General features: G+C 42.8%; 3 long non-coding RNA genes across 3 annotated transcripts; all 3 read right to left on the bottom strand.

Moving 5' to 3' along the window:
* Positions 1 to 18,024: 18,024 nt before the first annotated feature.
* On the bottom strand, positions 18,025 to 25,476 carry LOC132655402 (uncharacterized). The gene is made up of 3 exons (XR_009593216.1): positions 25,352 to 25,476; positions 22,020 to 22,147; positions 18,025 to 18,320 (listed from the first exon to the last, which is right to left on the bottom strand). It is a non-coding gene; the product is annotated as an uncharacterized LOC132655402 (long non-coding RNA).
* A 25,579-nt stretch (positions 25,477 to 51,055) lies between these two features.
* LOC110566463 (uncharacterized) lies at positions 51,056 to 93,415 on the bottom strand. Its single transcript, XR_009592846.1, has 11 exons — positions 92,258 to 93,415; positions 91,607 to 92,087; positions 84,030 to 86,226; positions 83,621 to 83,700; positions 83,366 to 83,527; positions 71,628 to 73,920; positions 70,612 to 70,660; positions 65,092 to 65,151; positions 61,412 to 61,530; positions 55,970 to 57,939; positions 51,056 to 53,961 (listed from the first exon to the last, which is right to left on the bottom strand). It is a non-coding gene; the product is annotated as an uncharacterized LOC110566463 (long non-coding RNA).
* Positions 93,416 to 99,927: 6,512 nt separating this feature from the next.
* Positions 99,928 to 129,553, bottom strand: LOC132655172 (uncharacterized). The gene is made up of 6 exons (XR_009592845.1): positions 129,445 to 129,553; positions 116,938 to 117,003; positions 111,003 to 111,209; positions 110,848 to 110,907; positions 106,881 to 107,255; positions 99,928 to 100,482 (listed from the first exon to the last, which is right to left on the bottom strand). It is a non-coding gene; the product is annotated as an uncharacterized LOC132655172 (long non-coding RNA).
* Between the last annotated feature and the right edge of the window lie 14,626 nt (positions 129,554 to 144,179).

The following is a 144,179-nucleotide window of genomic DNA, read 5'->3' as shown; positions in this document are numbered from 1 at the left end:
ATTTCTCAAGTGCCTCCTTTCCATCCACTTATCTAAGTTTTTTTAATGGCATTTTTTTTCTTCTTTTTACATATTTTACATTTTCTTCACAACAGTGTCCATCTCTGTCAAGTTGTCAGACACTGGGAGAATCCTGATATACTGCAAATCACAACTCCAGGAAAGGAAAATAAACAAGGTTTGAACTACAATCACACCTGCTTGAGGGGCGTCTCTATATACAAATAATTCTATCATCCACAGGCAAGGAGGTGCTAAATGTACCCCCATATATCATGTGAACTGCAATGGAACTGTGCACATATTCAGGGTCTAACTCTGAAGCCCAGGCTGGCCTCAAACATGTGGCAATCCTCCTGCCTCAGCCTTCCAAGTGCTATAATTACAGGAGGGGAAGAATGAAGAGATAACGAGGCAGAGGGAGAGGAGAGGAGAGGAGAAAGAGAGAGAGAGGTCTTTGCTTTAGAACTTGGAAGATCTGATTATGTAAATTCTCCTGTTAAACTAGCCAGGTGATCTTGAGGAGTCAAGTCTTATTTTCAGAATCAGGTTATTATAAAAAAAATATTTTCATTTTCTACCCTATTATCAAGCATTATAGGAGCTTCGAAGATAACTCAGTGGTCAAGTGCACTTGCAGAAGGGCAGATTTTGTTTAGCTGAAACCACACAAATACACGTACCCATTCTCTCTCTCTCTCCTCTCTGCATGTGTACCCACATGCACACTAAATCTATATATTAATATATATTTAATATATATTAATATATATATTTAATATATATATTAAAAACCGAGTACTATAAAGTTTCAAAACCGTTACTTGTAATCTCTAATGTTGATGGCGGCTTCCCCCTCTCAGTGTTTCCACATATGGTAAAGCAGCAAGCAAATAGTTGTTTGATTTAAATGTCTTTAACTGGTTACGTTATTTAACCTTGATACAATCCATAGACTTTCTAGGCCGCAAAATAATCTGGAGAAAGTATCTGTCCCGAACATGAATAAGCCTACCAATGCAAGGTTGTGGTGGTGGTGGAGGAGGATAATAAATCAAGGAATAGATCTGCAGAAAGGAAAAGACGTCCTCACTGTTCCTCTTCTACTGATCCGTCATTCAGCCAGTTTTGTCTTTATCACTGCAGGTAAGAAGGCCATGGTAGAAATCTGCACAGAAACATTGGGTGTGTTTTCATTCTTGGGTGTCAAATGCCAACGGCCTGAATCCCAACTTTATGGCCTATATGAGTAAGTATCATTATTTCTGACTCTGTCACTTGCTGTGTGTTGACAGGACCCAGCCACAGCTGCTACTAGCCAATAGGCCATACCTCACTGTCCTGTGAGGCTAGGATTCTCTTCTGCTTCACAAGCTGAGCCAATTTAAGCGACACGTTTAAGCAGGAACTCACAGCCTAAGAAGCCTAACACTGGGGTGAATGAGTTGATGGCACATGGTGGTTTGAACAGGAATGGCTCCCATAGACTCGTGTGTTTGAATGCTTGGCCCATAGCGAACAGCACTATTAGGACATGTGGTCTTATTGGAATATGTATGGCCTTGCTGGAAGAAGTGTGTCACTGCTGGGGGTAGACTTTGAGGTCTCAGAAGTTCATGCCAGTTCTCTTCCAGCTGCCTGTGGATCCAAATGCAGAACTTTTAGCTTCTCTCCAGCATTGTGTCCTGCCTGCATGCTGCCATGCTCCCCGACATGATGATAATGGAGTAAACTTCTGAAACTGTAAGCCAGCCCCAATTAACTGTTTTCCTTTATAAGAGGTGCCATGGTCATGGTGTTCTTCACATCAACAAAATCCTTAAGACAGGGCATAACACTGCAGTCAATATGGAGTCTCTTTCCTTATGGCATTATAACAAAAACACCATAAACTGCAGGGCTTATAAACACAAAAATGGATTTGTCTTAGTTTTGGAGCCTCCAAAATCTGAGCACAAGGTAGTTACAGAGTGTCTGTTTGATGAAAGCATTCTCACTTAGTTCGTACACAAGTCTCTCACAGTGTGACCTCAGAGGAGATGGCAAAAAAAATTTACAGGGCCACTATCTCATCCAAGAGGATTCATCTCCAGGAAGCCATCATCTAAAGATCCACCTCCAAATACTATCGCACTGTGGATTTGATTTTCACATGTAAATTTGGGGAGTATTCTAAGCTCCTAGCTCCTAGCTTCATGATTCTCTATAACCAAAATCATTCTCCAGATGGCTCCTTAAGAGAGGGAGGTGTCGTAGCCAGTGTCCTATTGCTGGGATGAGACACCACGACCGTGGCAACTCTTATATAAGGAAGCATTTAACTGGAGCTTGCTTGCGCTTTCAGAGGTTTAGTCCATGATCATGGCGGGGAGCAAGGGCGGCATCTGATCAGTTGCTAGAGAAGTAGCTGAGAGTTTTATATCTGGATCCACAGTAACAGGAAGAAAAAGACCCTGGCCTGGCACTGGAGTAGGGTTTTGGTTTTCTTTTTGTAATTCAAGCCCCTCCCTTAGTGACACACTTCCTCCAACAAGGCCACGCCTCTTAATCCTTTCAAATAGTGCCACTCTCTGCTGACCAAGTAAGTATTCAAATTTATGAGCCTATAGAGGAGGAGGAGGAGGAGGAGGGGGTGTTCTCAGTCAAACCACCACACAAGGAAATAAAAGTATTCTTCCTTCCATTCAGTATTTTTTATGAAGTTATCATAGATATGTGCAAGGGTGTAGTCTCAGTCAATTCCCACAAACCGATCCTGTGGAACCGTACTATGATTAGAATGAGAAACGCCCCTCACAGGGTCACTCTGTCCCCAGCTTGTAGCAGTGTTTTGGGCAATCATGAAACCTGTGGGACATCAGACCTCGCTGGCAGGTATAACTCTCACTGGAACTAAGCGTTTGGGGTTAAAACCCAGCCCTGTGAAGGGCCTGCTCTTTACTTATAATCCACCAAGATGGAAGGAATCCACTGCCATGAATTCTGATCTACCTCCCTGCCATGTTGAACTACATAAATCCTTCCTCCTTTAAATTGCTTCTGCCCTGTACTCGATCATGGGGAAGCTAATAAGTACTAACATGCAGATAAAGAAATACTGCTTCCATGTTGTCATCCCTGTACCTTTCTTTGTGTCTGTTTCTGGGCACTAGACCTCCACGGAGAACCATCGTTCTGAACACTTAAGCAGTGTTACCTGTTCATTTGTTTTTAAAAATAATTTTTATTTTCTGTGTACATGTGGGGCCTGAGTATAGGTACAGGTACCACAGGCATGCAGGAACCCACAGAGGCCATCCTTGGAGCCGCTGGAACTGGAGTTACAGATGTTTCTCAGCTGCTCTGTGGGTGCTGGGATTCAAACCATGATCCTCTGCAAGAACAGCTGGTGCCCTTAACTGCTGAGCTGTCTCTCCAGACTCTGCTGGTTCTTTTGTTGTTGCTGCTGCTGTTTTTTGTTTGTTTGTTTGTTTGTTTTAAAACTTAATAAACAGAATAATTAATGTATTTTCATGACTAGTCTTTTTCTAATAGTGTATGTGTGAGATAAGCCCATATTGTCGTATGTAGTTATGTATGAATCATTTCTACTTCTGTATAGAATTTTGTCATCCAAAGACATATTCGTACATTGTTCCTTTGTGTTGTGGATAGATATTTAAGGAGTTTCTAGTTTCTAATCAGCAGAAATAGAGCTTTTGGTAACTAGCATCCAGCATGACCCCAGTGACCCCTGGATTTTGGTATTCACGTGCTTCTGTGCTCCTCCACCCACACTATTCCCAGGACTGGCCTGTTGTGGCAAATAAACTGTGGCTGAAGTGATACCTCACTTCCAAGATGGGGCTCTAAAACACACAGAGACTTTTTTAAAAAGCCTCCCTGTCTCTCTTGCTTGCTCACTCTCATCATACTCTCTCTACTTGCTTTGTGGGAAGCCATGAAGATATCCAGGAACGTGGAAAGAGGTCATGTGTAGAAGAACTAAACTCTGTTTCACTTCCAGTTTCATTTCTGGTGCTGTGATTAAATACCCTCACAAAAGTCACTTAGGGGAAATGGGGTTTATTTGGCTTAAAATCGAAGGTCACAACCCATCATGTCAAACAAGTCATACTAATAACTCAAGCAGCTAACCACGTCACATTCACAGCCAAGAGCAAAGGGGGAAAATGCATATCCTTGCTTGCTTGCTCTCATCTAGTTTTCTCCTTTCTTATACTCAGGTCCCTGCTTAGGGAATAGTTCTGCCCTAAAGGGACCCGGACTTCCTACCACTCAATACTCTTACCCACAGACCACCCTGACCTATCTAATTTCTCATTAAAACTCACTACCAGGTGTTCTATGGTGTGTCCCGTTGACAGATAAAATCATCCAGCATAGTCTCCAACCAGCCACTAATCTTGTGTGTGCTTGGGAATGTGTATTCCTCCTGCAAAGCCTTCCAATAGCTATGTTCCCATTCGCAGCTCAACCAAAACCTCATTAGAGAACCCACTAGACATAATCACTCATCCAGGGTTACATTGTGGCTATCATGGGATGTAGGCACTTTTGGTCATGTCTTCTTCCTGTATAAAAAAATAGTATCCCCCTGCAAAAAAGGAGTGTGTACTGACAAATAATGTAGGCCGTATACACTATACTTACCCAAGGAACAAAATGGACTTAAAGCCAGCTAGGTCACTCACACCTAGAACCTAAGAGATGATAAACACTTAATGTTCTTTATTTCTAAGTCTGAAGGTAATTTTCTATGCACAAACAGAGAAATAGTGTACTGGAATGATATTTCTTCTGTATGAATTTTGAAGTTCGTGTGCATGTATTTCTCTTGACTATATACCTACAAATGAATTCTTGGAGCAAAGGGTGGTTATGTGTTCAGTTTCAATGCCAGCTGTTTCATTTTTTTACAGATGTTAAGAAATTGTTGAATCAGTTGACTCTCCCATCAACACAGCGAGAGTGACCGGATGAGCAACTTCATTGATTTGATACATATATACAAAATAGAACATGAGAAGTGATTGAGAAAGACATTGGAGGACATTGACCTCTGGCCTCCATATATACCTAGGGGTTAGAGTAGAAAAACGGGATTTAGAGTGGTCTTTGAAGGAATAAAAACACCAAGAGATAAGGTCTTCGGAAGTTCCCTGGAAGCCTACAAAGCAGACTACAGCCCGAGAGTTTAATTCCTGATCCTAACAGCTGCCTTCATCAGAGTTGCACTTAGCACCCTCCAGCAAACTTCATTTTGGGCTCAACATCCCACAGTTTCTCATCTGGCCTTGACAACAGCTCAGTGAAGTAGATGACACTATTGTGTCATTTTGCAATCCAGGAGACAGAGCCACTAAACCAACTATCACACCACCGGGACAGAACAGGACACGGGGCTGGAGAGCTAGCTCCATTGGGAAAGTGCTGGCTTTGCAAGCATCTGAGCTCAATTTCCCATCCCATATTTAGGTAAAAAGTCAAGTGTGGTAGCATGAGCTTGTCATCCTGGGGCTTGAAAGGGTGGGGACAGGAGCACCACTGGGGATCATTGTCCAGACTGCTGAGTATAATTGGTGAGCTCCAGGCTGGTGAGAGACCTGGTTTGAAAAAATAAGGTAGATGATACTAAAGGAATATCACCCGAGGCTATTCTTTGGCCTTGACACTCGGGCGCATATATGTGAAAACATACTCTTGCATAAATGTATGTACACCTAAACACATTTGTGCTTACACACACATAACGCATGATGGAGGTCAGCGACAGTTCTGAGAAATCTTGACTAAAACACCAACAGAGACAATGACTGAGTCACATCTGCAGCCAGGTCCTCAGAGGATAGCCTCCACATGGTTTCAGTGTTTCATAAACATCGTCTCCAGCTGGCAAACACGGAACCTGTGATGGTGCTTTTATTCCCAGCCCCACTGGGTTTTCTATGCAAGGAATTCAGAGTTCAGAATGTGAGAGCTGCCAATGCCGGGAAGGTGGGAGGGTTCACTTTGATGAATATCCTGACTGGGTTAAGAGAGGTCTTTTTTGAGATGCCCCCCATGGGTGAGCCAATCAGCAGAAAGAAGGGTCTGTTGCCAAAACAAGATGGGAAGCTATTGAGGAAGACACTGGACATTGGCCTCTGGCCTCCATATATACCTGCTCACACGCGCGAATATGCACACACGCATGCATACACACAATTCCAGGAAACACAAATTCATTACCAGAATATGGTGCTGCTTCACTGCGAGGCTGCTGATTCAGGAGAGCAACGTTCTGACCCTGACTTTGTTTCCCGTCACTCTTTCCTCATTCACTCATTTGTCCAGTGTCACCTGATCATGAACAACGTGCCGAACATATCTAGATACAGTAAATTCAGAAGGGAACAAGGTGTGCATTGTACTTGATCTATAATGAGGCTAACTAAGACAGAGCAAACATAAATGTTCTGTAAAGACACTAAAATCCTAAACAGTCAGACTCCCAATATGAATATTAGCCACTCAGGTTTGGATTCCAGAACTTCAAGCATCAGGACAGAATGGGAACAAAGGGCTTATGTTTATTTTAATTAAATACCTAGATAAATCTTAACCTTAGAAGTAATAGGAGTGCAAGCCAGGCCTTAATTCTTTCTCCATCCTTTCCCACTTAATGTAAAATTTTTATAGCCCTTGACCGTATATGTGTTTCAACATTATTGCTTTAGGTGTGGTTCACCATTGGTAAATTAACGTCTCAGTAATCTTGAGTTATATAGGGATCTATGTAGCCCCTGAGGAGGTAGCCACCTTCTAGATAATCCCTTTCCCCTAAGAACCTTAAACGGTAGCAGGCTCCAAGACCACTGGGGCACAGGTTGTTAAGAAAGCCATTGTGTTGTTTTGACATGGAAATGGATCCTCCTGTGAGCTGTCACTCATTGCTCTTGGCTTCTCCACCATTTGTTGGCTGTGTCGTAAAGGAAGAGAATCATGTGTTTGCTCATCTCAGCTTCCTATTTAGGAAAGCAAGCAGCTGATTGCTCACGTTTAAAGTCCAAGTGCAGAATGGATCACTTCTTGTTTTACTCACTGTGAATCCTTAGTGAGGGCTCAAACATTGCCATACCTAAATAAGGCGTGATCCTATTGCTGTATGAACCTAGAAGGAAAAAAAAAGGCAGGTACAGAGTAAAAGACATATCAAAACAAAAACAACTGTACGGTTGGAGGAGGCTTGAATGTGATCTTCAGCAGTTCAAGTATCTGACCCATGTACTTGCAAGGCCAGAGGGAGACACTGGGAAGCAGGATTTGTGTTGCTACACTCCGTTGCAACCAGGTTCTATAATAACAGTGTTTGCCTCAGAGGAAGGCTAAGCACTCATTTTAACACTTCCACAGTTCTAACTTAATCGTGGCAGGAAGCTTTTCTGCTGCTGGGAGAACAAGTTGCGTCACTACAGACATCTGACTCCGGGATCTAGTGTCAATCACTTTCCCTAAGGTCACTACAAATGCTAGGGTGTCTCCTTACCACATAAAGTCTTTGCCCAACTGACAATTAAAAGGAAACACACGGCACCATAAATAATTGAGAAGGTGGATTCAAGAAATTCCTTTTCCAGAGGGGAAGAGGGAGAGAGAGAGAAAGAGAGAGAGAGAGAGAGAGAGAGAGAGAGGAATGCAAGACAATCCTCAAAGCCAGGCTTTTCGTCCTGTCTCCCTTCACTAACCAGAGTGCTGCCCAGTCGATGGCTCTTTTAGTTTCGCTTGCCTTTCCTAGTTATTCAAATATCTCTATAGGCGCAAGAAGTTTCTCATCTATGGAATGAGACAAGATTTGGGAAAAGATGACACTCCCAAGAGCAGCATCAAAGAGACACTTGCCCGGGATTGGTATTGCACAGTACAGCTCCCCTCTGAGTAGAATTGTACTTAGGACCTGATTTCTTCATGACAAGCTGTGGATCAAGTGGCAAGGCAATGCCACCTGCTCTGGAGACTTAAGAAACACTCTCCTGTGGCCCAAAGGTGCTAAAACACCTGTGACAAACAATTCAAGTCTCACCTTTTCATCCAGAGGTTTGAGTGCGTCTCCCTTCTTGACAACAACCCACTGGAAGTCTCCAGGATGAAGACCAAATATGTTAGTTTACTATGTCATTCCCAGGAGTCCAAAAGGCTTTATTGATAATGTCCCTGGGGAAGCGTTTGCCAGCAGAAAGTTCTTGATACCCTCAGTAATTGCTCCCAAATAGATATATGTCTGGTGGGGGTGGTAGTGGGGGATGGGAAGGAATGCAGAAGCAGAAAGATAAAGAAATGCACAAACACAAATTTTTCACAGACAAGCTGCCACCTTGGTTTCTATTTGGAGTGCCGTGGTGATATTTGAAGCACCCAGTGAAAATAAAACCCTTGAACTTGGAACCGCAGCTACGACGGCATATTTTTAAATGGTTACGAAAGGAGTCTGAGCATCCTGTAAGGGCAGTGGCCAAGATTCCTGGGCTGCTCTGTGGGTAGCACTTGGGATCCATCAGGCAGGTAGACAACACCTGTCCCACTGAGCTAGGTCAAGAAAAGACAAAGTCAGAAGCGGACCCTACAGAAGACAAGGGACACAGAGCAGCCCCTTAGGGGATTACCACACTCTCAAAGAGAAAAATTAACTTCACCACAAATATTTGAAGGCAGGCTTTTAGAAAAACAAAAGTTGTTTTTTGTTTTTATTTTTTTTAAATAACAATTAAGGAAACTTCCCAATATAAACTGTAACAGGAGAATGCATCATCATAGAGTTCAAGCGAATGCATGGTAGAGTTCACGGCCACTTCTGGCGTGACTTCATCCTATCCCTAACTCCACTCACCACTAGAATATTTGGTGTAAATCCCAGGGAGCAGGAAATGGATGACTTAAAGGCAAACTTTTATGAGATTTATGACTTCATTATTAGTTAAATCAGAAAGTGCTCAGAGAAGCTCACTAGGGTCAGTCACTTAAGGACATAATTTACAGAGAGTTTAAACGCACATCTCCTGGATTTCCATACTAAGTGAAAATCAGTTTCTTCCTGGATTTGTGAAAATGTTCTTGGCGGTGCTGGGTGATGGCTGAACAGCGGGTTGTTTGCTGACAAACAGCAGAGCTGTCATTTTGCAAGAGAAGGAGCCTCTGGGAAACAAGACTGGAGTGGGGGCAGAGTAATGGAGAAGGGTGCTGACCCCAGGAAAGGGTGCAAAATGCCGTGTGAGATTACAGGGGGGTACCCGGAGCGCGGAGATCAGAGAGCCACTTCGTGGTTTGCGGCCAAGACTGTTCTTTGATCTTCATCCTTCAGACCCTATTATTAATCTCCCCAGAGGGCTGCCCTTTCCCTCCTCACACACCCAATCCAATTTGGAATCACACGGGGCAGGAGAGGTTGGGAGTGGCCCCGAAAACATTTCACCCACCTCTGTGGTCAGCAGAGATGTCTAAAACACAGCGGCCACTCCTTTCCAACCAGTTCAGTTGGTGCAAAAACAGACTTAGCAAGGGTGTAAAATGATGATGTTGCTCAAGACGTTTTCGTTTCAATTATGCGAGGATGAATCAGAGTTACCCCTTTGCCTCATCTAACTTCCTCTAGCCCATGTAAGCGTATTTTGACAGAGGCAAGCTACGTTATGTATTCAGTCAGATTCAGACACCTTTAAGCCAATGCTGCATGCAAAGTTTGCAGGTAAATAGTGTTTGTTGGACTCAACAAGCAACAAAGCAGGATTTTTAAACCAAGTATATAAATGGCTGCATGCTTATAATGCTACAATTAAAGCAAAAAAGCAAGCAAACAAACAAAGGGTTGGGGAGATGTCTCAGACAGTACGAATAAAAGCCCAAGTTCCTGTTCCCAGCACAAAGCAAAAAGTTGAATCAATCAATAAGCTTCTGGTTCAACGAGGGACTCAAAGAAAGAAGAGCATTGAGGAAATACACTTGTAGTCAACCTCCGCCCTGCACATGCAAGCACATACACACACTAAGAAATACATAGCACACACACACACACACACACACACACACACACACCACATATTGAGAGAAGGAGAAGAATGTGAAGTAAGAGGCAAGCTGATTTCATCAAGGCAAATAAGCGTATGGTTAAATGCACAAAGTCTAGAACAAGGTAACCAGAATTCTAGCTCTGCCCCTGAGCTGAGTGAGCTTTGGACAAGTCCTGAGGCATTAAACTTCAGGATCTTTGCCTGTGAAAATCAGGATACAAACAGGGTCCATCTGGCTAGTCCATATGTTACCAATGGTATGTAATGAGGTCTTCTTGACCTGTGTAGGAAAGATGAGGAGATGAAAGATCACATGTCACAACATTCTGTGTTGGGGGCACGGGGTGGAGCCATTTCATCTACCTTCCCCGAGGTGAGCTGACTCCAGACAGATCTGAAGCCTAGAAGCTCTCATGATAAGCAAGATATTCTTCCGGAAGACTCCTTTTATGGGTGTTGGCTGAACTACATAGTTGGGCCTAGATTACAACTCATTTTTGCTATCCCAGGGAGGCTCAGGGGAAACAGCTTTTACTGCTGATTTTCATGGAGGGCCTCCTGCAGGCAAACAGCTGGGGTGATTGCCCATGTTTTCTGGAGTTACAGCAGGACCTTCCTTCCTATCTTCATCCTGTGTGCTTCATGAGGAAGTTGAGTTCCGTCCTCCGCACCTCAGCCCCAGAACCAGGCGATACCTGCCGTTTAAAAAAGTCTCCACTGTGGGAAGAAAAGCAGCCTGTGGAGTCTGTGTCCCCTGATGCCACCTGCCAGCACTGCGGTAGACTGGCCCCTTTCAGCTCCCTTCCCTTTCTAGTATAACATTGTTTCCCACTGGAAGGGGTGGAGTGAGAACTGATACCAAAACGTAAAGTCTCTTTTTCCTGAAAGGCCTGGCAGGATCTCTCCCGCCTTTGCGATTACTCGCGATGATGGCTGTGTGGCCACAGAATTAACCTTGCTTCGAGAGGTGAGCTTTAGAGAACCCTTCCAAGCCCAAGTCATGAAGGAATGCTGGTATCTGCTCACAAGGTGACTGTTGTGCACATATATTGTTAAAATCTGGGGGAATTATTCCCAAGCAATCACTGAAGGAGTCAGTAGATAGTTATCATAAACACTTTAACTGTTAATGATGCTTCGGCATCTTCTATTTTGATTTCTTTTATTCTGATAGTTGCCCTCTCTAATTTTGTCAGATTTCACTTTTGGGGGGCTATCCAGTTTGGAAAACCCCCAGCATACTTCAAAATTTGGCAGAGAGTTGGAGCTTAGCTGTCTGGTGTCCAGGATTCCCAATACATAATACCTTGTATTCTGGTTAGTTTTCGTCCTCAGCTTGACACAACCTGGAATCAGCTGGGCAAAAGGACCCTCAGTGTAAGAATTGCCTCTCTACAGTTGTCTCAAGGGCATGTCCACAGGAGCACTGTCTTGACTGCTGATTGATACAGGAGGGCCCAGCCCACTGCGGGCAGCACCAACCCTAGGCGGGTGCTCCTGGGCTGCGTCAGAAAGCAGCTAGTGAGCATAACCAGAAAGCTAGCCAGTGAGCAGCATTCCTCCATGGCTTCTGCTTCAGTTCCCGCCCCGACTTCCCTCAGTGACGCGCGTTCACCTGGCCGTGCGAGCTGAAACAAACCCTTTCCTCTCCCGATTTGCTTTCAGTTGTGGCATTTTTTCACAGCAACAGAAAAGGTCACAAGGGTACCCAGGAATCTGATCTTCAAAATTCTCCCATTTGGATGATGTCAAAGCATATTATCTTTCTAAAATAGGATGAATCACCATGTTCCTGTTATTCGTCTTTAATAATTCAATCTATGGGCGACCTACTTGTGAGATTTTTAGTGGCTGATTTGTTGGCAGATACCGTTTTGTCTGCCAATATTACAATGTGTAACTCCAGAAAAGTCCATTTACTAGTGTATCTCACCTTTAATATTACCAACAATTTTCTTTATGTGAAATAGCTGGTTAGCCTGGCATGGCGGTACACATCTTTAATTCCAGCACTTGAGAAGCAAAACCAAGAGGACATCAGTGAATTCCGGCCAGCCTGGTCTACATAGCGAGTTTCCTGCCAGCCAGGGCTAAGTTCTGAGACCCTGTTTCAAAAAAAAACAAAACAACAACAACAAAACCAAAGCCTGGTTAGTGTTTAAATTCCTCAGGATCACAATTCTTGTTACATTATCAATTTTTAATTGACATGTAACAATTGCGCAGATTAGTGGGGAACCATGTGACATTTAAATACAGATGCTCATTTTGCAGTGTTCAAGTTGAAATAACCATATCCATATATTCTGTCATGTGCTGTTTCTTCATAGTGAAACCATTCAGTGTTCTTTCTCCCAGCATTATTGTCATGCACAGTACATTAGCAACACCTATAGTCATCCTACTGAACAACAACTGTCTTGAAAAACTGTCTTTTGGTTAAAGGCAAAATAGCTAATAAATATTTTATCTGGCCTATTTGTCCTGCAGAACATCCTGGGGTCTGTGTTTTGCTGGTTATACTTCCATGGTATCATTTAACCATGCTCAGTGGTTATGAGAGCTTTTTGCACTTCCAGGGTACCTGAGTTCATTTTTCCAGTGCCTCGTGTCAGGCAGCTCACAATCACCTATGACATTGACTCCAGGGCTCTGATGCACTATTCTGACCTCGACGGGTATGCACACTCAAGTGGCATATACTCACACAGACACATGCAGATACGCTTAAATACATTTTTTAAAAGTAATTTAATCCGCTTGCCGATCCCTATATTTTTATTTCATTGATACAAGTTTGTGACTCATTATGTCATTATATCATTAAGGATTATGTAATAAAAAGTATGTTCCTCATCAACTGTTAAATGTAAAACCTTAACCAGAGCAGGATTTACTCTTTTTGGTAATGATACAGGTGGTTTGAAGTATGGGTTTTCCTCTGAGGCACTGATTGTCTTATTGCCTTTTTGTAACATTAGTAGCTATCAGTGGTGGCCATTCCATGCAATGAATTCATTTGGGATTTTGGTTATTTATTTTCAGATCAATACATGTGGATTTCGAGCACATTAAAGCTTAAGGATCCTATCACAGTACTTTTTGCATGCTGCTGGTCATGTTTTACAAAACACCACGTCTCTCTCTCTCTGTGTGTGTGTGTGTATGTGTGTGTGTGTGAGAGAGAGAGAGAGAGAGAGAGAGAGAGAGAGAGAGAGAGAAAGAGAGAGAGAGAGAGAGAGGAAAACTTTCAGGAACAGGGTCTCTCCACCATCTGGGTTCTGGAGATCAAATTCAGGCAGTCAGACCTGGAGCCAGCACTTTGCCCTGAACTATCTCACCTACCCAAAGATTTTCAGCACACACTTGCCTGAGTCTCAAGAACCATAACCTGAGGCAAGAGAGAAACACACACACAGAAAGAGAGAGACAGAGACAGAGACAGAGAGACAAAGAACTATTTCAGCATTTTTATTATTACATTTTTCTTAAATATGGAATTATTACTTGATATCTGCATCAATTATAATACTGTATAGAATCTCTACATAAGTATTCAGGTCAAGCTCAAAACTCTCGATCATGGATACATGGGGAAGAATTGTATGGTCTGTAAGCCAGGTGATAGAGCCCACATCCCTGGACTCGTCAGCCCGAACCTCCTTCTCCATCTCTACCTCCCACTATTGTCCTTCCCTCGCACTTCAACTGTTCCTCAGTGTTCTCCGGTTCTTTCGGACCACCTTGTGATTTCTCCAGCTGGTTCCAGGCCTTAAGTAGAATTTCATAGGTAGTTCTCTAGAAATCTAGAAGACTAAAAGGGAAAACTATTTACCAAATATAAAACATTAGATTCAGGATACAGGCATTTTCAATGGGAGTAAAAGTGACCCCGAAGATCCTCTACAAAGATACCAAAGGGAAGAAATCATGCTGAATGGGAATCAGATAGATGGATGTAGGGATGTAGGAGGAACTAAAAGAGTGAAAGAAAGAAAGAAAAAAAACTACCATCCTGCTATGTCCAGGAAGCTTCTCCTTTACTGGGAACTTCCTGTGGGCTCTGAAAAATGCCAGCTATAGTGGCAAGGTCTGGGGATTACTTACCATCCAATGAGTGCTCCGTTTAAGACAGATGTCGACTCTGGTCCTAACATTGTCATTTTATCCCAGGTCACATTTCTAACCACGAGTTCCAATAGCAGATTTAGTACTTAAAACCCAGTGGGTAGGGCCTGGGCCTCCTGGTTCTACTTACCCAGAAGAGGAAAAAGTACAGCTCTCAATTCCTTGGAATTGTGGGGTTTTTCCTCTGCCTCCTTCTCTTGAATTGGAGGGGTATTTATATAGGCCCCTATGATACTCGTCATTGGATAAATTTTCATTCACTGGCATTTCTCTCTTGTGTTCTTGGACTGTGAGCTCAGAAGGGCAGGGACCTAAGCTCATTCCTGCATGCTGTCTAGTTGTCACCCTCTTTGGTACAGAGGGAGGCACCAATAGCCTCCCTGGCATGCTCTGTTGGTTAGAACATGTAGTGTAGGAAGGCTTGGAGTTTGCTTGAAATTGACCAGCCCAAGGCAGTGAACAGGAAGCAATTGCAACATTACTTATGCTACTAACTCATCATTTTACTTGGGGATGAAATCAGAAGCCTGTCAGACTAAGATGTTTTTATAATCTCCAAGCCCTATTCAGGGCGATAAACTCCACAAGCTCCGTCAGCCCATGCTCTACCACAACACACCCTAACCCTAACCCTAACCCCTATTCCAGTCCTCAATGGTGGGTCATTAGTCTGGGAACGCAGTAACTGTGGGCCGTTAGTTTGAGAACCTAGGCACAAGAAAAGTATGTTTGTTCCTCACGTGGTTCTTGAAAGTTCTTGGGAACCTTGAAACCTGCGTAGGGAGTTGTTCACAGCAGCTGAAACAATCGCAGGATCCAAGCTGAAGTCCGAGGGGGAAAAATAGGAAGAAAAAAAGAAAATATAATAATAATAATAATAATAATAATAAACCCAGTCCCATTCAGCTGCAATCCCATTCAGTCTAGGGTGGTGGGGAGTTGGTGAATCTATTTAACAGCAACATTCCTGGAAAACTGGCCCCGTTGCTGAGCTTTCTTGCGAACTTTATCCACCTGTCATGCTGAGTCTTGGAGGGGAGCCAGGGCAGGCAGGAAATAATAGGCTGCTGCAGGATACTGGTGTGTGTCGGTGGCCCCGACCCTCCCATTCCTGAACACAGATGAGCTGGAAGTCTGTGTGACGTCACCACTGCCGTGGGTGAGCTTGGAAGGCCACAGAGAGTCTGGCTGGGGGAGGGAGAGGCCCAGAAGGATGCCAGGGGGTTAAACTCATGGAGGGTTCCTATTTGGGACTGCAAAAACCATCTCTGCGGGGAAACGGTTCTGGCTAAGGCCCCGATACATCCATTTGTTCTCCCTAACCTCATCCTGCACACATAAGACTGAGTCTAATGCAAGAGAGAACATCCGAGTTCTTCCAGCTCCCCCGCTTCCACCCGGTCTCCTGGACAGTCACAGATCTGATTATGATGACATCAACTGGCTAGAATTAGATAAAACTTCCCTTCTCAACTCCGGACTCCTGGATCCATATTTTGTTTTTAATTTCCAGTGACTTCACTTTGTCCACTAAGGCACCCCCTCCCCCGTCGCTTTTATTCCTGGCAATGTAATTAGCTGTCTTCTCTTAGGAGGCTTTGCAAAATATGCACTGGTTAGATTAGCATGAACAACACTGGCCAAGTCAGGGGTAGTTTGCCCTGCCAGCAAAGGAGCCTTGGGTAGCTGGTTGTCATATTAAAACAGCATTTGCTGTTTCTGACATATCTAGTCTAGTCGTTCGAAGGAAGTTAATCAACACTTATGTTTCCCTCGCTGCTTGACAGTAATGGTTTTCTTATGATATCCCACAAAAGAGATTAATTGCTTTCTCATGCGGCCCTCTAACCAGTCACAACCCACTGGAAGCTCAGTGGTATGATAAAGGTAAGGTTAACCTCTGAGCAGCATAGAGGATATGGGGAATTTTTCGGCTTTGAAATATTTAAGTATTATTGTTGGCTATTCATGCTGACTCAAGCGGCCAGGAAAGCCTTCTCTGACATGAACTCCTTTTGTAAATTTTATAAACTTTGTATACTTTGCAAACTCTCAAGGCAGGAAAGTGGCCAGGACCCACCTGAATAGCTCCAGCAACCAGGCCCCACCCCCAGACTTCCCTAAAAGCCCTAAGGATCAATTCCTAATGGCTGTAATTGTCATTCCCAGCCCAAGGCAGGAGAGTACCCAGACCCTGCCCTACAAGAAAAATCTCACCCATCCCTGAACAAGAAAACCCACCAACTCGAGAGCTCCCCTAAGCTCCAACTACTACCCCTGGATTCTTCCCTCTCAATAAATCTCTTTTATGAGATTTGCTGCCTGGTGTGACTCTCTCATCAGAATAAGCCCCCCCCCCCCCCAAAAAAAAGCAAAGAAGTCCAGCAGGGCTGAGGCTCCTGAGTTCCTTGGCTCAGCTGTGGGTACCCTCCCCTGGGAGCTGCAGCACTGAAGAGGAAGTGGGGCTATTACACCGCAGCACTCCAGCTCACGCAGGGAGATCCTCCCTCTGGGCTGCAACACCTCTGCTGAGGAGGCTTCCTCTCAGAGATGTGTGGCTCCTGAGCTTCTGTGTCTCGGGAAGCCCTTCCATGCAGACACTGTCACACCTCAGAGCTTTGTGGCTCCCGAGCTCCAGAGTCCCAGGATACCTTCCCATTGAAGCAGGAGGGCCAACAATTATGAAGTCTTGTGACTCATTTTTTTGTTATCCCAGCTTTTAGGCATCCATAACTATATCACTCACCCGAAAACATGATCATCTCTTAATCCCTTGGGAACCTACAGAAGTGCCATGGATTTATTACTATCATTTCACGGCGACTTTGGTATTCGACTTCTGATTTAAGAGCTACACGTGATATACCAAAGCCAGACACTGCCATTCTTACAGTAATGCATTCAAAGCAGGAGCTAGCAGTCGGGGACAAGTTTCTAATGAGCTCCTGAAGGAGAAGCTATAGGAGAACAGCGGCAGCCTAGAAAATGTCAGATGACCGCCACACACTGAGGTCTACTAGTAATCCTGACTGAAAAGGAGGCCGCAGTAATATTCAAACTGAACAAAATGGGACTGTTGTCTAGAAAAGAGGTAAAGACAAAGTGACACTTGGTGAAAGAAGCTAGCAATGTCAGAAAATACTTCAGTCAGCTGGCAACAGAAAACTGACTAAAAACCATAGCTTTCATAGGTTGATTTGCTGATAAGGAAATTATAATTGATAAGAAAATTATCTTAAATACCTTTTATTCTCACAGCTAAGTGAGTGGCTATCCTGGAAACTTTATTTGTATTTTAGAAAGACAAATGGGCTTTGCTTTTTTTATTTTGAAAGGGCCACTTCCACACAGGCCCTCTCTAATGGCCAAAAGGAATTCCTCAGTGCCCTGATCTGTAAGATATAAGGGGAAGGTAATTCAGAAGGAGCCACATGAAACCGTTGGTAGCTGAGGTTCTTACCAACCAAAAGACTGTTCAAAATGGCACAGCCTACGAGTCAGACACAGGAGAGTCCTAAATGACACCAGGATTCTAGTATACACAGACAAAGCGTGTCTATTGTCAAACACCCACCATTAGCTCCGCCTCCCACAGTCATGTTCGAATCAAAAGGCACCTTGAAGGCAATTGTTACAGTGCCCCTGAAAAAAAAAAAAAAGGAAAACAAAAGAAAAGAAGTAGAGGAGGAGAAGAAAGGAGGAGGAGGAGGAGGAAGAAGAGGAAGAACCAAGATTTCTCGATGAGAGCTGCAGAGCCGAAATGAAAAACTACTCTGTGTAATCTCAAAGTTCATGCATCTGGTATGTTTTCACACACACACACACACACACACACACACACACACACACACACGCACACGCATGCACACACGCACACATGCGCACACAAACATGCCCCAAATCAAGAGCCCTGTCCCCAGAAACAGCACAAAATTCAAGAAAAGCATCGGGTTTAGTCTAATGGCAGCGTGAGAAGCTCAAGGATGCTTTAATCAACTCGAGCTGGACCCTCCTTTACAGACATCTCAGTCACAACAGAGACGAATGAGATTGCGCATGCCTGCAGAGGAAATGTTGCGGGTTGTGTGGTCATTAATTCTATTTCTGTGTCGCCTTCTCCCCTTGGAGGAATGGTTGCGGGATTTCACACTGAAAGGAGAAAACAAGAAGCATTAGGACAGAAAGAAGGTGGCATGGGTGGGCAGGTCATTTTGGTTTGCTTCGAATTTTATAGTTTTCTTTTAGGTTTCGGATGGGTTTTTCCTTCCCAGAGGAAATAAAACTTCGTTATGATCAGAGACAACAAATTCCCAGAAAACTCCCACTTTTATATGATTATTGAATTTTAGATGAATCATTGAATTACATGATTATTGAATTTCATAGTGCACATCTCAGAAGACATTTCTTCTAGTCTCCTGCTGCATTATTATTTATTGTTAGTTTTAGTCAGCAATTTGGGATTCCCACCATATATCTTTAGCTGCCTGTTGAGCATTACCCTTGAATGTCTCAAAGGCAGCTCTGTCTTAGGATAGCCAAAATTGTCCCCAAACGAGTCAAAGTGCAATGAAGCCTCATGTCTTCTCCTATTGTGCTCCTTCCTGCTAAATGAAATCAGAATTTACCCAGTGAATTGGCATATACCCAAAGCCTGGAAGTCATGGTTGATTCTTCTTTTTCTTTTTTTTCTTCTTCTCCTCCTTCTCCTTCTCATCCTTCTCTTCCTTCTTCTTTTAACCTTTTCGTGCTCAGACAACCCCCCAAACCTGTCAATACCACTTCCTAAGCCTTTCTCACACAAGCAATGGTGTGCTGAGACTTTCTCCACTATCAGCAAGTATTTGCAAAGTTTAACCAAATGAGGGATGTAACACTCTTATCCGAGTCACAGAAGGCCCACCTCAGAGTGGCACTATGTAGCTCTATCACTGGTACTCTGTCTCCATGGAGGTCTCCGGTGGAACCTTAGTCCACCAATGTCTAGTTGACTCCATAGTGCATGATTATTAAAAGCTCCATTCAGTTAAGGAGCCAGAAGTAGATGGCTTAAGTGTTGGAAAGTAAAAGGTAGGCTCCTTCCTAATGAACCATCTTTCTTGTGGCACATCTCCTCCCCAAATCTAACAGGTATCAAGCATAGGCAAGCCTTTGACAAATGTTCATTGGGCGTTGGAAAAATAAGAAAGGTGTAGAAGAATGCCCATCTCATTTTTTAACTTGGAAACATCTTTAATGGTCATTCTTACTGCTAATTAAAGCATTTCATCCTTGCAATGTTTGGGGCACCCTGGGTTCGGACAAAGTCACAAGCAGCTTGAGAAGGTTTAGTGTTACTTGCATTGGAGGGCCAAGTATTAGTTCCCTTTCTGCTATTACAACCTGAAGAAAATGTCTTCATTCTTAAAATTGCAGTCGGTATTAGAGGAAAAACATGATTTGAAATCTCAACTTGTCAGTTATCGTTTTGTGATTTTTTTTACCCCTAATTTACTAGACTCTGCCTGCTTCCGTTACTCATCGGTAGTCTGGGGAAGCTGACACCATGAGGACAGAGGAGTCAAGATGGTAACATGAGAGGAATGTTGAGGAGGGTTCCAAGGATAGAATAGATATTCAGTTAGCAAGCATGGCTGCTTTTCTACCACCTATGGATGGATCACCCTGGCCTCTTGGAACACTGACAGCATTCAGAGAGCAGTTGCGAGTTTTTCACTAGTGAACCGGGAACTCTTGGAAATGAACCCAGACTTCTTGTTGTGTTGAACCATGAGTCGGTGTAGAAATGTTTGGGTTCTGAATGTGTGGTTTGGGGTACTAGGGTTTGGTTCATAGCCCAGACACTGGGAAGTTGACAGCAGCCTGTTCTAGGGGATTCGACTCTCTCTTCTGGCCTCCATGAGCATCAGCACACACATGGCGCACAGCCACAGAAGCAGGGGCACACACTCAGTACAAATAGTAAAGCCAAGAGTCTTTGAAAAGAAAGGGTTTTCTGTTCTGAGAGTTGTAAGAGAGATAGCACAGCCCCCAATCCGTTCCAAACTGTACCTCTGCTACAGAGTACATTCTTTCACTTATCCATCCATGTGCACAGTGAGCACTTTACAGTCTATTGGTAGTGCTGGTCTCTGGGTGCCTGCTCTAAAGAGGCTTGTATGAGAGTGAGGAGGAGAACAACACAATGAACAGGAAATTTTAAAATATCGACAATCTATAAATTCAAACTAAGAGATGAAAAGTGCAAGACGTGATCAATGTCTAAATAAGATCACCATGGTTTCCATATGGAGAACATGTGGTATGTTAGAAATAAAAAACAAACAAACAAACAAACAAAAAAACGAGAGTGGGTTGAGGCACACGTAGGTAGAGTGGCTGTGAAGTATTGAGAGAAAAGCAGACTGTGAGACACACCTGCCTGTCGCTTAGCTTGAATAACCGGATAGTGCTATTTCTGAGACAGGGGTTGGGGAAGGCACAGAGGAAGCACAGGGTGACACGGAGTTCTGTTTTGGTTGTATTCAACTTGAGATGTTTCTCAGACGATGAAGTACAGAGTCGAACGTAGCAAGTAAAGATGGGACTTCATTCTCAAAGTAGAGATGCGGGCTGGAAGATCAGTGCTTAGAAGGCAAATAGAAACCACAAAACCAGATGAGATCGCCTAAAGACTGAATATAGGGAAGGGAAACAGGGAGCTTTAACTATGTGCAGAGACGAGCCAAACTTCAGAGACCAGGCGGGAAATTGGGCGGCAAAGAGATTAAAGGACAGCTAGCTAGCGTGGATATGGAGTACAGAAGCTGGAGAAAGGAGATTTCAGTGGGGGAGGGGAATAAGTTCTATGTGTTGAGAGGACAACGAGATGAAGACAAAGAAGTTTTCACTGGGTCGTGCAGCACAAGGGGCTTTGACAACCCTGACTCCGAGGGCTGTGGAAATAACAGAGGCAAAGTAGAGAGCGCTACTCGTGGGGTGGTTTCAGTAGTTTTGCTTTGATGTGGCAGACAGCAAATATTGAAGCAGAATGTGAGGGACTAGGATAATTCTCTCCTGTATTGACATGGAAGGGAGGACCACACATCTGTTTGCCTGGAGGAAGGTTCTCAGAGAGAGAGAGAGAGAGAGAGAGAGAGAGAGAGAGAGACTAGGCAGGGAACTGTGCACATGAGACTGCTGCACCATCATACAAATTTTTCTGTAAATATGAAACTGCTCTACATTTGCTCTTCGATAAAACAACAGGAAGTAGTTAAAAACTATTATAAAACAAGAGGCTATTTTTTTTTTTTTTTTTTTTTTTTTTTTTTTTAGAAAGGATGAGATGTAAGAAAGGGAACATTCCAGACGCCAAAAAAAGGATTTATTGCCAAAACTTTGATGGAAAAAGATGGAGTTGGCTGTCAGTGAACATTTTCCATTTGTTTATGGACAGCAAAATAAATTTTAGTACACTCGAGTTTAGAATACGATAATGCATTTGAATACTTTTCATCGTTATAACAGTGGGGAGGGAGGACTTGTGAATCCCAGCTTATAAGATAAGGAAACTGACACCGGGGAAAGCCTGGCCCCACTAAGAACTCACTGCAGATCCCAGAGAGGATCCATAGAGAACAAAACCCATGCTATGTGTTTGAACACATCTGTCATCAGATTTTATCTTAGTGACACCGGTGCTCTGCTACAGGATGAAATGATAACAAGAAACTCTAACCAGGGCCTTTCATAACCAGATGATTTTTAAATTCTCTGCGTAGCTGCTTGTGGATAACATGAGAAAGGGTGGGAGCATTTGCCAGGGAGACAAATGTGTGGCCAGCCGAGAGAGATCTGAGAGCTTACCCCACACGGTCCGCTCTTGTGTTGCTCGGAGGGTCTGTTTACAGCAATGTGCTCTGTGTTGGAATCTTCCACATTGCTCCATGAGGTGTTGACAGCATCTTCTTTGCTCTTCTGCATGTGTTCAGTGGCTGTGAATAAAGCTGCATTAATACTGAATAGTCCTCTCTTCTCTCTCTCTCTCTCTTACTTTCTCTATCTCTCTCCACACACACCCCAAGGAGCCCCATCAGAAACACTTTAAAAAGCTGAGTCTCCAAAATGATAGAATAGTCTTGAGAGTTTCTTTCAAGTTTATTCGGTTGCACTTTTTTAACATTTCAGTCTTTTGCCTAGTTTGGTGTTTTAACAGAGCCTGGTCCCTCTTTAGATCTAGAATGAGTGTCATTCACCCCAGAGTGGCCTCAGCATACTCTGCCATTCCTCATGATGGGGTAATTCTATTGAGAATGGATAGTTGCTTGACTTAATCCTCGTTTATTGGACTGCCCCAACCCTGCTTCCCATGAGGCCATGGCTGATCTCCATCTACGTTTTTCATGGATGACTGATATGTCATCTCTGTTTTCCATGAATCATAATTCACTCTATTATATATCTATGATCCTTAAGGAAGCATCTCAACAGATGCGGGTTCGAGTCATGGCACTGGAATCAGGATGCCTGGTTTCCCAAATCTTGCTTTCCTACCTACTGAGACACGGAGTCATCTAAGTTAATTATTGATACTTTAGTTTCCTCACTTGTAAAAAAGGTGATAAAGGACACCCATGTCTTGGGGTGTTACTGTTGCTGTGAAATACCATGACCAGAAGCCAATGAGCAACCTGGGGAGGAAAGGCCTTATTTCCCGTATACTTGTATATTACAGTCCATCATCAAAGGAAGACAGGGTGGAACTCACATAGCACAGGAACCAAAAGGCAGGAGCTTCAGGCTCTACCTGCAGCGGCTATGTGGAAGGCCTGCTTATTCGCTTGTTCCTTACGCTTGCTCAGCCTGCTTTCTCATAGCAGTTAGAACCACCAGCCCAGGAGCAGCATGACCCACAATGGGATGGGCCCTCCCACACCAATCACTGATTAAGAAAATGGACTACAGGCTTGCCTACAGGCCAAGCTTACGGAGGCGTTTTCTCAACTGAGACTTTTCTTCCCAAATGACCCTAGCTTGTACCGAGCTGACATAAAACTAGGAAGCACATGAAGTTCTTATTTAAAAAAATTAGAAGGTTCTCATGTCAAATCCCAGAGAGCAGTTACGTTTCCCACAGATGCTCAGGCTCCTTCTCTGTATTTTCCTCATGACATAGCTCCTACTCCCCCTTACCTTTTGCCTATTTGCTTACATTGTATTTCTTTTGTGAATTTTATTTTTCCTAAGAAAATAACAGAAATCAGGGGTGGGGGATCCAGGAAGGAATATTCTGTGAGACTCAACAGGAGTTTGTGACAGTGTTGATGAAGCATAAGATGATATCCATTAATTTGGACATTTAGAAATTAGAAAAGTGATGAATTATCATGTACACAGAATTCAGTGTGTTAAAGAGATACAGATATCCATGACTACTTGAGATCATGTTTGTTCGTTAAGTAGAATTAGCCATCCATGCTGTACAATTATGTGAAAATATGTTGTACACAATGAAATCGTAGTGTTAACTTATAAATAAGCAAACATAGATATCAAGAAATGCCTGCCTTTTGGAACATGGCTGAAAAATTAGCAGACAGGAAATATATTTAAAGCATTTCATAATGTAGAGAGAGGATAAAATTAATAGCTATGAAAGATGTGTATAGTTGAGTTTTAAAAACAAAAAGGTGTGTATCGGTTGAGAAACGAGAGCAAGGAGATCAAAAGAAGCTAAAAATAGATGCAGGGTGCCTATAGAACAACTGTAGATTGTTATGCTATTAGGATTTTTAGGCAGTATTTATTATTCTTACTTGTACCTGTGGTCCATTTATCATTTTTAAACATTATTTTTGGTCAAAGATTAGTTGGCTCATACTCATCTAGATATTTAAGCTGCAATGTCACAATAGTCCGGGTGCCATTTAGAGCTGTTTTATTGGATAAAACCAGTCATGTCATAAGTTTTACTGAGTCTCGCAGCTAATAAAAAAGCTTACTGCCCTAGCTTCATCCTTTTTCTTGTTTTTTTGTACTAGCAAACAGCTTCCAAGGATAAGCTTCCAACACAGTCACCGGTGTGCCTAGCCCTGTTTTAATGTGATTTAATGTGATCGCAAACATCAGCCTGTGTTACTGATTACATCCATCCAAAGAGCATCATCTCTCCAGTGAGTGAAATTATCAATAATCTTTCTGAACTTTAAATAAGATGGCAGTATCATCCTAGGGTCATGACATCTTCCCCTTGTTAATTATTTTATTTTATATGTGTGTGTGTGTATCCCATATGTATGCAAGTGCCTGTGGAGGCCGGAAGAGGGCACTGAGACTCCCACAGCTAGAACTACATACAGGTGTGAGCTGAGAACTGAACCCGGGTCCTCTGGAAGAGCAGTAAACACTCTTAATCACTGAGCCATCTCTCCAGACCTTCCGTGTTAAATTTTATGTCTATTTGTCTGTAAGTTTGTCTATATTCTATAATATTTTAAAAGACTTGACAAATTATAGCCAGTTTTTGTACATTGCCAAATTACTCTATAACATGCCTCACATTTGGGTTTTGTAGATTAACAAAATGACATGGGAGTGGTTCGTTTTCGATTGTTGTTTTCATTATATTTTTATTTTATGTGTGTGTGTGTTTTGCCTGCATGCAGTTCTCACGGGGGCCAGAAAAAGGTGCCATGTCCTCCCCTTTCACCTGAGACTAGCAGTACAGAGGGTTGTGAGCTCTTGTGTGGGTGCTGGGAAATGAGCCCTGATCCCTTGGAAGACCAGCCCTTGCTCTCGACTGCTGAGCTATCTCTACAGCCCCAAGCATTTCTTTGATAATTCAATGAATAACATCAAAAGTCTACCTAATTAGTGTTACCATGGTAACTTTTTTTCACAGCCTTTAGCTCTCCCTCTGTAGTCCAGGACAATTTTATAAGGTTGGGTCAAAATATTCATTGGAGGTTGACCTAGTTGGATACCTTTCTGTTTCTCTCTTCTCTAATTCTGAGGAATAGAAGTGTTTTCAACAGCACTTTAATTTGTTGGCTTAAAAAATAAACATTTAATCTCTTAACCATTTCAATCTGTTCCAGATATTAAGTCCTACTTGGAATGAGATGAGTTCACTTCAGCAGAATAATGCTTTTGCTCATTACGTTTCAAGTTGAAAGGGGATATATTAGGTGTTTACTCACCAACCATCTTCAGTGGATCCAGCCATTGCTTCTGTTTTCCATTCTGAAATGGGGCCAGAATTCTTCAGAGAGAAAAAAAAAAAAAGTACTGGACCCGAGGAGGAGCCTCCACTGCACAGTTTTCTACACAGGAAGAACAGCTTGCATAGCAATGAGAAGTGATTCATTCAGGGCTGGAAAGAGAGTCTTGGGGAGATGCTGTGCAAGCATGAGGACCTGAGTTTTATTCCACCGATTCATGGAAAAGCCTAAAAAGATTGTGTGCACCTGTGATTCCTGTGCTTGGGGACCGAGAAAGGCAAACCTCAAGGCTTCTCTGGCCAGACTATACACACAGTTGGTGAGCTCCAGGTTCAATTAAAGGGCCTGCCTGAAACTATATGATGGAGAAGTGATTGAGCAAGACAACTGATATCAAACTCTGGCCTTCACAGGCATCCATGGGATTGAACGTGGGAACCTCAGAGCCTTCACATATACACATACACATACACAAATACACACACTCACACTCACACAGAGACACAGAATAAAATGTTCTTAGGGTAAAAACACACACATCCTCAAATAAGCTTTTTAGCATATGTAGAAAAATGCTAGCACTGGTCTTTTCCACGACCAGCCTGTACTCTTTAATTTTAAATATTTGACACAGTCTGGGATGATTCCTTAGCTGCAGATGCTACTTTAGCTAGCTAGCACAAAACAAAAGTGTTACAGGCTGTAACTGTGGACCCACACTTTACAGCTAGCACTCACCGCATCAGAAATGGAACACTCGCTCTGCTGTGCTACAGTCTAGCCTACCCAAATGCTCCATCACACTTTAGAATAATCAGACCCACCCGTCACTGTTGCAGTGAAGGCTACTGTTAAATGTCAAGCCTTCTATCACCAACAGGAAAGTCTACTTCCATGGTAGTTACGAGGCCAGCCTTGGAAGATCTGGTCCTAATCCCAGACTAACTTCCTCCGTGATAATTGCTAACATAACAGTACGACACAGTGACCCTGTCAGTGCAGCCCTGATTTCAGAAATCCATCAGGTACCCAGATGCTTGGCCTCTCTCAGGGAGGCTCTTATTTATGCAAAGAGCAAAGGCTGTGTTTCTTATGGCCCGTGGCAGCCCACATGGCTCCCCTTGCTGGATGAAATCACTGATTTGAACTAAAAATGTATTTATATTCTAGCCCAGAATTCCTCACACTCCAGTCTGCGCTGCACCTGGAAACCACAAAAGTGATTTCGTTCTGATAAAGCCACTGGAGAGAGACTGGATTCTGTAATTAGAGAGCTTGCGATAGACTTAATCGAGGCAAGGTGAGATGACAGGGTCCCTTGGCTGTCTACCTTGGAATCAAGTGTTCTCAGTGAACGTGAAGAGGGGAGGGGCTGCCTGGTTGTAAGCGTTCTTGAAAATATTTCTTCAGCACACCATGCCAGTCTCTTTCAAAACATTAACTGTGGGGAACTGCTTGTCCCCTTGTCTGTTCTTCCCTTTAGATCACAATTTCCTCGACTTGAGAATGAGTCTATTTCCTCCATGGCTAACAGTTGTTGGATAGAACAAGCTGCTCAGTATAGGTATATCTAAAGGCTTAATAATTCTTATGGGACAGAAATTGGGGGCACTGGAATTTGGACACTTTTTAAATTCCAAGGATGCCATTAAACTAACATAATTTTAATATAGACTGCTGCTTTAAGGGCAACCTTGTAACAACATGAATACACTTTTTTAAACAAATCACTTACTAACATCTGAAACAGTATAATTTGTGCCCAGACCTGGTGGCTCTGACTGTAATTTCAGCACTTGGGAGACTACAAAGAGGATTGCAAATTTGAGGGCACCTTAGGCTACCTGCTGAGTTCCAGGTCATCCTGCGCTACGTGGCAAGATGCTGACTCAAAAGAAAAAAAAAGGGGGGGGGAGAAGAAATAACACATTTCCAGGTTTATCATCCAAGGGTAATAAAAATGCACATTTGCACTCTAGGAAATGTTCTTCCTCTTCCAAACCCTTCCACTGGCTTGTGATTTGAGTCTGGACGAAGTGATAGAAAGGTCCAGGCCTAAATGATTAGGATACTTCATTTTATGTGTCAAGAGGGTTGGTTCCCATTTCCCAGATAGTTGGTCAAACATTATTCTGAAAGTTTCTGCAAAGGCATTTTATTACAGTACTATTAGTAATGAAATCGATGGACCTTGAGTAAGCCAGATTGCCCTCTATAATGTGGGCATGCTTCTGATACTGAGTTGAAATTCTTGATGGAACAAAACCTGGTTTTCTTTGATCTAGAAGGCATGCCAGCAGGTGGACGGTCTTTAGAACTGGATGGACTGCAAGGTCATCTTTTGCCTGGGTCTCCAGTGTCCCAGTTTACGCTGCAGGATTTTAATTTGATGGCCTCTGTAGCATGACCAATTATTTAAAATGAATCTCTATACATACCCATATACATATGGTTTTGTATCTCTGAAGAACCCTAACTGATACACTAACCATCAAGCATATAATACATTGCAGCAGCTGGCAGCCCTAAGCCCACTTTCTCTCCTGATATTTTGCAGGAAGTTGTCAACACCTCTTGTTGATGTCATATCTCACTTCTGACTCATGTGTGAAGTTGGATTAAACAGTGTCCTCAAAGCTATAACACTTAAACCAAGCGGGGGACAAGGTGCCAGGAGACCTCTATCCCATTACAGCTCCCTCCTATGCTACCTACGATGTTTTCCCACCCTCCTCTACTTCCTTTCTGCATAATGAAGGGTGAGAGGATATGCTTCATGAGATTATAATGATCCTAAAGATCCACAGAGATGAGAATAATCTTTGCTCTAATGCCCCATGAGCATGAAGGTGAGAGATTAAGTGTCTCAGACTTTCTATCCTAAGTTTCAGAGAAGAGTAAGGAAGTGTTCCAAGTTGTAACTTTTGAGAAGAGAGAATTACATGAATGCAGAAATATGAGATGCTTTCTGTAGATGACATTTCTGATGGCATGTACTTACTGCCTTGTCCTCAAAGAAGATACCCACAGGGTCTTTTTTCATTCATTTATTTATTTATTCATTTTACATCCTGATCCCAGGCCCCTCATCTTCTCCCAGTCTCATCCCCACAGCCTCCTCTCGCCAAGTCTGTCTCCTCCTCAGAGAAATGTCTGGAACTAGATGAGAACCAAGAAGCCCTGGCTCATCAAGTTGCAGCAGGAGTAAGGCACATCTTCTCCCACTGAGGCCAGACAAGGCAGCCCAGCTAGGAGAAAGAGATCCAAAGGCAGGCAACACAGCCAGAGACAACCCCCACTCTAATTATTTGGGGACTCACATGGAGACCAAGATGGTCATCAGCTACATATGTGTATGGGGCCTAGGTCCAGCCCATGCATGCTTTTTGGTTGGTGGCTTAGTCTTTGTGAACGCCTGTAGGTCCAGGTTAGGTGACTCCAGGTCTTCTTTTGGTGTCCTTGACCCCTTAAGGTCTCTCAATCCTTCCCCCCTACTCTTCTACAAGATTCTCTGAGCTCAGCCTTATGTTTGGCTGTGGGTTTCTGCATCTGTTTTCATCAACTGCTGGATGAAGCCTCTCAGAAGACAGTTATGCTATCTCCTGGGTGCAAGCACAGCCGGATATCATCAATATTGTCAAGGGTTGGCTCTCTCTTATGGCACAGGTCTCAAGTTGAGCCAGCCATTGGTTTGCCGTTCTCGCAATCTCTGCTCCATCTTTGTACCTGTACATCTTGTCAGCAGGAAAACTTATGGGTCAAAAGATTTGTAAGTGGGTCAGTGTCACCTTCTCTCCACTGGAATTCCTGCCTGGCTACAGGAAGTCACCACTTCAGGCTGCATATCCCTGCTGCTAGGAGCCTCAGCTAGGATCACCCTCCATAAACTCCCAGAAGGTTCCCCTTTACCCCTATCCCAGGTCTCCAATCTAGTCCAGAGGTGGCCCCCACCGATTTCCTTTCTCTTTCCCAACCATCTCCCACATTCCCTGCTCTGCCCACATCTGTTCCCCACCCTACTTCCCCTCCCCACCCTCTCTCCTTCCTGGTTCCCTCCCTTTATCCACTCCAGAAGTCTATTTTAACTCCTCTTCTCACTGTGAGTCAAGCATCCTTTCTTGGTCTCTACTTCTCACTTTGTTTCTTTGGGTTTGTGGATTATCTTGTGCTTTATGGCTAATGGCCACTTATAAGTGAGTACATGCCGTGTTTGTCTTTCTGGGTCTGGGTTACCTCACTCAGGATGATCTTTTCTAGTTTCATCCATTTGCCTGCAAATTTCAAGATGTTTTTGTTTTTAATAGCTGAGTAGAATTCTATTTTCATGTATGTACTTGTATGTACAGACCTGCATGTCCCTCCTTCTAGTCTTTCTAGACCACATGTTCTTTATCCATTTTTCCTTTTAGGGACATCTGGGTTCTTTCCAGTTTCTGGTTATTATGAATAAAGCTGCTATTAATATAGTTGAGCAAGTGTCCTTATTGTATGATGGAAGATCTTTTAGGGAAAAGCCCAGGAATGGTATAGCTGGATCTTGAAGTAGAACTATTCCTAATTTTCTGAGAAACTGCCAAATTGATTTCCAAAGTTGTTTAAGTTTGCACTCCCACCAGCAATGGAGGTGTGCTCCCCTTGCTCCACATCCTCACCAGTATGAGCTATCGCTTGGGTTTTTGATCCTAGCCACTCTGATGGGTGTAAGATGGAATTTCAGAGTTGTTCTGATTTTTGTTTCCCTGATGACTAAGGATGTTGAACATTTCAAGTGCTTCTCACCTATTAAAGATTCCTATTGAGAATTCTCTGTTTAGCTCTGTACCTCATTTTTAATTGGATTATTTGGTTTGTTGCCTATTTAATTTCTTGAGCTTTTTATATGGGGGGAGTGAGATGCAGGCAGAGCTGTGGGCTGGGGAATTGAGAGCGCAGGAGACAGGGTGGAGCTCATCACTGCTGGGCTTGTGGGGATGGAAATGGGTTTGGGGAGTCGGGGAGCCAGCAGGCAGAAGTTTAGGACATAGGGGTTCCACCTGGTCATCCCAGGTGCAACAGGCCTCTAGAGATGCAGACAGAACTATGGGCCAGGGGAGCACAGGGGACAGGGCGAACCTTATTCATAGTTTATTAATTAAATTTGCTCTTATATAATCCATGTAAGTATATAATGGATTCCAATTACTCTTACTCCTTACCCTCTCTTATCTTTCTCCCATCCGAGTCAAGGTCCCAACCTGCTTTATATCCATATTCCATATTACTGTCTTTTTGTTTGGGTTATGGCCACTGGGTTTAACCAGGGATGCCTATTTGACCGTGAGTTTAGAACTATCCACCAGAGCCTGGTAGGCTCTCTTTTTGCTACATAACTAAGGACAATAGCTGACCATCCCCTGGAATCCACCAATAGCCACTGATTCAGCCGGGAAGGGAGGGCACTAAAACCTTCCTTGGTCTCTGATTGACTTTTGACAAACCCAGTCTTGTGCAGGCCCAGAACAGAAGGCCACATCTTCTATGAGATCACGATTGCTGTGTCATGTCCTGAAGATAGCATTGCTCAGCCATTCTCCCCATCTGCCTGCTCTTGCATTCTTTTTGCTCACCCCTACCCCAAGATGTTTCCCGAGTCTAAGAGAGAATGAGACATTTGTTTTGTTTAGAACCGAGTACTCAACTGTCATTTTTCTTAGAACCTAGGGAAGCCTTGAGTCTTGGCATTCATTGACATTGACTATAAAGACAGGGTCCTCTGGTTAAAGCTGAAAGCAGCCTTTGTCTATGAGTGTAAGCATAGATATTTAGAAGGCAGTTAGACTCTATGCAAATTTAGCTAAACAATAAAATAGGTTAATTCTCCTTGTACATGGGTCTTTGGCCGACTTTATAATACCAGGAATGGATCCCCTCCTGGGGAGTTGACCTAGTATCCAGTCAGACTGGTTAGTATCATGGCACTATCCCATAAGTAGACACACCTTTCCCGGCAAGTTAATATTGCAGTTGATAGGGTTCACAACTAGATAAGAGTATCAGTGCCAATCTCTCCCCAGAATCCTGCATAGCACATTCCATCATGAAAGCCAGCCAGCGGACATGGACTTTCCAACCCAGTTTCAGCTTATTTCTGTTTATCTTTCAGTAGAGTTATATCGTGTCTTGAGTGACAGGCCCTGGACTGATCATCTGTTCATGGTAGGCAACCAAGAGTCATGGGAAAAGCCTGTATTGTTTGGGGTGCCTGTTGGGCCTCTTCAAGCAACAACTCCTATGGAGGTACCTCTTTCCTGACACTGGGATTTCCATTTAATAACCCACTGTTTCTAGGCATGCATTATCTCTCCATGCAGGGAATCTCCCTTTAAGCTCACTGTTGTTGGTGGTGGTGTTGTTTTATCTATTTTTAGTTGTCTTATGAGCTGCTATGCTTCCATATGGGTTTCGATTGACCTTCCCCCCTCACTACCTCAACTAACGCCCACCATCCTCCGTGCCTAAGCATTTCTACTCACAGTGTTGCTCTCATCTAACCTATGCCCTGCTCTTTCTTTACAGCATCACTTGCCCCCATTTTATTTACTCTGAAGTCAACTAAGTTTAAAGTTATAAGAAAACATCGAAATATTTATAGGTTAACAAGAGAGAGTACTCATGAAGCATCACTGGATGAAAAACAAAAGAGTAATAATAGACGGAGTATGATCACATTTTGATCAAACACAGACAGTGTCATTATCCATTTATTTGTGCACACCATATCATGGGATGAGTACCTTCTACCATGAGACCAGAGAAGCAGCAGTTGTTAGGAGAAGGTTATTAATAAGACTTTAGACCTTCCTGTGATTTAGTTGTTATAACTGGTACACTAAAAGTTTGTAATTGTATTGCAATGAGAAAGAGAAAGAAGGGTGTGGACTTGGAAGGGTAGAAAAGTGGGGGTCTGGGAGAGGGAAACCACAATCAGTGTTGTGTAAAAAAAAATCTATTTTCAATAAAATAAAAATTGTAATTCAAATAACTAGAAATTTTAACAAGATTCTGTGTGTATATATGTGTGAGTTGTAATAGAGGAAGCTGTATGTTTGTTTACATATCTATTATAAGGCACATGAATTTATATGTGTATCTTATACTGAAGGCCAATGGAAATAGAAACTTTGCTGTTCAAATGGGTTGGTGAATTGCGTCCTCTGTTAAAATAATGCTAAAAGTTAGAGAGCTTGTGGGCTATAATCAATGGTCTTAGTTTTACCCCGACTCCCACCTGCTGAAGTCCACAGGGTAGAAAGCGAGAACTGAAAAGTTGTCCTCTGACCTCCACACACATGCCCCAGACAAAAATAAATTCATGTAAAACAACAACAACAACAACAACAAAAAACGTAAAGGAAAGATCATGGCAGTAGCTGAAAGAATGAGTAGTTAGCAGTGTATTTCTCTGATTTCCCCTCACGCACACACTTAGAGCCCATGCCTTGAAAGGAAAATTCTACTCTGGGAACTTGGTAGGTCAAAATTATTTCCTTTGGGATTGGGACTCATCTGGAAAGGCTCTTGTTTATCTCTGACAGCTGGGAGTGGAGAGAGGGCATGAGAGTGACTCTAGTTGGAGAGGAGAGAAGGTTACTGGAAGGGGTAGCAGACAGTGTGAAAAGGGAAGTTGAGACGAGGAGGATGGTGAAATGATCCCCTGGGCAATATGAGCTGAGCTGAGCAAGGAGCCCAGGCACGGCATTACTCCCCAGGATTGTGTTATAGCCCCATATTTCCACACACAGTAGTAAAGTAGCACTCCGACGAGGAGGAGGAGTCACTCAGGGGCAGGGCGGCATTCCCAGAGGCGTGGGCTTTGAAGAGTAAACCCTTAAAGGGCGGGTGACAGCAGTGGCAGGAAGTTGCTCAAATAGCAGTGAGAGAAAAGTAACTGATGTGGCTACAGGGCATCTCAGTGCTCCTGGCCTGGTTTTCTTCACAGTTAATGCTCTTTAACACATTTGGACCCAAGGATATTGTTCTCATTGAACTCAGTTTCCATTTTACACTAGAAATCCCATGGCCGAGGGGTCATTAACAAGACTCGGAGGAGAGCTGTGCCTGCTGTCTTTCCGCATTCCAGACATTCAGAGCAGGTCACAGACTAGAAAATCCATGCATTTAATGGTACCACATTTCATTGTTGTTATTATTTTTAATAAAAAATATTTATTTATTTTACAAGTATATTGTCTGTCTGTCTGTCTGTACACACACCACATGTTTGTCTGGTTCTCATGGAGGTCAGGGGAAGGAGAAGGCATCAGGTCCCCTGGAACTAAAGTTATGAAGCATTAAGCTACCATGTGGGTGCTGGGAATCAAACCGGGTCTTCCGCAAAAGCACAAGTGCTCTTAATGCCAAGCCATCTTTCCAGCTCTCATTTAAAAAAAAAAAAAAAGGTATTTTCATTTATTCTTTTAAAACTTCATACATTTTTACAATGTACTTTGATCATATTTATCCCCACTACCTCTTTTCAATTCCCCCCACCCCCAGCATTCCAAACTGGCCTCCATCTAGATTGTATGCCATCATCATCATCATCATCATTATCATCATTACCTAAAAAGTCCAGTTGTGTTGACTGTAAATGCATGGGTGTGAGGCCATCCTTTGGGGCTTGAGCAACCTACTAAAGGATCATATCCCCAAAGAAAAGTGACTCTCCCTTCCTCAGGAGCCACTGGCTGCCAGTGGCTGATGGTATCTCATTTCTAACATGGACTCAGTGAATGTCATTTGACCTTGTATTTCTAACCGTGAAAGGAAAATAAGAGTTGCTGACATTACTTCAAAGATCTGGGGAGCAATTGTGATTCCATAGGCTCACCTGACAAATTCCATCAACTGGCAGGGAAGGAGAACCCACACAGTTCGGCAAGAAGTGGGAAGAGCTCCTGGACCGTATGAGAGAGAATATTTACCGTGAGAGGACTTTTCAATGAGCACTCAGGGAAGAGAGCAAGCTGCGCCAAGGCTGTTTGAATCCATAATGCATCACATGAGCACACAGTGCAGGACTTTAATATCGGACTTTCACAGAGCCCTCCTGGACCAGTCTGTCGCCTCCAGACCCTGCCTCTCTCCTGGGTAGGTGGCGAAGGCTTCCCAAAATGGAGCTTTAAGTATAAACAGCTGTCCCACTTCTGCTGCTTTTCTTCCCATAGAGAAGATATCCAAATTATAAGGAACTGTATCAGCACACACTAGGGCCACTGCCCCTGGGATTTTCTTTCTGGGAAGCCCATCTGCATGTCTCAGGAGTCCTCTGAAACTAAGGATATGGATGCATAGAGAACCCTGTCCCAGAGCCTACCCACTAGTTTCAGCAGAAACAGGCTCCAGAGCTGACCAGGGTTTCAAAATAACAGTGAACACTGCAGTGTTTTGGACCCAGTGGGTAAACTGTAGAAAGAATCAGGGAAAGTAGCCGAAGCCACTACTTAGACTCCACCTTGTTTTCCGTTCATGCAGCCCCAGGGTGTTTTGGGTTGAATGCTGCCCACTCCCAGCACAGACACAAGATCTGGAAGTTATTTGAAGTTCAAAGGCACACACAGATTTCTGCAAAGCAAAGCTGAAGGCAGCTCCTGGCTGGAGGAAGTACATTAATAAATACATCTGGACTAAAAAAAAAAAAATCTTGATGTTATTTCTGCAGAGTTTCTGACTGAAATTTCCCCATAGAAAAATCAATGGCTACAACATTTTCTCTGAACCCAGGCTCACTTGGGCTTGGAACATGACTGCTGGCACAGTTTATGGAGTGTTTAGGAAAGGGTTTGTCCAGGGTCAGGAAAGAAGGGCCTGAATATTCCCTTAGCACAATGTCAGTGGACAGTTTGGGGAGGGGGGTGTTCAAGCAACTCCTTCACAGGTGTCACCTAAGGCCACTGGAAAACACAGATGTTCACATTATGATTCCCCCTGATAGCACAGTTACAGTTATGAAGCAGCAAGAGAAAATAATCTTATGATGGGGGATCACCACAATGTGAGGAAGACTGAGAACCACTGCCTTAGCACTTGGCTGGAAGAATGGGGTTCTTCTGATTTTGAAGGTTGCAGATGGACTCCTGCATACAATCAGCTCAGTCTCTGAGTTCACAGAGCACACAGCCGACTTTAAGTAATTGGGATTTCTTAATGGGGAGTTTCTGATGCAATCAATCCTCTTTCTTATTTAACAGTTTCTCTTTCCTACCCATACCTTTCCCTCCCCCACCTGCCTTTTCCATTCTCTCCTCTTCCCTCCGTCACCTTTTATTCTTTCTTTCACTGTTTGCTGGTCATCTCCAAGATGAGTTTCAGCAATGGCTGATTAAGACTTTACCTTAGACTCTTTCTTCCCTTTTAAAAAAAAATTTATTTATTACAGTTTATTCACTTTGTATCCCAGCTGTAGCCCTCTTCCTCATCCCCTCCCAACCCTGCCCTCCTTCCCTCTTCTCCTCCCATGCCCCTTCCCAGCCCACTGATAGAGAAGATCCTCCTCCCCTTCCATTTGACCCTAGCCTATCAGGTCTCATCAGAACTGGCTGTATTGTGTTCCTCTGTGGCCTGGTAAGGCTGCCCCCCTCATCAGGGGGAGATGATCAAAGAGCCAGCCACGGAGTTCATGTCAAAGACTGTCCCTGTTCCCCTTACTAGGAACCCACTACCAGAGGCAGAGACACACACATGGTATATACTCACTTATAAGTGGATATTAGACATATACTATAGGATAAACATTAAAATTTGTATACCTAAAGAAGCTAAGTAAGAAGAAGGACCCTGGGTAAGATGCTCAATCCTCATTTAGAAAGGCAAATGGAATAGACATCAAAAGAGGGAGAAAACAGGGAACAGGAACCTACCACAGAAGGCCTCTGAAAGACTCTACCTGGCAGGATATAGAAGCAGATGCTGAGACTCATAGGCAAACTTTGGGCAAAGTGCAGGGAATCTTATGAAAGAAGGAGGAAATAGACCTGGAGTGGAAGTAGCTCCACAAGGAGAGAATAAAACCAAAATAATCTGGGCCCAGGGGTCTTTTCTGAGACAGATACTCCAACCAAGGACCATGCATGGAGATAACCTAGAACCCCTGCACAGATGTAGCCCATGGCAGCTCTTTCTTCCATTTTAATGAGGGTCTGGTAGGTTCTTATGACCAGAGAAAAGAATGCATTTCTCCATGGATCATGATTACAGCCCTGAGTCATATCCTTCAAGGAACTTAATAAATTGTCTTCCCTCTGAGACCCTGGGCTGAGAGCAAGAGTGAAGTATAAAGTACGAAGACAATGCACTAATGGATGCATCAAGACAGGCTTTAAAGAGAGGGAACATTGTGACAGTCAGCTTTCCAGTGTTTATGACAAAGTAACGAAGATAAACAGCCTGAGGGAAGAAAGAGTTACTTTAATTCACAGTTTTAGAGATTTCAGTCCGGGTTTGAGCTGGCTTGCTCCATTGTCTTACAGTCTAGGAGGAGGCAGAACATCACAGGTTCATATGTCAGGTGCATATAATAGGTGCATACGTCAGAGAAGGCCAGTCACCTCCCTGTAGTCAGGTAGTAGTGGAAAAGCCCTTGAAAAAGGAGCCAGTCAAAAAAAAATCTTATTCTGAGCAAACTCTGTTTCCAACTAGGCCTTTTTAGCATTTTTTTTCAATAATGTCTTCAAATTATGATTTCTTCAGTGGATTTATCCATTAATTAGGTCAGAGCCCTCAGGATATAATGATCTCTTCGTGACAGGTTCCACTGGCTGGGGAGCAAGATTTCAACATACATAAGCCATCCAGAGACATTGCATATGCAAACCACAACAAGACTAGATCTCAGGCAACCCGAGATCAAAATTCTCTTTCTGCTTTGTAAGTCCTTGGGCAGAGTGCCTTCCTCAACTAAACCTCAGAGTTCTAGCTGTAAAATTAATGATGGGGGCTCAAGGGTTTCCCGGGTTCCTTAATTCTTGCTATCCTTTGCTTTGGCATTGTTACACAACGGCAGGATTATGTCCTCATAACACACCCGAGACTGAGTGATCATGCTCCTAATGCAAGAAGTCCTTGGTACACTTCCCAAGCAGAAGCAGGGCACAGCTGCTCAGATCTGACCCTGGGACTATGGGTGATGATTCTCTTCTGCCTTCTTCTCATCCTCCTTTCGTGTCTGGCTCCCTCCTCCGTGGCCCAGTTTTCACCCACAGTCACCACCTACTAGTTTCAAGAAATGCTGACCTCCTTCTCTCTTCAGTGTATGTGTGAATTAGAAAAAACAAACACAAACTTTTGAAAACTCAAAAGTAGACTTATTATGTTAGGAAGGAGGAGTCTTGATTCAGAATACATTTGATAAGGCTGTCTTCAGACTGACCGAGTTTACAGATTTCTGGGGAGATTTTAGAGACTCAGAAGACTGACTTGTTCTTTTCCAAATAGAAAGTAAATCCTTCTGTTACTGCAAGACTCCTGGCAGTCCCCCTAGGGTGGGAACATGGCTTGCATTTAACTAAAAGTGAAGTCATTCAGTGAAGAGTTTGTTATGAGCTGTCCTAGATCAAAGATCCCTCCCTCTGAAGAGAACCCTTTCTCCTTGACTCATCAACCCTGGGCCCCAGCTCTGCGTCCAATGGCTCATTCCCACTGGAGGAGGCAAATGAGACACATTGGAGTTTCTGCCCCAATGCTAATTAAAGACAGAAAACGGAAGTTAGAGATTCATTTGGTGGTGGTTGGGGGAGGGGAGAGACATTCACTGTTTTTCTTGATTATTTTCCCCTCATCTTAAACTTTAATTTTTGTCCTTGTTCATTCTAGAGCATTTCCTATTACTTTGGCATGAATCAGGCACACATGAGGAGTCTCAATTATAGCCTTGATCCTAGCTCTACCACTGTGGTCAGGGGTGGCCAAATGCTGTTGGGAAAGTGGAGGCTCTCAGATATCCATTTGAAAATAAGATTGAATTTTTTTTTTTTTTGGAAATGGACTTCTCTTTCTGGTGAAGAGTGACCTCTTTGAAGACAAGCGTGAAGGCAGTAGAGATGACACTAATCATTCACTCAACAGTAAAATGTCCTTGTCCAAAGAGGATTACTACAACTCAACAGTCAAACTCTTGCCTAGCATGTCCAGCCCTCTACATTCCATACCCTGTGCTGGAAGAAAAGACGGGGGAAAAAAAGCCACAGACCAAATGAAAAGTCTATACTCAACTTCAGATGGTTTTGCTGAGATCTGCAGAAAGCATCATCGGACCCCGCTGATGTTCACACATCTATAGAGCTTTCAGAATTAGACTTTTCATAAATTATTGTGCAAGAATGTTAATGGAAATGGACTTTATTCTTGTTGTTGTGCCTAGACAGCTTTGTGACGGAACAGAATGCTCTCCTGAGAAAGGTCACCTTTTTGAGTCTACAGAATTAGTCTACAGTCTAATAGAATAGTCTACAGTCTAGAATGTGTATTCTACACACTAGTCTCTGATTCCTTATGTGTCACTGTCCATGTATAGACAGTGTAACCCTGTACCAGTATTGAGTATATGTGGCTAACAACTGACACTTTCATCTTTCCAATAACGGATACTCACGTAACACATGGGTGGCAGCCCCTTCCTCGCCAACAGGAATAACAGAAAGTGGTCAAGCCCAGGCTCGGGGAAGCATAGCACAGTGCTAATGTCAGGAGGCTTCCTTGGGTGTTCCTGCACCTGATGTTTCAGTAGAAAATGTGACATCAGCAGGAGATGGTTTAAATGGCTTTGAGAACTGGCGAAATAGATTTTTATAGGGATGTGACCATACCAACAGTGACTTCCTGGAGAAGTGTCCTGAGGGAGTCTTTCCCTAGCACTCATGTGAGCTGTGGAATAGAAAATGTTGCTGTCAAGTTGCCAAATCCTAGGTTTTTTTGTAACTGCTAATGTGATCTTGAGAAAGTCATCTCACCTCTGAACTTTAGCTTCCTCTCTAACAAAGTGCATTCAGCAAACAGAGTTGTGTGAATACGGGTGTAGAGATGAATGCACAAGCCCAAATGACATATTGGCATCTGTCCATCCATCCATTCCTTTCCTATCCTAGCCCACTTATCCCCACTACTCCATCATCTCTGTCTTTTAGAATTCAGCTAAAGGCCAGGTCTCGAAATATCTTTAGTTAAGAAGAAAGATTTGTGGCTAGGAAGGACAGATTAATGCTGAAGTCCAGACAAGATGCTAGATGAAGAAACCTGGCTTGAGTAAAATGCCCATATCTGGAGGAAAGAAGATATTTGGAAGGAGAAGAGAAGGGCAAGGAAGATATGCCTGAGAAGGATGTTACTTGTGGTCTTAGTCAACCAGGGTGGATAAACAAATGAAATCAGAATATGTGCTGTGTTGGTGCTTTGCCTGCATTGTGCCCTGAATGTAGAGGAATCCAGCTTTCCCTGGAGAAAGGCCTTCTCAGACTGTGTTGCTATGGCAATGTGCTTTATTGTCCCTCTGCATTTTATAGAGGGTGCTTGAGAACTAACACAGCTGTGGGGTGGCTGGTACTATCAAACACAAACCCCTCTCTTCAGCATGAACCCATTTCCTACCACTCTCTGATGGCTGAGAACTGACCCAAAGATGACCAGTTTCTGGATGGGTAAGTTTAGTCTTCAAACTCTTCTGCCTCTATTGTTTGACACTTTAAGTACTCCGTGATCCCTGAGTTTCATGGGTGAATATACGGATTCTGTGACACACTCCAAAAGTATCTGGGTTAGAGTGTGGTCCAATGTGCATATAAAGAGTCAACTGCATCCTGATGGTCGGGTGGGCGAATCCTCTTGAAGCCTCCTGAAGGCTAAGAATACAAGTGTCACCAAGCCCTTTCCACCATCCTCAATGGAGCATCTGTGATGGTCCAGCAGAGACAGGCCTAGCTGGCCTGCAGTACTCTCAGGTAGGTTTTTAGCAAAGATCCATGACAAAGGGAACATTTCCTGCTAAAAAAAAAATCATCTATCAATTTTTTAAAAACATGACTCCCAGTTAGCTCAGTTACCCAAAGAACTGGCCAAGCAAATGCAGACTGGAGAGGCGCAGCCACATCCTTGCAGGGTATATTAGAATTTATTAGACCACCACACTTTTGGACTCTAGGTTACATAGGAACTCTAAAACAATAGCCCCGTTTATAGTGACAGAAGGGAACTTATACACAAATACTTATATAAACACACCAACACAACTACAAAGTTCCCAGATGCCCCATTTCTGTGTTTCTGAAACAAGGCCTGGCCTTGTTTCTTTCTTTTCTTTTTTCTTTTACATTTTTATATCTCTTGGCATTCAGCATTTATCCCTTTGCTATGTGTTTTAATTTGATGGTTTCCTAGACTCTCTGCCCAATTCAAGCAGTAATCTTCAGATTCATTCTTTTCATTATGTTTTAGTTTTTTTGTTTTGAAAATTCTTACTTATGAGTATGTGTGTTACTCTGTGTGTATATGCACATATGTGCAGCTGCCCAGGAAGGCCAGAAAAGGGCGTTAGATGCCCTGTTTCTGGACTTATAGGCAGATGTAAACCATACAATGTGAGTGTTAAAAAGACAAACTTTGGTTCTTTGCAAAAATAGAAAACACTCCTTTAACCACTGAGTTCTCTCTCCCACCCCTACCTTCATTCTTTACTCTTGATAGCAGCAACTCTGTCCTCAAGGTTTTCGTAGTCCTCATATCTAGCAAGGTAGCATGCAGGAAACAGAGTCAGAAGAAAGAAAAGGTAGCTTGACCCTGTGGGCTGTGGCCTTAGACTGAATTGATCTACCTCTAGGCAGAAACACACACTGTCTATTCTATGCAGGTTTCCTTTCCAAATACGGTAGGGGATCAAAATTGCAGATCCCAAATTAATATGTATATCAAAACATAAAAACCTCTATGATCACAATAACGAGACCATTAACATTTGCCTCAACACTTATTCATAGATAGTATTAGAAAGAAAAATTCTCGCACATATCCACACAAAGACATATACTTGATAAACATCTGGCGCATAGACCCAGTGAAAGTTTGTGCATATCAACATACATAGAATAGTGACAAAGATAAGAGGTTAATGCCTGGGGTGACAAGGATTCTGTTTGTCTCTAAGGATCATGGACAAATGGTGTTTATTTTGTCATTTTCTTTTACTGGTAGAGGGTAAAACTAAGCAGTTGAGAACTTGGGCTCTTTTTGGCATGTTCTTTTGAGTCCCTGTCATGGGATGCATTCCTGGCTTTCTTGGCACTCTCTCCAATGGCTTCTCTTTCTCACATGGTCAATGCGTCAATAAGCAAAGAACACACACACACACACACGCACACACTCTCTACTGTTTAGGAAGTCACAAAGAATATGGAGCCACTTAGATCTAGTTACTAAAGCAAAAATTATGTATAAACAGAGGCAGAGTGGGAATCTTTAAAGAACTGATTAAAATAAAATAACTACATCATTCTTTATGCTATTAGAAATGATGTAATACAAGATTTTTTTTCTAACCGTGATTCTTATGCTTTTATTATTATTACTTGGGAGTTAGTATCCTATTCAAATATCAGTGGATTGGCTATAAAATAATTGCTCTTCATTAGATTTGAGGAAATTCTAGCAACCCTAAAACTAGAGACTGAACATCAGACAACATTTGAGGAACAGGAGGAAGCATCAAGTATAAGGAAACCTAAGGACTCCCCAAGTTCTCCCATCTTTCTATCTTACTAGGGTCATCATGTGGACCTCAGAGCCTTGAAGAAAACAAGCTACAGCTGAGAGAGAGAAAAAAAACAGTAAAGAATTACTTACTGTTCATTCACTGCCTTCCTTGTCTCCGGCATTTATATGTGCATTTATTTGGGTTTGGTTTTCTTAACTCCCTAGAGCAAATTTTTCCTCTATTTTCAGCTGCAGGCAGGAGAATAATAGAGGTGAAGAATCCTTATAGTTTATATAGTTGGTAATCACCATTTCGGGAAACCCAACTCCTCAACCCCATTGTCTTCCACATGTACGACTTTTCTTTCCCTGTGGTGAAAACAAATTCTGAGTTTCTGAAAGCAGAAGACATTCTGTGGGGTTTCTACACGATACCAAGAGGTGGGCTGGGACTCATGAAGAGAAAAAGATCAGATGAGAGGGATGGGGCAGCTCCTCAAAGCCAGGAAGGCCAGAGAGAGTAGTAAGAACCACGCAAGGGCTAGGGACAAACTGAGGCATGCTGGTCCCCTGGCAAAGGCAGGAAGAAGGAGGTCTTAGATGAATACCTGGGGAGACTTTTAGGTTCCCCTGCCCCTTCAAATGACCCACAGCACAACATGAAGGCAGCTAAACCTTGTCTAGGATCGCAGAGGTTGGGCTTCCTTTGAGAATCTATTCAGTTCATTGAACCCTGTCCCCCTTTTCCAGGTCATGCAAAGATCTAAGTTCTCAGGGCTCCGTGAGACTTTATCTCTTAGCTCACAGCCTAGCTGGAGGTATGCAGGATCAGATATTGAGCAGTAACGATTGAGCTATAGATACCAGCTTCCTGTGTTTAGAAAAGGTAAGGAAATTGTTAGTTCACTCTATAAATATTTACGGAGGACGCCCAAAATGGAAAAGGTCCATTGTGGAAGGCCAAATAAAATGCTGGGGATTCATCTGAGGAAAGCAAGCGACGTGTGAGCTGAGAGCTGCAGCTGTGGAAAAAGCATATGAACTTTTTTGAGACAGGGACCCATACAGTCAAATGCAAAGGCCATTGTGCACCTAAAGGCATGTGGTTAAGCAATTAAGATCGGTGCCGGAGACATCCAGAAAACATGGAGATTACAAGCAGTAAGGTAGCAGAGGGACATTCCGTCTCAATCACTTACTATTGCTAAAGACCATCTCATGACTTCGGGCTTGCTACGGCACTAAGGATGATCTTGAGTTTCTGGTTCTCCTGCCTCTACCTCCCAAGTGCTGGGATTACAAGTGTGTAGGACCGTATCTGGTTGATACAGTCTTAGGGATTGAACTGGGGCTTTCACGCCTGCCAGGCAAGCCCTCTACCAACTGAGCTCCTGAACTCCATGTGTATATTTACAATACACACACACATACAATATACACAACATTCCTTTTCATGAGACTAACATCTGTTTTGACCATGATATGTTCTGATTATCCAACTACCTATCTGCCTCTCTCTGTTGAAAGAAAGCTTCTGGAAAAAAAAAAAAAAACAGAATAAAAGTTTGTTCACCATACACCATCCATGGGTCATGGTAGTACATATTTAATCAGGAGTCATAGAATTTTAAATTAGTCATCTGATCTAGAGGTTTTGGGATCTTGACTTCATTTGGAAATCACTGTTCTAAGATTGAAAACGCGTAATTTTTCCCACCTAAAATGAAATAATCTATTACATTGTCTTTCTAAGCAAAGCCTATGCCATGTTTTCGGGGTTTTTGTTGTTGTTTGTTTGTTTGTTTGCGTGTTTGTTTTTTTAACTTTTCACAGAACTGACAACAGTTCTTCTCCTGGAAAAGCTCAACAAATAATTCTCTGGAGCAATCAAACGTGAATTACACTGGAACACAAATTAGTGCGCCTTCAGAAAGTATGTTCATCATATTTTTTCACTATTCCCTTTAATCTCTAACAAAGAAACCAGGCCCATGTGGACTGCTATATGAGACCTCCCATTCCTTTTATTTGATGTGAAAGATGCGTGCACCATCTGCACATGAGAAACAGATGTCTCATTTGCATTGGGTTTTTCCAGTAGAAGTGAGCCTAGAAGGCTTCGGAAATGCATCACATTTCTTTTAATGAATGTAGAATGTTGACACAGATCATTTTTCCGGGCATCAAATGCAGAGGTCAGTGTGCAGCTAATACAGGGCTGGAAACATTTGGAAGATATGGAAGCCACCAGCAGCCAGATAACAGAGGGTCACCCAACTTCAATTACTTAATATTGCTTACGGCCATCTCATGCACTAGCCATTGTAAAGGGAACTTCTGCATTCACTGTCTCATGATAGTCATCACTATCCTCATGGGGACAATAAAGGGACCTGTTCTGCAGATGAGGAACTGGAGACTCGGTGACACTCAACTGATTTATCCATGCCCTATGCACCAAGATGGAAACCTATGACTTGTGACTTCCTGAAAATGCTCAAAAGCATGTGAGAGAGGGAACAGACAGGCTCTTTAATATCAACTGCCATCCTCAGAGTTAGTGTCTACCTAGCAGAAAGTGCGAGGGTAAAGCTTGCTTTTAGCTCAAGAGAGTATTCCAGAGTTCAATGTCTTAAGTCAATGAGGCCTTTAAAGTAAAATGTGATTCCTGAGCCCTAGCAGGACAGAGAGGAGATCACCACCCCTGGCATCAATACACTTACATTCTCCAGAGCTCTCATCATGTGGGCCCAGTACAAATGCCAACTCTAGACACAGCAATTTGGAGAATGTGATGAAGAAGAAAGGCAGGTTCTAAGGAAATGTCAAATTATTTTTTTAAACATATATGCTTTATGTTTCATATTTAGAGTGAATACATTTCTGCAAGCTCAGAAAAAAGTTGGAGTCACCAGGGACAGAAAGTGTACATCCTTTGGGGAATGAGGTAGGTGTATGGGTTGACTGAATGATAGAAACAAAACCCAAAACAAACAAACAAAAACACCTACAGTGTTTATGGAGAGAGGGCTTGGGGGTTGTTGTCATTCAGCATCAAGACTCAGAAACGGTTTACTGAGTAGCATTCAATAAGCAGTCTCTTTGAAGGAAGCGAGCTATAAATGTGTCAAAAGACAATTATGGATTGGCCTCTGGGGAGAGGAGATGTGCTGGGCTGGAGCTGTGTGCCTTGGAAAGCTGACTTAGGAATTAAGCCATGCAGATCTAGAGCAGCTCTCGACTCTGTTCCAGTACGAATATGTTGAGAGCAGGGTGTGGTGGCACGTTTTGGTCAGTACTCATGGGGTAGACGCAGCTGGTTTTCTATGAACTCAAGGGCCACCTGGCCCAAACAGGGAATTTCAAGCCAGCCAAAGCTGCATAGGGAAACCCTGACTTGAAACACAAAACAGAACAACAACAACAAAAACATCAAAAAGAGGAGGAGAAAGGGGGAGGAAGATATATTGAGAATGGTATTCCTTAACAACTGAGAAGTTTTTACATATTTCCATGGTTTATTAATACCTGTCACCATTCTTAACACCCGGTGAGGTCAGAGTGTTATTACCTACCTTCCTTTAAATTGTTTTAAATAGAAGAGCAGCCAGTGGCATACAGAGAAAATGAGCTCCTTTCAGGGCCCCATGAGAGACAAGAAAACACAATGTAAGCTGCTGCTCCTCATGATGAGATGATGATGATGATAATGATGACTAAGAGGACAATGATGATTGATGATTATTGATGCTACTCACATGTTGTCAATGTTGATGCTGTTGATTCCAATTAAATTAACGTGTACTTTACACCAATCCCAAACCTTGTACTAAACACTCAAAACTTTATTCACTTCTGTTCTGTGATAGAGATGGCTATGCACTCCACTGGAGGAATATCAGACACAGAATGAGGTGGCATGGCAGGGGCTTAAACCCCACAGCTGAGTCCTAACCACTGTGTCTTGTGCTCCTTCCTGACCTCTGAATTTTCTTCTCTACTGTGTCTCCCCTGTTCATGAGGAAGGTCCATAGGACAGAGCTCTAAGAGGGTGACTGATAATGGGTACAAAGCCCAAGACAAATGTTAGCACAGAGTAGACACTGAAAAAAAAATACTGATCCTATGTAAACACACAGAAATTGTTGATTATTTTCTTAATACCTGGCTTTCTACTAGGGGAAGCATTCCAGATTGCTGGGTAGAAACCTTCTTATGTTATTTTTAGGGCTGAGGATATACTTCAGCAGCAGTAAAGGCAGCAGTTTTCCTTCTAAAACAAGTGATTCCATTTATTCCACGGTTTTGTTTGCTGAGATGGGTGCCCTAGTTTTCAGTGAACTGGATTGCTTACAGTCATGGGAAAACATTGAGGTAGCTACTGAGAATAAATTATTTGGGGAGGGTATGTACAGAAATAACTAAAAGGGGCTGCTGTTGTTAATATAATTGATGTTGTTAATATAATTGATTGTTGTTAATATAATTGATGTTATTATTTGCCCTGTAATTGCCTCGGCGGTATTATTTAACCTGCTATCACAATTAACAAGACATAGACACTTGCTACATTTTATTAATTGCCTTATTTACCTTGGACTAGGCAGATATTTCACTATACTGTCTCAATAACCTCACCATCCATTTCCCAGCCTCCATCCAATGCCATCTGCCTTAACCATCCTTATCTGGGCTACCTTCCATCCACAATCTTATAAATACTTGCTTGTATTCTTCATCTGGGCCTTTCCATGCCATTATTGGAGTCCTTCCTCTTGCCCACATGGTTTCTTATCCACACTAACCCATGGTGGTGTCCTCCTTCCTCCTCCCTTCCCATATGTCTGTCTGTTTCCCATGATTCTCCTTTTCCCAAAGCCAAGGAACCTTAGCCATGCCTACCCCATTCTGCCCAACTCACGTTTTAGGCCTTTTGATCAACCAACTAGTCTTAGGCAGGTTTACATAACAAGGATAGGTACATCTAGGAAGTAACCAGATCTTGAGGGCCAGTAATTAGCATCAAAGTACAAGCATCAGACCAACCCCCAACAAGGGTTTTGTCAATGGTGTTGATACATGCATGGAGTAAATGTTCCTGTGTCTCCCACATCTATGGCACAGCACGCAGTGACGATTAGCTGTTGTGGCAGAGAGAATGCCAAAGAAGAGAAGAACAAGGTGGACTTCCATCTGAGAAGGATGTGCTGGGCAGCAGAGGTGGAAGAGGTGAGGCACACAGCGGGTGACTCTTGCGCTGTGTGAATTCACGCGATGGAGCAGACAGCAGTTCCTATATGCTCCGATTTCTGCATGATCAAATGTTCTAATGCTCAGAAAGCAGCTGGTGCAAAATGTATATGTTTCTGTTATCTTTATCACCCATCTCATCTCGTTCCTAACAGCGCTAGCCAGAGCAGGAACACTGGTCCTGCTGATCTGTAATCGTGTTAGCTAATCGCAAGGCTGTGCTGCAAAGTCTACTTCCTCGAGGAATAAAAATACCTGGAGGAGAACTTGGTTCTTACCCAGCTCTATAAGCAGCTTCATAACAAAGCCCCGAGTACCGGTATAATCACGTCTCACCACGTGTCATTTTTTATTGCTCACAGCAGTTTCTCTTTAAATGGAACTTGATTTCAAACATGTGTGTATGACATCATAGTCTTACAGAACATGTGTGTGTCAACCAACCTGAACAATAACATATATGTGTGTACATATATACATACTTACTGATGTCATGCATGCAATTTCACGGCGAGTTTAAAACACAGAGTCATCACCTAATATAATCCTTTTTTTTAAACATTTTTCTTTAGTTTTTAGTTATTTACTACATTTTTGGTGTCAGAGCTTAACACGGGGTTTGGCAGATGAGTCTGCCACTGAGATACATCTTCATTCAGATCAGACTTTATGTCCTTGTTTGTTTCTTTTTAATCTAATCCACACAGAGCCAGTACTTCCTACGTGCCAGGCAGGCTTCAGATCTATTAACCAACGGATCCTGAAAACAGCTGTGAGGTGGCCGCTCCCACCCTCCTCGTTTCTCTCCTAAGGAGACTGAAGCACGTTGATGAATTCCTCAAAGTTGCGTGGAATAAATGGCAGAGCCCACCAGTAGGGTAGTTTCTGTTCTGAAAGAATGTTCTAGAAACATACCCAACTTGGAGTAGAAAGTGTGGTGAGAAAAAGTATGCCTTTTGTGTCCTGGATGAAGGCAAAGATAGCCTGGTGATTGACAGTGAGTAAATTTACCTCTGTGGAGGCTGGAGTCTGGCTCAGGGATCAGGAGCTTGTGCTGTTCTTTCAGAGGACCAGTGTCCGGTTTCCAACACCCACACTGTGCAGCTTACAAGTGCCTGGAACTCTGCTCCAGGGCATCCTATAAATTCTGGCCTCTCAAAGCATAAACACATACCCAAACACACACATGCACACACACACACACACACACACACACTTAAGAATAAGTACTATAAAATGTTGTGTGGGCTCCTGTGTGTGAATTCAGAGGCTATGCACAATGGTACATGTATGAAGGTTGTAGAACAACCTCAGACGTTGGTTGAGGCAGGGTCTCTTATTATTTGCTAGCCTAGTCCTGGCTAGCTAGCATTTGAGCTTGAAAGAATTCCCGTGTATCTTTCTAAGAATGCTGGATCTCAGAAGCTTGTTCTACTGCATTATCTGAGTGTTCAAACTCAGATTCTCAAGTTTGTACTGCAAAGACTTTAATCCAGCCTATCTAAAGGCCACCATAAACCCTACAGAGGCCGGAGAACATGGCCTTATAGTGTAATGCACAGTAGCTCCCAGGGACAGTGACCAGAGACATGCCAGGATGCCATGGATCCCATGAAGACCTTGGGAGCATATACAGAGGGTGGTGGGAACAGCGATTCCAGGATGCTAATTTGGAACAACCTGAGCTCGGGCAGACAAAACTCTGTTATTACTGTCATTTTCAGAAACCCAGCCCCCACCTCCCAAAGTCACACTCAGGGTTTTCTCTTTAAAACCTAGTGGCCCAAGAAAGCAGCTGACGGGACTTTCTGAGGACATGCTTTATTCTCTCTAACTTCAGCACCCACAGGGGCAATGATCTGGAACTTCACATGGAGGACCCTAGGCCAGGTCACAAGATAACAGGCTACAGAGGACAAAATGTATTGCTTGTTGACGGTATGCTGAGCTGGCACTGATGGGCATTTGGAATCTGTCTTGTCCTTCTCTATGGCTGTTTCTCCTGGGGGGCCATGGCATCTCTCTTCTGACAAAACAAAACAAAACAAAACAAAACAAAACAAAGACCTGGGTAGAAATGAAAGCAGACTGCAGCTCTGTAACTACTGTTTATTTTAAACCGAGTGCCTCTATATTGGATTGAGAAGTCTCATTCCTTCTCTTTCTTCCTTCAGTCCATGAGGCAATAGTTTTTCTAACATGTAAACAACGTTTTACTAATTAATAAACAAAAAAGGCTCATTTCTCTTCTACCTTATGGTGAAGGGGATACTTGAAATCCTTTAAGGTTATGTAGAAAAGGGTTGAGGTTCTGGCTCAGTAGTAGAGCACTACCTAGCATGCTGGAGTTCCTAGGGTCAATTACTAGCACTGCCAAGAAAAAAAAAAGAAATATAGAAGAGATAAGCCTTTTGTGTATAACCTAACCTAAGTTTAAATCTTAGAAGAATATTGCAAATGAAATGGTATAAAAATAGCAGGAAAACCACCTTCTGGCTAATATAGTTATATATTAATTGATGAAGGGGATAGAGTTTAATGAAGGGGAAATCTGCTTATCCCACCTGAGTTATTTGTTGGTTTCATGAACTTGAGAAAGCCTCAGATTTTCTGAGTAAGTATCCTACCTGTAAAATTGAAGACAATCGTTCAGAACTTACAGGGCCATTTAAATTACTATTATCACAGCATCACGGCATGAACCATACAAACACCTTCTCATCTGAATTTCCCTCATGCCATGTTGTAGTTTGAATGTGAAATGTTCCCTCATAGCCTCAAATGTTTAAATACTTGGCATCCAGCTGGTGGCACCGGTTGGGAAGACTGAGGAACCTTCCGGAGGTTGAGCCCAGCTGGAAGATGGACAACTCTAGGGGTGGTCCTTGATGTTTTATAACCTGGCCCCACTTCCTGATCCCTATCTGTTGAACACAGATATAATGTGACCAGCTAGCTTCCTGCTCCTGCCATCACACCATCCCTGCCATGATGGAACTTTATCCCTCTGGAATGGTAAGCCAAAGGAAGTCCTTTTTTTTTTTTTTCTTAAGTTGCTTTTATCAGAGCAATGATAAGATAATTAAAGCATGCCGTGATCATTTCATTCATGACTATCAGTAGTTTGTATTGTCTACTTAGGCCACAGATCTTAATTGCATATTAGTTTACAAAGGCATCTATACATGTAAATAAATTGATTCTCACAATGGCCCTGGTGGATATTAAGCAAGACAGATAAGTATTATTAATCAGAAGCAAGGAAATAGGGTTCAAGGAGACTTCAGTGATTTCTATAAATGTGTACCATGCTGAATTCATTAATTTTATCTGTATTGAGTATCTACCTGCCAGGCACTCCACTCTGCTAAGATACTATGATGAAAAACAAAATTAGTCAGCTCATTTGAGCCTTCTATATAATGACAGAAGGAAAAACAAAGGGAAGAGAAAGCAAGAGGGAGAAGGGAAGTGATTTGGGATGAATAGTCTGGATTTTAAATCCAGATGAAATATAAAGAAGCCATGTCATTGCAATACACACCAGTCCTAAACGATACAATGAGTTAAGTGCAGTTGGAGTCGTTATTCACAATGGTTCCCAGAGCTTTCGGCCCTAGCCTCAGAGGGCCTAGCCTTTATTAATACAGAATAATTCTCCAAAGGTAGCTTGTTGCAAGGCTTTTGGATTGCTGGGGAGAAAACCTGAATGAGTGTCCAGCAAAGTTGCCGAAGTTCACAGAGTAAGAACTTCAACTCTGGAGAAGCCCTGCTAGCTTTGTGCACTATGGTTTCTCTTCATCTAGTTGAGATAATTTTGTTTGTTTGTTTGTTTGTTTGGAACATTGCTTCCTGCCCTTGGCTTAGAAACAATCCATGAATTGTGTAATTCCCATGGAGCACTATCTTCAATTGTTGTGCCTTCCTCTTGGGAGCAAACTGATGGGCACTCTCTGAAAGTCAGTCCTGAACCATACACCAACGTGTCTGGTTCATCCTGAATGCACTAAGCTTGACAACCCTGGGTAAATGTGCTTCTGCTTTATTAGTTTGTTGATGACATCCATTGGACACAGAAAGGAAATGCCAGTTCTCTCTACCTCCATTTTGTTTATTGTTTTAGCCTCAGTCCAAAACATAGAAGCTTTCAGGAAACATATATACAATGAAAGTGATAATTAACAACATTATAGTAATGGTGCTCTTTTTATTTTGTGTATTGTGTGACTATGCTGTGTGTGTGTGAATATGGTGTGTGTAAGAGTTCACACATAGCATGGTGTGCATATAGAGAACAATTCTGAGTGTCTGTTATTACCTTTTTCTCCCTTGTTTGAGAATGACTCTCCTGTTATTTGCCAGTGCACATGCCAAGGTAGCTGGCGCGCTTGCTTCCTAGAATCCTTTTGTCTCTGCAATCCATATTTCCATAGCCTCGCTAGGGCTATAGACACAAGCTACTGATTCCAGTAAAAGAAAGCCACAGACTGCATTTTGTTTTTAATTAATAAGATCTTGGGACTGGAGCGATGATATAGTGGATAAAGCACTTGCTGTGCAAGCATGATGCCTGGAGTTTGGATACCCCAGTACTCATGTAAATGTCAGGTGGCCATGTTTGCCCATCTGTAATTCCAGTTCTTGAGAGATGGGGATGAGGGATGCCTGGAGAAGACTGGCTAGCTGGAATAGTAACACTGGGAGTGAGTTCTATGTTCATCAAGAGATCCTACCTCAACATACTCAGCAGACAGTATATCAAGGAAGAATACAATATCAATCTTTGGCCTCCACAGCCAGTGAGAAGGCATTTGTTGTTGGGTGCCCCGGGCTCACAAGCTTTCTGGGATTTTTGTTTCTGCCTTCCATGACTAATTTCTTTCACTTCCCACAATATTTTTCAAGCTTCATCTATATCAGTGGTCCTCAACCTTCCCAAATGCTGCGAACTTTTAATACAGTTCCTCATGTTCTCGTGACCCCCCCAACCATAACATTATTTTCATTGCTGCTTCATAACTGCAAATGTGCTACTGTTATGAATCATAAAATAAATATCTGCTTTCTGATGGTCTTAGGTGACCCCTGTGAAAGGGTCATCTAACTCCGAAAGGTGACCCCTGTGAAAGGGTCATCTAACTCCGAAAGCCTCAGGGTGATAACAGCTGATCTGTCTTGTTATATGCAGGTACACATGTATCTATACATGCATCAGTATCCCGTTTCTTTTTATGTCTGGATAACATCTTACTATAAAGACACAGTATCATTTACCCATAAGTCGTTTTTGGACATAAAAAATAACTTCTGTCATTTGGATATTATGAATAATTCTGCTATATTCACTTTTTTTTGGATGGATATGTGCTTTTACTCCATTATGTATAGCATTGGAATTAATGTGTCATAGAGCAATTCCATGTGTCACCATTTGAGAGACTACCAGCCTGCCTTCCAAAGCAGCTTCATCATTTTAGACACACATCTGTAGTTTGTTAGCATTCTTGTCTCTTCGGGAGGCATGACAATTGTGCAGCCATGAATTTTGCTCAATAACTTCCTGACTGGGTAAAGTTATTATTTTTTTCTTCATGCTTTTTTGTGTTGACAGGTGTTTGTCTTAACACTGAATTCTCACCTTCTCCCAGTCAGTTAGAAACCTGGCATTATTTTTAATTAATTATTCAGTGTGTGTGCATGTGTGTGTGCGTGACACAAGTGCACACCCACACTCTGGCATTGTGTATGGAAGTCAGAGGACAGCTTGATAGAATTAGTTGTTCTTTGATCCACCATGAGGGTTCAGGGGATTGAATGTGGGTCCCAAGTCTTAGCCACGAGCATCAGTGCTGCCCAGGACTCTGTTGAGCATTCCCAAATTTTGCAGCTGCTATTTTCAGCCAGCTAATACTGATGAAAGCCTACAAAAAATAAGTGTAGTGACTTATAGTCTCCTGAAACTTGAGGCTCCCAGAGAATTTATTTTTCTGACCTCCTGTTTGATCTCTGTTTGACATTGTCGATAAATAGGCTGAAGATAACTATGAGGATGCCATTCAGGATGTGAGGACAGAGTTCAGGATTTGCTTTTGCAGCTTTGTAAATTCATCTTCTTTTTCACCCAGTGTCAGTCTGTCTCCCTTTAAAAATCTTTGTCCTCCAGTGGATTACATTTTCCCCCCATAGAGATGCCTACATGGAAATTGTGGTCCCTTTTCAGCAGTATCAAGCTTGACACCATTAGTAGAAGGAATGGAAAGTTCTTACCCTGATTCCAAACTTTGCATTTGTTTGCTTTCTATGTTCACAGTGGAGGGAGCAGAATGCCAGCCTCTTCTGTCATGGGTAAAGGTCCTCAGGATGTATTTCACCAAAGTAGGTGGCCATAGAATGCATTTTTTTCTACAACCGTAGCTCCACTCTCTGGGTGGCTGGTTTTTCTTTTACTTCTTCTCTTTTCTTTGCTCCAAATGTTAGATGTTTTGGTGGTGGTAGTGGTGGCAGTGGTGCATCCATACTTTCCGTTTTCTATCTATTGAATTGCCTCTTTTCATAATTTTTTTGTTTCAATTTTCAAAGCCACTTGGGTTAATTCAGTAAATGTTTATTCTTTAGACCTTGAGTGCCTAGGGAAAATAAGATAAACTTTGACTTGGTTCTCAAAGGGCTTTTTATTTTAGGTTTCTCATTATTATGCTTAGTTTTAATTTTAAATGTCAACGAGCCACAACATAGAATCACCTGATATCCTAGTTTGCTTTTCTGTGAGTGTGATAAACACCATGACGAAAAGCAGTTTACAAATAGTTTATTTCATCTTAAAGGTCATACAGTCCATCATCAAGGGAAGCTAATTCAAAATAGAAGAAAAAAAATTCACAGAGGAATGCTATTTACTGGCTCTCTTCCAGGTTCACACCCATCTACTTATCTTTTATACAGTTCAGGCCCATCTGCCTAGATACGGTTCTGTACACAGTGAGCGAGGCCAACCTACATCAATTAACAATCAAGAAAATGGCCCACCAACATTCCCACGGGATAATCTAGTGGAAGCAATCTCTAATCTGAGTTTCCCTCTTCCCTGGTATAGCAAGTTGCCAACCAAGATGAGCCATCACTGCTGGGAAGAGCCTCAATTGAGTAATTGTCTTTATCAGGATTGTGTGTGGACATGCCTGTCGAATATTATCTTTATTTTTAGTTGAGATAGGTAGATACCGCCCATTGTGGGCAATACCATTCTTTAGGTAAGGGGTCCTAAACTACACTGAACAGGGGAAAGATACATGCTAGAAGCAGAAAACAAGGCAACTTCTATATGAGAAAGCATTTAACTGGGGGCTGGCTTACAGTTTCAGAGGTTTAGTCCATTATCATTATGGCAGGTGGCATACAGGAAGGCACTGGAACAGTAGCTGAGAGCTACATCCTGATCCATCAGCAGAGAGGGAGACAGAGACAGAGAGAGGCAGGGACAGACACAGACAGACAGACAGCCTGGTGTGGCTTAACCTCAACGCTGACCCCCGGTATCACACCGCCTCCAACACTTTCCCACATCTCAAATAGTGCACTACCTGGTGACTAAGCATTAAACTATATGAGGCTCTGGGGGCCATTCTTATTCTGAAGACCTTCCTTGACTTCCCCTCAGTGATGGACCAAAACTTGAAATTAAGTCAAATCAACTCCTCTGCAAAGCTGCTTCCAGTCTGGGTTCTTTATCATAGCAACAAAAATAACATACTGATACAAGCTATCTGTTTGAAGTATATGTTGAATCTGAGACACATCTATGTATTTCCTGCCCAAGCTCTTTATATACAGGACACTTCTTATTATTATTATCTAAAGGCCACGCAATTAAGACCAAAGGCATTGTTCTGTAGCACAGTTTTTTCTTCCCTTGCCCATTGGGCACAGAAATGCTAGAAATGTATATAAATGTTTATCCATTTTTTTTCTTTCTCAATTACGTGTCAGTTTCTCTTTTATTCTTATGTATTTTTTTAATTTTGTTTCAAAGTGGAATTTGTTATGTCTTAAAGATAAAATATGCTTACATTTGTGATGACTGCCATTAAAACATTGCTGTGTGGCTTTGTAATGAATGACCACACTTAATGTAGCCCCTGGGCTATAGGTTGGACATGACCTATTTAAATCATTGCACCATGTAAAGCTAATTTTCCAGTGCTTGGAAAATTTGGAGATATTGATTAAAGACTTTCTCCAAGCTCCCAGTTAGTACATAACACCATCAAAAGCACCTTGCCAAATCTTTTGCCTGGTCTTAAGCTTCATAAAAAGTTCATTCCCTTTTTTTCCTTTTCTTTCTTTCTTTGGCTTACTATTCTTTCTCTCTTCCATTTGGCTCAAAGTTTCTAGATGATCCTCAACAAACCCGTGTTTTCTTTTGAGAACATTCCTATATTCTCCCTGAGAGCCCCTTAATTTTAATCAATCCGTATAGCTTGATTGATGCTACATATTTTCCCTACCATCCTGTGTAGTATTTTCACCAGGAAGAGCTATACTTTGGAGTCACAGAGAACTAAGTTCAATTCCAGGTCAGCCCCAGAAATAGTTGCACTTATGAGACAGGCACTTTTCCACAGCATGTTTCCTCACCTGTATAATAAAGGGAGGCATGGCTTACAGGCTGAATCTGAAGTGTGAGCATGATAACATAGCCAAAATAATGAACGTCCCCCACAAAATGCCCAGGTCCTGACCCTGGGAACCCGTGGATGTATCCATTCCTCTGGCAAAGAAGAATGTAATTAACATTGCTAATCAGTCGAATTTCAAATGTCCAGGATCTATATGAGTGAAAGAGTGATAGAGAAGAATTGATATTAATATGAAAAGGCGAGAGTGGCATTTACCAAGACCGAAGGTCTTCATGCTAAAAAATAAAATAAAAAAAGAAGCTACCCCTCAAAATGATTTTTTTTTTATGAAGGCAATGAACACAATTGTCCCTGAGAACCTTCTGAAGTAATGCATCTCTGACAACATAGTTCTTGTCCAGTAAAGCCCACTTTTGATTAGCTTATAAAATAATATATGTGTATCACTTTGAACCGCTTCATTCGTAGCAAATTGTTGTATCAGTAAACTGTGGTAGATACAATGATGTGCCCACCGCAAACCCAAGTCCACACCCTGATCCCTGGCACAGTCGGTGTGTCAGCTTAGATGGGAAGAGCGAATTTGAACGTGCACTTTGGCCGACTACACTGAGATGCTGAATGACTGTGAGTGACATGGTGTCCCCCTTGTACCAATAAGCTCTTTGTCAAAGCAAGTCAGGAGGTCAGAGTCAGTGCGGGTGTGAAAATAGGAGTAGAGAAGTACTGTGAGGACACAAGCCAAGGAATGTGGAAGAGCAAGAACACAGGTTGAGATGACCCACCGAGGGCTTCTGAGCTCCAGAACTGTAGTACATTTGCATTATTTTAAGTCTGTGAATTTGTTATGGTGTTTACCATGTATGCCCCAAGTCAGGCTCAGCTACCTGTCCTCAAAAAGCCAATTAAAAAAGAAGAAAAACGAGGATTATTCTATGTGGCCACATTGGCAAGAGGGACAAAGAAACCCAGCAAGTCCCACAGGAATGTCTTTGGGGCTTCTAAAAGGTGAGGTTGAGGTTTAAGCAAAGGCTGAGGTAAAGTCCATCTGAGCAATTCCAGTCAAGTCAAGGCCCATGCACTGATGCATGGTTATCTGGGTTTCAGTGTCATCCTGTAAAGTGGTCTGACCAGCTGTTAAAACTGTTTGGAATATCTTTCAAGGAGACGAGTTCTCCCTCCCTCTGGCTCGTGGCTTTTCCTTTTCCAGGCATGAGATTTCCGGGGAAATCCCCATTTATTTGAGGTTCATTGTTCACAACAGTCTGAAAGACTGAGAGGTTTAAGTTAGAATATCTTCATTTCTGCTAGACAGTGTGTGTGTGTGTGTGTGCGTGTGTGCATGTGTGTGTGTGTACAATCACCTGTAGCCTTCCTACAATATCTAGCTTGTTCATGTCTTTCCCCTTCAGCAGTAAATTCCATGCTTCAAACTGCACTGACAGCCCCTCAGAAGTGTTCCACACTCAGAGAAACCAGCAAACACAAGAAACGGTTTCACTTTGTCATAGTTTTTACATCTGGAGCTCTGGGATCTGACCCCTACCATGTTTATCCACCGAGAATTCCATCCTTGCCCTTCTTTTTGTTCCACTTGTCCTAGAGTTCTGGAGAGAGCAAAGACTTAGCTAGCTATCAGCAGGCTATCTCTTGTCCCAATTTTAATCCATTCCTTTGCAGAGAATCATTGTTACCTCTTTCCTCCCCTCCTTCCCGGTCAGTCTGGAATGCCTTTGTTGGGCAAACACTTCGGTGCCCTTTGCTCCCTTTCCTTTATCATCGTCTTGAGCCTGTCAACGAAAACATTCCACTGAGCATCTCGTGTTCAGTGTTGAGCCTCATAACTCACACCGTGCCTGTTGCTCTTCTTCTTCATCATGCATGTCCTTGTTTGTTCTTCAAAGACGACAGCATAATTTTAAAACTCACTCGAGAGTTTTCTCTATACCACTCGAAAAATCTTCACTTCTAACAATAAGAAAAGGAACAGAAACGACAATGAGTCATTGTGTGATAAGAGATTAAAATGACATTGTATTTACATATCCTGGTCTTAACTGAACAGAAACAAGAAAAATTCTACCACATAACATCAATAAGCAAGTACAGGTGGCTCTTGGCTGACAAGGGTTCAGCCCACAATGTTCAACTTTAATATAACTTTAATATATATATATATATATATATATATATATATATATCTTACCTCCAATTTTTAGTTTCAATATTTTCCCCTGCACAGTGATACACGCTATGCTGGTCTCCCTCAATGCTGGGCAGAGGCAAAAAGTCAAAGCTGCCAGCCAGCCATGTGACCATGAGAATAGGCCAACAAACTCAATAGTGTACTCTGCTGATAAGCTGTGATCCACTGATAGGTTAAGTGTTTCAAATGCATTTTGGTTTGCCCGATTTCAAAATATGTTTTTTAACATAACACCATCACAAATTACATCAATTACAAGTCAGCAGTATTTAATTCTTTATTAAAATGCACATTTAAAGAAAGTCTCATTCTCTCTGTCTCTGTCTCTCTCTCTTAGCTGCGTGTCTTACATCCTAACCTGAATGCCATCCACACTCAACAGCATGCCACCGTGAGCTATATTTTTGTTTTCCTATATAATGTAATGTAATGTATATATGTGTATATATATGTGTGTGTGTGTGTGTGTATAATTTTTTTCTTCACAATTTATTCATTATATATCCCAAATGAAGCTCCCTTCCTCAACTCCCCCCAATTCCACCCTCCCTCCCTCTTTCCCCTATCCCCTCCCCCTAGGCAACTGATCTCCACATCTGCCCAAAGCTTGTTAAGTCTCATCAGGACTGCCTGGATCCTCTTCCTCCAAGGCCTGGTAAGGCCGTATCACCAGAGGCAAGCGATCAAAGAGCAGGCAACTGAGTTCATGCTAGAGGCAGCTCCTGCTCCCTTCACTCGGATATCCACATGAAGACTGAGCTGCCAATCAGCCACATCTGAGCAAGGGGTCTAGGTCCTCTCCATGCATGGTCCTCTATTGGTGCATCAGTCTCTGCAGGACCCCCTGGGCTCAGATCCTTTAGCTTTGTTGGTCTCCTTATGGGGCTCCTGTAACCTCCCATATCCCTCTATCCCCACCCCTCTCTTCTTCCATAAGACTCCCTGCAGTCTTCCCAAAGTTTGGCAGTGAATCTCAGCATCTGCTTCAATCCCCTGTTGGGTGGATCCTTTCAGAGGACCCTCTATAGTAGGCTCCCATCCTGTTTCCTCTCTCCCACTGCTTCTGGTATCTATCCTGTTTGCCATTCTGAATGAGATTTAAGCATCCTCCCCAGGGAGGATGTAAATTGTATTTATCAATATTTACTTATTCACTTGGACCAAACAATGTTCTCAGTGCTGAGATAAGATAATTAGCAAAAGATGGTGCCCATATCCACGATTTTATCCACCTTCTTGGTCCTTCGATTTTTTTTTCTTTCTCACTATTTTGCTCTTGTATCAATTGCTCAGTTCCTGTGTGTACCGTAATCTACCCAGACTTTACAACCAAAGCAGTTCTTAGAGTAGAAACTGAAAACAAAAGATGCATCTAAGCTGCTGACGTCAAGAAGCCAAGTGGAGGAAGAGATAACAGGTACTAACCAGGGAACAAGAAAAGAATCAGGGAAACCACATTTGTTCCTTGTGCCATTGAATTAATGGAACTAAGAGTTTACACACATTTCCACAAACTATGTCTAAGAATGTGATAACACAGATGGGTGTAGCTAAGTGACATTTATGTGCTAAGAGAGAGAAGGAAAGCATCGACCAAACCAGTGAAAACTGTATCAAGGATCTGAGCTACAGAGATGGTGTCCTTAGAGGTCTGAAATGAAGACTGACCTGGCCAGGAAAATCACAAAAGATTTTCTTGAATAGGGGACAGATGAACTAAGATCTCAAGGACAATCATTGATTAGGTCTGAAATGGAAAGTGTGCTAGGCTTTGTCTACAGTGCTTACCTAAGATTAGGTACTTCCTTAAAGGACCCAGTAGGAGATCTGGCAAAAGCAATGATTAGAAGTATCTAGAGCCCTAGGGTGCTTCAACTCTGAACAATTTTTTGGCTATTTCTGCTATTTTCCCCTTGGATGTCTACATTCCTGGGATAGTCACTAATGACTTGTAACAAGCTGTGTCTCTTCCAAAGCTTGGGAAATTAAGATGGACACCAAATAAAGATAAGTGACAAGGAACTCAGCTTGATGTTTCTAGGTTCTACTGCATTAGTGATTTACCTGCCTGCATTCAATCTACACCTAACTTAGCCTTGCCTGAGACAGACTGTCCCATTGCACATTTACTCTTATATTTTTTCCCAAATATGTTATACTCTTCTCCTGTATTTCTACTTTGAGACTTAGGCAAGGTCTGTCCTTCATAACTTTGTCATTAGTCGTCAGCAGAGCCCACATTGTCTGGACTGTAGAATCTAATGAATGATCAGCAAGCACAGACAGAGTCTATTTGAAGCAGAGTCATTGAAATGTATGATGTCTGATGTGCTCTCTGGCAGTGAGGCAAAAACATCTAGTTGCCACTAAATGAAAATAGTCAGTGTTTTCTTCCACAGGAACAGACACTCCTTGTCTTCACTCATCAATGCTTACTTCTGCAGCTGTCTGTGAACATCCCCCAGCTTCCTGCTGAACAGGGGAGGAGGGGAACATTTCTGGGTGTCAGTGTTTCTCTGGCTTCTATCCCTTCTCTGCTCTTCTTGACTCTCCACTAGGTTCTGGGGGATCAGAGTTTTATCTCCCAAGTTTTATCTTTCCTTCCTAAGTTATATCTGTGTATACTTGCTCTACCCTACAGCAGGATTCAAGCTGTCTTCTCATACTCAATATTCTCCTATATTGGTCAGCTCACATCATCCGCACACCACCCTGGGAGTGAGTGGAAGGGCTAGTTCTAGCACACAGAAAAGCGACATGGCCACCCTCAGACTTTCCAGAAACTGAGTAGCAAGGCTGGGGCTAGATTAAAACACTGATCATCACACTAGCAACTTTTTGCTCTTTAAGAAGTAATGGTTGGTTGGTTTCAGTGTGTTGCTCTAGCATATGGTTCTCTAGTAAGAAAATATCTGCTATCTTTCTATCTAAGAGGATTCTTTACGTTCTGGTAAATGATGAGTGGTCTCTACATTTGCTTCACCCTTTGGATTTCCTGTGGGTTCGGCCAATAGGAATCCCAAGATGGAGGTAGAGAGTGAGAAGATGAGGAAATCAGAGAAGCTCCTTTGTCTAGTCATGAGCTTCATTTTGTGCTTGGTTCTGGAACCTAACTAAGGCCACTGAGAGAAGGAAAAAAAAAAAAAAAAGCACAGAGATTGAAAAAAATGACAGGTACATGCATACAGAGAAACTAGGACCAGGCATGCTTTGTACTTTCTGATGGGGCCTCACCTACTATCGAAAAAATCTTGGATCCTCAGTGTCTTTATTCTGTATGGTACAGAAGGACATGGCTGGCCAGTCTCAGGTAATGGGTCTCTGAATGTGAGCAGTTCCACGCTATAAATATCCTGGAAAAGGAAAGCAGCAGTTGCTAGTCTTTGTGTACATTGATCAGTCATCCTTAAACACTCAGACTTAGAAGAGAACCCTTTGAAAACTTTAAACCTGGCCCATAGGGGGAAAGGCTTTGCCAGTTTCCCATGGGCCCTTGGTGTTTGTCATGGCTGCAAGCATGCCAACAATACATGTCCATTCAAAACTTCATTTGGGGATTCCTCTACTCCTTAATCAGTGTCTCTCATACAGTTCTCTTCAAGCTCCAATAATCACGCTTTCTCCTACACCATCTGACTTTGGGATTCTTCCCTTTAACTGCCTAAGCCTTTGTAGTCATGTCATTGAATTTTTCTTAGTTTTCTCTCTCCAGAGTCCCCATCTCTTTCCTCCTAGAATCAGCATTTCTACAGTGTTTTGTAAATAAAACTTCAGAAAGAGTTCTGCCAGACACAATGCAGCTTTCAGTGCATTCTTTGACCCTCCTCAAATTTGCTAATGGACATAGTTCATGTCTCATGAAATCTGCCTGCTGGGGGAAAGCTCCAGAGATCAGAGCAAGAGTCTCTGAATCCTGATTCCTCATTATGACCACCAGCAAACTGTCCCATTCAGATTCCTGGGGGATTTCCACCAACTTCAAGGAGGAAATACTCTTCCCAAACATTCATAGTAGTAGAGGATTTGTGTTCATGGCAGGATCATTATTTCTGGGTAATAGATAATAGATGAATCAGTGAAAGAAGAACCCTTGGGGCCATCTTTGGGAAGGCTCTTGGCTAAAATTGCATAAAAGCCTTTAGCTCTAGTGCTCATACTTCTGTTTGTGAAAAACAATAGCACTGATCTGAAAGTGTTTATTATCTATAATCAGCTTGAATGCCCGGAGGTACAGGTTCCCTTCCTGCAAGGAAGGTCTCTGTGGTATAATTCCCAGGACGTAACCCATTGATTGCATAAGTACTCTTTCAAGTCTCTAAAGGGATGTCTCAGGGCCCACACAGTGCTCTTTAGAAGTCATTTTGAACTACTCCCAGGCGCAGTAATTTAGCATCTTCACACCGACGCCATCCAAAGCCACACCTTCTCACATCAACACAGCAGATAAACCACTTTGAAACTGTCTGCCAAGCAACATGGGGCCCACCAGGGTTTTCAGCCTGGAGAGCATCAATTTGGCATGCCTATGACCCTGTGTCCAAAAGCCCATTAAGAGATAATCATCTGCCTCAGCCATTCTGGTCCTCGTGACTGAGATGTTATTGTTATTCTCTGCAGAGCAGTTTTAACTTCCCCAAAGTTTTCTAATCCTCTATTTCCTTAGATCCACCTTGCAAATCTATAGTGCTGGCAGAGCAACGCTTGCTATCCTGTTTTCACAGAGCAATGAGGAAACTGAGATCATGGTTTCAGCTCTTAGAGCTAACTCTTGGCAAGGCTGGGATTAGAAATTAGGCCTTCCTATGTTCTCTGCTGACCCAATACTCCTTTTCGCTCTGTGAGCTTTTATCTCATGGTGCACAATACATGTTTTCTTCCAAAAAGTGTTCTTAACAATATTTTGAAAGTGTTCTTATGGCCAGGGAGGGGGCTGAGCAGATAAAATGCTTGCCTGACGATCTGAGTTCAGTCTCCCAGACCCATAAGGTGGAATGAGAGAACAGACCTCTGCAAGTTGCCTTCTGATCTCCACACATATACGGTGGCATGTGAGCACCAATACCCACATCCGTGCACATGCACAAAATCAAACAAACACCTTTTAAAAAGACTTTTTGTTCTTCCTGATATAAAAAATTCCAAATCAGTATGTACAGTACCCCGAAGCTTTGTGATCTTTAGTTCATAACATTTATTTTGAACATATTTTATCATTGGGGGTGTGAAGATGCTATATTTAGAGTTTTAATGTGTCCCACAATACACAGCAAAGGATAAATAAGTTAGTACTAGTTTTGGTAGTGAATCCTACCTTCTGCTATAGTCTGACTTCCTTTTCTCAATCACAACTTTCTGCAAATCCACAGCCCCACTGAACCTGGAATTTCCTGGAGGAACTATTGGTCTGCTGAGGATTAAGTGTCTCCACCTCACTGTCTAGGAGAGGGGCCTAATGACAACCCTCACAAGGACTGGCTTCCACTAAGTCAAGTGGCATAAGTGGATAACGAGGCTCCCTAAGCCAGGTCCACACTTCACTCTTTGGAACTCTACCGCACGCAGAGCTGTATCATATGTCCTGGCACTGGTTGTCCACTGAATAAGAAAGCTTGTCACCATTTTTCTCACAGTAGATTCATACAGAGCGTGAATTCTATGCATGAACTCTGAGAGGCAAAGAAAGCAGACATTCTCATTTGTAGCCCTTGTTTTTCACTGCAGGGATGTTTGGAAATAGGCCCCACACATTTCCCAATGTCCCCGATACATGTATAATCACAAGAGTTCAAAGAACTCTTGACTATTCTGTTTACCTTAGCGCGCAACATGGAAGACCAACATTCTCAAATCACAGGCAACATATCGTTAGTGCCCTAAGCCTTGGAATACAGGCAAATAAGGTTCAGTCTCTGTCCTCCAAGAATGTTTTTAAAGGTGGAACCTCAAGTGAAAAACATCACCGGAGGGGAAAAAAAATGCACTCAAGCCTGCCTTTCAAGGTTGTTACCTGGAAATCCATTACCTTTCTCTCTCTCTTTCTCTTTCTCTTTCTCTCTCTCCTTCCTCTTCTCAGTGCTTCTATTTTCTTGCTTTAGAAAAGATGAATGCATGCTAAATGTAAGGAGGCACTTGTAAACTGGGGTTCTTGGGGAAAGCTGGCATTGAGGCTGGAGCCCGTGTTGGGAAACAGCAAGCACAGCTGAAGGAACAGAGCCCCGAGGGCACAGCCTAGACTTCTGATGTTCCCTGGGAAATTGTCTGAATGCCAACTCTCTCCGAAGCTTCCTCTACTAAAATCCACTCTGCAAAACATGCCTTTTGTGACTGCAGCTATTGTAAATATAGAGAAGAGGCCTGTATTTCCTGTGGAGACTGGGGCGGTATGGGCCTGAGTCTGAGAGGACAAGCAGAGGCTGCAGTCCTCCCGGCCCAGGGCAACCTCAGCCCACAGAACCCCCACAGGCAGGCAATAGACCAAGCATTGAACTGGAAGTTCACAAAGGTTCACAAGGGTCATGTGACCTTGTCATCCGTCCTCCTTTTCTAAAAGCAAAAAGTTTAACCTATGTTAATACACATTGGAATAAGCAATATTACAGGGTTGAACAAAGAAACTGAAGAAAAAAAAAAGTAATCAGAATTCAAAGGTGCCTCATAGAGGCAAGCAAATTTAAGCAGTCCTAGGAGAGGCCTAATATAAAGAGATGGGGAAGGAGAGAGAGGTTGTTCTAGGTGGAATAGGCAGCTTATGCCAGGGTTTGTCCATCACAACAACACTGGCATCTTAGCTGATCGGTAACAAACACGAGTCGTTCTGTGCATTGTGGAAAATTGACTAGAATCCCTGCCCTCGACTTGCTAAAGATCCAACTTCAGGCATAACAAAAACGACTCCAAGCACTGCCAAATGTTACCTGAAAGATAATGTGAATGTCATGTTTGAAGGACGCCATCCCTTGAAGCTGATGATCGGTCTAAAGATGTCAAGTTAAAAAAAAAAAAAAGAGAGAGAGATTAGCAAGAAGGCTGGCCTGATTGAAAGCTAAGCCCTGATCATTGTACTGGCATGCTATTCTATGGCCTGGTGATTAAGATAGAAATTCTAAGCACAAATAAAACGGCAACAACAACAACAAAACGGGTGTGTAGGCAGTGACTTAAAGAGGCACAGAAAGCTCAAGTCAGAGAACTCAGCCGACGCCTTACAAGACAATGAATACATCCATTCTTCTTCCTTGTCACGCTTGTAGACAGCCCACGACTCTTACCCTAAAGACTTCCTCTTAGCTTGGACCAACATGCCTGGCCTTGACCCTAAACTCGTGGCTTGTTCCTCTGAAGGCTGAGAACACCTGTGGCCTTACCCCCCCTTATTTTAGCAACAATTTTTGAAGCAGCCAGAAGCAAACACCCAGAAGCCCTTTCTACTGTTTGTTGTGTTGTTGCTAATGGAGCCTGAGGTCTAAAAGGGGTTTCCAGGGCGTGTTATCTGCTACCCGGGGAGCCAGGGACACAGTGTGCGTAGGGGTTGTTCAGCGGAGCCTGGTTGGAAGTGGTGGTTATTTAAAGACACCAACCAACCGTAGTGTCAATGTCCCTTTGACTTTTTTTTTTTTTTTTAAGATACTTTAAGGGGCGAGGAGTAATGGCTAGTTGATTCTTCCACTTAGCCTTGCTAATTTGGGATTTGGGCTGCAATTACAAACAGCTGTTGCAAAATCTCCAGCTTCCTAGGAGATTAAAAAAAAAAAGGTGAGGTGATTTGTGAAATCTTCAAAGGGCCTCCTCAAGATTATGGTAATTGAATTTCCTTATTTGTCAAAATCGTAGTTCTTAGCATGAATTTGGGGAATGAGACATACAGGTTGTAGGCTCAGGATTTGTCACATTTGAGGCAAAAGAAATGCCCTGAAAGCGTACTAAAACCATCATGCTAATAAAAGTTCATAAAAATAAGCAAATATGGTTTGCCAAGAAATCCATATAATTTACACATTATTTAATTAGCTTCTCTTGGGCACATCCTCCATGCAGGCAGGGCTAGCCGAGGTATAAAACAGAGCAAGAACTCTTCCCTTGCTCCAGAGGGATTAGTAACCTGAGCTGATAAAACAAACACACACACACACACACACACACACACACACACACACAAGCACACCTTAAACAATCACTACCTATTCTACAGTGATGTAATAATTACACTTGATGTGTTTCATAAGCATGATAAGTAGATAAATCATAGCAGAAATTTTTATGCTTTCCCTTGGAATCAAGAAAAGCTTCTTAGAACTTGACTGAGTCACTGAAACCCGACTTTACATACAAGTGTTTGCTAGTCCGGTGCCTCTTATGTGGTGGATAATTTTATATCTGTTAAATCAAGATCCAGTTTTTTCCCATCAAGCTTAGTGTACAGTTGAACCACTGGGACGTATAATGAGCATTGCAGGGATTCTTAGAACAATATGTATATCATTTCAACATTGTTCTAAAGCAAAGGGTCTCTCTCTCTCTTCCCTCTCTCTCTTTGTTTCCTTGTCTTTCAGAAGGATAGAAAAAAAGGCAAACATTAAACTACTTACTTCTAGAAAATTTGTGACAGGACTCAAAGATCTAAACAGTGTTCCCTTTGGCTGGGAGTCCTCAGAGCTCCCAGGGACCATTTCAACAAACCTCTGCTCATGGGGTAAGACATCCTGGTTCATATTGTGCAGGTGCTGTGAGACAGGCTGGCCTGAGAGTTAGGAGGGTATAAGCACTTATTTCTTTTGATATTAGACAGAGTTGTTCTGCCTTTGTGCCCTGGTTCCTCTTCCCTCCGTTGCACAGAGAGGATCAAATGAGCTCAGGGTGGCCAATGCTTCATGAAGGGCTGGATGCTTAGCAGACATAGTTCAGCGCATGTGAACCGAGCTCTGCAGTGTGCTATTTGAAAACAGTGAAAAGAGCTGAACTTCATCTTCAGTGAGTTTCACAGCTATTACATGTACAGATTAATTTATTTACTTATTTTCTGTGGGTTCATGCAATAGCATCGTGTATGAAGGTCAGAGAAAAAACTCGTGGATGTCGATTCTCTCCTTCTCTTGGGTAGGTCCTAAGGCATGAACTCAGGTCCTTAGACTTGAAGGCAAATGCTTTTAGCAAGAGTCCTCCTGCTAGTCCATTCTTAGAAGCTAGGAAAAACACATACATAGCACTTATGGAAGAATTGGATATGTGTTATAATTCTGAAATGTCCTTTAAAATCCTGGGTAAGAATGACAAGTGGGTCAGATTACAAACACTTTCTCAGTTCTCTACTGCTGCAGAGCCAACCACCACAAGACTGCTGACTTAAAGTAACAGCCATTGCCAACTGCACAGTCTCTGTAAATCAGAAGTTCAGGCACAGGGACCAGGGGGGGTAACATCAGCAATAAAGTGCTTGCCTGGCGAGCGCAGGATGAGAGTTTGATCCACAAAACGTGTGGGGGCGGAGAATATAGGTATGGTGGCACACACTTCTTTTTTTTTTTAATTTTTATACAATATATTTTCATCATGTTTTCCCTTTCCAACTTCTCTTTTCCTCCTTCTCTTTCTCCCTCTCCATTTAAAAAAGGAGAAAAAAAAAAAAGAAAGCAGAAGTATCCCACAATCACAAAAAATCAAAACAGACAAGAGACAAATAAGACAAAAAATAAAATTGCCAAAACCAAAGTCCACAAAAATACTACTGAGTTCATTTTGTGTTGGTCAACAACTCCTGGGCATGGGCTCTGCCCTGGACTGTGGTTGATACACTCAGTGACACTGTATTGGGGAAAACCAAGGCTGCCTTTGCCAGCCACTGGGAATCAACTACAGATAGCTTCTTGGTTAGGGGTGGAACCTCGAATCCACTTCCCCCTCTCAGATTATAATTCACACTTGTGATTGCATTTTCAGGGAAGCAGAGACGGGCAGATCTCTGGGATTCTGAATACCCAGCTTAACTTATTTGGCTAGTTCCGGACCAGTCCCGAAAGAGAAGATAAAGTCATGAAGTCCTACCCGTTCCTGAAGAGCTTTTTTTCAGTTAGTGGTTGCAGGGCAGGGGAGTAAATAAACACTGGTAAATTGCCCATGCTCTAGGAAATATACCCCCCCACACCCTCTCATGATAAACTCAGTAACACACACACACAAGCATAACATAGCATACGTAGGTTCCTCATCTCTGGCTTCTCTCCGTTCTTAAAGACTGTCCTTTGGTTCTAGAAGCCACTCTCTCGACTTTGCTAGTGGCCTTTGTCTACAAATAATAATAATAACAGAAGCAACAAAATCAGTGGTAAATTAAACTCCCTATTTCTAGCAGCTGGAGTTTTTAAAGGACTCTTCTGCCAGATAAACTTTATGTGGACAGCAGAGCTGGAAAGGTGGACCTACCCAAGCCCCTAGAAGCCCAGAAGATTGTAAGCTAGTAAGCATGGTTCCTGCCTCCAGGTTCTTGCCTTGGGTTCCCGCCCCGACTTCCTTAATGACGGATTGTGACCGGGAAGTATATGCTGGAATCAACTCTTTCTTCCCTCACAATGCTTTCTATCAGAGTGGTTCATCCCAGCAAGAGAATGAAGCCAGATAAATTCCAAAGCAGTCCACTTCATGTCACACAGAGCAGTAAAATTTTTTTTCATGTATTTAATATCTAGGGCTGTTAAGTGAGCCTGCTCACAAGTGAAAGTCCATGGGCTAGAGCTCTGCTATTCTTGAGCCAGTTTTAGGCCCTCATCAGTATATCCACATGCCACTAGGCCATTTCCAATACAGACACAATACTTTGGAAACTCTTCTGGACTTAGTACAGACTGCTTATTCAGCAAGTGAGTATCATGAGCTGTTCGGCCAATAACTATTGTACGAATGCTCATTCCACACCCGTCACTGAACCTGGATGTTAGGAAGAAAGGTGAGCAAAACACCATTATCCCCGGAAAAAAAAAAAAACTTACAGTCCAGATCTCTAAGGTTCTCTGGCTAGCCAGTCTAGCACGCTTGTCTAGTTCAAGGTCACATCATTCTCTCCCATTAAGGATAAAGAATCACTGCCCAACACAGATCCCCAACTTGGGAAAATCTGATTTATCATGTTTATTTGACTTACTGGTTGGAGAAATGGTAAGGCCGCTAGGTACAAACGGGGGGGGGGAGGAAGCTAGCATTAACAGTTTTTACTCTGTGGGAAGAAGGACAGCAGTGTAAAGGCTCAGGCTACACACCTGCCAGCCAGCCTTGTTTGGTTAACTGAAAGCGTGTGATTAAAATCCCACTGTAGGGCCCCACTTTCAATTGCCCCACATAACCCATATGACTATATTGTGTTTCCCTTTTCCTCCCTAGTAATTACCATTGTGTTTAGTAATCAAAAGCCCTGATTTACGCAAGCCACTTTCAAGTCAATCACTCTAGCACTTAAAAACAATAGCTTTGAATGGAGTTATTTCCTGGGAGAATGTTAAATGTTTCCGAGTTCAGATAGCCAAGGAAAGGCGGTTCCCTGCATGTAAGGAAGGAGAATGAAATGCTTTCTGGCAGCTGCTCCAAGATAAAGTGTTCAGGCAAGTCCTGTAGTGGGTTGGGAGTGAATGGGAGTAACTTGTTTCCTGCCTAAAACTGTACGGTTGGATACATTCAGCTTCCTTATACAGCATGCCTTTAACTACTGATATAAATCCTGATAGGGCCCCTCAAGGGGTCAGAGATAACCTTTAGCCATTCTGTCTGCGAACAATAGCAGGGCTGCAAAGGAAAGGTAGCTGGTGCAGATGACTTCAAGGAGACTTTGCTGTGTCTGATGCTAAGTTTCACACTGCTCAGCTAGCTACTCGGTGGTCTAGTTCCGAATCTCTGGCCTTTGATTTCCCTTGGAATCAAGAAAAGCTTTTTAGAACTTGACTGAGTCACTGAAACCCGACTTTACATACAAGTGTTTGCTAGTCCAGTCTAAAGTCTCAAGAATCAGACTACAGGCTGAACTTGAAGCTTGAAAAATGAAGAGATAGAATGAGGGCTAGACAGTGTGTGATTTCAGAAGGTAATTGAAAGGGAAGTGGGAACCTGCCCTTATTTAGGGAATATCATATATTAGGTGTTTTAACTTTCTATTGTGCATGTGAGGAAGGCAACTTTAAATACATACCAGTGTCTTCTGAAGACCGTCCCATATATGGGTGAGCAGGGTAGCATGACACTTCTTGCCTGTGGCTCTAGAGTAAGGAACCTACAAGTTGGCCTTTGGTACAGCACCCAGGAAAATACTCAAGTGAGAATCCAATAGGCCATTTGAAATCTAGACACTGGTTTAAACAGTGACGCGAGCAACGAAGAGTTCGGGTTTATAAAGAAAGCAACAAGGAGCCACAAGGGTGGCTGCAAGATCTTTCCACCTTTTCTCCCCCAAGACTCACCTCCTAGAATTCCAGCAAGGATCATCAGCACATCCTCATCCACGGGTACCTAGGAGAGAAATTCAGTAGGTGTTTGATCACGTGCACTTACATTCTAACAGGACTGTATCCTTTTCAGAAGGAACGATGAAGAGAGGTAATGAAAATATTTATCTCATGAAGAAAGCTAGTTTGCCATCAGGTCCACCTGACCTGGTATGGTTGAAATATCTTCTATTAAAAATCTTCTTAAAGATTTTTTTTGTTTTGTTTTGTTTTTTAATTTTCTTCAGGGGCTAATCCTTGAAAATAAATAAAATGGCAATCAGAGAAGCAAACCACTTGTTCTAGATAGCTGTTTGTCACTTGAAACAGAGCCATCTAGAAAGAGAGAACCCTGGTTGAGAACATAGTTTCATCAGATTGGCTTGTGTGACAATTCGATAGTCAATGATTGATGTGGGAGGGCCCTCCTTCCGCCCCTGGGAAGGTGGCCCTGGGTTGTGTAAGAAATCAGGTTGAGAAAGCCATGAAAAGCAAGATGGCAAGCAGCATGTCTCTGTTGCTCGACTTCAGGCCCTGCCTTGAGTTCTTGCCCTGACTTCCCTCAGCAATGGACTGTGATTTGGAATATGTAATCCAAATAAACCCTTTCCTCCCCAAGCTGCTTTTAGTTTCAGTGTTTATTACAGTGATATAAACCAAGCTAGGACATTAATGTAAGAAGAAGAGAGGTGTGAGAGAGTGTGCCTTTGACAGATGTGTTTTTGGAGATGATGCCTCTTGACTTCACCTAGACTCACAATGTTGCCTTTTATTCAAACAGGAACCACTTAGGAAGCTCATCCCATCTTTAATCCATTCCAGAGAAATACTATTTTTATGAGTAGGTATGTTTGTAACTACACTTTTTGAAGAAATATAGTTAACTCAGTTTAAAAACCTTCGTCACTTCTCCCCTGTGTAATCTGTGATACAAAGTTTGATAACAGAATTTCCAGGTCTACATTGAACAGTGATTCAAAATAGTACCCTACCTTTGAAAAGAAGCTGACAACCTCTTCCCTTAGTCACGGAGATCTGTAGGGTCCAGTTGCCTTGATAATTCCATACATAATCTTCAGCATGATCTTTGTGGTACAGATTAAGGCAACCAGGGCTCACTCTGGCTAATGACATAGCCAAGGTTATCTAGGTGGGACTTTCTTCCTCCTCCTCCTTCTCTTACTCCTTCTTCTTTGGTGTGCTTCTTCACGGTATATGGGAAAGTATATATGGGAAACTTCATGGTAAAACCAACTGGGTAAACTCCAGGCAGTAATGACAGTTACAGCTCAGAATTGCTGCAGACAGGTCAAACTGAGTCCTTACAGAATCTTTGAAGGACTTCTTCCCCTTACTTACTAAAAAACCTCATATAGCCAAAACTAGCTTCAAATGTATGTAGCTAAGGCTAGCCTTGAACTCTGATCTCACATCTCTACCTTCCAAGTGCTGGAATTACAGGCATAGCCACCATGCTTGGCTTATGAAGAACTCTTAATATCTGCAATTTTCAGTTACTGTTTTTGCTATTACAAAATTAAAGCATCATGTACAGAGAAAATAATTCTCACCATGCTGTTAAATTCTGCTATAAATATGACTGGTACATCAAAATGTAATAATTAGTTAAAATAAGATAGTTCATTAAACATCTTTTATTAGACAGAACAAGTCAACATGACCTCCATTTGGGGGTATTTGCATGAAAGTGTCTGGAAAGTTCTACAGCAGGGCTAATTTGGGCTGAGAAACTCTTTGTTATAGGGGTCTCTCTGTGCAGAATAGACTATTTAGTGATATCTGAGGTTTCTATCTCTATTAGAAGCCATTAGATATCTCCTTCTGAGACATAACAATTAAAAAAATAATGTCTCCAAGCCAGGTGTGATGCCACATACCGTAGGGCCAGCCACTGAGGAAGCCAATGCAGGGCGACTGCAGGAGCCCATTTGTCTAACAGCAGCTTGGGTTCCAGACCTAGGCTGGAACCCTAGGTTGGGTTCCAACCTAGGGTTGCAACCTAGGCTGCATAGTGAGACTCTGATCTCAAAAAACAAAACAAAAAAACAAAACAACAACAAAAAAAAAAACAAAAGACAAAGTCTCCAGACATTGCCAATGTTCCCTGGGGGACAGCTGGGGTCCCCAGCTGAGAACAGTCTCTCTGTCTTAATACACATACAGTGGTTAAATCCATGTGGGATTTCACCAAAAATAATTAAAACTGTTTCTATTTCTAGTTGGTCTATGATCAATATTTATGCATATATCTTAATGTATTTTATATAATAAAAATGAAAATTATTAAAATGCCCACAACCATACTATTAATATAAATTATAGCCACTTTTTTAAAAAAAAATAAAAGCTTTTTAAAAACAACTATAGATAAACCGTTTATGGTTAATGTAATGTGAGGAACCAAAGAGGGAAAAAGATATAGACAATCCTAATATAATTTTGCTTAAATTCATCCAGAAGATGTGGGGGTGGAAATGTGTGGGCCAGAAAGATTATGATTCATGACCCAATGGACCCAGCCACAATGATCTACTCTCTGTTTAATGTTCTCTTTATGTTTATCATATGGGCAGGCTTGTGCTCTGGGATGTACAAAAGTCTTTCCTTGTCGTCCAGATTTCCTTGGAGCTGAACACAATCCAGGTCATCAGTTCTTTCTCCGGTTGCTAGCTGGGAAGACAGATTCTCTTTATCCACCCTCATTCCAAGGGCAAGATATGACCCTTGGCTTCATTTGCTTCTCAGGGGTAGAATTTTCTGTCTTTGGTTAAACATGTTTATTTTATTTTATGTGTATGGGTGTTTTGCTTGTCTGTGTGTCTGTGTGACACATGTGTACCTGGTGCCTGTGATAGACAGAAGAGGGCATCTGATACCCTGAAACTGGAGTTACAGATGGTTGTGAACTGCCATGTGGGTGCTGGGAATTGAACCTGGGTCCTCTGAAATAACAGCCAGTATTCTTTACCTTTGAGCTCTCTCTTCAGCCACAGTGGTAGCATTTTTGCTGCATCAGTTGTTTGAGCTGTGAGTACAGATTTAGTGATAAATGCTTTTACGAGTAAAAGAAATCTAATGTGGAAACAGTATGTAAAAGCCTGGACTTGAGTGAGACGGGGAGTGCATTCTACCGATTTTGATGTCCTTTCAAAGATCAGTTAGGTCTCTATTCATAGAAGTTGGCTGGCTATTGTCAACCAGAATTACTATAGTGGAAAGAACCTAAATGGTCACTGACAACATCTGTAAGAGTTCCTGAAGGACCTGAAGAAAAAAAAAAAAAAGCACACCAGTTTACCAGACAGTTCATTCTGTGGATCCACTCTGAATTAGTTCTTCAAAGCCCCATGCCCTTAGCACTTTAATATCTGTGCTCGGCCTTATCTGTGTCATGGGTTGAAAGTCCCTGCAGCTATTAAGCCAAATCCAAGTTTTCTTTCTCCCTCCCCCTCCCTTTTAGCTAAATGAAGAATAGTTCTTCAGTCTATTTTTAATTTTAAACCAAAGGGTCCAACTTCTATCTTTGTTTAGCATAAATAACTGGTGGGAAATGTACCCAGTTTGTTAATTGCTTACATTCCCAGGGAGATGGGGCATAAAATGGCTGGCATGTCTTTTTTTTTAATATAATAGAAGAAGCTCCAGACTTAGGTTCTGTATTAGTGTGAATGTAACACTATAACAAAATAACAAAATACCTTAGACTAAATACATTGTAAACAACAAAGGTTATTGTGTATAGTTTCAGAGGTGGAAAGTTCAAGATCAAGATGCCAAGAGACTGGGTAGCTAGTCCTTCTCAAAGATGGTACCTTTTAGCAATGTCCTCCTGTGGAAGGAATGAGCAAGCTTCCTTGAGTTCTTTGTTTTGTTTTTGTTTGTTTGTTTGTTTGTTTAGTCATGTTATTTTTTTTCAGAAAAACATTAATCTCATTTGTGAGGATGGCTCTCTTGTGACCTAATAACTTCCAGAAGTCCATTAATCTTGGGGATTGGGATTTGAATATGTAAGCACTGGAAGCTCACAACTGTTGACTTTAATGAGGCCACAGTATTAGTTGAAAGTCCCTATCCCTGAGGACCAAGTGTGGCTGTGAAGTGTCAGGGTTCTTGACCAATGCTATTCATCATCTCACTTAAGTCCAGGCCTTTACATACTGCTTCCACATTAGATTTCTTTTACTCGTAAAAGCATTTATCACTAAATCTGTACTCACAGCTCAAACAACTGATGCAGCAAAAATGCCACCACTGTGGCTGAAGAGATGGCTCAAAGGTTAAGAATACTGGCTGTTATTTCAGAGGACCCAGGTTCAATTCCCAACACCCACATGGCAGTTCACAACCATCTGTAACTCCAGTTTCAGGGTATCAGATGCCCTCTTCTGTCTATCACAGGCACCAGGTACACATGTGTTAACACAGACACACAGACAAGCAAAACACCCATACACATAAAATAAACATGTTTAACCAAAGACAGAAAATTCTACCCCTGAGAAGCAAATGAAGCCAAGGGTCATATCTTGCCTTTGGAATGAGGGTGGATAAAGAGAAGAAAAGGGAAGATAGGAAGGCAGAGACAAACACCTGCTGGAGGAGACATCTTTTCAAGGATACCACTGCCCTTGGGCTTTTCAGAGTATGGCTTTTCCACACCCAGCAGGCACACAGAAGCATTCTTCACACAAGTCCAAGCCTTGTTCTAAATTTCCAGGTAGGCTGGAGGAACAGAACTCAACCTACTGGGAAAGAGTATGGGATATTTTAAGTTCCTTTCATCTTTGGGATACAAAGGAGCATATCCAAATGATGGATGGGCATGGTGGCTCACCAGGAATTACAGGCCTTGAAAGGCAGGCAGGTAGTCCTTAAAACAAGATGGCTAGCTAGACTAGGGAGACTCTCCCTCAAAGAATAAAATAGAGAGTGATACAGGAAGATTCTTCACACCAACCACAAGCCTACACACACACACACACACACACACACACACACTCACTCACTCACTCACTCACATACATATGCATACCGCACATGTACACAGGAGAGAAAGGAAAAATATTTAAGATTTCAACTAAATGAAGTGTAGACAGAACTCCAAAACCATAGCACATAAAAAAAAGTATGAAAAAAAAATTAGAGCTCACCAAAACAGCATTTCAAAAGGCACCATTAAAAAAAAAATGAAAGGACTTGCAATAGACTGAGATGAAACATTTGCAAAACACCTCGCAAAAAGACTTGCATCAAGAATTTACAGCGAACACTTGAAAGGCAATGATAATGAAGCAACCCAACTGTGAAACGGATAAAAGACACAAAGAGTCATTTCGCTAAAAAAGGCGCTCAACACTTTCTGTCATTGTGGGAATTCAAGTTACACTTGAAGGGATAAGAGCTCACGCTCGCTGAAAGGGCTGTAATGAGGTAAGACAGAACAGGAACTGCTGCGGAGGGGCTGGAAAGCTTGGAGCATGCGCGCTACTGCTGCAAAGGTGATGAGGTCCAGCCTCGGTGGATGGAGCTCTTCAGCTCTTCAAAGAGTTTTCAAGGCATCAGAAGCTCTATCCAGAGCAGCAAAGTGGTGGAAATAACTCAAACCCATCAAGTCCGAAGTGTGGCATATGGAAAGCTGCACAGAGAGCAGTGAAACAAAATACGGAGTTGGACTAAAAATCATTACGCTAAATGAAAGAAACAAAACTGGTGTGACTGTGCTATTGTTTCATTTATATGAATTGTCCTGGAATGAAAGGCAGATCTAGAGCGGCCAAAAGTAAACTCAGGGATTCTCAGGGAGATATGTGTGTGTGTGGATGTATGTGTGCATATATGCATATGTATGAGCTAAGCTAAAAATGAAAAATGTCTAATACAATTATAGCACTCACATTAATTAATAAATTTATTAAAATTCACTCAATGTTTAAATCTGAAAAGATATAATTCTGTAGTATGCCTTTAAGAGGTGGAGCCTAGAAATGTAAGTCATAGCCCAATGAAGAGTGTATTATGAGACTCCAGTCTCTAAGTCTTCCTACTTCCTGGCCTAAATTTTGAATGCTTTCTCTGGCTTGTGCTTCTGACATGACGTTCTGCCCTTATGAGAGGCCCAAATCTATGTAGTGTTTCAGGTTGGATTTGAACCTTGAGAAGTTATGAGCCAAGCTTAAACTCCCTTTTCACTTCATAAGTGCCCTGTGCCACATATTTTATTATCGAGGCTGAAAACTGATCGATAAATCCCCAGACGCTCAACACACAATAGTGGGATGAGACAAAATGATAAAAAAAAAAGTATGAGTGTCCTAGGAATGCCTGCTACACAGCAATCCAGAGAGCAATTGCTAACCATCCCTGTTGGTTCCTTGATTAGACTCCAGGCCTTGGAGTGGGACTCCGTGGCTTCTGTCTCTGTCCTTAGGGCTTTTGGTTCTGGCCTTCTTTACCCTTGCACATTTCCAACTGACTACTTTTCTTTTTTTTTTTTTAAGAAAATAAGATTTTAATGACAATCTGAAGCATCCTGACACAGGGAATGTGTGAGTTTGCAATGCCCATCAAATTACCAACACAATTCTTTACAGACCTGGAAAGAAAAATTCTCAACTTCATATGGAATAACAAGAAACCCAGAATTGCTAAAACAATCCTCTACAATAAAAGATCTTCTGGAGGTATCTCCATCCCTGATCTTAAGCTGTACTATAGAGCAACAGTTTTAAAAACTGCATGGTACTGGCATAGAAACAGAATGGTGGATCAATGGAACCGAACAGAGGACCCAGAAATAAACCCACACACTTACGGACACCTGATCTTTGACAAAGACGCCAAAACCATTCAATGGAAAAAAGATAGCATCTTCAACAAATGGTGCTGGTCCAACTGGATATCTACATGTAGAAAAATGAAAATAGATCCATACTTATCACCCTGCACAAAACTGAAGTCCAAGTGGATCAAAGACCTCAACATAAAACCAGACACATTAAATCGGCTTGAAAAAAAAAAGTGGGAAATACCCTAGAACTCATTGGTACAGGAGAAAACTTCCTGAACAGAACACCAACAGCACAGGCTCTAAGAGCAACAATCAATAAATGGGACCTCATGAAACTGAAAAGCTTCTGCACAGCAAAGGACACTGTCATCAAAACAAAGCGACCGCCTACAGATTGGGAAAGAATCTTCACCAACCCTTTATCTGACAGAGGACTCATATCCAGTATATATAAAGAACTAAAGAAGCTGAAAAGCAGCAAACCAAGTAATCCACTTAAAAAATGGGGAACAGAGCTAAACAGAGAATTCTCTGTAGAGGAATATCGAATGGCAGAGAAACACTTAAAGAAATGCTCAACCTCACTAGCAATTAGGGAAATGCAAATCAAAACAACCCTGAGATTTCACCTTACACCCATGAGAATGGCCAAGATCAAAAACTCAACTGACTTCTTAACTCATGTTCTGCTCATAAGACTTTGCAAGTCCCAATGATTTATTTTACCATTTTTGCCTTACCTATTATTCTTTCAAATCGACAGTGTTTGTAAAAAAATCCTTTCAAAGGCTTTTGAGGTCTTATACAGGTTTTATTGGAGTTTGTTTCTTAGGACAAAAGCCATATTCTCAATTATGTATGCTATCAGTCCTGCTCTATCCCTAGAAAACCACCCCAGAAAACCCATTGTTAGATACAACTGCTATTGGATCGTACTGAGATTATACAGAATTTTCTGGGCCTTTTCTCAGCTTTGTCTGGGTGATGTTTCCCCAACAGCCCTAGATTTGATCTTTGTCAGAACTTATAGGTCGACTTATCACTGCTTGTCATCTGGAAAACTACTACTTTAAAAATCAGAAAGTTCTGCCACTTTTCACTTTCTTTTAGTTTAGCCTGTTTCAAATATACACACACACATACACACACACACATATTTTTTTTTCATCACTTTACCCGCTACAAATTTCAACATTGTCTTTTAAATTCCCCTTATCTCTCACTGGTCATCTTCCTGTGAAGACATTGAATTTTAAGGACGTAGCTTTCCCTAACACATCCATTAAGAATCCCCTGGCTCCCAGTCACTGCCTGATCCATGATCCCTCTCACATATTAGGTTTTTAGTTAGGCAGCATGCTATTTCCAAACACTAAAATTTGCATTAGTGATCTGTAACTGCATGACTCATTTGGGTTAAAACAAAATAATAAGCATTACTTCACTGTTATTGTGGCTTGTGCATTTGTGACTTTGTTTGGTGATTTGGATCAGGATCTCTCTGAAGGTTCAGGACCAGATGTCAGCAGAGATTAAAGACATCCAGAGGCTTGACTGAGCTGGAGAACCCACTTCCAAAGTCACTCATTCAGTGCAAGGCCTTGGAAAAAGTCCAGCTTTATTTATCTTACTTGACCAACGGAATGTGATTGACATGATGTTCTGGGCCTTGCAAGCCCAGGTCAAAAGAACTGTTGCAACTTCTCTCACAGTCTCTTGTGATTCTACTCTGAAACTCAGCTACCACACATACAGGGGGCTTGGGTACCTGTGGGAATCTCCACAGGTAAAAAGTAATGAAAGTGTCAGTCAATAGCCAGCACCAGCTTGCCATCCCCGGGTCTGAGTCATGTTGTAAGTGAATGCATCAGACCCATGCAGGTGCCAAGGGGATGCCATCTCCACTGCCCTCTTCTGAACTGAAGATATATGAGCTAAATAAATGATGTCCATTGGTTTAACCTCTTATTTTGGAGATGGTTTGTGTCAATAGATACCTGGGATATCTAAAAAGCCAGCATTTGACTGAAAAGGTTGTGAGAGAGATAGAGGTGGAACAGAAGATAGAAAACTTGAATGCATGAAAAACTCCTAGAACTGAACCTTTAGATTCAAATCAAAAGAAAAATAAAATACTGAGGCCTAATATATATATTTTTTAAATAGGCTGTTCAGAGAACATTATCCTAAGATGTATAAATACTACACACTAGAACATGTAAATACCACACTAGAACATGTAAATACTTCCAAATGGGAGCAAGGGCTGGTTGGAAAAGTCACACACAGAAATGTTAAAAAGCAAACCGCTCTTAGCAGCACAAGAAGCTAAAAGACAAGTAATGTCCAAGATCACTGGGAAAAAGAAAGAAAGAAAACAAAACAAAACAACAACAACAACAAAAAAAAAACACAACGTATTTCCAACTCAGAATTCCAATTCCATTTACATTACCTATCAAGTGTGGAGGGAATATACAGAGAGCTTTCCGTGCAGGGTCTCAAGTGCTTATCCTGCTAAAACAGAGTAACCACGGATAAAAAGTTGGATCCCGGAAAACTGGACCCAGTGTCTGTACATTTGAGATGGGAAGGAAGCTTCTATGAAGAAAGAGCAGGGAATTTCCTCATGCCTGGGAGCAACAGCCAGAGAGCCAGTGTGCAGAAGGAAGAATTGAGTGCCAGGAAGAGGCAATGAACACATGACCTGGCATCGTGGCAATACTGAAAGAAGTTTTGCCGTTCTGGCGGTGATTTATTTTGCAATTGGAGTTGAAACTGAGCAAAATGGGAGTAACAGCAAAGGCAACCTCAATTCTGTAGTGTTACAGAGGAAAGGAATGTGTGGTATTTCTTCTCAACTGTCAACTTTTACAAGATTTAGAACCACCCAGGCCTGTCTGTGAGAACACCTCCAGAGACTTCTAGCAGAAGTAAGCATATTCACCCTGACTATGGCAGCATCGTTTTGTGGACCAGGGTTACAGACGGAGCAGAAGAGAAATCCTATGGAACACCAGCATTCATCTTTGTTTTCTCCTGACTGAGGATACAGGAGCCTCGGGCTCCTGCCACCTTAGCTAAGATGGCTGCCTCCACCTTCCACAACACCAGAGACTATAGCCTCAGACTGTTAGCCAGAGTACAGCCCTCTTTCCTTATGACACCTTTGTGATGGCAATGAGAAAAATAAGTAACAAGTAGAAATGTAATATTCTACAGAACCCAATTAAGAAAATGTTTAAATGGTCATAGTATTTTAAGTGTAGACTATTCAACCCCAAACTGAAAATTGTGATATGATCACATGTGAGAACCTGGGGAAGAAAAAACATAAATGCCAGGGCAGAAGGCAGTTTTAGAGAATTTGTTTTGTCTTCTGTCAGGCTTATTATCTTAAATTTTAAAAGTCCAGAGGCTGGGCAAATGGCTCAGTAGAAACTATGGTTGCTGTGCAAGCAGCAGGGTCTGAGTTCTGATGCTCACTACTCACAGAGACAGATGGACCACTGGAGCTCAATGGCCAGCCAGTCTAGCTTAATCGGTGAAGACCAGGTTCAGTGAGAGACCTTGTTTAATGGATGGATGGATGGACTGACTGACTGACTGACTGATGGATGGACAGCCACACACACACACACATACATACCAACATACATAGGATAGAGGGGGCAATAGAGGAAGATAATGACCTCTGTTCTACACACACACACACACACACAGGCAGACACTTAGCACACCTGAGTCCAGTCCTTACAGGAAGGCATTTCATATCATAAAGGTGTTGATAGAAAGAGCAAATTGGAGCCCGTGAGATGGCTCAAGATGTGAAGGCCCTTGGCACAGGAGCTCAGCAACCTGAGTGTGATCCCCAGGCTCCAGATAAAGGTCAAAGGAAAGACCCAGTTCCACAAAGTTCTTCTCTGGCCTTTATATTCATGCTGAGGAACATGCCCTCCCCAAAGATAATAAATTAATTTTAAAAAGCCACAAATTTTAAGAAAGATGAGGACAATATGGAGAGTAGTGATGAGGCTCAGCTCCATGTATGATACAGTTCAAGGGGATGTTGAAGAGAAGTCTTTTAAACCAGTCCTGAAGAAAGGAAAGGAGGCTTTTACAAGGCAGGAAAGAGAAAGGCATTTCAAGTTCAACAAATGAAACTAGCAAGCAGAGGATTGAAGCCCCAAAATGTGAGGTTGCAGACAATGATCATAAATATTAAAGAAGCAGGAACAAGCAGAATTTGGTGCTTCCTTATGGTGGATCATGATTCTAAACTCTACATAGATTCTCGGTATATAGAGGCTTACAAAGAACTTGCTTTAGAAGGGGGTAAAATGCCTTGCATTTTGTTACCTTTCCATGGCATCGAATCAAAATAAAACCCGGATGTTTCTGACGGTCAGCATAGGGTACTGATAAAATATTGGCCAGTAGGGGACCTTGAGGCATTTGGCATCAAAGTTTTATACACATGTCACAGATGTTTCCACTCAGATTCACTTTACATGGGTGCTGTGTCTATACAGTGGGGTTGTGCATCCAACAAGAGAAAAATTGCTAGGTGCAACTAAGGCTTCCCTGCTCTGAACCAGGTTTCCCATGAGTCCCTGAGGACTAGCTGAGAAAGTTTAGGCAGGAGAAGCTGAGAAATTGTGATGATTGGAGATAGCCTTATAAAAACAAACAGACAGTTTGTCCCAGATCCTCTGGAGAAACAGTCCACTGTTTTGTTTGCCTGTTGACTAAAGCACCATAATATTTCTCCATCTTCCTACCGTATCAATTTCTGACAGCACAATTGAACAGAGGCAGGAGAGCATTGTCTACCAGACCAGCCAAGGAAATTGGGAACTTGGTTGGAGGCTGTAAATATCCTCTTGATCTTTCAATGTGTTTATTCTGAAGTGCTCTCTTACAGAGTTGAGAGGGTTCTGGGACACACTGGCACCAAGTTTTCAGTGGGAAAGATCAGTGGCTGAGATAAGGTTCGGGGGTCCGCCTTGAGACGCGCCCTGAAGAAAAGATCTGATTTTGTCGTTAGATCCCTCAAAAGGGTGGTGAATTGGACTGTAACAATGGAGTATTCAGAGGAGCGCTTGGAAGGCAGGAAAGGGATTTTTAAACACAAATGTCACAGAGGCCTAAGGGAGGAGAACACCGCTCCCTCTCCTAACAGAGATGCTTATTACCCACTGGTAAGAAGGCACTAGAATAGACTCCTACTTTTCACAGAACAGTGCAACTCAAGGGACAGCAAATTCTGCAGAAACACTGTCCGGGGAATAGGGGACAGCAAATTCTGCAGAAACACCATCCAGGGAATGTAGTTCTCAGTGTGGGTGGTCCTGGTTGAACTCCAGGGGATGAGCTAGTTTATAAGTGCCCTAACAGATTTCCTTATTCTAGATAGAGGCATTTGACCCTTAACAAAAACAAGGGGTGGGATGCAAAGGGAAAATAAAGGACTATCGCACTACAGGGGAAAGAATACAGACACAGACAAGCATTTGCGGGAAGGAGAGAGAGGGGGAATCCTGAGAGCAGTTCAGTAAGAGTTATCCCCGGCAAAAGAAAGGTTCACACAAGTGGGTGGTCTTCCAAACCAAGCAAGAGCTACTCTGCAACTAAACACACACACACACACACACACACACACACACACACACACACACACACACTGAAAGACGGGCTTCTCTGTGTGTCTGCAATTCTTCAATTTTAAATCTCTTGTTTGTATTTAGTATGGAGTGTTTTCTCTAAAGGATATCCTGTTTGAGATTAGTATTGGCTGGTTCCTCTTAACATCCTTAAAGAAACATCCAGGGAAACTAAATAAGCCCCCACCCCTCCAGGGATAGGCCAAGAGATCTGTCTGTAGGAGGTCGGAAGGAGTCTCAGCACAGAGGAGGACACAACCTCAGATTCCTGCTGTGACCTAACACCTGCAGCCTCTCAGATCTCATTGACTGACGAAATCCATCCAGGTGAGGTCTTGCAAGTGAGCAGATGCTTGGCCAGCTCCACCCACAGCTACTGGCGGCCTCTCCTCAAGCAAGTCTGTGGACCCGGTTCCCTTGCCTAAAAAAAATGAGGATAAATGTTCACAGGGTCATTTGGAGAATAAAATAAGCAAGTGCATATGAAAGATGCTCCATAGCTTATGAGGCTCACAGCAACTGTTACTATTCCGCAAGCTTCCCCCATCAGTCTGAAGACTGCGTCTTGGCCTCTCAGAATGAATGAAGGAGCAACTGAAAAAATAAAATAAAATAAAATAAAATGACTGAAAATGGTTTCACAAATGTAACTCAACTGAAGTCAATGCACTTTTTGTATGCTTAATAAATACCCAAGTAATAATATGATATTGTTCTGTCAGATCAGTATCAGTGTCAGATTCTTCAGACATGAGAGAGAGAGAAATACTAGATCCTTGCTAAAATGCACAAAACTAAGTATGTTATTTCTATGAGCATTTAAGAAAAGACATAGAAAGAAGCATTTTTAGACTTAGTGCCAGCTATTTCTGGCTACACACCCAGGATTCCAGGCTCTACACCCTCACACTCTGGGATCATACCACCACATGGAGAAGTCTGAGAAGTTCTGGATCACCAACAGGAGATCCATAGATGGATGCCAAGAGAGATGACACCATTGCCTCCAGACGGTGAGCTGGTTGTGGAAGAGGCTTCCAGCCGGGATGTGTGTGGTCCAGGGTGGGACAATGAAGGATCAGGAGTTCATGTGGAAGATCTGTGTCCAAGAAGACATTTTCAAACTTCACACCCAATGATACAGCTCCCATTCCCACCAGAACATGTGACCCCAGGTCAGGGATGTGTGGTGACTTGCCAAAGAGATTGAGCTAAAGACAGTGTTTCTGGGCCATTTGTAATGGGAAAATGGAGCAGATGTCCTTCAAATATCACTTTTCAAGCTGGACTTGGAAACTGAGTTAATAAACAAATATCTACCGGAGTTTCCACTTAGATATATATTTCACTGGCCATTTAGCATTTGAACAAAAACCACAAGGTTATCAGAAACACAAAATGATCAAACAAACTAGATCCTGAGTTCTAATTAACATCTAGTAGGTATACAAGGCATTTATTCTACGTTAATATACATTTTTTTTCTCACATTTTAAACATCTAAGGCAGTGACACGCTGTCACGAAATCTATGGTATATCGTACCGTAATAGAACATGCCTTTTCTTCTTTAGAACGACATTAAATAATGTCTTGTCATAAAAGGCTTTTTGGAGTTGAAACACTGTGTTGTAGTTCTAAGCATCAGTTTTCATATAAACATGAGATTTATATGTAATTTTAGTGAGCTTTAAAGAGCATAAACTACTGAAACTTCTCTCATTGTGAGGTCTGGCATTATCTGGGCCTTGGCTCTCACAGAATAAGCACCTAAGAAAGAAGTGTTGTTCTCAAGGTTCTGTGCACACTTTGGCTTGACAGCATATGCCGTCTGTACAATGGTGGCCTGTGGAGAATGGAGGCAACCACCTACTCTCTGGATTTAAACCCATTCTATAAGACAGAACTCATGCCTGCTACCTTTAACTAGGTCACAATAAAACAAAACAAATAAACAAAAAACAACAGCAAAAAGAAAACAAACAAACAAAACACCATGGCTATGACAAAGGTTCTAGGAGAGGACCTAATATTAAATAAACATTGTAATAAACTGCCCATTGTGTCTTACTTTATACCACAGATTGGTGCATTTGTCATACCTCACCAGAGAATCTTCTTTTTGCAATAGATTGTGAATAATAACAAAGACCTATATCTGTTCAATGGGCAGAGAATATGGCTGTGAGTACACAACTCAAAATGGGACCTCTATATCACTCCCCTCCTAAGGCCCCAGAGATCACTGAACAAGGAGTTGGTGAAAAGGTTCCTGCAGTGAAAAGGTTTTTGTTGTACATAACTGCAGAGCTGCACACAAGAACTCACAGTGACTAAGAATGCATGCACAAGACCAACACAAAATCAAGGCAGCAAAAACCCCAGCATGGGTCGGCAGGGGCCTCATGGAGTCCCAGCCCTAGCTGACGACCCATTGGCAATTGATGCTTACTAGGGGAGGGAGAGTCCATTTTCTTCCAGGATGTAGAGCCTGAGAAGGGACTTGTGCCTTAGTAAATGGATCTCTCCCCATGCACATACAGGTGGCAGGAAGCGGATTTGTTGTGGTGAGTGGTGGGAAGGAAAGGAGAGGAACAGAAGGAGAGGGGACCGGGGAGGGCATGTGTGGATTTGATCAAAATACACTACATTCATGCATAAAATTCTCAAATAATAAAAAACATTATTGTCAATTAAAAAAAAAAAGCTTATTGCAGGAGATTCTAGGCTGTGTCAGTCTGACAGCTAAAACTAACCAGCACATCTCCTAACCTCATTTTATAAACAGATCGGAGGAGGAGAAGGAGATTTCCTTAGTATGATTCTTCCGGTGAGTCTCTGTTAAAAAAAAATCACAACAAATGCTGTCAAAACACATTGTTGAATTGTGGCAGTTTTGAAACAAAGGCAACGCTTAGGCTGACAGTCTGAAAAAAAAAAGTGTTTCTCAGGAGCCCTTTGTTTTCCATGTTCACTAGGTCAGATTCATAAGCATCCTCGTGTGTTGTCCAGAGCACATAGCCGTCTCAACTGGGGGCGGGGAGGTGGGGTGGTGGCAGTTAGCTTTCTGATTTCCTGAAGTCAACAAGGGACAGCATCTTCTTCTCCATGAGTACAGGAACTGGGTTTCAAGAAAAAGAGCACCATTAAGAGAAGAGAATAGTTCACATCTGCAAACAGTCCTCTGTGCCAAACTTCTGGCTGGTTTGTTGCTGTGCACATATATACAAAGACAGATAAAATAAACCAAATAAAATAAATTATCAGAGGTTACCTTAGGATAAGGAAGAAGAAGCTGCAGACAGACAACTGCAAAGAAAGAGTATTGCAGTTCTGATTATCATCACACTTCACATGCAACACCCGTGCACTCAAAAATTCCCATTTTCCCACTGATTATATGCATAAGAACTTTGTGAAGAAGCACGGGTATCACACATGAGTGTGTATACACACACATACACTACACATCTTTTTCTTCAATGATTGTCAGGTATGTATCCTTGTTATATTATACTTCTTTAGAAGGATGGAATAATTCTTATCTCAGAGCCAAATCACTGGGGACCAGATGGGAGAGAGTAGGATAGTAAAGGCTCCGGCCATGTCCCTGAGAGCCTGACACCACTGTCTCCTCAACTTTAGAACACTGAGCCTGCTACAGTGGATGCTGTCTGGGAAAATTCTTCAGTTTTACTCCCTCTGGGTTGGTATGTGCATTTTCTACTAGAAAAAAAAAAATTGAAAAGCTTGTTATTTTTGAGAATCAAAAGGGGGAGGAGGTTGCCTTTTTCCATGAAGGCCCAACCAACAGCTGTGATTTTTAATGGCGGTAACTGACAGTAACAGCTTGGTGGCATCATATTTAATAGGAAGAGCCTAACTCTCCTCCTACCCTAGTTGCTATGTACAGAGATGCAAGGAGCCCACAACAAAGGCTGTGAGAACCATTGCTTAGGTTAGAAGGAAACAGAACCTGTCTCTAAGACAAAGGAAAAGACCTGACTTAGTTTTGTTCCACCCTGTTAGAATTTACAAGGTGAGCAGAGTGGAGTTTATGAAGGTGATCCTAAGAGGCAAAGAACTCATGAATTGTTTAGATAGCTCTCCAAGAAACTTCTAAAGTACTCATTTCACTTGGAACAACCTAATTAAAGAACACAGCTCTCCCGTGACGATGTTTATGCATAGTGAATGACTCTCTGGCATTTCAAAAATAGTATTATTTTCCATTTTATACCCTAAGGAGTTCTTTGACCCACCAGCCATTGGCCATTCCTAGGAGAAGATGGAAAATAAACTGCATCATTTAAGATGTGGAAGCCAATGATGGAGCAGGTTTCATTATCCTGGGAGTAAAATAATCCCTAATAAACTCCATGAGTTATTACGATTTTTTTTTTAAAAAAAAAGCATACATGTTTGGGTTTTTTTGTTTGTTTTGGTTTTTTGTTTATTTGCTTCTTGCTTCTCACCATATACACACCCCAAGAAGAGAAAATCCAGGACACGGGTGGCTGACGCATCAATGAAGATATAGCTGACCATGGCATTGCTAAGTCCATGTTAGAAGCCAAAGCTGCTGACTGATGTGGAAGTCAAGTACCGGAGGCAGGAGTCTGAAATGTCAAGTAGCTCAAAGATAAGATCCCAACCCCTGGGAGCTCTCTGTGCAAGAGAGGAGGCAGCAGACAACTGCTCTCTCACTCACGGATAAGCTTTGCTAGAGTTTGGTGGCATCAAGACACATCATTCATAGCTAATAATGCAATCCTAGAGTGTGTCACACTTTCCTTCAATGTCAAATCAGAATTTTGTGTCTTAGATCCTCCTGACATGGGCAAGCACAGCTCTTCCATCTGGCCTCCCAGCACAACCATTTCTAAGTGTCCCTGAGGCATGATGGGCTATTCTACAGCTCCATTAATTGAACGGAACTTTTAAGAAGAAAGATCAAACAACAAGAAAATCAGAGATCTGAATAAAACTGAGACAGCAAATAGACCTCAATAGACTATGGCTCATTAGACGCAATACTAGGGGAATACATATACACTTAAAGGCACATAGGCAATTTTACAGAACAAATAACATCTGGGACCTTAAAGCTAACCTTAAAAAATTTAAGGATAAAATAGTAACAAATATCTACACATGAGGAGCAAGAGATAAGAGAAATTTCACAAGGACGTGGATATTAAATAACACATTCTTGAACAAAGGGCCAAAAAAAAATTACAAAACATTTTTAAATGTATGACGAAGACAACGACAACCACCAAAGCCTAAGGAATACAGCAAAAGCTCTCAGGAAGGACATTTTGGTAGCAAACACCTTATTAGAAAAGATGCCCTGTCTGGGATGAATTATCTAACTTCATACCTGAAGAATTACAGAAACAAAAGGAACTCAAGACATCATGAGACAACAAATGTATGTGCCAATCATGATGCCTCGAAGAAATGGCTGCATTTCTGAAAACAGATCATTTATTAGGATTGGGGAGAAAATAAAAAAAAAAAGATACACGAATCTACATATAGCCTACTCCCAATGAAGGCAGCCTCAGAACTATAGCTTTCACTAGAGAATTCTAATATATTTTAAAAGGAAGCTGGATATCTGAAGAAAAAGAAATTTTAAGTCCTCAAATAAGGTCAGTACTGCCCTGGTATCAAAAATCAAAGATATCTTTATTTGTTTATTTTAATTATCCTACCAAATACTCTGTTTCATTATGGTATTTTTCAAAGAAATTAGGATTCACACCTCCTCCCTTCAAGGCTCAGGGAGTAACATGAAAGGAGCAGAGGAAAGATTATAAAAGCCAGCGGTTAAGGATCGAAATGATATCACCTGGCCATGCACGACTACTGCACCCTTGAATACCCAGCAGCTCTGGCTGCCTGCCTAAGACCTGTACAAGATCAAACCCACCAACATTCCGGCGTGAATCTCGGAGGAGTTCCCCAACACTTAAATGAGGAACTGTATTCTGCTCGTGGCTTCTCGTGGAGGGAGAGTCGGTTTCCAATAAGAGTGTGGCTTCTGATAGGTTACCCCTGTTTCGGGAGATGGCCCCACACCCGTGCATATGTGAGCAGCATATATTGGACTCCCTCAGCTATTATTTAAGGAGGACGTGAAGTCAGTAGAAATGTTAGGGAGTAGGTGTGATCTGAGAGGAGTTCATGGAAAGAGTGAGCTTGGATATATCAAACTACATTGTATGCATGTATGAAATTACCAGAGAATTACTATAAATATTATATTATTCAACACCCAGAGTCCACATATCAAAGAAAACATGATTTTTGTCCTTGTGAATCAGGATTACCTTGCTTATTTTAATATTTTATGCATATATCCAACTTTTCCTCTAAGTTTTATAATTCCATTTTTCTTTACAGCTGAGTAAATATATTTTCCTTATCCATTCATCTCTATATGTGCATCTAGATGAGTTTCATCTCCTTGCATTGCGAATACAGAGCAATAAACATAGGTGTGTAAAGACCTCTGTGGCAGGAGATGGAATCCTCGGAGTACTATAATGCCTAGGAGACATATTGCTGGGTCATATGGAAATCCTACTTTTGAATGTTTGAGAAACTTCCCACCTGTTTCCAAATTGTTGAACTAGTTTACATGCTTGTCAGCTGTGACTAATGATTCCTGGTTCATTTGTTTTCTTGAACAAGCCACTCTGAGCGCAAAAGAAAAAAGATGAGCTCTTACTTCACAGCACATGGAAATGTTAATTCAAAATAAGCTCAAAGCCCGAATGTGAGGCGTGAAACTATTCATCTCTTAGAAGACAGCAGAGCGGACGAGGTAATGATTTCCTAGACAGGAAAACAAAACCAAAATTAGAACGACAGGACACAGCTTCTAGTCAGCTAAGGAAGCCATCCACGGAGTCAAAGCCAACATGGAAGACAAAAGAAAACACCGGCAAAGCATAGTTTAGATCATGGATTGATGACCTCAAACTATCAACTAAGTCAGCAACAACGGCAGATCCATTATTTTATAGGTGGGTGTGGCCTGGGGAGATGACTCAAGTGGTAGCCCACTTGTCAGGCAAGAACCGGGACAGGACTTTCATCCCTAGTACACACATTTGGAAAAGGTGGGTGCTGCACATATGTTCGTATGTGCAGGAGGAAGCAGAGACAGGAAAATTCCTGGCCTGACCAGCAAGCTCCAGGTCCCGGTAAGAAACTGTCTCAAAAAACAAGTCGGAAGGCTCCCAAGAAACAGCAGCCAGGGTTGACCTCTGACCTCCACATGCATGCACACGCTCCTTCACATGTGCGCACTTTGGGAGAACTCGAAAGGTCACAGAGCTTCCGGTCCTCAGAGCTATGAATGTCGGAACAATGCTCTCCACACAGCAGGCACATTGCAGACCCTTATTAAAAACAATTCATAACCTCTACTAAGCACCCATAAGCATTACTCTTCTTGAATGTGAGAGTTAAATCCATCTGAACCTTAGTGTATTGATTTTCTATTCCTGGTACCCATTTAAGTAGCTTAGCAATGACTTCCTTGTTGGGGAAGTAACCCAACATTTCCCCTTGCCAGATGTGGTATTTGTGTGTGTGTGTGTGTTTGATCCTTTCCTTCTCTTCTTCCTATTGTCCCTCCATCTTATTTGACTAGGAAATATTTTTGTTCTTCCCACCATTCTCTGCACTAGCTTATTGGCTAGATCAGCTAGCACAAGTTGAAGCCATTACAACCTCAGACAGTTTATTCCATGATTTGAAAATTGTTCACGGGCTACAGTACAGTTCTATACTCCACGTTTAAATGACGCTTGAAAAACAACCAGGAGTTTGACATTCAAAGAATGTAGTCCCGGCGCCCCCATCCATCAGAACTCTGGAAAAACACACACATTTTGTTTCTCATTCAAAATATTAATTTCCTACAGTGTTCCCAACTTCCTAAATCCACAGTTTCCTTGGGAAAATCCCCACAACCCTGGGAAGGTCCTTTATCCTATCTCAGTAACATTGCTCTTACGGGGCTGTTGTGGGGAAAATGGAATCCGCTGAACATTAAGGACTGTTTTTAATACCAGTCATGCAATTTGCAAGGTAGTCTACACAATTCAGATGCTATATAAATCTACTTGTATTGCAAAATTTATTAATTATGAGTCTTGAGCAAAGTCGCATTGTGGGCCGCAATCTACCTCATTCTTCTCTCTGATAAAATAGCCATTCACTCTCCTATAGACAGGAAGCCATTAGAAAACTTATCATGAACATATGTTTCCAACGGGAATTCAGAGAATATCACTGCTTCAGATTCCTTTCCCGGGGATGATAAAAGGAGACTTTTCTCCTTCTTTACCTCCTAACTCCTCTCTTGTTCGCTGTCCGAACTCTACTAACTGAAGGGACAACAAGTGGATTCCTTGAGGACAGCCAGACTGGTCTGGCCCATGGGAGTCCTGAGATCACCATGAGCAGCCAGAAATATTCACCTCTAGCCATTTGAAGTGATGATGTCATGGTAGCATTTTCACTGCTTCCTTTAAGCTTCCTTGAGGAGCCAGAGAAGGAGGAGGGTATATGATAGATGGAAGGACCAGATCACAGGCTACAAGCACTTCCTTGGCCTTTTTTATTTTTTTGCTTCTGGCTTGGAGATTTTGCTGCAACACCAGTACGTGCTCTCAGAAAACCACACAACAGTCTATCCAGGATCTGGGCACCGCTTTCTTAGACATGTGTCCTTCCTCCCAGAGAAAAGTCCTGCCGATGGACTTAGGTTTGTGCAAAGACAGGTTGTTAAGCACAGAGGGATGAGGACACGTGATTTCCACGGGGCGAGCAGAGAGGTCAGCTTAGAGCCGAACTCACCACAGTCCTCTGCTTTTCTGCAAAACAGAGGACACTCGTTGGACATCGTGGGCCCTTGGAGCAAGCTGCACTGCAGGCTGCAGACACACGTCGTCTAGAAACCTGGAATACCAGAAACAGATGTGGCAACACCCCATATCACTCCGGAAAAGGATGCAGTGTGAGGAAAACGAGCTAATATCAGCAAAGCACTTCGCAAGTAACAGGGTGAGGTAAGGACCTGGAACACCAGCAGGCATTGTGCCCCCTGGGTCCATCTGCTCTCTGCTTACCAAGCTGTTCTTCATCAGCTGAAGGAGGCCTTGCTCTCTTCTTGCCACGGGCTCTTCCAACGCCACCAAGATGCACACCTCCTTTCACATCACCATCCCATTTCCTACACCATCATGATTAACTCATTCAACAAACCTTTACTGAATACATTTTCAATATCCAGCTCAGAGCTTCAGGCTGGAGGTTCAGAGGACACACAGTCAAGTTAGAGGGGGAGACCCCGCTGAGTGACAAAGTGAAACACAAAGCAGAAAGAGAAAAGTAAATAGATCAGTGGATGGGGTCTATAGCACTGGGCACAGGAGGGACAGGAAAGTAAGCAAGTCCACGGGGAAGCTGCAGGGCCAAAAGTCAAAAAAGGCCTAGATGTGAGGAAACTTTAGAAGCCAATGAGGATGGTGTCTACCCAGCTGAGTGAACAGGAGCAGGATGCCTGAATAGAGAAAGCAAAAACTCAGGCAGTGAGTCACACAGAAGTATCCCTATGACTGCAAATGATGTGAACTAAATGAATCCAAGAATGGAGGGAGAGCAGGCAGGAGGGGAGGAGGGATTGGAGGCAGGACAGGAGGAGGAGTTGGAGCAGAGAGGATCACAAAGGCCTTCTTTTGCCTCTGTGGCCAAAGAGAGGCAGCCGGCCAGAAGCCAGGCATGAGACAGCTGTACATCAAGACAGAAACCCCATTATCCATGTCTCTAGAGGGGACACTAAGCCGCCTGGAGAGACCGCAGCACACAACCTGGCTCTGAGACTCGGGAACGTGGACCTTTGTTTGGGCTGCAGGGCCGGCTTCAGAGAGCACACAATGGCCAGTGTTGAAACTCCCTTTTTTGGAAGGAAGAACAGTTGCACATCTGGGGAAGGTTAGGGTCAAACATATAAATGAGAGGAGCGGAGTACATTACCCGAGACGCTCTGTCTGTGACGTCAATCGCTGCTGGCTTTGGACAGAGGTCGTTCTCGTGTGCATCAGGCAGGACCCATTAACATTGCCCAGCACTCTAGTGTTTATGTGGAAAATGTGAGCCAGGAAGTTTCTCCTCATTGTGATTTGGAGGTTGTCAAGGAGTCGTTCTTTAGTGGTTGGTTTCTGTCTCTCCCTTCTTACCAACCTCACTGTTTTCTGCTGCTCTTTGTCCTTGTCTACTCTCTCCCTCTAATCTGTTGGGAGACACAGGTTAGAGAATATGTGTCTCTAAACTTAGAGGGAGGGAGGGAGGGAGGGAGGGAGGGAGGGAGGGAGGGGGAGGGAGGGAGGGAGGGAAAGAATACATATTACATGTTAACTATTTACTTCTGTGTGCACTGTCTCTCCATTATAGACCACGCTGGCACCGCACCCATCTCTCTGTGGCTGCAGGCCCAGCCGGGAACTGAGCTCTCAGAGCACAGACCGCCCTGTTAATATAAAGGCCTTGTGCGTGTTGGCCTTTTGACTGATGATGACTTTCTCTTTCAGGCTTCAGGGAGCAAGCTGTTTGCTGCTCAGGCAACACCATGGCCTGTCCCCAAAGCCCCGTCACTAGGAGACAAGGCACCCAGCCAGCACCATCCTTTATCCCCTCAGCTGTCATTCAGAAAAGGGTTGTGGATGCCAAATCTGAGCATAGGAAAATCCTCACAGCCTTTAACAAACTTTTCTCACCTCTGCCCACCCCACACGCATAAGGCCATTACCACGACCTGGATAATGAACCTGGAGAATTAGATATGGTTTTTTCTTTTAACTTTCGTCTGACTACTTAGTTCTGGGCCAGTGTGAGGCACCACAGAGATCCACCACCAGCACTAGCCAAAGCATCATATGGGCTGATGATGCCATCATGTGGGCTATTATTCACTCCTGATGATCCACTTTAAGAAAGTAGGAAGAACTACAAAAACATACACCAAACTAACAAAACAAGCCATCAAATAAATGGGCTAATGAACAGAACATACCTCAAGGACGGAACAGACAGTTCTCAAAACAAGAAGCACAAATGGCCAATAAATATTTTTCAAAAGTGTTCAACATCCTTTGCCATCAGGGAAATGTAAACAAAAGTTGCTTTAAGACGCCATCTCATCCCGGTCAAAAATGGGTAATGGTCAAGAAAGCAACTGACAACAAATGCTGGAAATGAGAAAAGAACCCTTATTCACTCCTGGGGGAGGGTAAGCTATTGCACTCACTATGGAAATCAGTTTAAAAGTTCCTCAAAACACAACGACTACAGCTACCGTATGACCCAGCTACTCCTGGGTATGTGCCTAAATGACGGCATCTTACCACAGAGCTATTTGAACAACCATAGTTACTGATGCTTTAGTCATGATAGCAAGAACACGGAACAAACCTAGATGTCTACCAGTGGATAAATGGATTGAGAAAATATGCTGTATTCATACAATAGAAATTTGTGCAGCCATGCGGGAAAATGAAGTAGTGAAATTCTCATGAAAATGCATAGATCTGGAAATTATATTAGGTGAAGTAACCCAGACACAAAAATACAAATACAATATGTTCTTTCTCATAGATGGGTTGTGTGTGTGTGAATTGTGAGACAAGAAAGGAGATCTATGAGAAGAGCTCTTAAGAAAAGGAAGTCTTAAGGAAATAGGACAAATTAAAACTGGGTACTAGAGAATACATGACATGACAGTGGAGAGATGAGTCATGAGAGGAGAAAAGCTAGGGGATGGGAGAAGGGCTAGAAATTGGAAGAAGTCAGCAAGCCCAAAGAATATGTATGAAATGCCTGAATGAAGCCTACTACTTTGTATGTTGATTTAAAACAAAAGAAATCAATATCAAACAAAAACAATGAAAAAAGAGTCATCACAATGACTCTAACACTACTTGTGTGTTTTCTCAGCTACTGTCTACACCACTCAGATAGCCTTCCTCCATAAATACCAACTGCTATGAAGCTTGAGAGACAAAGAGAAGACAAGGAAATACAAGCTCATTTTAATGCCAGTTCAATCAGGCATTGACTACATAGCCAATGAGCTAGAGGAGGGAAAAGAAGGGAGAGAGAATACAACTTTAAAACTTTTACAATTTATTGATAGCATTTTGTTATATTTATTTATGGTATTAAATGACATAATCAAAAATAGAAGCTCATTTTCAGTAAATACTTTGATGTGTGCATGTCAATGCACTTATCTCAATTAGTCTCTGTATCAATTCTACTCCTAAATGGGACCACTCTTCTGACTTTTATCACCGTAGAGTTGTTGGTCTTGCCCATGCATCAACTGAGTCCTATACTGTGCATAATGTCATTCTTTTACCTCAACAAGATGCTTTTGTTACTCCACTATATTATGCTTAATAATTTCTTTCTCATCATAGTGTAGGTCCCTAGACTCAACATCTCAGTAATACATACCTCAGTTGGAGGTCAGAAGCAACTTAATTCAATTTTTAGGACTCCCAGCATTTTTACTGCAACTGGGCACCTGTTTGGGTCAAGGATGCGTATATAAAAAAGCATGTTTTCCCAGAATTCCCAAGATGCCTCAATAGTGTACTTAATTTTAATTGAAGCTAGAAGACTGAAGCATAACCAAGTCACTCTGCATGTGCAGCACAGCACAGGAATGCCAGTGAAGACGGTGGCAACAGTGGTGGTGGGAATGATAATTATCCCAGATGGAAGTTTTCTCCAGACCTAATACTGTGTTAATCACCATCACAATGAGCATCCTGACTGACTCACAGTTAGAATCCCCGGAGCCAGCACAATGGCTGGTACATAGGTTCTCAAACATACCAAGTACTAAGCTTCACTTGTTCCACTCTGTATCCTTTAGAAGCAAATATCATGACCTCTATATTTAAAAGAAGAAAATGCAATGTCTTCTTTTAAATTGCCTAAAGTTAATCAGCATAAACACGGGGTAGGGGGAATAAAAAAAACAAGTCCAGGTTTAACTGTTCTACTTTACCCTGGGATGAGATTTAAAGAGACACCCTTTCAGTGAGGGAGAAACTGGGGAGGAATTTGGGTGAGCTTGGGAATGGACTCTTACAGATGCTGACTAGAAGGACACACTGGAGGGGGGCTCACTTCCACTAATACTCTAAGGAAGGGACGGCATCCTCCTCACTGGCACAGGAAGGACGAGGATTCCTATGGTACTTCACAATACGCTCTTTATGTTGGATTTCACTTTTCTGTTTTACAATGAGAAAACAGGGTTCTGAAAATTTCATTGAGAGCCTAGCCTTTAACGGATGAGGCATCTCTCCATTCCAATCAGGCTTCTGAACACGAAGTACCAACACTGACCAGGAGTCACACAGTAAGTTATGGCACCACAAAGCTAAGTCAAATCCGCCTAACATCAATGCCTTTCCTTTTTCAACTCACCCCGCTAGGTGTGGCCACTCCTAGAGATTTAGTGGACTCTGTTATCAGCACCACAAGAACACCATGCAAAAGAGAGGAAAATAGAATTGAACATCACAGCATGTTTTCTGAGCACTCATGACTTGCCATGCTTAATCTAATCGGTTCTCCCAGTGACTCATGAAGAAAGAACCATTTTATTCCCACATTATAGAGGAACCATTGAAACCCACAGAGTTAAAGTGACTTGCACAAGTCACATAAATATTAAGTCGCCAAGATTCAAAGTAAACCGTTCAAGAAGGAGAAAATCCCAGAGAAAGTCTTAGGATGCTGCAAGCATCACAGCTCAGGAATCCGTAGTGTCCAAGCCTGACCTCACAGCATAGAGGTTAAATTAAGGAGAGATATGTGGTCATAACCACAGCAGAGGCATGCACCTACAGACCAAACAGACAAAGCTCCTTTATTCCGGGGATCTTGGTGGTTTAAAATGAAAGTATTTTCTAGGAAAGACAGTAGTGTTGGGGAGATGGTTCGGTCAGTAAAGCGCTTGTCCCACAAACATGGGAACTTGAATTCACAAACCCAGACCCTGCACAAAACCTGTGCCTGATAGTACATGTCATAGCACTGGTGAAGAAGAGACTGGTCAGACCCTTGGAGCTCACTGTCTGGCCAGTGTAGCCAATTGATGGGCTCCAGATTCAATGAAAGACCTTGAGGAAGGCCAACATGTTTCTGTTCTTCCTGCTTGACACGTTCCTAGAATCCTGGTCCTTGACTGCACCCATTCTTCTAACGTCTGTCTTGTGTTGACCTCAATCAAAACCATGCCCTGCCCATGCAGATTCCTCGGGTTGGTTCCAGAGCGTAGTCAATGGCAGCTTGACCCAACAGCTATGCCAACATCCACCACATTGCTCAGCACCCTCATTTCTTCTTTCTCCTCTTCTCACTCTCTCTCTCTCCTGTGCTCCAGTTTCCTTCCATCTCTCATTCCTCTGTGTTTCTAATATAGTGAATTTGTCTCTCTAGTGTGGCTTTGCTTCTTGCCAGCTCAAGTCCTTACAACTTCACCTTTTTCTAGATTATTATTGATTGTTTCACCAAATTAATCTCTTTAAGAGAAAAATCTTCACGTTAAGAGAAAGCTTCATTTTACTACTAAGCCAATAAATATAAATAAACACTGTTGATCTGTGTGATGACTAACTGTGGTTTGTTAACTTGACCAGATGTAGAGATTAACGGAGAATGAATAAAGTACTACTTTGAAGCATTTCTGTGAGATGTTTCTAAAGAAGATTGGCATGTGGGTTATAAACCCAGCGGGTGAGATCTGCGATTCATGTGGCTAAGAACCATCCAGTTGGCTGTGGGCCCAGGTAGAGCAGGAAACAAGAGAAAAGCAAACTCCTGTCCAGTTCTTTCTCCCTGGGCAGGCACTCTTTCCCCTGTTGATTGCTTTTGGACACCAGACTCTGGGCTCTTGAACCTCTGGACTCTGGAATTTGCACCAGTGGAATTCTGGAGACTCTAGGGCCTTGTCCTCAAACCAGAATTTGCACCATTGACCTCTCTGGTGCTGACACTTCTGTCGAGGCTACTGACTTGTCTAGTTTCCCAGCTGGGAGAGGGGAATAGATAAATACAGGTATTCCCTTGCTTCTGTTTCTCTGGAGTTATTTAGTTATCCTACTATTTGCAAATATTTCTGATATTTTGTTCCTGATGAAGAATCTCTCAGTCGGAGTATATCCTGAACACACTTCCGAAGATGCTAAGTAATTCCATTAGAAAATCAAAGGATATAATGAAAACCATCAAACAGCTCTGCAGCAACTGTATGCTATCCTTAATGACCAAGTCCTTAGGGCCTGAGGATTTTCCCTGTGCAGTATCATGGCTAAGCTTAAGAGGCATTGTACAGAAGTAAAAACATTACTGTTCCCAAATGTCCAGTACTTAGTATGGAAATTATATTGGAGGAAGAGACTGATGTTAAATCCTTTCCCTAATGTTTAGGACTAAGAGCTAGAAATGTCATTTTCCTTGTGAACCCACCATAGAATTGTGTTTCACACACATTAAACCTCACCGGTTCCCACTCAGTTTCACGCAGCATGTTTCCCATGTACCCACCATGGCTTGAACCCTACCCCAAGTCTGCCTCCTAGATAACTATAGACTTACAGGGTCTTCTAAAGAGAAGACCAAAGAACGCGAAGAGAAGGAACATAGGGAGTAATGTACTTTTCCACCTCAGATCCTGTTCTGTTGCTGACGTACAGCTAATACTGAGGCTTAATTTGCTGTTTGGTTGTTTTGTTGCTTTAAACAGTCTCATTATCCAGCCCAGGCTGGCCTCGCAATCATGATTCCCCTGCCTCGGCCTCCCAAGTGGAGGAATGAGAAGCATTTGCCCCTCCCCCCATGCTCAGTTAAGATTAGCACTTTTAAATGAGCGGAATGAAATTAAAATTATTATTTATGATTATCTAGTTAGATGAAAGTATTAAAATTACTTTTATGGTAAGAAAATTTAAAAGTCTGGCTAGCCTCAAACTCAGAAGGATCTACCCACCTCTCTTTCTCTCATGAGCACTGGAATTAAAGAAAGGAGCCATCACACACACTAAATTAAAAACATTTGATTGCTTGAAAATCTCTACATCATCTTGAACTTCTCATAAATTTCCAGTAATCTTTTTTCTTAGATACAGGAGCAGATGCAACATTTAACTTTTTAAATGTATAAATCACAAAACAATGTACTTCCAGGTAGAAATAAAATAGAATAGTTAAATGTTCAAACATCCAGCTACAAGATCAAGGAAATATGTTTTGGAACAGACCAAGAAGAAATAGGTAAAGGGCTGGAGACACAGCTCAATAGTAGAACACTGGCCTGTATTCTACTATTCATTTGTCTGAGATCCAAGGTTCAGCCTCTAGTAAGACACAGACATAAACAAAGATGGAGAGATTGGAAATGCTAAAATGTGTAATTTTTTAAAATAAGTATTTTAGACTGACGACAGAACACATAAACATTTTAAGGAAAATATTAATAAAATGAAATAGACATAACCAATTGTATACTTTTGTCATTTAGAGCAAATAATTTTCTCAAGCTTCCATAAAATGTTTATGTTACACAAACCAAAATATGCAAAAGGTCAAATGAAAAACATGAGACAAATAGCTAAAGACAAACAAATGTAAGTAAGGAGAAAATTACACAGTGCACTTCTCATAAAAAGTAGCTTTTGCATATTAAAAGTTAAGTGAAAAATTTAAGTCATTAAAATGTCCACATTAAAAGAGAAAATTACTCATGGCATAAACTATAAACACAAGGAAAGTCACTTACTTAAAATACGTAGAGAAACCTCTGCTATTGGTACTTACTGGGGATGCAAATTCAATTTGTGGGAGGAAAACACATTAATTTGCAGCCAGAAATTTCAAATGAGATGGGTGGTGCAATAAAAGGGCAATCAGCGGTTTAAAGTGGCTGTTGTGCAGAGGTCAGGGTGGCAGGAAATGGGACTAATACTTTCTGTTTTTCCTCTCTTCTTCAGCTTCCTGGCTGACATCTTATCTCTGCCTGGTCTTCTACATCATTAGACAAATGAAACCAGATTGCGAATGTCCTTAAATGCCATGGAAAGATGGAAAGCAGCTTAGATTTGCTCCCTATCGGTCAACAAGAGCACATTCAGAGATCATGAAGTAGAACCCATCACGAGCAAATATGTGTGGTTGGTGGGTTAAGGACGGCAAAACTAACCTCTGTGGGTTTATCGTAGATGCCAGGAAACATTCATTCAAAGCTTGATTGTTGTGTCACGTGGAAAGCCACATGTTCCAGCTGAAGAGTGAGTAGAAAGAAAACAGGCTTGCTCAGGAGACTGGTGAGACATATCAGCCAGCGGTGAAGAGTGGGTGATGCTCTGACAGAGGACCCCAATTCAGTTTCTTGCTCCTGCATCAAGTGCCTTACAACTGCCTGTAACTTTTGCTCCAGAAGATCCATTGCCCTCTTCTGACCTCTGCAGGCAACGGCATTCAGGTGCATATAACCAACACATGCATACATATAATTTAAAACATAAAAATAAATATTTTTTTAAAAATAGCCACTACCTCACATCTTGTATGTGGGCATGGAAGAGAGTAATTAGTTTATGTGAGGAATCCAAGAATCTGAGACTATTTGACCCAGTGTTGGTGTCAGCAATTACTTTATCCATTCTTTTAACATTTGCAAACACAGATGAGGATTTTCTTTGTGCCATGATGGGGAGAAGGACCCAGGACAGATGCTAAGTCATCCAGGGAGCTTAGGCAAGAAAAATTGAAATGGGTAAAAAACAAATGTAACCGATGGCATCATAACAAACCAACAGAAGAAGATACTGAAATGTAAGGGCAAAGTGTACCCTGGAGTCTGGAAGTCCTTTGTGAAATTCTGAGTTGTGAATCTTCATTTTATTGCTAAGACATCCTTGGAAAGTGACTGGCTTTATTCTGCATGATCTAAGTCAGTGGCTCACAACTTTCCTAATGCTGTGCCCTTTGTTACAGTTCCTGCTGTCGAGGCGACCCCCACCCGCCCAACCATAAAATTGTTTCGTTGCTACTTCATAACTGTAATTTTGCTACTGCTATGAATTGTGATGTAAATTTCTGATATGCGACCCCTGTGGGTTCCTCCTCGGTTCTTCATAAATTCTGTGATTACTCTCAGCCCATTATGGCCTTTGAGTTTATACTTCCTCTGTCTACAGGAGTCTTCCTATTACTTTCCATGTCTGGCTCCTTCCATCTCTTTGGTCTCACCTTGAACATCAATAATTTTGAGTACGCAAGCAAGTGAACTGGGGAAGGATCATTGTTCAGGCAGAGGCCGTGGAAAAGCACAAAGGACTTCAACAACGTTTCGCCTTAAGTTTGGAACACAGAGAGAAGCCAAGAACAGGGTGAAGAGGCCAGACAGAGAGCAGGGAGGCGCCAGTCCACACCGAGCTTTAAAGAGTTTCATCTTCATCAAAAGCATAATGAGCACACAGATGGGAAAACATAATATTCCAGTGATCTTCAGCTCAAACCAAAAGAAACTTTGTTAAAAAAAAAAAAAAGTAATAATAATACAGCCTGGTGACGGGCCAACCCTGGCACAGTGGGAGCAGAGTCTGTTGTCCCACACCAGTTCCCTTCTGGCTAGCCCTCTCACCATGACACATGGGCACCCTGCCGCCAACCTCAAACTAGAAGATGAGCCACAGCTCATGCTCTGAAGTTTCTCCAACTGTTCCCAGAGCATCAAACTGCTTCCCAGCTCAGGCGCGCCCCACCCTGTGTCCCGTTTCCTCTGCATGAAAAGCTTTTCCAGTTCCAAGCATATTCACCCACTTAACTCCTCTCCCTCCTGCCTCCGCCGAAGCACCGTTTCTCCGGAGAAGACTGCCCTGACCTCCTCCGCTCTGAACTACACTGGAGCTATCGCATGATGCTGTAACTCCCTGGAATACAGCTCCAAGGGATCGCTGTTCATTTCGAAGCAATAGCCACAGTACACATCCAGCTGAAAACGGAGGCTAGCGGTTAACGTCCAAGGTTTTCTGCTTAGCGCCTCAGCAGACACAGGAAGCAGAAAACTTCTAGAAATAGAGGACAGTGATTTTCAGTTAACCTAGTTGACTAGTTAATGCCTTTCCTTCGTGACAGATCGAAATCTGTACTGGAGAGGGATCAACGAGGAGCAGCTCCAGCAAGGCAGCATGCCTCAGTTCCAGTAAGTGTCCAATTAATAATAGATGAATGGCTTTGTATCATTCTTGGATGCAGGATTCACCTCCTAGGAACATTCTTGCTGAATGTACGTGGCAACATGGAGTCTAGTCTGAGGACGTGATTCAGAGTAAAACTTAGGACTGTATTTAGCTTAAGTTTGTGCAATATGGACTTGGGCATTATAAACAAGATAATTTTATTCTTCACAGTTCATGCGCTAGAAAGTTCAAGAGGAAAGTGTTAGATTCTCTGCTTGCTGACAACCACCTTCCTCACGGTGACCATCTTTTCAACATACCTTCTCCGTGTAGCTCAGGAGCAAAGTCCTCACAGAAGGCCTTTTCTTAAGGTCAGCGGCCCCATGCATGGGGCCTTCCAAAGGCACCATCGCATAACGCCATCGCTCCTGGAGGCAAAGGTCTCAGTACATGGGTTTCCGTGAACACATTCATACCATAAGAAGAAGTCCTCCTACCTGGCTATTGTGAGCAGCCTCTGCTGTTCCCACCTGTCCTTCTTTCGAATCCATTTCAGTTCGTATCCTCAGCATCTGAACCAGCCATTCTACCCTCATAAGGAAGTACTCTCCTTCCAACCCAGCTGGATCACCTTGGGTTCTGAAACACAGACTTAAAAAAAAAAAAAAAAGCAAAAAAATAATTTTGAATCCAAGCAAGGAGTGTGGGAGTCTGCAGAGCAGAGAGAATGATACCATTCCCACAAGGCCACATTGGGTGGAAGCAACGCTCAGACGTAGGCAAGCCAGCATGAGGACACCGCGGACCCTCCTGCCGCTGTTGCTCCTGTAGTACTCGCCTGCCGAAGAGGAGGCTTTCTTCTGTGCAGAATCCAGAAGTACTTGATCCACTGAGAACACAAGGTTGTCTGGGCAGCCCTTCGCATACACACTGGTGCTCACCCAGGAAACTGCCACAGCACTGAGGCTCCATTCACAGAGCAGCATCCATGGTAGAGGCGAGGGGAGCAGAGGAGAAGCAAATGTGAGGGGTGCTGAGATCCAGGCAGGACATAGGAAAGTATGCACTCAATGATATATGTTCAGAAGCTCATGAGTGTGTGTGTGTGTGTGTGTGTGTGTGTGTTTGGCCATGTGTGTATGTGCGCTGTGTGTGTGCCTGCCTGTATTTATGCATATGAGTGCATGTGTGTCACACTGAATGTGCAGCCGTCAGAGGATAACGTCTGGAATCATTCTTCATCTTTGGGTCAACACTTTGTATAACAGACTGGTTGGCCCTTGAGCTTTCCGTGTCCTGACGGCCTCCATGTCTCGTCTCGCTGCTGCAGCTCTCAGGTTACAGACGATCAGTACTGTGTGCAGTTTCACATGGGCCCTGAGGATCTGAAATCAGTCTTCACGCTTGGATGGCAAACACATTACCCACCGAGCCATACCTTAGTCTCAGCATAAACTGCTTTGCTGAGTTCTTGTAATAACCAGGATCATATTTTTGTTTATTTCCATTTTAAAGATGACACTGACTTGCAGGTGAGCTGGTCAGCTTGATATTAAGTGTGTATCCCCAAGGCCTGGGTTTTCATCTCTCTATACTATGCCACACAGGTCATAGACCTCAAGCAAAAAAATTGGAAATAAGGAGGTTGCAAACCATAGCAGGAAGGTAAAATTGCACTTACTCTTGCAGGATGGTGTGAATACAACAGAACATTCAGCAGGGGCTGGACAACAGGGGCTGGGCAGGTACCCAACCCCACAGAAACTGAGGATAACTGCCTTGGTCATATGATAGCATAATTAAGACACTATCAGGCTCTGACTCACCAACAAAATTAAATTCAGTTTAGTCACTTATCTTTAGGGTACCCATAATATGTATCATAAATGTAGGGCATATTTCACCTACCAGGTACTTAATATAAACGAAGGTTTGGCACCAGCATAAATATATTCATTCAACCTCATTGAGTATTGACACTGTGTGGTGTGTCTAGGCAGGATTTAAGCTTTTGGGGAAAGGCAGGAAAAAAAATCATAAACCCCACTGCTGGAGCTTAAGTTTTAATAGATAAAAAGAAAACCACCAACCAAACAAACAAACAAAAAAAACGCCCCTATAAGGTTTCTATTAGCAAAGTAAAATGTATGTGGGAGAGAGATGGGTTTGCTCAGGGGCCAAAGGCGCTTGCTGCCAAGCCTGACCATGTTGATCTTCAGAACCTACGTGGTAGAAGAAGAGAGTCAATTCCCAAGAGCTGTGCTCTGACCTCCACACGCATGCCCCCACACAAGCACACGTGCGAAATAAACAAATATATGCATGATATAGAGTGGGGGTCGATGAAAAGGTGGCTTGGTCACTAAAGTGACGGCCACACGGCACAGGGGGCCTGTGTTCTGATTCACATTGTCCATGTGAACACCTGGGCACAGCAGCCCACACCCGCGCTGAGGAGACACAGACAGAAGCATCCCTGGATCTTTCTGGTGAGACAGTCTAGCAAGTTGGTGCACTCAGGATGCAGTGAGAGGTGCTGTTTCAAAAAAGTAAAATAGAGGTTGACTAAGGAAGACACCCAGAGTCAACATATGGACTTTGCCCAAATGTGCGTGCACACAGATGAAAACAAAAGGGGGACTATGTGTGTGTGTGTGGAAATGACATGATGAAATCCATTGCTTTGTACAATTGATACATGACAATAAGACATTTCCTTGAGGCCCAGAAGATGGCAGAGTGGGTCAGAACACTTGCTACCCAAGCACAATGGCATTAGTGAATTTCAGCACCCGTAAAAACAACACATGGCAACATGTGTCTGTAGTGTCGGTGTTGGAGGGCCGAGACAGGTACTTGCTGGGAACTCACTGTCTGTGGCAGCCGAAAAAGCAAGCTTTGGGTTCGATGTCTCAAAACTATGAAGCAGATAGCAGTAAACACTATGTCCTCTGGTCTACACACACACACGCGCACACACACACACACACACACACACACATGCACACATGCAATTTACAGTTCACATGTAAGATACATACACAGGCACGCACGCGCACATTCTGCGAAATTGTTTTTCTCTTATGAATTAGGTATGTAGGTTACTTTGTACCACATACCTTCGGTATTAGTTTGTGGTCATCCGAGCACCTTGCTAAACCTAAGCCAAGCCATTTTGAAATCAGGTCATGTTCCTTTCTCCACCTGTTATGTCTTTAACACTTTCTACAGCTACCACAGCACACAGATCACATAAGCCCCGTCTATACAAACAATCTAAACTCAACCAATATTGCTCTGCTGGGCTCTGGGATGATTAAAAGAAGGGAGAGATCGTGTTCCATCAAATTGGATCCAGCATGTGAAAGCTAATAGCTGTTTGGATGTAGGGAGCAAAGCCATGAAGAAATGGATGCCTAGACCCTGTCTCTAGCTGATGTGGGGAAAACCGCAGAACAGCTATTCCCTCTGCCTTTGAAGTATCATCTCGGAAGAGCCTCTGCCTTGGGATGGCCCCTGCCGCTGTTCCCACAGGAAAGGAGGAGTCAAGGATAAATAACATTGAGCCCATTCCTCCAGATCCAAGGACCTCTCTGCTGGATGGAAGGGCTCACTTTTTCTTAGAGACCTGCCTTCTCCCCTTTCCAGCTGGCACAGAAACACACAGTCCCTGCCAGGTTTCAGAGAGGACAGTCATTTGGTGATGCAAGAATTCAGACTGTGTTTTTGCTGTGAGCTGCCAAGGTTCTGGAGGGCCTGCTTAGGAGGAGGTGGGTTTGAGATGAAGGGGGAGGATTCTGATTGCACGTTGTACAGCATCACTGACCCCTTTGAACCAGGATATCAAATGAGGCTCTCTTACCGTAGGCCGTGAGACATTGGAGAGATTCCACTGACCTCATACCTCAAAATGAGACAAGGCCTCCACACAGCAAGAAGACAGTTCTCTCGGGGGTGGGGAGGATAGGGGCCCATAATTCCGGGAAGCAGTTGAAGAGGGTACAGAGGATGTAGGTGGCAGAAGGAAGCAGTGGACTGAGTAAGCACTACTTGCCCCTGTGATGAGCGATTGTGGCTGAGAGTGGAGCAATGAGGGCTTGCTGGTTCCACACTTTTGACCTCTCTGCCAAAGAATCAGTGGGGGCTTTTTGAAACAAGATTTCCCACCCAGAGCCTGAGGAAAGGCTTGGTCTGATAGACTGATGTGGGAATAGGCAAGACCCACTTGTCTGGCTTCCCACATCCAGGGAAATGTGAGCTGTCTGTTTTTCATTACGCTGTGCTTATCACATCAGGCTGCTCTCCTGGGAAAGCAGTTTCATTTCCAAGAAACCTGTTCGGTTTCTCCTCCCCTACGCTCTTCCGGAAGCTTCCCACCTCCCTTTGTGAAGTCCTCCTTCCTTTCTACCTCCCCAACCCAAACAAGAACCAAATCAGCTGCTTTCCCTCTGAAGTCAGAACTCAGCTGCCATGAGCCTCTTAACAAGTACCATACCTATAAAGGACAGAAGATTAATATCTGGATAGAGGTGTCTTGCTGTTGCTTTTCCTGCTTGGAGCCTTCTCGCCAGTGTGGGCAAAGGGATTTCATACCTCAGTCCCTTCTGTGATCACAGGCAGCAACTTGGTAGATATCTTAGTTTGATTTCTATTGCTGTAATTAAAAAAACACTGACAGCAACTTGGAGAGGAAGGTGGTTATCTCTTCATACTGCTTATTGTCCCTCCTGAAGGGAGTCAGGATAGGAACTCAAGGCAGGATCCTTGAGGCAGGAACTCAGTCAACTGTATGCTTCTTACTGGCTTGCTCCCCATGGAAGGTTCAGCTTCATTTATCATATCACACAGGAACAAGCTTCAGGTTCGATGTCTCAAAAAATATAAAGTGGATAACAGTAAATACTATGTCCTCCTCTGGTCTCCACACACACACATGCACATATCCACATGTACACATGCAATTATACAGTTCACATGTAACACACACACACACACATGCATGCACACATGCTCTGGAATTATTTTTCTCTTATGAATTAGGTATGCAGGTTTACTTTGTAACACTGGGAATCAAACTCTTGAAAAATAGCCAGTGTTCTTAACTGTTGAGTCATGTCTCCAACCCCAAGTCATTCATTTTTAACATACTTACATTTCGTAGAGAATGGTTTTAAGTTTTTAAAAATTATTTTTAATTGTATATATTTATGGAGTGCAGTTTTACTTTACTTTAATGCTTAATAATAATAATAAAATAGTTAAGCTTTTATAAAGATAATAGCACTGGTAGCATTTTAAAGATTTTACAGATTAAAGATAGTGGATACTCTTTTTTTTTTTTTTTTTTACAATTTATTCATTATATATCCCAACTGAAGCTCCTTCCCTCAACTCTTTCCAGTCCCACACACCTCCCTCTCCCCCGCATTCTCTTCCCCTAGTCCACTGAAAGGGGAAGTTCTCCTCCTTTGCCATCAGCCCAAAGCTTGTCAAGTTTCATCAGGACTGCCTGGATCCTCTTCCTCTGTAGCCTGGTAAGGCTGCATCAGCAGGGGCAAGTGATCAAAGAGCAGGCAACCAAGTTTATGACAAAGGCAGCCCCTGCTCCCCTTACTTGGGGATTCACATGGAGACTGAGCTATCAATTGGCTACATCTGAGCAGGGGGGTCTAGTTCTTCTCCATGTATGGTCCTTGGTTGGTGTATCAATCTCTGCAGTAACCCCTGGGCTTTTAGTTTTTTTTGGTCTCCTTGTGGAGCTCCTGTCTCCTCCGTGTCCTTCTACCCCCACACCCCTCTTCTTTCATGAGACTCCCTGAGCTCTGCTAAAAGTTTGGCTGTGAATCTCAGCATCTTCTTCGATGCCCTGTTGGGTGGAGCCTTTCAGAGAACCCTCTATATATAGGCTCCCATCCATCCTGTTTCCACTCTTCCACCACTTCTGGAGTCTATCCTGTTTGTCATTTTGAATAAGATTTAAGCATCTTCCCTATATCCAATAGAGGGATAATATCCAGAATATATAAAGAACTCAAGAAATTAGGCACCAACAAACCAAATAATCCAATTTAAAAATGAGGTACAGAGCTAAACAGAGGGATATAGAATGGCAGAGAAACACATAAAGAAATGCTCAATATTCTTAGTCATCAGGGAAATGCAAATCAAAACAACTCTGAAATTCCACCTTACACTGATCAGAATGGCTAAGATCAAAAATTCAAGTGACAACACATGCTGGAGAGGATGTGGGACAGGGGAACACTCCTCCATTGCTGGTGGAAGCACAAACTTGTACAACCACTTTGGAAATCAATCTGATGCAGTCTCAAGACTGGGACAAGCACTACCTCAAGATCCCGCTATACCACTCCTGGGCATATACCCAAAAGAGAGTGGATATTCTAAGAACACTCATTTTACTTATCTCTGTCTTACTTATCTCTATCTTTCTCTTGTCTGCTCTCATGCTTGCTCACTCTCACTTGCTCTTGCCCTTGTCTGCTTTAGCTCTCCCTCCCCTGCTCTCACTCTTGATCTCCTTATTTTCTCTTTTCAGACACAAAATGCTCTCTACCTAACTAAGGCCCAGGCCCATCCCTTTCCTTCCCGCCTACCCTCCCTCGGACTGTTGCATTGCTCCCATGCATGTTTTTATACTTTGGTTGCATGTGAACACTTCCCTTACCACACGCAGTATTGTCTGGAGTGTTTAAAAATATTCTCCGGATTGGTGCATTTGGGTTTATGGGGGTGAGCTTCCTAGCAACAATGACCTTGTCTCACTCTGCTTCTTTCTCCTTCCCATCCAGTGCTAGCACCCCATGCTCCAGCATTCTGAAGACACTGAACAAATATTTTTTGAATGTGTTGCATAAAAGAGAGTCATCAAGTTCTCAGCAATCAAAGTGTTCCAATGTATTAAGTAATGCAACATGTGTTGTTTCACATACTACTTTTTTTGACCGGAGAAACAAACTTTAACAAGTCTTCCACACACGCACTCTACATAGGAATACCTCGCAGGAGATGAATTTATAAATACTTCATTAAAGGACATTCTACCCGTAGGGTTCACTGTGACTCCGTTCACATGACTCACACCTGACCCCAACTTCAATGAGATCCCCCGGGTCCTTAGTACAAGTTCTTCCTTTCCCCTAACTGATGACTTCATGGGTGAGAACAGTTCCTTCTCTTCTTCCATCCCTTCAGTGCCAAGAAAAGTACCTGACGTCATTGTCTCTGGAGCAGCCAAAACACCAGCAATCATGAGTGGAAGCCATAATCCCTAAGGCTCACACTTCCAGAGTACAGAGGAGCAGAATTAGAGATGTGCAATGGCCTGGATTCTAGGGTGAAACACGCTTAGGGGTAGAAAACAACTCCACCCAGACTGATGGCGCTAGAAGCAGCTCCAACTGCCTTCCTTACTCTGGCCATCAGTAGAGAGGTCATATGATTTCTCATCCAAATACTGACATCCTAATGACATTTCCCAGCGACGGCAGTGCTGGGAAAACTCATTCTGGCTCAACAGGTACGAAAGGCCCCTCTTGACAAACTCAGGTGTGCAGTTACCCTGAATCAGTAGTCCTGTGTCAAAGTCAAGCATAGCATTCCAGTAATCAGAACCTCGGGGACAATGTCCTCCATCCCTCTCTTAGGTGACTCTAAGGTGGGTGGCTCCATTCTCTTACAGCCATCATTAGTGTCGATCCCCAACCCCACAGAAAATATGCGTACAAGGTGTATAGCTGTGACCCTAGCACTGTGGCGACAGAAACAGGAGGAATCTTGCTTGGCACTCAACAGCCAGTCAGTAGAGCCAATCGGTGAGCTCTCAAAAAATAAAGTGGAGAACAAGCTATAAAAACTCCTGACATCAACCTCTGGTGCTCTCTCTCTCCCCTTCTCTCACTCTGACACACACACACATACACAAACACACTAGCATTTATCGTATTATATTTATGAGAGTGCTTGAGAAACATTTCTTGACCATAGTTAGGCTAGAATAAACAACTGTCAAGTGGTTAACAGCTGGAATCCGGTAGACTTGGGGCTTATTCATAACTTATATTATAAAGCAAGTTATTCAGCCTCATCAAACACCAATGCTCTCATCTGCAGGTTGGACATAAATGCTGCCCAACGGTGACCAATGGGCCACCCAGGGTGAAGCTGATGGTAACTATCCTGAAGATGATGGCCAACTGAAGGCTGTATTAAGTCACTGCTATGAGCGACTTTGCTTATCTTCAATGATATCATTTCAGATAATCCCATTTTTTTTACACTTTTTATATTACTCAAGTCAGTTCCGATAAAGGCCAGATGCTGTGAAAATGGCTCTCCTATTATGAGTGTCGTCTAATGGCCTTAAAACCACAAAAACCTAGTACTTACATACACCATTTCATGTACTTTTCCTGGTGAGTAATATGAACCATTAATCTTACCATTATGTCAGTTCTTGAGCTCAAAAACTCACAGAGATCTTTTTTTTTCTGGCACAGACCCTGTAAAAACAGAACATTAATTTAGCCATTGACAAACACCTTCTTAGTATCATGACTCATTCCTCTCTACTTAACACTTGCTTATTTCTTCTCACCTGATTGCTGGTTCCTATGAAGTCATGATCATTGCCATCTCCAGGCCTCTTCCCCTGTCCAAAGAGACAGTGTGGGATAGTGGAGTGGAGGTATAGGCCCTGTAGCTAACAGCACCACATCCGATATCTGGCTTGGCCTCTGACTGGCTGCATATGGAGACTCTTTTACATAATTCGTTTACCTTTTCTCACCTTTGATGTTTTCATCTGGAAAATGTGAATGAATAAGTAGATAAGAGTCATTGCTAGTCATGCAGAAGATTGAACTGATGTGGAATGGAGGACTTTCTCCCTCACACACACACAGAAATGTGGAAGAAAATATTGCCAAAAAAAAATTAAATACATAAGAAAACTTACAAAGGGAAAATGCCCAGTCCCCAAAGCACAGTAGGAACAATGGCCTAAATCATCTCTTGTACTAAATGTGAAGTCTAAAGTTCCAGCAGTTGTAGTGGAGGAAATTAAAGAATCTCCAGTCCACAAGGAGAGCAACAGAACCAAAAAATCTGAGCACAGGGGTCTTTCCTGAGACTGATATTCCAACCAAGGACTATGCATGGAGATAACCTAAGACCCCTGCACAGATGTAGCCCTCGGCAGTTCAGTATCCAAGTGGGTTCCACTGTAATAAGATCAGGGACTGTCTCTGACATGAACTGATTGGACTGCTCTTTAATCATCTCCCCCTGAGGGGGAAGCAGCACCAGGCCACAGAAGAAAACAATGCAGCCACTCCTGATGAGACCTAATTGACTAGGATCAGAAGGAAGGAAAAGAAGACCTCCCCTATCAGTGGACTTGGGGAGGGGCATACATGCAGAGGGTGGAGGAAGGGAGGGATTGGGACAGGAGGAGGGAGGAAACCACAAAGGGGATACAAAGTGAATAAAGTGTAATTAATAAAGAATTTAAAAAAAAGACTCTCCAGAAGGACTGGACATTTGCAGAGAGCTTGGAAACAGGAAGCCAGATTTCAAGATCCTGCAAGACAATGTGCTGAACCAATCTTCCCCATTTAAACCTGGATCAACATTTGGAATAGATAGTTCTTTGTTCCGGGAGGCTTAGGCACAGAAGGATTGCTCTTTTAATGATCTCTCTTCTTTATCAGCCAGATGTCAATGACATCCTTCCATTTGTGATAATTAAAAAAAAAATTGTCTCCAGTTACTGGTAAATGTCTTCTAGGAGATAAATCTCATTACTGTTTGTGGGAGTATTGTAGTAAAAAAAAAAAAAAAAAAAAAAAAAAAAAAAGGTTGTTCTATATAAAGTTTGTTTTTATTAACCCTGTGTTTATCCCAATAGTATTATTTAACCCGCTAACACAAATAAGACACAGACACCTGTTAGATTTATAATTGTCTTATTTACCTTGAGCTGGGCAGATATTTCACTTACACTGTCTCAATATCCTCACCATTCATCTCTCAGCCCCCATCCAATGCCATCCACCTTAATCCTCTTCAACTGGACTACCTCCCATACATAATCCTATGGTACTTGTTTTCATTCTTTATCTGAACCTTTCCACGCCATCACTGGGGCCCTTTCCCCAACCCCATTGTTTTTTTCCTCCATGCTAACCCATGGTGGCATCCTCCTTCTTTCTCTCTTCCTGTCTGTCTGTTCCCTTGATTCTCTCTTGAACCCCAAATCCTGAGAACCTTTGCTATGTCTACCCCATTCTGCCCTCCCCAGATAAAGGCTGTTTAATCAACCAATCAGATTCAGATATGTTGGTTTACAAAGCAAAGATAGGCGTAAGGGCCAGTAACACCCACCAGACCAAACTCCAACATGGGAGTTAGCTTTAGTTAACAAAATTAAAACTAAATTGTCTAAAACTAAGGTCACCAGGGAAGAGAGTTTTGATGAGGCATTGTCAATATCAGTCCATCCTGTGGTCATGTCTAAGGGAGATTGTCTTAATTGATGTGGGCAGCACTTTCCCATAGTTAGGCAGTTCTGAATTGTAGGAGAGGAGCAGAGCTGAGCAAGGACGGGCAAGTAAATGATTGTACATTGTTACCATTTTCGCTCTTGAGTTTGTGTGTCCCAAAACTCAGGCATGTCACCCTTCTGCTCTTGTGATGTCCCTACAGTGATGGATTGTAATCTGAGCTGTGATCGAACCCTGAAGCTTGCTGTATCAGCTAGACACTCTCACCAGTGAGCTCCTGGGTTCTGCTTATTTCAGGCTGGGTTGCAGGCAGGGGCAGCCATGTCTGGTATTTGCACATTTAGTGAGAATCAGAACCCAGGTCACTGGTTTTGTACGGCAAGCACTCTTGCCCACTAAACTGTATTTCTCCTGAAAATTCTTGAAATGTTTGAGCAATGTTCTGTTTATGTTCTTCTGTCTTTGAGTACTATATGTGTTTGTGTGTGAAAGTATTTGACACATCATCTTATTTCCTTTTTCTACTTACTGCACCTGACGGATTCTCTTCATGCGTCTTCTTTAGAGATTCAGAAATTATTTCCTGTAGTAAACTTACCCATAGTGCATGCTGAGTCCCAGAGACGTGGCATGTATTTGCTTCCTTGCAGACTGGTGTGAGCCTGCTTGTGGAGAGCAATGGGGTTATGCTAATTTCTGGATGCATTTCATCATGTTTTCAATTTGAGTCCTCCACCAGCTGGAATGTGTTCATTTAGAGCTAGCAAATTCTTATGATCCAAATTTCTAGTTTAGGCACCTGGCTGATAGGTAGCTTTCTCATCAGACCAGTGGAGGTGGTGGTGGTGGTGGTGATAATGATTTTCAATCACACAGAATGATTCAATCACACTATAATTTGTAATATTCTTATTCTTTTCTTTTTTGAAAAGGAATCTTGCTATAACCCAGACTGGCTTTAAATTAGCAGTCTTCCTGCCTCTCTGCCTCCTAAATGCTGGGGTTACAGATGTGTGTCACCATTCCCGGCCTCTGTGCTTCTTTCTAAGCGTCAGATTCATAAATTAGCTACATACTTTCTATGTGTTGCTGGATACATCTCGGAGCCTCAAAATTAAATTTTCAAAACTGATCTCATGATTTATCCACAAAGCCACTCCAGTCTAAGTTCTTCCTCTTCTCAGTAAGTGACAAGACATTTTAAGACACGGTTAAATATTTTGTCATTATCTCTTTCTCTTACAGTTCTCTGTCAGTACACCCTATTTCCTTCATGGGACAAGTCATTTATCATTCTACGTGTACAGCAGAATGTACCTGTGCAATCTGTCTCTCTCTCATAAGTTTAACGAGTCCAGTTATTTTATTCACCAGTGTATACTTCATATTAATATGGGCAGGAGCTTAGTGAGAAGTTGATAGTATGGCCGGAGCATAAGTAGTTATGTGCATTTATTTATTCATGCTTTATAGAATGTACTAATGCCTCAGCAAGGCGGTGTTGATCCTAGATCTCTCCCTGTTCATTCTGACCAGCTGAAAGAAAGTTGCAATGGACATTAAAAGCTGCTTTAAAAGGAAGAGGGCAGATACTCATACCTTTAAACTTAAGGAGAACTGACAGGGCACAGCAAAGAGTGCGCGGGGGGAAGGGCAGGACTCTGACTTGAGAACACAGATCTCAGCTCAAACCATCACTCAGCCCAGTCACAGCAAAATGTAAAACAGGCCCACACTCTGAAAGGCTAATTGTTTAGGATATAAATTAAGAGGAAAGCGAAAAGAAAGACAGAAGGATGGGAAAAAAAGCCCAGAATGCCCGTTGTTTGCTTGTTTTGGATGCTGGAGGTTGACCGCAAGGCCTCACACTTGCTGGAGAGGCACTCTGCCACTGATAAACCTCTGGGCTGGATGTTTTTATTCTCTTCGATTAGGAGCAAGGTAGCACTGAGGAGGATAGAAAGCAAATGAAAATACTTGGAAAACTTTATTTGCTGGAGCCAAAGTGATTTGTACTGCTCTTTGAGAAATATCTTATTAAATAGTTGGCCGCCAGACCCAGTTCCCTGATGACAAAGCCAGTCTGCATATAAATTATTCATGCTCCTTTTCATCAAGGGCTGGCCTCTCACAATTTTCTTCCCTTCCCTGAAGCTGCTTTTAAGGGTCCTTTCTCACTCAAAGTCTCCCCAGGCTTTGCCTGGGACCTTGATCTGTGGCTGGGTTCAGAGCTCAGTCACTAGCTTATCATTCCCAGCAGAAGCAACCTGAGGTTGAGTCATCAGAAGCAGTGACTCCCAATTGTGGTGGACCCCAGGTATTTCACATAAATTAGTTAATATAGCTGGTCCTTCTGAAAAGCCAAAGAGAAAAGCTTTGCTCCCTCCATTCTGCACAGGAGGAAAGTAAGGCTGAGTAAGGCTTTCTAGGTGCATTCATTCATAGGGCTAATAACATAGTCTTTCCACCAGGAGCCGAAGACATAGGTCTGTCTCAGTCAAGTGCTTACAAGGCAAAGACTTGAGCTCCATCCCTAGAACCCATGTCTAAAACCAATCAGGCTTAGTGGCACTCACTTGTAATCCCAGCACCGAGGAAGGAGAGATAGCCAGGTCCCTGGGGCTTAGTAGCTTTTCAGTCTAGCCTGCTTTGTGAGTCCTAGCCCAGTGAGAGAGACCATGATTTAAAGATAGATGGTACCTGAGGTATATCCCCTAACTTCACACACAGAGACACACAAAGACACATCCACGTGCAATATACAGTTAAGACACAGAGAGTGTTGGGCTCATTTGATCCAAAAATCACACATTTTTCTTCTCAACACATGGTATCTCTCCACTGCAAGATAAGGGTTTCAGGAAGACAAACCTACTTCCTGGCAGCCTGAATGATCTTTTTGAGAATTCAGCCCCAATCACATGACTCTGTGGCTAAAACCACTTCCTAAAGAGTTCATTCCTACTGACAGGTTAGGTAGTCACAAGTATAAAGCCCTCAGTGTTACACACACACACACACACACACACACACACACACACAGAGTGTGCACCCAAAGAAATATACCCACAGACTCATCATTCACCTTCTCATTTACATGACTGTCACCCTTCAATCTGCAAGCCAGCATGTTCAGTCCTAATGCAAACTTGATGAGCTTCGTGGATAAGAAAGGGAGCTCCCCTTTTCTGAGGAAGAGGTGAGGAAGGAAGGGGAAGGAAGGGAGGGTAGGAGTGGGAGAGGAGAAGGGATGGGGCTACAACCAGGATATAAAGTGAATAAAAATAAAATTAATTAACTATAAAAAATGCCCTGTTGTTATTTCCCAACAGAATCTAATCCACTAAAATGTCGGCATCATAAGGATTTAGGTAAAATATTTCAGGAAAGACCCCTATGCGCAGATTTTTTTGGTTCTATTGCTCTCTTTGTGGAGTTCCTGTCCTCTCCAGATCTTACTGTTTCCCACTTCTTTCATAAGATTCCTTGCACTCTGCCCAAAGGTTGCCCATAAGTCTCAGCATCTGCATTGATAGTCTGCAGGGCAGAGCCTTTCAGAGGTCCTCTGTGCCAGGCTTCTGACTTGTTCCCTCTTTACTCCTTCTTCTGATGTCCATCCTCTTTGCCTTTCTGGATAGGAATTGAGCATGGCAGTTCAGTTAAGAAGGACTTTGGGGTTGTATACAAAGGGGTCAAATGCCCCCAGCTCTCTTCACAACTGAGGCAAATAATTGTTTCTCTTTTGCTGCTTTGCTGCTTGATGGGACTGCTGCTACCCTGATGACTGACACTGATATGTCACCCCAAAAATCCAACAACCCTAATCAGTGGAAAGTAAGCAAAAGAAGTCTACAGCTACTAAGAGGTTTTTCCCTACTAATCTACCTAAGTGGGGGGGTAGGGGAGGTTGGAAGGGAGGCAGACACATTTACGCACCTTAAATAAAATAGATATTTGAAATATCTAAACTTTCAGTCCAATATACGCAAATATAAGTTTGCTGCACAGAGAAATTTATCCAGTTCTCACCTGTCCTCCTGTTGGCTCCTCAACATCAGCAGACAGACCTATAACTCAAGTCCAGAGAGTGGCTGGCTAGTCAACAGAAAAACAGAGAGTTAAGGATTTCAGGAATTCTCCGACAAGTCACCCCAGTTCATTGCAGTCTCCCTAAGATGGTGTCAACAAGCTGTCCCCACAGAATTAGTCAGTTTTCCATCACTGTGGTAAGGTACCAAAGGAAGCTGATTTAATGGAGGAAAGGTTTACTTTGGATCATGGCTTCTGAGATTTCTGCTCATTGTCACTTGTCCCATGGCTTCAGGTATGATTCCAAGGATTATAGTAGAACAAACATGCTTATATTATGCTGGTTAGGAAACATAGATGGGGAAAGAAGAACCAGAGAAAAATGCATACTCTCTAAGGGCACACAAGGAAAGTTCTCTGGAGTGTTAATCTTTGCAAAACCAGCAAAGTGATCCAAACCATTTCAAAGCACAGAGATGTAAAAAGCATTGTCTCATAGTCTGTGGGCTTTTATTTATCCCTTTTCAGACTCCACTCAAGGATGTTTTCCAGCTCACAAAACCCACACACCTTGCACAAGGTATTTTCCAGCTGACAAACATCACTCCTTTTTTCACAGGAACTGTTTTCCTTGGAGACTGTTTTCCACGGGGAGGGGAGAGACATTTCTACATCCCTTACTTGGGACCAAAACAGAAAACATATTCAAGTGATTCAACAAAGTTTCAAAACAAACCAGAAACTTCTATTTCAGAGGACACTTTGCCTCCAAAGCATAACACCCTCACGTCTTTTCCCTTTCTTCCATTTTTTTTTTTTTTGTTTTGTTTTGTTTTATGTTGTTCTGGGCACACTAGGCAACTACCCAACTTCTACTGAGAAATACTCCCAAACCCAAATCTGTCTAGAAAGAAAGAAAAAAAAAAAGCAAGGAAGGAAAGAAGGGAGGGAGGGAGGGAGGGAGGGAGGGAGGGAGGGAGGGAAGAGGTAGGAAGAAAGGAAGGAAGGAAGGAAGGAAGGAAGGAAGGAAGGAAGGAAGGAGAGAGAGAGAAAGAAAGAGAAAGAAAGAAAGAAAGAAAGAAAGAAAGAAAGAAAGAAAGAAAAAGAAAGAAAGAAAGAAAAGCCTCTACTTTATACAATACTCGGTTATTCTCTCTCCTTTTGTTGTTCACAATCAACCAAGAAGAAATATGACTGACAGTACTTTACTGATCCAAAAATTGTGACGCTGGAAGGCAGAGACAGCAGAAGTGGGAGTGGGAGGGAGAGGAAGAGGAGGAAGAAGAAGAAGAAAAGAGGAATGAAGGAGTTTGGTGCACATAGATTTAAGTCTTTTCCTTCTATCACCAATAGATGAACCCAACCTGGATTTGAATTTTACAATGATGTATGTCAGTGTAGGGCTCTACAATAATCTCTTGTGCCAAACACTCAGTGAGATGTTTAGTCTGCAGAGTTTTATTTATCAGAGTCATGGCATTTTTTCCTTCAGCTATTTTTAGATAAGTTTCTCCATGAAGTGAAGGTGTTCTGGTTTGGAGGTGAGCCGTCCACCTCTGGAAGGCTTAGCTTAAAGGCTTGGCTACCAGCTAAAGCAGCTTTGGAAAGAGATCAGATCATCAGAGCTCTGGTCTAAACAGCAAATTAATCTGTCAGTGCATCCATTTGATGGGAGGCAGTGAAATTTAGGAAATAGTCATGCCTCAGGAGCAATGGCCTTTTTTTTTCCTAGCTCTTCTTTCCCCATTACTGTTTCCTAGCCAACAAAGTGTAAGCAGCTTTGTTCTATTCTAACATTTGACTTGGAGTCATACCTGCAGCAGTGTGGCAAGTGACAATGAGCAGAAATCTCTGAGGTCATGAGTCAAAGTAAAACTTTCCTTCATTAAATTAGTTTCCTTGGGTACTTTATTGCAGTGATAGAACACTGACTAATGCCATGGGGACAGGTTGTGTTATTTCACTGTAGGACACAGTATTATTTTACTGCAGAACACAGTATTATTTTACTGTAGGATATAGCAGCCAGTCACAGGTGTGTTCCCACTACTGATGCTTGCTGCAGACTGCTGGCCTGTGCAGTGTACTCTGCCTTAGAAAGTCGGGGCTGCTGTCAGCCTTCCACACAAGCCTCATGAGTCACTGAGCTACAGCTACACAGCCGACCCTGCTCTGTGAACAAGTTTTTGCTCTAAGTCAGGTTCAAAATGGCGAACATATCTAAAAGTCTGGATGCTTTAAATACAAAATCCAATGTCTTCAATTTTAATGTTCTTACCTAAAATGATGGAAAATTTTGTGATTATAGCCTGAGTCATCTTATTTATAAAAAAAAAAGCATGATATTTTGTCAGATCATCAAAGAAGAGAGGGAAGAAGGGAATGGGAGGGAAGTAGGAAGGGAAGGAGAGAGTAATAGAAGGGGAGATACAAGTCTGTGGGCCCGTTTTTTTTTTTTTTCTCATTAATTTATTTTTTCACTTTGCATCACAGGCTCCTCTCTCTTCTACTTCTGACCCCACCCTTATGCCCTCTTCCTCCATCCCTCCCTCCCCTTCTTCTCAGAAAAGGGAGCCCCCACAATCCAACCCTCCCCAACACATCAACTTGCACCAGGACTAAGCCCATCCTCTTCCACTGAGGCCAGACAAGACAGTCCAACTAGGGAAAGTGGTACAAAAGCAGGCAACAAATTCCACGTCAGAGACAGCCCAGCTCCAATTGCTAGGCTGCCCCATGAAGGAAAAGCTGCCTACCAGATACATATGTCTAAGGGGTTTAGATGCATTCCATGCATGTTCTTTGGTTGGTGATTCAGTCCCTGTGAGCCCCTATGGGCCTAGGTTAATTGACTCTGTTGGTCTTCTTGTGGGGCTCTTGTCCCTCCTGGGTTCCTCTATCCTTCTCCCAACCCTTCCACAAAATTTCCCAAGCTCTAACTAATGTTTGGCCATGGTCTTGGCATGTGTTTTGATCCCCTACTGTGTGGAGCATCTTCGAGGACAATTATGCTGGGCTCCTGTCTGCAAGCATAGCAGAGAATCATTAGCAGTGTCAGGGGTTGGCCCTCTCCCCTGGGGTGTGTCTTGAGTTGTGCCAGTCATTGGTTGGCCTTGCTGTCAATCTCTGCTCCGTCTTAATCCCTGAACATCTTGTAGGGAGGGTAAATTTTAGGTCCAAGGTTTTGTGGTTGGGTTGGTGCCCCTCTCCCTCCACTGGAAGTCCTGCCTGGATATTGGAGGTGACCACTTCAGTCTCCATATCCCCTGCTGCTGCTCCTGCTGTTGCTACTGCGAGTCTCTCAGCTGGGGTAACCCCCGTATCCTCCCAGGAGTCTAACCCTGTCACAGGTCTCCAGCTTGTCCCTACATAGTTTCCCTCACCCTCCCAGCCCTCTCACCTCCCACCCCTGCTTGCACACACCTTATCCCCACCCATCTGTCCCTCCCCACCCTCTCTCCCATCCAGTTTCCCCTCCATCCACTTCCAATGTCTATTTAGTTTCCTCTTCTGAGTGAGATTCAAGAATCCTTCCTTGGGCCCTCCTTGTTACTTAGCTTCTTGTGGTCTTGTACTATATGGCTAATACACACTTATAAGTGAGTATCTTCCATCTGTGTCTTTTGGGGTCTGAGTTACCTCACTAGGATAATATTTTCTTGTTCCACCATTTGACTACAAATTTCATGAATTCCTTGTTTTTAATAGCTGAGTAGTATTTCATTTTCATGTATGTATAGACTTGCATCTCCTTCATTCTATTTCTCCTAGTACCACATTTTCTTTATCGGTTCTTTGGTTGAGGGACATCTGGGGTTTTTCCAGGTTCTGGCTATTATGAATAAAGTTGCTATAAACATAGTTGAGCAAATGTTCTTGTTGTATGGTGGAACATTTTTTGGGTATATGCTCAGGAGTAGTATAGCTAGGTCTTGAGGTAGAATTATTCCTGATTTTCTGAGAAATCACCAGATTGATTCCTATGCTGGGATGGTTCATCATATGAAAATCCATTAGTGTAATCCACCATATAAACAAACTGAAAAAAAAAATACATGATAACCTCATTAGATTCTGAAAAGTCCTTTGACAAAACCAACACCTTTCATGATAAAAGTCTTGGAGAGGATACAAGGCTCATACCTAAACATTATAAAGTCAACACAAAGCAAGCCAATAGACAAACATCAAGTTATTAGAGAGAAACTTAATGCAACTCTACTAAAATTAGGAACAAGACAAGGCTGCCCACTCTTTCCATACCTATTCAACATAGTACTTGAATTCCTAGCAAGTTAAATAATACAACTAAAGGAAATCAAGGGGACACAAATTGGAAAGGAAGAAGTCAAAGTATCACTATTCACAAATGATGTGATAGTGTATATATAAGTGACCCCCCCCCAATTCTACCAGAAAACTCCTTCAGCTGATAACCACCTTTAGCAAAGTAGCTGATACAAAATTAACTAAAAAAATCAGTAGCCCTCCTATATACAAACTATAAATGGGCTGAGAAAAAAATTAGGGAAACAACACCCTTCACAATAGCTACAAATAATATAAAATATCATGGTGCAGCTCTAACCAAGCAAGCGAAAGGCATGACAAGAACTTCAAGACTCTGAAGAAAGAAACTGAAGAAGATAGCAGAAGATGGAAAGGTCTCCCATGTTCATGGATCAGTAGGATTAACATAGTAAAAATACAAAAAGCATTTACCAAAAGCAATCTACAGATTTTCAACACAATTTCCATCAAAATTCTAACACAATTCTTTACAGACCTTGAAAGAGCAATTCTTAACTTCATATGAAAAAATGAAAGAAAGAAAGAAAGAAAGAAAGAAAGAAAGAAAGAAAGAAAGAACAAAGAACAGCACAAACACTCCTGCACAATAAAAGAACTTCTGGAGGTATCCCCGATTTCAGGTTTTACTACAAAGCAATAGTGATAAAAACTGCATGGTATTGGCATAAAAACAGACAGGTTGATCAATGGAATTAAAGCAAAGACCCAGAAATAAACCTATACTCCTATGGACACCTCATTTTGACAAAGAAGCCAAAACTATACAATGAAAAAGAAAGACAGCATCGAAAACAAATGGTGCCAGTCTAACGGATGTCTGCATGCAGAAGACTGCAACTAGATCCATATTTATCACACCGCACAAAACTTAAGTCCAAGTGGATCAAAGACCTCAACATAAAACCAGATACACTAAATCTAATAGAAGAGAAAGGGAGAAATAGCCTTGAACTCATTGGAACAGGAAACAACTTCCTGAACAGAACACCAACAGCACAGGCTCTAAGATCAACAATTAATAAATGGTATCTCATGAAACTGAAAAGCTGCTGTAAGGCAAAGGACAATGTCATTAGAAAAAAAAAAAGGCAGCCTACAGGCTGAAAAAAGAATTTCAGCAACCGTACATCTGACAGAGGGCTAATATCCAAAATATATTTTTAAAAACTCAAGAAATTAAACACCAACAAACCAAGTAATCCAATTAAAAATTGGGGGTACAGAGCTAAAAAGAATTCTCAACAGTGGAATCCTGAATAACTGAGGATCTATGATTTCATTGTTCCAATGGTCAAAATTATAATTATGGTCAAAATTATAATTATGGAAATCTGTTGTAAACTTGAATTTTTCAAAAACCTACTTTATTTAGGGCTCTTAATGCTTCTACCTCCCTTCCAACCCACTGAGCAGAGGTAGGGGAGAAAGGCAGTTATTAGGAAAAGGGGTTTGTGGACCTTTTCAGATGTAGTTCCTTGGAGCGAATGAACTCTTCATTGTCCCAATACCAGCAGTCCAGTCAAATAGCAAACACCAAGCGGCAACACAAATCAATAACAGTGGCACAATTCAGCAGAAATAGCAAGACTTTGCCAAATCATCAGGAGTCAGCAAAAGCACCAATACTCAGCCGAGTGTCATGAATGTCATGAGAAGTTCTCTGGAGCACTTATCTCTGAGAAATAAAGTGTAGAAAAATGAAGACCAGCAAAGTGATGTGAACCTTACAAAGCGTAGCAATGTGAAATCATTGTCTCCCAGTCCATGGGCTCCTATTTATCCCTTCTCAAAGTTCACACAAGGCTGTTTTTCCAGCTGGCAAAACCCACACCCCTTGCATGAGACAGCTTCCAGCAAAACATCGTGGCCCCTCACATGCCTGTTTTCAGTTGGCCAAGATCATGTGCCCTCTCATGAGTTTGTTTTCAGCTAAGGAGGAACTAAGAACTTTTCCACATCTCACATTCGGGACCAAAACAAAAGACACATAGAAGAAACCACAACTTTCACTACAATCTGTTCTTGTACATGTCTCAGCAATTTGAAGTGAAGTACAGATTTGCTTCAAATCACCAAGTGTTCACTTGCCCCCATCCCTGAACAATTGAGAAAATGTGAAATGTTCCTCTACAAAACAACAGTGAAGCTTGTCCTTTCTTCCTTTGCTTCCCTCCTTCCCACTGGCTCTCCCTCCCTCCTTCTGTTCCTTCTCTTGGGGTAGGGATTTATTCTAGAGTCTGGTGCATGCCAGCAAGTGTTCTACCACAGAACTGCATCCCTAGGTGCCTCATCTTTTCTCCGTCATTTAATTATGGGAGCCACTGTAGCTGTTGTTGTGGGTAAATTGAAATGATCCAAAAAATTTACAAGCAGGGACTTTTCTTAAAAATATGTCCTGAACAAGTGCTTTCCAGATAGTACAACGTAAACTATTGATGGCTTAACTACCTAGTGATGTTATCAGATTTTTTTTTATTAATCCTGCTTTTTGTGTGTGTGTGTGTGTGTGTGTGTATGCGTGTGTTCATTTATGTAGGACAGAGGCAAATTTAGTGTTATTCCTTGCCCATTATCCACTCCTCCTCCTCCTCCTCCTCCTCCTCCTCCTCCTCCCCTTCTCCTCCCCCTCCTCCTCCTCCTCCTCCCCTTCTTCTTCTTCTTCTTCTTCTTCTTCTTCTTCTTCTTCTTCTTCTTCTTCTTCTTCTTCCTCTTCTTCTTGATCTTCTTCTTCTTTTACAGACTCTCTCAATAGCCCAGAATTACCAAACAGGCCAGAGTATCTGGCCACCAAGCCTCATACTTACAAGGCAAGCACTTCACAGATTACATTATCTCCCCAGCCATTGTGACTCTTAATATGAATGACAGTGAGTAATAAAAGAAGAGTGGACAAGAGAACAGCACTGTGAACAGAATAGCATGACCATGTTTGACTTTGATCCCAGACATGCTATTTGGGTGACACTGGGCATCAGGCTAACCACTGGTTTCCCTCTCCCTGTTTCATTTTTCATCTATCACATGAGGCGGCCAGTTGGAATGGTCTCTCAGGTTTCGTTCAAATCTCAGAATAGAAAAGGTACATTAGAAGCATAGCAGGAATGTTCGCTGTCTGCTCATGAGCCCACCAGACAGATTTACATAATTATAGTGGTCTTCCGCAAGCCCTCCCATCTCCAAGAATCTAACCATCAGTTACTGCAAGAAATGCAGCAGCTTAATTTAAGCTAACCCTAAAACACTATGAGCATGACTAAGCCCTTGGATGCATCTTAATTGTGCCCACAAATTGAGGGTGTGGTGTCAAATATAATCCAAAATATATTCTCACTTAGCTTTCAGATCCAGGATATTTGCTGATTTGTATCAGATTCAAATTAGCATTTTGGTTTACTCAAGTTGACTTCAGAGTTTGTTGCCCTAATTAAATGGTTTTTGTCTTAAAAAATATGCCTCCTTAGATAGAAAGAACAATATCCCTGAGTTTAGCACAGCCCTTGAAATTCTGTGGACTGATTTACACAGAAACCTACATCAAACAGAAGGGCCCTTGTGGTCTTTGTCTGAGTCCCCTCTTGTCTGACTTCTCCTCTCACTCTGGTCTACCAGGTCGCTAGACTGGGAACCTTGAATCTATGTTTTAGTTGCATGGATTCACCATTGCCTTGGGCTCCACTGACAGGAAACTAACTGAGCCAATCAGAGCCCCTTTTTGGGATTTGACAGTCATAACTGAGGATGCCTCTAGATATGGGTCTGCTCACGTGGAAACCACACAATGTTTGGAATTAGGGAAGCACCATTGTCTTAGGAGCAGATAAGTAGCAGTTATTTGCAGAGAATGGAAGACACAAAAACAAACTAGAGAGAAAGCCAATTCTCTGGGTTCTTTGTGCCTTTCCCTTTCTAGTCTGTTTGGGTTGATCTGCAGTTCTGTCAACAGCTTCTAGGATATTATAAAAATATCCTGGTCAGACAGTGGTGGCACACACCTTTAATTCAAGCACATGGGAGGCATGGACAAGTGGATCTCTGTAAGTTCACAGACAGCCTGGTCTACAGAGCTAGTTCCATGACAGTCACAAATAATAGCCTTTACAACTATATTAACTTTGCCCTTCTGATAGTAAGTAAAGATAATTTCTACTGCCATCAAAGCAAACAAACAAACAAACAAAGTCTTTGTTGAACCATATTGGAAACCGCAATTGAGAAATCTCAGTTGCTTTTCCTCCTTTTCTCGTATTAACTTGCAGATTGACCCACTACAATTGGGGATGGTTTGGCACCCGAGAGATTAGGATAACTAAGAGATTTCATTTTGCTTTCCTTGCTAGTCTCTATTCTACAAACCTGTATGTAGCTTTGAGGTTTCTGAGGCTCAGCAGAGGGTCACCAAAGCAGAACTCTTTATTGCAATGGCCAAATGTGCTCCTGAATAAGGCACAGGTTATTATACAATAATTAATCACTTCAGGGAAACAATAGTAATATATTCTTGGAATAGAAAATCAAATAGCTACTGTAACATCACATGGCTGCCATTTGCTGGCTGCCTCCAGATGGCTTCACAGTATATAACATTTTCTGAAAGCTGAAAGTCCAAGTACCTTCCGGGAAATAGGGGAACAGCTGTCACTCCAAATGAGTGCCAACTGACTGGTACTAGTTTTTTACCAGTGTTTTCATTTTGGGAAATTCAACATTTATCCTCTCCATCTCATCGGAAGTAGAGAAAAATCATGTGTGAGGACCCACAGGCCAAATGTAGCTCAGAAGACCATGCAATGAGGCCTTTCACATCTGGACATGCTAAACTTTTTTTTTGTTATGGCTCTATTTCTTCAAGTATAAAATTAAGCTGCTGATTTCCCTCCCTCATAGGGTTGTTCTGAAATCATTACTACCCAGGAGGTTATTGGAAGAGGGAGAGTGTGGTTCACATGAATACTCAACTCCTGATGCCATCATTTCTACCATGTCTGAAGATTTGTAGCCGCAGGCAGCAGCTTCTTATGAGAGTCCCACTGATTCTTCACAAGAGTGACGAATCTGGCTATGGGAAGAGCAGAGAAGACAAATGGAGGCAGATGCATCCACAAGCTCAACTAAAGTAAGGAGGTATGAGAGGACGGTGGCTGAGGATCTGCAAAAATGTCCCCCGAAAAGGGTAACAACTGAAGCGAGTTACTAAGAACGGGTGGGTGACTGGAAAGGGCATGTGGAGAAGGCAGTGTGTGAACTGCAAGCAAGGAGGCACACACAGCTGGAGCCTGAGTGTGAAACAGTAGGAAGCTTGACCTTGGGACATCAGCAGAAGTGGGAGGGGCAGACAGTGTTGGGATTGTGGAGGTCTCCCCGAGGCAGACGTCTTATTAGTCTGTGAAATAAGGAGCTCCAACAAGGGTTGATAAAGGTCTGAGTGGCCGAGAAGGTCTGATGCATTAGAAAGATGGGTTGGAAAGAGAAGCCTGTGGGTTACAACAGATATAAATGAGAGTTTGGCTCTCCTGCTGAAAACAAAGATCACCACTGCCAGTACCGAATATAACCTATCTGCACACCTGTGCCTGGCTACCAATCTCTAATGTTGAATTTTCCTTGCAAAAGAGGACCCAGAAGATATAGAAATATACAACTCGGTATGATATACAGGAGCAACAGTTTCACATTGCTGAGCTGGAGTGATTGACAGCTTTCATTTCAGACTCCCCTCAGACCTCAACTGACAAGGGGAATCTCTCTTCCCAGACTTATTTGCAATGTTTCCATTGGCTTTTTTTGTAAAATCCCAGTAGAATTTGGAGATCCTGATTGGAGGGCTAATTGCAAACCATTGTTGGTTTCAGAGCAAATTTTTTGTTTCTCTTTCCTCCCTGAGGCTCTGGGTCAGAGTTCCAGTTTCAAATGGAAGGTAGGCTATGACCTCAGCACCTCATTCCCCATAAAGCAATGTCCTAGAGTCTTACCGACAACACTTGCAGAGACAAGAAGTCATCTTCAGGTGTCTTCCTCAACACCCTCCATCTTATTTTCCTAGACAGGCTCTCTCATTGAACCCCAAACTCATCGACCCATATAGCCTGGCTGGCCACTAAGCTCCCCGGATCCTCCTCAATGTCCCCCCAAGACTGGATTGACAGGCACATGGCTTTGTTTACGTAGATGCAGGGGATCTGAACTTGTCTACCAAGTAAGCTATCTCTCCAATTAAGTCCAAAAATGTTTCTGGTTTTGGTTTTGGTTTTGCAGCAGATTAGTCAGGAATTATTGGGCAAATCTGGGGTCAGGGGTGGGGAGTGGGAACGGTTGGTTTAAAAAAAAAAATGTAATCTGTTCATTCTTGTATTTCATGGGCTTCTCTTTGTACTGCCGTCAGGGGGAGCCTGAAAAGGCTGGTGATGTCTCACGTTCTCTTTTCATCTTCACACTACCTATTACCTGTGAGAAAACTCCGCTGAGGGTTTCTCAACCCGGGAGAGAAGAAAAGGGCAAGATGTGAGCGAGAGACTGTGTGGTTTACCCAGGCTCACCCAAGAGCCTGTCAGGACTGGAATTCCCAGCTACAAGTCCTGTCCTTTGTCCAAATACGATAGAATCGTTTGCATGCACAGTGCATTGCCTACTCCGAGTACCTCAGCAGAGAAACTAAAAGGAAAAGAAGAAAAAAAGAAAAAACAAAAACAACAACAACAACAAAAAACCGAACTATACCCTTCAGACTCTCTTGAATAATCTAAACCACCTGCGATAATCAGCCGTGATATTGATTTGTGAAGACGCGAGTATAACAAACCCTCATGGCCTGTAGGCCGGACTTGACCCGCCCTACGGCGGAAAAGACAGCGCGTTATTGATGTGTGTTGGCTGCACAGTCCGGACAGCAAGGCACACTAACCTAACAGGTACTATATGGTCTAGTCCTGGGCTGTGCGAGACTCAGAGACTCAGAGGCCGGAAGGTCGAAACGCGAAGGGGTCATTTAGGACTCCGACCTGTACCCAGGAGCTTTTCAGAGGAGAAAGAAAGGGCTAGGCCTGCTGGGAAGCTGTGGCTCCAGTTTTCAGGGGCGAAGTGGGCAGAGTCTAGTTTCGCCAGCTCTCCCGAGCCAAATGTTTTCTTAGGTTAGGCCCAAGGTTTCCAAAGCCCAGTTGGCATGGTCAGAACCCAGTGATCTAGTTAGGCTTGGCTTACTTTGTTTCCTGCCTGTAGGAAAAGGCTACAAGATAAAATTCCTGCTCCTAGGGCGCCCTCTCTTGGTTAAAAATCACACACAGCCTTCTCTCTTAAAAAACTATTTTTGTACACTATCACACAGACACACACATACACACTCCGGATTAAAATCGCCTATAGTTTTATCCTCACATCATCTTACGATGGGAGCAGCTCTCCAGAAATGTTCCTTCAATGTGCAGTAGGAGATGAGGGAGAGAAATGCCGAGAGAACAGGATCCCACAGGCTTCGCAACTGGAGCTTTCGAGCCCCTGTTGATACGATTAGTGGGAGATGCGCTAGATGATCTGAATGTCCCTGCTTCCCCGGGCGGTCCCCGGCTTCTAAAATGTAGAGCTCACCGTATCTTAGCTGACTCTAAAGTGCTTGGTGACTCAGGCCACGTTTGCAGGAGATGATGGCTCTGAACTCTAGCAGAGAATCTACCCCAGGAGAAAAATATTGTTTCTGGCTGTGGCCGCTTATAGTCTCCGAATTTTCCACAGCGCCCAGAGATAATTGGCCCAAATGATTTCCCCTTTTCCTCCGTCTCACGATGTTCTCACAGTAAAAGGCCTGTTTGGAGACGGTAAATAAGTGTGCCTGGACCCAGCAGGATTGTAGCTCTCTGAGGGGCGCGGGGGGGGGGGGAGATTTTGCCCCCCCCCATGCCCACTCCAAACCGCAAAGCTTCTGAAGAGGAGATGGGAAAGGTGCTTTCTGGATGCAGCAAGGGTTTTTGAGGGCATCTTACTAAAGGGCTTCATGCTTTTTCCAGCTTGTGGTGAAATGGGCTGAGTGTATTCGGAACCGGCGGCTGATAAGAGCCCGGAGATGACCCTGCAGTGTGGTGGTCTCTTGAGATCCGGAAATTCCCGCACAGATTACCCCAGCAAGTGCTTAACAGGGGCTGCGGGTGCAGGGCACAGGGAGATTGGATCCTGTTGCAATCCCCTGAGGGTCAGGAAAAGACAACTTACTGTTTCCGTTGCTACCCCAGACGTCACTGCTGACATAAAGAATCGGAAAGGGAGAAAGACGCATTACTATCCAGAACCTCTTGTTTCCTGCTCCCAAAAGGAAGCAAAGTCCGACCTTAAACCGAAGATTTTCCGGGGTCGTGGTCTCCTGATGCCCTCTACTGGCCGGGATGGCACACTGCGGCTGCTTGCATTGAGACTCGTGCTGCCTGTGGGGGGAAGCCTCGGTGGTCAATAAATAATTGTTACATGTTAGTAAGAGAAAAAGAATTCAGGATGAGGAAGGGAGAAAGCGACAGGACCCAGGGACACGGCCTCATAAAACAACACAAGTCGGAGTCCACAGAACTTAATGTACTGTGGATGGAAGGCCAAGAAATGTGTAATAGAAGGCGGCCCTCAACATTAGCAGGTGATAAAGTGAAGAATTCAGAGATAAGGGAGAAGGGGAGTAAAAGAAAGAGGAAAAGAGAGGAGAGAGGAAAGAGAAATAGGAGCCACTGAAGTAACTGGCCCAAACTATTTCTCTCTCGTCTGTCATCTGAACAGAACGACACGAGCGTGTCTGTCATCTGAATGACTTTAATAGCATACAAATTCTGCAGATATGTTCTGAAGGCTTTACGTTTGAGTCACCAGGAATACACACACACACACACACACACACACACATCCTGATTTTTATGTAGTCAACACCTCTAAATTTGTTTTCAAAGGTAAAGCGTTGGTTGTGCAGGAGATCAATTCAAAAGCTTGGGGGTGCCTAGACCAAGGAATTTGCAACCTATGAGGAGAAGCAAGGAGCTCCTTTGTCTTTGTGTAGGAAGTACTATCCCAGTTTGTGGCCTTTTACTCAAAGCGTGTTTGTGGCACACATCACAGGTCATGACAGGTCATGATGGAACCGACGCTTGTCACAGTCCCTTTACACGTGCAAAATGGAGGCTGCCGACTACTGATGCTCGGGAGGTATTTGAAGCTGGCACTCCCATCACACAGCAAATGTGTGGTTCTCTACCAGGTGACTGGGCTTGCTCTGACTGACGTCTGGGTCTCCTAACTGTTGTAGTAAGTGAAACTTAAATGGCAAACAGACTCCTTTTTTTCCACTTACATAGCAGCACCAAGAAAACTTTCTAGTTCCACACAGGGACCAGGGTCTCATCTCCCTGTGACTTCCAACCTCCTATGGAGCCCATCCTGGGTCAGAAGGACACAGTCCCAGAAATGGCATTATCTATCACATCCTTTGACTACATCTAGGGGATGCTGAGAATCTAGCTGTGTGCCTAAGAATACGTATTCTGATGAACGATTAAATTCTTGCCCATGAGTACCAAACTTCTAGTCACACACTGTTCCTCAGTAGCAGAAATCCTTCATATTAGTCTGTCACACCGCTTCCAAATCGCAGCTGTAACACTTAGGAATCATGTTACTTTGAACAAGCTGCCAGCACATCACAGCTTGGCTCCCTTCAGGCATACAGTGGGTGATAACAGTACTTACGGTAACATAAAGAGAATGGGAACTAACCCTCATAATGCATTCAACAAAATGCCAGTATTCACTGCCTTGGCTTTTCCTTTTGCCAAATCTATTACTTTTTCCTTGTGTTTAAAGCTTCATCGGCAGTAGCCATTTCATCCCCCTCCTCAGATGATTAAGTCTGTCAAGATGATGAAACAGAAGCAGATCCAGAGGCTGCCAGGATGGAGTGTACCACCGTGGTGGTAGAAAGCCTGTCCAGAATTCTTGAGGCCCTGAGTTCCACGGCCATCATTCCAAAGAGCAGGAGGAGGGGAAGGAGTGAGTAGGTGATTAGTGGAAGAAGGGGGGGAGGGGGAGAAAAGCCACTTATAAATTAAGTCATCAAAAGGACAATTTTAATAATAAAAAAAAGCAGGTTGGGTGTAGTAGCTCACACCCATAATCCAAACACGGTAGGATAGCTACAAGTTCAAGGCCAAGCTTAGGCTACCTAGTGAGTGTAACTTGGGTACAAAGTAAGAGACTGTCTCAAAATAAAAACCATAACAAAGTGAAAGGAGCAGGGAAGAGAAGAAAGGAGTAGGAGAAGAAAAAAAAAGAAAGCAAATGATTATTCCTAAATTGGCTGTGCATGCAACAGAAGCTTCAAAGGGGAAAGCTAACACAGACTGCTATGTGGGAGACGGAATTTGGAGCATAAGAGTGGGAGCTGGGTTTGAATAATGGGTGAAAATGGGCACAGAAAACACTACAGAAGCATTAGTTACAACGAAAAGTCAAACCAAGGATTTGGGAGAAACCTAAGGAAAAGGAGAGGGACTTGGATGATAACATTTTTTGTAGTCTTGAATAACAATATGTAACCCTAGAGCGATGATCTGGTGCTAGCCGATGACTGTGCTGAGAGAGCTCATGAGCCAGTGACTATATGTCAGCAAAGTAGAATGTAAGAGTGACAGGCACAGGCTCCCTATTCAAACTTTGGCTCTGCCGTGTAAAATCTCATGATCTCGGCCAACATTCCCAGGCTCTGTGCCTCAGTTTCCTCACCAGAAAATGAATGAAAACGTTTCAAAGAGTAGATAGGATCCAACTGCCCAACACATGCAAAACAGTTAGAGAACCTGGGTCTAGCAAGCCTTCCTCCAACGGTCATAATATCCAATGACAACACACAGTATCCCATTTCTTAGGCCAGCCCTCACTGTAACAGGCCTCCAGGCGATATCATAACCGGCTCCATGATAGAAGTACCATTCAGGCCACAGAATTCGGCACACAGACAGCACCGCCTGCCACAAAAACCAAAGACCTAATCCATCAAAATCCATAGTTCTGGACCATCTCTAAATGTACTAACCTTGTTTTGTTTTGTTTTGTTTTGTTTTACTTCTGTAGATCTGTCTGTGGCTATGTGTTCTTGTAAACTGAACATGGTTTTTGTGCTTAAAAGCTCACTTTGAGAAAGGCTCAGTGCCACAGTGGGATCCTGAACTCCCAGCCAACTAGTAAAGACTTTCAATTGGCTTAAGCCCATGTCTGAGCGGTCTTCTCTGGTGGATACATCCCAACACTCGCTATGCCAGGATTAAAGTCCATCTGGCTTTACACCGTAGTTCTGAGGGGCAGGCCTGTTGGGAACTGGTCTGATTGCTTGTGTTTTGATGCTAATTACTTGCCCTCAAGATCTTGTTTCTTCCCGGATACACCTAACCTTGTGTAAACCTGCCTAAGACATTATACCTCATCAGTTGATTAAAAGGCCTGAAACCTGGGCAGGGAAGAATGGGGTAGGCATGGCTAAGGTTCCAGGCTTTGGGGAAGAGGAGAATCACGGAAGGAGACAAACAGATGGGAATAGAGGAGGAAAAGGGATGCCACAATGGGTTAGTATGGAGAAGGAACCTCGTGGCCCAGAAGGAAGGCTTCCAAAGATGCCAGATGACATTGATGGAGAAAACACCCAGACGAATAATACAAGCAAGTACTTATAAGATTATAGATGAAAGATAGCCCAGATTAGGATGGTTAAGGAGGATGGTATTGGATGGGGCCTGGGAGATGGATGGTGAGGTTATTGAAAAACCCTACACAAAGTTATCTGCCCAGCCCAAAGCAATTATAAAATCTAACAGGTGGTGAAAACAAGGAACAAGACAGGAGCCTACCACAGAGGGCCTCTGAAAGACTCTACCCATCAGGGTATTAAAGCAGATGCTGAGACTCATAGCCAATCTTTGGGCAGAGTTCAGGGAATCTTATGAAAGAAAGGGGGGATAGAAAGACTGGGAAGGTCTGGAGATCCACAAGGAGAACAACAGAATCAAAAAGTCTGGGCCCAGGGGTATTTTTCTGAGACTGATATTCCAACCAAGGACCATTCATGGAGATAACCTAGACGGCTGCATGATGTATTCCATGGCAGCTCAGTCTCCAAATGGGCTTCCTAGTAATGGGAACAGGGACTGTCTCTGACATGAACTCAGTGGCTAGCTCTTTGAGAACCTGCCCCCAAGGGGTGGGTAGCAGCCCTACCAGGCCACAGAGGAAGATAATACAGACAGTCCTGATGAGACCTGATAGGCTAGGCTCAGATGGAAGGGGAAGAGGTCCTCCCCTCTCAGTGGACTGGGGAAGGGACATAGGAGGAGATGAGGGAGGGAGGGAAGGCGGGATTGGGAGGAGAAAAGGGTAAGGGCTACAGCTGGGATACAAAGTGAATAAATTTAAAAATATATATTAAAAATATAACAGGTGTCTGTTTATTTGATTGTGATAGCGGATTAAATAATACTGCCACAATAATTATAGGAATAATAATAAACATTATATAGCCCAATGTCACTTTTATGGACAACATCAAAGGCCACCTCTCCCTCTCGGTGATAATAAACTACCTGGAACCACAGGACCCTGAGGGAAGTTAATGAGCTTCTGTCCCTTCACCTCCTGCTTTCTAGAGCCAGACACTTTGAAAGCACAACTCAAAATAGCGCTTCTCCCTGAAAGCTAGGACACAGCCTCCTAGGACTGACATTAGAAGGCAGGAGGGCAGAACACCTTTAATAAAAACAATGTTTATTTGTTTGTTTGTTTTCTTATGTTCTGGAAGCTGAAAATCTAAGACAAGAGGCCTGCTGGTTTGGTCTCTTTTGAGGCCCCTCTCATTCACTTACAGATGACCACTCCCTCACTGTGTCCATCTGTGGCCTTAAATGCTGTCTGTGTGTCCATCCCTGTTATCTCCTGTATATCTTAATTTCCTCTTATTATAATGACAGTGGATTGGAGTCAGGCCCACTCTGTGTCCAAACTGCAAATCAGTTACCTCGTTACAGGGGCGAGCTCCAAACGCAGTCACATTCTGAGCTGCCACCATTAGGGCTTCAACATATACATAAAAAAAAAAAAGACTATTTTACAACATATAAATTTGAAAGAGATAACTTAGCCCATAACATTAGGCCAGACCTTTTTTTTTCTTCACAATGTTTTTTCTAATCCTTTATCAGGAAAATGTCATGTGATCTGAGGGTGCACCTCAGTTGGTAGAATGTTTGCCTAGTATACATGAAGCCCTGGGTTCAGTTCCCAGCAGTGCTTAAAACTGGTTATGCTGTTACAATCCTGTGGTTCTAGCACTTGGAAAGTGAGTACGAAAGGATTAGAGTTCCAGGTCATCCACTGGCAATTTTTAGGGTCTCAAAAAGCAAAACAACACACACAAAAAAACCCCCAATAATCGTCAATTTCTCCTCACAAAATAAGAAAGAGAAATACCTAGTAAGTAACAGGGCACACCTTTGGGTGTGTCCCTGGTGGCCTTTTCAGAGAGGATAAAATGAGGAGACAGGAAGGTGGTGCTCAAGTGAGAACAGCCCCATCTCAAGGGCTGACATCACACACTGAGCAAAAGCAGAGCGATGGCAGAAAACAGGCGCTCTCCCCGTTGCCTCCTTTCTTATCCGCTGAAACCTGAGCCATCAGCCACCCTCCCACCACCACAGAGCCACTGTCTGCCATGCCACCTCTGCCATGATGGACTGTGACTCCTCAAACTGTGAGCCAAGATCTTTCTTCACCTCTTAATTTGCTTTTGTCACAGAAAAGTGAAAGGTCACTGGTCTCATGTCAGACTGAGACTTGAAGAAAAGAAAGATGGAATTCTGTAAGTGGTACATTTATCCTGTCCTCAAATATACATTCAGGGTTTATAGTCATACAAACTGCCCTGCTCTGGGTAGTATGCAGGGATAGCTCCCTGGCCTGTAAACTTAATCTTAAAAAAAAAAAAGTCCACTAGCAGAGAAATACTAATAATATGTAGGGTATGACCGACGGCTACGGTGCTAATCAAGAAAGGGGATACAAAGAACAGAAGTCCCTATTTTCTAAAAATCTCGAAAAGCCTCTCTAATAGAGACTCTTTTGAGAAATGGCCCAAAGGAAGCCAGGGAACAGACCATGCAGATAAATAGAGAAGCAGTCACAGAGAGAATATCAATTACTAAGAACCACAAGGTGAGAGCGACCACATCACTGAGGCCAGAATAAAACAAGTGAAAAAAGACAAAAAACAGTGCTTAGGGATGACAGGAGAGAAACAGCCAGACCTACTTGTTCAGGGTGAGAATGTTGGCTTTTGCTGAATTAATGTGAGAAGCCATTTGAAAGTTTTAAGGCTCACTCAGGGTTACCGTGGTGGGGAGGGGGCCGTGTGGGAATTAAGCAAATAGTCTAGTTGCAGCAGTTTTTCTGGAGGTCCCGGAGCCTAGCACAACCCTGAAACAGTAAGATGGTAGGAGAGGATGGGAGCGTTAGGATATTTTGAGTGCAGAGCCATCAGGATTCTGTTACTCCATATGGCATTTGTGCCTGTCTCTGGGGTGCCTTCGGCATCCTGGCAATTAGCACTGTCAAAATCTCAGTTACATCTGAGCATTCTCTATATCTCAGAGCCAAGCATACATCTCAAATCCGGGCGTGTCTTCCCAAGTCCAATCTACATATCCAAATAAATGAACACTGGCATTACATAAACCCTACTTGGGAAATTGGATGAAGAGAAAGAAGGCGTCTCCAACCATCCATACCCTAATCACAGGTTATAAAAAGTCCAAAGGCAAAAGGAAGACAGAATGCCTCCAGATGGTCTGAGACTCAGATAAGGAAATACAGAACATCATTATGGGTGTGAAGCATTTCTAACCAGAGAAGAGAAAGAGAGCAGAAGTGGAGAACAGACCCGGGAATGGATAATAACCTGCTGTCCCTAAAAACTGGGTGCTTTCACAGTTCAATTGTTCATTGATTTGGTTTTTGGAAAGGGTTCTTGTCAGTGCTCTCAAAGGCAACATACAAAATCAGGTTCTCTCAGGTTCGATGGTAGGAGAAATTTGGTATCATTTCCATTTTTCTTATTTTAGATGGGGCCTCCAACCCAGTCCTTTGCTTCTCTGGTTCTGTTTTATGCATTCTGAGATCTCTAGATCAAGACTGACTTTTATCGGAATGGATCAGAGGGTTAAAGCACCTGTCACCAAGATAGGCCACTAGAGTGTGAGTCACACATGGTAGGAGAACCAACTCCTACATGTTGCCCCATGTGGGCCCCATGACACGTGTGCTCCCCACACACAGTCTCAAAACCAATTAATAAAGTGTCTAAATGATAAACATTATTATTGCTATCATTATTAGCGTTAACATTTTTTTATGGAAAACTGACCATCCTGGAGACATTCCTTCCCAGTCATAGAAAAATGGAAGCTCATTTTTTTTCTTCTTTGCACTATATAACTGAAAGCCACCTTCCTAGAACATAGCCAAGGCCTCATTTTTGGAACCCATGCATACTACCCATGAATGTCTACACATGTAGACATGGCTAAAGCCAGGGTCTTGAGAAGGGGAGATTGTGCTGGATGACCTAAAATCACATGTAGATTTTATGCACAGAAAGAAGCCAAGATGCTGGCCTTAAAGACTAAAGTGATAAATCACAGGAACGAGTGGGAACTGAAGAGCCAGACATGATAGAGGCCATGCCTGTAACGCCAACATTCAGGATGTGGAAGCAGAAGGATAAAGAGTTTAAGACCTCTCCAGCTCTTACTATTTCCCAGTTCTTACCTAAAATTCCGTTCACCTGCCCAACAGTTGCCCATCAGGCTCAGCATCTGCTTTGATAGTCTGAAGGGCAGAGGCTTTCAGAGGCCCTCTGTAATAGGTTCCTAGGTTGTTTCCTGTTTTCTTCTTCTTCTGATGTCCATCCTCTTTGCCTTTCCGGATGGGGATTGGACATTTTAGTTAGGGTCCTCTCTCTTGCTTAGTTTCTTTAGATGCGCAGGTTTTAGTGCGTTTGTCCTATGTTGTATGTCTATATGAGTGAGTATATACCATGTGTGTCTTTTTGCTTCTGGGACAACTCACTCAGGATGATCCTTTCCAGATCCCACCATTTACCTGCAAATTTCATGATTTCCTTATTTTTCATTGCTGAGTAATATTCCATTGTGTAGATGTACCACAGGGTCTCTACAAGGAGAGCAACAGAACAAGAAAATTTGAACACAGGGAACTTCCAAGAGACTCATACTCCAACCAAGGACTATTCATGGAGATAACCCAGAACCCCTGCACAGATGTAGCCCAGGGCAGTTCAGAGTCCAATTGGGTTACATAGTAATGTGAAGAGGGACTGCCTCTGACATAATCTGATTGGCCTGCTCTTTGATCACCTCCCTCTGGGGGGGAGCAGCCTTACCAGGCCATAGTAGAGGACAATACAGCCACTTTTGATGTGAACTGACAGACTAAGATCAGAAAGGAGAGGAGAACCTCCCCTATTAGTGGACTTGGGGAGTGGCATGCAAGCAGAGGGAGGAGGGAGGGTGGGATTGGGAGGGGAGGAGGGAGGGGCTTATGGGGGGATGCAGAATGAATAAAGTGTAATTGATGAAAAATTAAAAAAAAATAAATGTGGGCTAGGACTGTTAAAAAAAAAAGAGTTTAAGACCTCGGTTTCAGTTACTTCGGGAGTCTGAGGCCAACCTGAGCTACATAAGGTGCTTTAAAAATAAATAAAAATAAACAAACAAAAACTAAGGAGGGAAGGAAGGAAGGAAGGAAGAAAGGAAGGAAGGAAGGAAGGAGAAGGAAAAGAGGGAGGGAGGGAGGAAAACCAAAAGGACCTGATCCTCTCCTACCATGCTGGCACAAGCCAGTACCTTGTTGGTGGCCAGTGTTATGAATTTTGTATATCAGACCTCTAGAACTATGAAACCCCACTTGCATTCTAACAACAAAGGTGGTGTTAACTTGTTACTGCAGTCACAGGAAACCGATAAGTCTACACATGCCTCATGTCATACATTCAGCAGGAGAATTTACTGCCCCAAACTATTACTTTTAAACATTTTTCCCTTTTCTCCATCAAAATCCTGAGATAATTCGCTGGTGACGGACACAACGGCTAACTGCCAAAGGTGTCCTTCTTTCTGCTGCCCTTATTCACCCCTCCATCCCTGATGACATTAGCCTTAAGCTCACTTTATTTTCTTCACTCTTACTTCATCATCACACAAGCTACTGAGTACCTCGGCTCCAAAGGTATGTCCTTTATTCCACCTTATCCATGTGTCTTGCCCGTGCTCTCTCAGTCACGTCACTCCGAAGACCTCCAAACTCTCCATTTCAATACTGCCTGGCTCCAGCTACCGCCCTCAGATCTTCCCAGGGCACTGGCTGCCATTCCTTCTCCCAGCTCTCTCCTGGCCACACAGGGGCCATCATTGCATTAACTCCACCATTTGTCACATTTCCCAGCCACACACACACACACACACCCAGTTTAGAGGCTTTGATCTCCTGTCCGAACCATTCCTGTCCTAACATTTACTATCGCCATCTATTTTTGCTCCCCTGATGAAGCTTCCAATCTGCTTACCAAACCACCTGCCCACTTTGAGCTAACATCTCTTTAAATTCTCAGCGGCACACCATAACTGGATGGCCATCCACTGCTGAATTCCATCGATGACTAATTAAGAAAATGCCTTACAGCCGGATCTTATGGAGGCATTTATTTTTCAACTGAGGCTCCCTCCTCTCCAATGACCCTAGCTTGTGTCAAGTTGGCATAAAACCAGCCAGCACACTACAGAACTATGGCCTTATTCCTGATTGGGGTCCATTCTTCAATGTTTACTCTGAATCCCATCTTTTCCCAGGAATATTGTTACAATTATTTTTCCTTTGTCCTTTTATATTAGAATGTTCCTGTGGACACACATGAGTGCTTTACTGTAATCCGTCAGAAAACCGACCAGAATTCCATTTTCTGAAATCCTTCACAGCCCAAACCCTCCAGTTATCTGTAATCTATACTCAGTGCCTCGACTCTCTGTTTGAAGTTCTTCTGTCAGTTTATTTGGGTGAATTTCCACCCTCATCCCATCCCTCCTCTGAAAAACTCTTTAGATTTTATGAAAACTGTAAACTAGCAACTGGTTCTCTGGGCTCATGTTACCCAACCGCTTAGCATCCTTGAAATATTTTTAGTTATATTTGTCTTGTGTTGCGGCATGTACCGCAGAACACGTGTGTGTGCCTGTGTGCGTGTGTGCGCACCCCCGCGCACTGCATATATATGTGGAGGTCATAGGTATCAGTTCTCTCCTTCCTTCCTGTGGAGTCTAGGAGTTAAACCCAGGTTGTGCCTGCTGACAAACCCCTTTAACCGCTGCGCCATTTCACCAGCCTATCACTTATCAAATTGTAACCTAGTGGCTTCGTTTATTCATTAGCACCTTTCCTCCCTTAATTTTCATGGTACCGTGTCCTGGGTTTCCTCTTACCTCATTAGCTTCTCCTTCTCTTCCTCATCTAATGACTCTTCTTCTCTGCTGGGCCTCCAAGCTTCAAAATGCAACAACCACCATTCTAAGGCCTCTTCTCTTCCTTGTCCAATGTTCCTTGTCCAGTTTTGGACGGTGCAGAGTGCGGCATTTTGATGGTGCTGGAAGTTGTGTTTGCAGCGGCGAGCTTTCCTCTAGGCTCCATGCTCAGATATCTAGATACCTCCTCTGCATCTCAAGCTTAACTCATCCTACTTTGAGCTCTTGACACATCCGATGTTACCTCCCACCACCACCTCAGCTTGTCTACACGCCACAGTATGAGGGATGTTGATCTCTTGGGGTTGGGGTTAGAGAGCACCACATGGGTGCTGGGAAATGAACCCTTCTTGTCTTATGAGGGCAGGCAGCGTCCTTAACCACTGAGCCAACTCTACAGACCAGTTACCACTCTAGCTCTTGAGAATTCAGTAGCCTTTTCCATCCTATCTCTCAACTCGGTCTTACCTTGGACTCTTGGCTCATTTCCTTACATCCCGTGTGCATAGATTCCATCGTAAGTAACCCTGGTCTTTCCTGTCAGTTACCTCTGCTTTACTATCCAGAACATATGAGATGGGAGGGGGGAAGGCACACTGTAACTTCCGAACACTTGTCACTTTTTCAGGTCCCCCTTTGAAAGTCTTCATTGCCTTCCAAGTAGGAAAGCTGCTTACGGCCTTCATTCTTCTCGTCTTGTATTTGAGGGTTTAGTGTTTTCAGTATCTTGCTACACATCACTGATAATTTTACATTTCGAGAGTAGCCCTTGCTCTACCCATAGTACCTAATTCTTGGCTTATGGGTGTTGATTAAACAATGTCTGAAATGTACAAAAAGGAAAAATAACCCTCAGGAATGATGGATTTGACTCTTCAAGGCTGAGTCTCTCTCAAGAGTCACTGCCTCTAGAAATTCTGGATCATAAAGGAGAAGAGAAGTGAGTTGTGATAATTCTTGAGGAGAGAAGAGAGGCATGGCCTTTGCCTCTTAAAAAATATATTTACCCCTGCAGTGTTGTTCATCGTCATTTTTATAGGCCTGGGTGTGTTTTTTCTGTCTTCTGAGGAATTTTACTGGGAAGTTATAAAAGGCTGCATCAATGCTGCCAACAAGAAGCTATTTTAATTGAAAGGTCTTTATCTTTTCTGGAAGTAAGTCATTTTCTTTCATCTCACTCACTTTATTCTGTGGCCATACCTGAGAAAACCGGCACAGTACCAGAAGGGGCAAGCCCCGAATTAGAGCAGAAGCGAGCCCTTAAAAAGCTTGCAAGCCTCACGGTTTCCTCTAAGCCATGTCTCATCTTAGCTATAGAGTAAATATGTGGTCTGCTCATTCCCTAGGACTGTTACAGAAAAGCCTCACTTCTCCCCCCCCCCCCCCACCAAACAAAAAGAATGACTTAGAGCAAAAGTCATTAATCCTTCCATTGTTCAGTCTGAAAGTCTGAAGTCAGGAGCACTGCTTCATTCTGGAGGTTCAGGAGGAAGATCTGTCTCCTGTCTCTCCCAGTTTGGGTAACAAGCGGAGACAGGAAGTGCTCCATGAATGAAGCGCTCCCATCTTTGTCTCCATCTCCTCATGGCATTTCTGTCTTTGAGTGTCTCTGTGTCCTTACAAGGATACCCGCCAGGGGCCGGTCTTAGCTGGCATGATCTCAACTAAGTACACTTTGTTTCCAAATGAGGCTGTACTCTGAGGTTCCATGTAGGCGTGGATTTGAGGGGGCGGGTTCAATTCAGTCCAGTGCAGTGGAGGACTATGGAATGGTTCAGTGCTAAAATGTAGCAGTGTTTCTCCAGAGGCAGCCAGGGAGCTGCATGGGTGCTTGCAGCTGAAAGCTAGGAATAGAGAGTTGGAAAAGGGTCATGTCCTCAGTGAGGTCCAGTGTTTTTTGTTTGTTTTTTGTTTGGTTGGTTTTGGTTGTTGTTGTTGTTTTGTTTTGGTTGTTGTTTTTTTTAAATACAGATTAGAAACATTGTTTGGCACTGCCGCTCCAGCTCCACTGGTGTCTGCACCAGCAGCTCTCAACCCGTAGGTTGCAACCCTTTTGAGGGGTGAACGACCCTTTCATAAGGCTCAACTAAGACCACCGAAAAACATGTTTACATTACATAATTCATAACAGTAGCAAAAATTACAGTTATGAAGTAGCAACAAAGTAATTTTATGGTTGGAGGTCACCGAGACACCAAGAACTGTGCTAAAGGGTCACAGCATTAAGAAGGCTGAGAACCACGGATCTACAGAGTGTGGCCTTTCATTTGCCGCCCAGGTTGGAAATGCCGGCACAAAAAGGTCTAGACTGGGATTCATAAAAAAATCTTTCTTGAGAAGGGGGCACGGTGCCTGGTCTATCACCGTGCTCCAGGGGCTGTCCTCATACCCACAACCACGTGTGCAGCACAAATTGGAACTTGTGAGTTACTTCCTTTAGAGGGACATGAAGGCAAAAGACGCTGATGGGTAGAAAATGGGTCTGGAGGGAGTTAGGAGAAAGAGGCAATTGAATATAATCCACAATGTTTACCCACGTATGAAATTCTCAAACAGTTAACAAAAACTTTGGGTGAGGTGTTATTTAACGGTGTGGCATCTAGTACATTAGCAGCCACACTCAAGAGCAGGCCCCACGCTCAAGAGAGGAGGAGAGAGAGGGAGAGAGAAAGAATACAAATTTAGCAGGAGATGATTTGGGAGGAGTTGGGGGAGCAATAGATGTGATCAAATATGCATTTTATGAAAATTTCAAAAAAGTAATAAAACATTATTTTTAAAATATTACTTATTATAACAGAGAATAACATCTATACATATATTTCAAAACTTGCCTTGGGGCGGAGGATGCAGCTCTGAGGTAGAGAATTTGCCTAGTATGCACAGGTCCTGGGCTCAAACACTATCACATCCAAAAAAAGAAAGAAGAAAAGGAAAGAAAAAAGTCTTACAGTCTTCTTTCTGTTATTTACTGTTTGACCTGAAAACATCACTTATTGAACCTAAATGCCCTTGCCTTAGTTAGGGTTTCTATTGCCGTGAAGAGACACAATGATCATGGCCACTCTTATAGAAGTAAGCATTTAACTGGCTTACAGTTCAGAGGTTTAGTCCATTACTGTGATGGTGGAGAGCAGGCAGACGTGGTGCTGGAGAAGGAACTGGCAGCTCCACATTTTGTTCAGACGCAGCAGAGAGTGATCTGGCTGAGACTTTAGAGCTCACACCCATGGAAACAGACTTCCTCCAGCAAGGCCACACCTACTCCAGCAAGGCCACACCTACTCCAACAAGGCCACACCTCCTAAGAGTGCCACTTCCTGTTGACTAAGCATTCAAATGCATGATTTTATGAGGACCATACCTATTCAAACCACCATGTCCCCAACTAATGAAGTCTCCCGTAATTTTTTTAAGTTTGTGATACTTTTGCTTCTGAAATTATTAAATATTTTTAAATAATTTATTTACTTTTATTTCATGGGCATTAGTGTGTTGCCTGAATGTATGTCTGTGCAAGAGTGTCAGATCCCATGGAACTGGAGTTACAGACAGTTTTGAGCTGTCATGTGGGGTGATGGGAATTGAACCCAAGTCCTCTGGAAGAGCAGACAGTGCTGAGCCAAATCTCCAGCCCTGAAATTATTAAATATTAACCTAGAGCTTTGGGGACCTGGTATCTTTCAAGGACACAAGGAACTCTGTATGTAATACCAGGAATAAATTCCAGTCCACAATATTTAAAATACCAAAAATACTTGGGTATGTTGAACAGCAAACTCTAGTTGCCTTTCCACGAAACACTGTTGCAACAATACAGAATGCATTTGTTTTTTTCCTCAAGTAATGTTTGAGGTCAGCAGTCACAGCAGACTTCAGTACAAATGAGTACAAGGCAGACCCCACGGGGTGCCTTTCTCCTGGGTTCTGAGTGTCTCCCTCCCCAACATAGAGAAGTCATTTGATCCCTATTTCAGGCACTGGGAAGAAGTGGGTACAAGAGAAAGAGTGGGGCCAGGGAGGGGAGGAGGAGGAGGAGAAAGAGGATGGAAATGGGAAATAAAATCCCACGCCTTCGCTAAGCTTCAGTTTTCCTAAATTCAGAGAATAAGTCTCAAACAGTGGGATTGGAGTTCACCTCTCCCCCTGAGCGCTGCAGCACTGTGTGTGTGTGTGTGTGTGTGTGTGTGTGTGTGTGTGTGCCACACAAGTCAAGCTCAAAACCAGCAAGCGTCTGCCAGCATGGTAAGAACACAAGGAATGTTCGCAGTGAATGAAGGAGTGAGGACACCCTGACTACCTTGAGGGGTTAGTTCTGAATCATGGCTTGTTCTTGGCGGTTACATT

The sequence above is a fragment of the Meriones unguiculatus genome, chromosome 7 (genome assembly GCF_030254825.1).
Source record: "Meriones unguiculatus strain TT.TT164.6M chromosome 7, Bangor_MerUng_6.1, whole genome shotgun sequence".
Classification (NCBI taxonomy): Eukaryota; Metazoa; Chordata; class Mammalia; order Rodentia; family Muridae; genus Meriones; species Meriones unguiculatus.
The sequence above is the reverse complement of the archived record's forward strand: the minus strand, read 5'-3'. Positions and strand labels throughout refer to the sequence as shown.